Raw genomic sequence first — 144,179 nt, forward strand, 5'->3', positions numbered from 1 at the left:
AGTGCAATAAGACAGCGAAGAAGGCAGTAGGAATGAAGATCATGATCGATGTTGAATCAGGGTTTGGACCCAAGGAGATGACTGATGAAGGTATCAGAAAATATATAGAGGCCAGCATCTTAGCACCTGAGGGAACAAAGTTCCTGCATCCAAGGAATCACATGAAGTATGTGGGAGGATGGGTTTATTGTAATTCGAATGGACAGTGCAGCAACATGACCTGGGGCCTCATTACGAGGAAGGCGGTAGGGGGTTAATGGCGCAGGTAGAGCTGCTGGCGGCGTTAACCCCCTACCGCCTCATTACGAGGTCTGTTCGCGGGACCCGCTAAGGACGCCTGGTTGTGCCAGACGTTCTTAGTGGGCCCCGCGAGCAGACCAGGATGCTAACAACAGGCCCATCATTAACGGGCCCGTTGTTAGCATCCTCCCCATTCCCATTGAGCCCTATGGGGGCTTAAATGGGAATGGGGATGTACCGGGTCCGGGTTCCTGGAATGGGGAAATACCGGGCCCTCCAAGGTCGGAATGGCCCGGTATTTCCCCATTCAAGGAACCCGGACCCAGTACCCGGTATGGGGGCTAGCCATACCGCTAAAAGTGGCATGGTTACCTCCATCCTCGTAATGAGGACCCTGGAGTGTAGATGAACATGTAAAATCAGCAGGATCCCTGATGGGAGTAGTGAAGATTTGGACCTCGAAGAAGCACTTCTTCAAGAGAAGAAATGAAAATGTGGAGATTAATTAATGTGATTGGTGAATAAATCAGAGTGGGGAGTGAAGTGGAGCATCTAAATGCCTCTGCAGGAAGTCCCGCACCCCTCTTACCTATATGCTGTAAGCCTAGAAATTATGCCATGCATGACACCAGTGCTTGTGCCTATTCCGCGGAGAGTCTTTGAGAAAAGGTATCCATTAAGAAAACTCTATCTAATGCATCCCCCATAGAGATGACAATCTCTTGGACGAGGTCCCCGAAGGAATATGAAGACGAAAGGAAGAGAAGTTGGTGATGTCACAAGAGATGAGCGTGGTGCACTGGGAAGAGTGGCTGAAGAAGAGGATGTATAGACCTTATGGAATCTTATGACGAAGTAGAGAATCGAGTAACCTTTCATATGTGAAGTGAAGATTGCAGGTGTGAAGAGTACTGCAGATAATGCAAGCTGTTTAATATCTGTACAGATGCAGCAACGCAAGTAGACAAAGTAATCATACAAGCTAGCTATATGCAGTGAATAGACCGCAGGCGGTGCTGCCATTATATAGAATCTGGACTTCGGGGTCACAATTTTAGTAAGCTCAAGCCCATGGAGAAGATGGCTGAGAGCTGTGTAGCAGCAAGAAAGCAGCTGGAATCGAGGAAAGGCAGAGAAAGGCTGTTTGGCCTGGTGTCAAAGGCTGGAGCAGCCAAGAACTGGTTATCTATCCTTGAAGAACAGTGAACGTGAGAGGCTGAGCCATCCCTTGTTAAGGTGCAAAGAAAGAACACTGTGAGTGCCAAAATGTATTTATTTAATACAATGAAATGCTAGAAAATGAGCTGAATTGAAGTCTCCTGGGCTATGGATGGAAATAGAAGGTGGGCATGCAGCTCTAGACTTAAGATAGCGTGTGCTCACACTCCCATATATTCCGAGGAGCAAGGATACTTTGCAAGGCCAAGTTCAAAGACCATCTGCATGGCAGAAGGCATGTGTGATGAGATATGTTGGGCTATTTGGGTGGGGAGACACAGTCAAAGTACACCCACTGACACCTGGGGTACCAGCTTACCTGATGCTAGTGAGCCAAATGTTCCTGAAGGGCACGAGCCTGGCAACCAATTGTAGAAGGCCATATAACAAAGAGCCTTACAGTTTGATAGCCAATGATGAGCTGTGTGTCAAATAACTGTTGACGATGACTGGCAATAGGGGTAGGGAATAAGTTGTCCACCTGACTGTAGAGACTCAATCACAACCCGCTTCCTTATAGAAAGTATACTTAGATGTTCCCCTTGAGCAGATCACAAAACCTTGTAGGTTTTTCTTATTTGCTACATAGTGTGACGTCATGTATGATGAGTTTTTACTATATAAATGTAATTCTTTATGAAATGCTTCGAGTGAGATTATGCTGTGTGACGGCAGTTGACAACTCCGTTGTAACTCCCTGTTTTAGACAATTGATATTAAAACAGTAAAACGACTTTACCATCTCCTTGAGTTGGTTTGATTATTTGGTGTAAGAGTTACTCTGCAGCCTGTCTGCTGCACAATAAGCTACTAAAATTGTGTGCCATAATCTCAGCTGGTTCCTCTAACCTTTGACTGGTCCTGTGCTGTGGCCATGATGATAGTTGGCGCGGCAGTGTTGGGGGTCAGCCGCAGGAGCGAGCATAAGGGGAGCTTGTAGCAGTGCCCCGCAGTCCATGGGGGACTGCTGCTGGGTAAGAAAGGCGATCGCCTGCTAAATTGGTCAAGCAGAAAAGGGTCGTGGGAGCAGGGGTGTTGCTAGGGGGGGGCTAAGGGGCCTATAGCCCCTGATCTTTTGGTTGTAGCCCCGGATAGAATCTCAGGAGCTACAGCCAAAAGACTATCTAGCCCCCAGTCCCAACAGTTCTGACATCAGCTTAGCCCCGGGTCTTTTCCAGACCTAGCAACTCCCCTGCGTGGGAGTAACGTGAAGGGGCTCCCCAGGGATCCGTGTCTGGCAACTGTGAGATCATCTAACATTGTTGGAGAGGACCGTAGATCTCTTCTCTCCGATGCCCTCTTTCTACTGATGACATTGGCCCTCATTAGGACCCAGGCGGTAAGGGGTTTACGCCGGCGTAAACCATGGCGCCCCTTACCGCCTGAGTACGAGTTCCCTTAGCGCCATGGTGATTTTAACGCCTGCTTTTAGCAGGCGTTAAAATCCATGGCGCTAAGGGACCTTGTTGTTAATTACGCCACCGTAATTTACGGTGGCGTAATTAACGGCTTCCCCACTCCCATTATGCCCTATGGGGCCAGAAATGGGAATGGGGAAGGGTAAATGGGGATTGGGGACTTACCGCCCCGCCAACCTCGGAATGGGGCGGTAAGTCCGCCAACCCCCATGGCGGAGTTGGCAGCTTAGCGCCATGGACCATGGTGCTAATAGCGCCATGGTCCTCCGCCAAGGTCCTAATGAGGGCCATTGTCTCTGAGTTCAGCTTAAAAGTACAAGCCGCTAGAGGAAAGGGACATGGAACATGCTCTACGTATATTTTCAAGGGAGACATTATGCTTCCTTTTTGGAAGACTTGATAGATGTGTTGCGGGTCCAGTAAATATTGCGACTTGTAGATACTGGATCATTGAGATCAGGATCAAACGGAAATCCTGTTGGATGTAGTGACTCCTACAGCGTAAGATTCAGTTAGAGGACACGGGGAGACGCCTGTTGTGTGGTATGAACCGCATTTAAGCAACAGTGTTGTGTCCTCAGAGAAGTGATGCTGGCAGACTTGTAGCGGGATAAGTACTTCAAATATGACAGATGTTTTGTTTTTCACGATGTGGAGTGAGGTGAAGTCCAGATCAATGACCTTGCAATCTTTCGCAGTGATTCTATGGAGGATGGGATCGCTGCATGTTAAAATAAATATAGTAGTTACGCTGCGAGGAAGCGCTTTCTGTGATTTAGAAATCATAGCAATATGGCGCAAGGAAGGGGTTTCCTTTCCTTAAAAATAATAATAGCACTTATTGTGCAAAGAGTTCATCATCAAGGTTATGTGTATTATCAAGGTCATGTGTTTGATTGGACCAGTTTTCTACAATGCCATTTTATGCGGGAAAGGGAAAATGGTTGTAAGTTTTAAAAACAATGTAAATTATGTGTGAAGTTTAAAAAAAATGATAACAGTCATATGAGAAGTTTAAAAATATAATTGAAAATGGTTATTGAGAGAACTTTAAAAATGCATTTGTGAGAAGTCTTAAAAATAATTATGGTCATTGTGAGAAGATTTAAAAAGATAAGAAATGTTCAGTAGCCTACTCTGCCGTGAGGGTTGTGCGCAGTGGGAAGAACAGCGTTAGTAGTGATTTGTGATCACATGTGTTCTGTATGTAGTCATTGGGCCGTTGTCATGTCATAGTGGAGTTAAATGTTGTGGCCGACCTTCTTTCGACTATAATGTGTGATCTGTCCCTAGCTCTCCCATGATTATATAATGTGTAATCTGTCCCTAGCTCTCCCATGATTATATAATGTGTCATCTGCCCCTAGCTCTCCCATGACTATATAATGTGTGATCTGTCCCTAGCTCTCCCATGACTATATAATGTGTAATCTGCCCCTAGCTCTCCCATGATTATATAATGTGTCATCTGCCCCTAGCTCTCCCATGACTATATAATGTGTCATCTGCCCCTAGCTCTCCCATGATTATATAATGTGTAATCTGTCCCTAGCTCTCCCATGATTATATAATGTGTAATCTGTCCCTAGCTCTCCCATGACTATATAATGTGTAATCTGTCCCTAGCTCTCCAATGACTATATAATGTGTCATCTGCCCCTAGCTCTCCCATGATTATATAATGTGTCATCTGTCCCTAGCTTTCCCATGATTATATAATGTGTAATCTGTCCCTAGCGCTCCCATGATTATATAATGTGTATTCTGTCCCTAGCTCTCCCATGACTATATAATGTGTAATCTTTCCCTACCTCTCCCATGATTATATAATGTGTCATCTGTCCCTAGCTCTCCCATGATTATATAATGTGTAATCTGTCCGTAGCGCTCCCATGATTATATAATGTGTAATCTTTCCCTACCTCTCCCATGATTATATAATGTGTCATCTGTCCCTAGCGCTCCCATGATTATATAATGTGTCATCTGCCCCTAGCTCTCCCATGATTATATAATGTGTCATCTGTCCCTAGCTCTCCCATGACTATATAATGTATAATCTGTCCCTAGCTCTCCCATGATTATATAATGTGTCATCTGTCCCTAGCGCTCCCATGATTATATAATGTGTCATCTGTCCCTAGCTCTCCCATGACTATATAATGTGTCATCTGCCCCTAGCTCTCCCATGACTATATAATGTATAATCTGTCCCTAGCTCTCCCATGATTATATAATGTGTAATCTGTCCCTAGCTCTCCCATGACTATATAATGTGTCATCTGTCCCTAGCTTTCCCATGACTATATAATGTGTCATCTGTCCCTAGCTCTCCCATGACTATATAATGTGTCATCTGTCCCCAGCTCTCCCATGATTATATAAGTGTCATCTGCCCCTAGCTCTCCCATGACTATATAATGTGTCATCTGCCCCTAGCTCTCCCATGATTATATAATGTGTAATCTGTCCCTAGCTCTCCCATGATTATATAATGTGTCATCTGTCCCTAGCTCTCCCATGACTATATAATGTGTCATCTGTCCCTAGCTCTCCCATGATTATATAATGTGTAATCTGTCCCTAGCTCTCCCATGACTATATAATGTGTCATCTGCCCCTAGCTCTCCCATGATTATATGATGTGTCATCTGCCCCTAGCTCTCCCATGACTATATAATGTGTCATCTGTCCCTAGCTCTCCCATAACTATATGATGTGTCATCTGCCCCTAGCTCTCCCATGATTATATGATGTGTCATCTGCCCCTAGCTCTCTCATGACTATATAATGTGTCATCTGCCCCTAGCTCTCCCATGATTATATGATGTGTCATCTGCCACTAGCTCTCCCATGACTATATAATGTGTCATCTGTCCCTAGCTCTCCCATGACTATATAATGTGTAATCTGTCCCTAGCGCTCCCATGACTATATAATGTGTCATCTGTCCCTAGCTCTCCCATGATTATATAATGTGTCATCTGTCCCTAGCTCTCCCATGAGTATATAATGTGTCATCTGTCCCTAACTCTCCCATGACTATATAATGTATAATCTGTCCCTAGCGCTCCCATGATTATATAATGTGTAATCTGTCCCTAGCTCTCCCATGATTATATAATGTGTAATCTGTCCCTAGCGCTCCCATGATTATATAATGTGTAATCTGTCCCTAGCTCTCCCATGACTATATAATGTGTAATCTGTCCCTAGCTCTCCCATGATTATATAATGTGTAATCTGTCCCTAGCGCTCCCATGATTATATAATGTGTAATCTGTCCCTAGCTCTCCCATGATTATATAATGTGTAATCTGTCCGTAGCGCTCCCATGATTATATAATGTGTAATCTTTCCCTAGCTCTCCCATGATTATATAATGTGTCATCTGTCCCTAGCGCTCCCATGACTATATAATGTGTAATCTGTCCCTAGCGCTCCCATGATTATATAATGTGTCATCTGTCCCTAGCTCTCCCATGACTATATAATGTGTCATCTGTCCCTAGCTCTCCCATGACTATATAATGTGTAATCTGTCCCTAGCGCTCCCATGACTATATAATGTGTCATCTGTCCCTAGCTCTCCCATGATTATATAATGTGTCATCTGTCCCTAGCTCTCCCATGACTATATAATGTGTCATCTGTCCCTAGCTCTCCCATGACTATATAATGTGTAATCTGTCCCTAGCGCTCCCATGACTATATAATGTGTCATCTGTCCCTAGCTCTCCCATGATTATATAATGTGTCATCTGTCCCTAGCTCTCCCATGACTATATAATGTGTCATCTGTCCCTAGCTCTCCCATGACTATATGATGTGTCATCTGTCCCTAGCCCTCCCATGATTATATAATGTGTAATCTGCCCCTAGCCCTCCCATGATTATATAATGTGTAATCTGTCCCTAGCGCTCCCATGATTATATGATGTGTCATCTGTCCCTAGCTCTCCCATGACTATATAATGTGTCATCTGTCCCTAGCTCTCCCATGACTATATGATGTGTCATCTGTCCCTAACTCTCCCATGATTATATGATGTGTCATCTGTCCCTAGCTCTCCCATGACTATATAATGTGTCATCTGTCCCTAGCTCTCCCATGACTATATGATGTGTCATCTGTCCCTAACTCTCCCATGATTATATAATGTGTCATCTGTCCCTAGCTCTCCCATGACTATATGATGTGTCATCTGCCCCTAGCTCTCCCATGATTATATAATGTGTCATCTGTCCCTAACTCTCCCATGACTATATGATGTGTCATCTGTCCCTAGCCCTCCCATGATTATATAATGTGTCATCTGCCCCTATCTCTCCCATGATTATATAATGTGTCATCTGTCCCTAGCTCTCCCATGATTATATAATGTGTAATCTGTCCCTAGCGCTCCCATGATTATATAATGTGTCATCTGTCCCTAGCTCTCCCATGATTATATAATGTGTCATATGTCCCTAGCTCTCCCATGATTATATAATGTGTAATCTGTCCCTAGCGCTCCCATGATTATATAATGTGTCATCTGTCCCTAGCTCTCCCATGATTATATAATGTGTCATATGTCCCTAGCTCTCCCATGACTATATAATGTGTCATCCGTCCCTAGCTCTCCCATGATTATATAATGTGTAATCTGTCCCTAGCGCTCCCATGACTATATAATGTGTCATCCGTCCCTAGCTCTCCCATGATTATATAATGTGTAATCTGTCCCTAGCGCTCCCATGACTATATAATGTGTCATCCGTCCCTAGCTCTCCCATGACTATATAATGTGTCATCTGTCCCTAGCTCTCCCATGACTATATAATGTGTCATCCGCCCCTAGCTCTCCCATGACTATATAATGTGTAATCCGTCCCTAGCGCTCCCATGACTATATAATGTGTCATCTGCCCCTAGCTCTCCCATGATTATATAATGTGTCATCTGTCCCTAGCTCTCCCATGACTATATAATGTGTCATCTGCCCCTAGCTCTCCCATGATTATATAATGTGTCATCTGTCCCTAGCTCTCCCATGACTATATAATGTGTCATCTGTCCCTAGCTCTCCCATGACTATATAATGTGTAATCTGTCCCTAGCGCTCCCATGACTATATAATGTGTCATCTGTCCGTAGCTCTCCCATGATTATATAATGTGTCATCTGTCCCTAGCTCTCCCATGACTATATAACGTGTCATCTGTCCCTAGCTCTCCCATGACTATATAATGTGTAATCTGTCCCTACCGCCCCCTAGCTCTCCCATGATTATATAATGTGTCATCTGTCCCTAACTCTCCCATGACTATATGATGTGTCATCTGTCCCTAGCCCTCCCATGATTATATAATGTGTAATCTGTCCCTATCTCTCCCATGATTATATAATGTGTCATCTGTCCCTAGCTCTCCCATAATTATATAATGTGTAATCTGTCCCTAGCTCTCCCATGATTATATAATGTGTCATCTGTCCCTAGCTCTCCCATGATTATATAATGTGTCATCTGTCCCTAGCTCTCCCATGACTATATAATGTGTCATCTGTCCCTAGCGCTCCCATGACTATATAATGTGTCATCCGTCCCTAGCTCTCCCATGACTATATAATGTGTCATCTGTCCCTAGCTCTCCCATGACTATATAATGTGTCATCTGCCCCTAGCTCTCCCATGACTATATAATGTGTAATCTGCCCCTAGCGCTCCCATGACTATATAATGTGTCATCTGCCCCTAGCTCTCCCATGACTATATAATGTGTCATCTGTCCCTAGCTCTCCCATGACTATATAATGTGTCATCTGCCCCTAGCTCTCCCATGACTATATAATGTGTCATCTGTCCCTAGCGCTCCCATGATTATATAATGTGTCATCTGTCCCTAGCTCTCCCATGACTATATAATGTGTCATCTGTCCCTAGCTCTCCCATGACTATATAATGTGTAATCTGTCCCTAGCGCTCCCATGACTATATAATGTGTCATCTGTCCCTAGCTCTCCCATGATTATATAATGTGTCATCTGTCCCTAGCTCTCCCATGACTATATAATGTATTATCTGTCCCTAGCTCTCCCATGACTATATAATGTGTAATCTGTCCCTAGCGCTCCCATGACTATATAATGTGTCATCTGTCCCTAGCTCTCCCATGATTATATAATGTGTCATCTGTCCCTAGCTCTCCCATGACTATATAATGTGTCATCTGTCCCCTAGCTCTCCCATGACTATATGATGTGTCATCTGTCCCTAGCCATCCCATGATTATATAATGTGTAATCTGCCCCTAGCTCTCCCATGATTATATAATGTGTCATCTGTCCCCTAGCTCTCCCATGACTATATGATGTGTCATCTGTCCCTAGCCCTCCCATGATTATATAATGTGTAATCTGCCCCTAGCCCTCCCATGATTATATAATGTGTAATCTGTCCCTAGCGCTCCCAAGATTATATGATGTGTCATCTGTCCCTAGCTCTCCCATGACTATATGATGTGTCATCTGTCCCTAGCTCTCCCATGACTATATGATGTGTCATCTGTCCCTAACTCTCCCATGATTATATAATGTGTCATCTGTCCCTAACTCTCCCATGACTATATGATGTGTCATCTGTCCCTAGCCCTCCCATGATTATATAATGTGTCATCTGTCCCTAGCTCTCCCATGATTATATAATGTGTAATCTGTCCCTAGCGCTCCCATGATTATATAATGTGTCATCTGTCCCTAGCTCTCCCATGATTATATAATGTGTCATATGTCCCTAGCTCTCCCATGACTATATAATGTGTCATCTGTCCCTAGCTCTCCCATGACTATATAATGTGTCATCTGTCCCTAGCTCTCCCATGACTATATAATGTGTCATCCGTCCCTAGCTCTCCCATGACTATATAATGTGTCATCCGTCCCTAGCTCTCCCATGACTATATAATGTGTCATCTGCCCCTAGCTCTCCCATGACTATATAATGTATCATCTGTCCCTAGCGCTCCCATGACTATATAATGTGTCATCTGCCCCTAGCTCTCCCATGACTATATAATGTGTCATCTGTCCCTAGCTCTCCCATGACTATATAATGTGTCATCTGCCCCTAGCTCTCCCATGATTATATAATGTGTCATCTGTCCCTAGCTCTCCCATGATTATATAAAGTGTCATCTGTCCCTAGCTCTCCCATGACTATATAAAGTGTCATCTGTCCCTAGCTTCCCCATGACTATATAATGTGTCATCTGTCCCTAGCTCTCCCATGTTTATATAAGTGTCATCTGTCCCTAGCTCTCCCATGACTATATAAGTGTCATCTGTCCCTAGCTCTCCCATGACTATATAATGTGTCAACTGTCCCTAGCTCTCCCATGATTATATAAGTGTCATCTGTCCCTAGCTCTCCCATGACTATATAATGTGTCATCTGTCCCTAGCTCTCCCATGGTTATATAAGTGTCATCTGTCCCTAGCTCTCCCATGACTATATAAAGTGTCATCTGTCCCTAGCTTTCCCATGACTATATAATGTGTCATCTGTCCCTAGCTCTCCCATGACTATATAAGTGTCATCTGTCCCTAGCTCTCCCATGACTATATAATGTGTCATCTGTCCCTAGCTCTCCCATGACTACATAATGTGTCATCTGTCCTCAGCTCTCCCATGACTATATAATGTGGCATCTGTCCCCAGCTCTCCCATGATTATATAAGTGTCATCTGTCCATAGCTCTCCCATGATTATATCATGTGTCATCTGTCCCTAGCTCTCCCATGATTATGTTGAGTACTAGGGATGCTTTTTGTGTTGCAGATTTTAAAAGAATGTATTTTGCTAGGGTGTTTCTGATTTAGAAGGAAAGGAAAGAAAGGGCACCCGTGTGGTAAAGAATCAGGGCCCAGGTCTATTTGAATAGGTTCACCTGACTGTCCCACACAAGGTAAATGTGCACAGCAGCAGTTGCACTCAGGAAGTGCTTTGGTTTGCCTTTTTCAAGGAAGGGAATTTGGCACATAAAAAAAGGAAAGGAAACTGAATACTAAGAGAAATTGACTGTCTCATGAGGTTTATGTGAGTAGCTGAAGTAGAACTCATGGATGGTTCTGGATTGCCCCTTTCGATGTAGTGAATGGGGAACATTAAAAAGAAACCACAGAGGAGAAAAGAAGGTTCATCTTGTTTTCGATGTACCCTGGATATATATTTATTTTGTGCCAAATGTATTTTAGTTCTGTGGCAGATCTGCTGTTAGATGTTGACTGGTTAGAATGTTTCTTATTTAGAAGTTTCATAGAAAAATCTAGTTACATATTCTGCCAGGACCACCCTTAAATGTTGAATTTGTATAATCTGTTGCCTGTGTGCTTTGCGTATGGTGAGGGTGTAGTGGTATTCAGTGGTATGGGATTGTAGGATTGTTGCACAGTGCAGTGATAGTGCGGTGTGATGAGTATAGAATGTAATGTTGTGTTAATTGTGAGTTTCTATGCTGCATGTGTATTCCTGATTTGGGTGTTGAGTGGAGGTGATTGTGTAGTTGGAGTGTTTGCGTGTGAGGGTAGAAGATAGCGGATTACATACCCCTTCTGTGTTTGCTGGTCTAGCTATGGGCAGCACCACCCTTCCTGAAAGTCAGTGAGTGGACGTTGGCGGCATGGTAGGAACCCCCAGGTGTTTCGCCGCGAGTAGTGATGTGCCCTTGTCTGTTTGGTTAGGCAATCCGTGTTTCTCTCCCCTGTCAGGTTTTCCTCACCTCCCGGTTTCTAGGTTGTTTCCTAAGTGTTTCCTTGAGGATAGTTTGTGCCAGGGTGTGGCAGACCCTGTATCTGAGGGTGGCAGGCCTGGATGGAATGTGTTTTGTTGTACTGGTGGCATGCAGTGATGAATGCCATGCGGTTGTATGCTGTGATAGTTATTTGAGTGTGCATGTTTCTTTTGGTTGTGTATGGCGTTGTGTATGAAGGGAGATGTTGTGATGTGGGTGGGGGTGAGTAGTGCCCTGTCCGATGCTAATCCTAAAGAGTTGCCCCAAGGAGTACCGCAGGGGCCCTGCCTTTCCTCCATGTTTTATAATATTTTCACAGTGCCATTCCTTGATTTCCTAGAAAATAATGGCATCGAGTTCACCAATCATACTGATGACACTCAATGTGTCATCCCTCTCACAGGTGTCTTTGTGGAAGACGTAGCCAACATTAACAGGATCTATGGCCTAATCCAAAATTGGATGTGTACTAATGGCCTCTCACTCAATACTAGCAAGACAGAGCTGATGCTAGTGGGAACGGCAACTAAAACACGTAGGTTGGAAGAACGGTACGCCCAACTGCAGATTGATGGTTTACTATCGAGATAAAAAAAAGGTTGAAACGCTTGGGGTTTACCTTGATCGCAACCTGAACATGAAAGCGCAGGTTAGCAGTCTGGTTACCTCAGCTGAATATTGTATTAAGCTTCTGTCTCATGCGCGGCCCTTTCTCTCCAAAGCAAGTCGGGAAACCTTAGCACGTGCTTTAATGGGTTCAAGAATTGATTACTGCCACAGCCTATTGATTGGCCTACCTATATGTGAGATTAATAGGCTACAGGTGATGCAAAATAATGTAGTTAGAGTTATTGTGGACCGTAACAAAATGGACCACATTTCGTATGCTAGAAGGGATCTACATTGGCTCTTGATTAAGGAAAGAATTTGTTTTCGGCTTATGGTAATCACGCATAAATGCTTGAAAAACACAGCGCCTACATAGCTCAAAGATGAATTAGTACTAAAAGCCTGTAAACATAATCTAAGATCCAACAATTGCTCTCAATTACAAAATCCTGCATGTAGGTTGACTCAAGTGAAAAGCTGAGCTTCCTACACTGCTGCTCCAGCATTATGGAAGGGACTACCTCTAAGTGACCTCCATCACGGTTTTCAGGAAGGGACTGAAGACCCTCCTGTTTAACTAATGAGATTCCCCTCAGTGATCGACTATCACCTCTGACATCTCTCTTTCCACGTTACTAGGTTGTATGTTTGTCCGCGTCCTGTCTGTTCAGTGCCCTTAAGCCTCCGGGTCAGTGGCAGCGCTATATAAGTTATTAAAGTAAAGTAAAGTAAAGTAAAGGTGTAGTCTGGTTTTGTTTTGTCTCACTGGCCAGGAATGCATGCTGATGGAATGTTGCTGAATGTATGAGAGATATCACCAAAAAGCAAGGAACTTTGTTTGCATATTTTTAGGGAATGCTTCCCTCACCGAACCTAGAAACATAAGAGATATTTATTTTTTAAGAAATGGTCTCAACCTATCTGTCTTAAGCATTCTCTCTCCCCATTCCCCCTTAGTTCCCCAAAACATAATGAACATTCTCCAGCCATACCTTCGGATACTCTCCCTTGCCCTTCCTTGTTTACCACCACATTTCAGAATTTGACAGCATACTTCTTGTTAATAAACAGATTATATTGCATAGTTTAGCATAGTCGTTTTCCATTCCCCTTCCACATTAACCTGTGAAAACACCCAGAGAAGCACAATTGAGTTTCCCACCTCGAATCAAAAGTGAGAGATGGCACAATTTGCATTGCCTAGTAGGCAGACTGCTCTCTGGGCCCAGTTCTCCAGAGCTGCGGGATCCACTGGCACTCCTGTAACTTTAGCTCTCTGCACCAGATCCATGATCTTTGCCAAGGGGTCCGCCAGGTCCAGTAATTTGTCTTGGCATATGCGCCATGATCTGTCGATCCCCTTTCCCGAGTTCTTCTGGCTCTTGGCCATGAATCCCAGAAGATTCAAGTCGAGGTCTGCTGTGTCGGCAACCTTGCTCTTCTCGTCCAGTCTTGGGGAATCTATGTGGTTACTGTCAATTTTTTGTTTCCCACAGATGTGACTGTAATTAAATGCGGGGTGAGACCCCTTACAGTCCTCCCCCATACTCCCCTCTTATTTTGCATTACCCTAACCCACCCCCCAATATAATTGTAGTGAAATCCGCAGCAAAAACTTCAACATTTTCATCCTCTGTATTTTGAGCTGCACAGTAATGTGGTGATACTATCTGTGGCAATCTGTGCTCAGCCATTGCCTGACCTCCTTATCTAGTGGTTTGTGTAGGTGGACTCCCATATATGTTGCTACGCTGGGTGCGCGGTGCCATGCTGAGGATCTCGGGTGTCTAATCAGGTCTGGGTCTACCATGTTGTCAGGATCAGATATTTCCGCATGGGTCCGATCTGCATTTTTCTCTTTATTATGCCGCTTAGAGCCCTTGCTCTCTTCCTCTGACGGGAAGTCTAGCTCCACTATGGCTATTCTTGATGGAGCTGAAGGGCCCTCGACTCCCATATTTTTCTACCCTGGGCCAGGGTCACTGGACCCTTCGCGATTTGCCAACGCAGTGCACAGCTGGTATGCTACTCTCTTGACCTCTATATGGCGAAGCCTTCCTGTGATATTCGTGGTCCAGTGGAGTCTGAGAGGGGCAGCCCTTCCGGACTTTCTTTCTCCTCTTTATACCCTCCTGCATGAGGGGTCTAATGTTTCAATGTCCTGACCCCAGATCATCAGCTACTTATTTGGCCTCAAACCCACGTTTGAGACTTTCAAATTAGTTTACGCCTGCTGCCACTATCAAATGTGGCGTAGTAATTTAAAGGCTGTGTTAGAAATGATATTTAATGATCTGATTTCCTGTTCGATGCAGACAGGCGCTCACACTGAGACTATCACCCGAAATAGTGGCAGACTCGAAGCGCGCATCTTACGTCACCCCCCAGATCGTGTTCTAGTTCCCGTCCGCCGGCCATCTGTACTCAGTGCAGAAATTATGTAGTATTGGGATGGCACGTCCTGCACTCACTTCTGTACCGCTCTGCAAAGCAAGTGTGGGGCTGCTGGAAACCCCCAGGCTTTCCCCATTCTCGACTGTCCTCGCAGCATGCCTATGTGTGGGCAACACATGGTGCGTTTGGATTGCAGCTCACACTCAATAAAGCCTCTATCAATCCATAAATTATCAAACACACTTAATCTGGCATAATCAGCTGAACAATTAGCTTATCTGCAAAAACTGTGAGAGAGAACATATAAACACTTATCTTCTGTGAGAGCAGCAAAGAAAGAGGCAGGAATGAGCATGGGGTGGGGCTTTTAGGGCCATGGATAGGAAAGGGCCTTACGGTGGCCTGGAGAGGACTTTTTTCATGAGAAACTACAGAACCTCAGATCTTTCATGTTGTACTGTTTGGTTTGTAGTTCTTAAAAAGTGTTTGTTTTTGCTGTTGTGAAGCATCATCTTGCAATAGGATTTGCTTTGCCAGTACTTATATTATTCACTTCAGGTTGATATTATCAAGCTCCCAGGTGCATACATGCCAACCCACCCAATTTAGGCAGAGACTACCGATCTTTTCTTCAAAAAGGGTGCTGTTTTTTTATTTTCTCCCTCCTAAAATATTTGTAACCCCAATTCACTACAATGGGAACATTCACTTCTCCCAATTTCTGTTACAAAATCTTACTCGCAGCTGTGGAAATGCGTGGGCATTTATGCAGGTGTAAACTATAGGGTGCAACTCTACAGACATTTTTTTTTTTTGTCGTGTTCATCATCCATTCAGATATGGGTGAATCGTCACTTTCAGAATCGCCCTTTTACTCATCAGTTTTCAAGAATAGTCTTGACAACATTTGCACAAGCCTGACTCTGTCGACCTCTTTCGCTGTAAAGGAAAAAGGTCATGTTAGGTTAGGTGCCCATTACTTACACATCCTCATCTTACCGCCTCAAGTGCGGTCAGCGATTCCATCTATTTCTCCACCCTGAGGTGGGTCCTGGAAGAGAAAGCACAGAAACAGGTTATGTAAATGTGCGTTTACTCTCTCCTCGTCTTCGCCGTCACTGTCGTCCTCCAGCCCATCGATGATCGAGTAGTCCCTCAGGAGGCTTTGGATCATCCGTCGGCCGGATTCCGTCGTCATCAGAGGCCATGCTCTTTGGGACTGGAACCCAACGTACAACCCCCTGCCCTTCCCCATCAGACCGGTCCACATGAAAATCCTGGGTGTGTGGTTCGGCTATAAGGGGGCCGCAACAAGGTCGTGGGACGAGCGCGTGGTGAAAGCCAAGCAGAAGTTGGGGCTGTGGAGCCTGCGGAGGCTGAACATAGAAGGGAAGACGCTGGCCCTGGCGAACAATGTCCTCCAGGTCCTGCAGTATCTTACGCAGGTCTGGCCTGTGCCGAAAATGACTGCAAAAAACCATCACGAGGATGATATTCTACTTCATCTGGAACTCCAAGATGGATAAAGTAAAGAGAGCAACCATGTACAAAACACATGACAAAGGTGGGAAGGGGGTGCCGGACATCCCTACCATGTTGAGAGGCTTCTTCACCTGCAACTCCGTGAGGCTCACGTTGAGGAGCCATGATGAAAGTCATGTGGGCTTCCTGATGGCCCCCTTCTTCCTACTCCCGGTATGGCGAAGGCTGGGATAGGTAGTTTGGGACACCAGAATCCCATACAACTGGACGGCCCCATGGTACTACGCTAAAGCGGAGCATTTTGTACGAGAATTCCAGCTGGAGCATTCGTGACGGGGACGTTTGCAAGCAGATCCAGACCTTATCGTCAGAGGCCGCAGAGTGCGTGTGGGGCCATGTAGCATCAAAAAGGCTCACGAACAAGCACAAAGACGTCACCTGGATGGTGTCCAGTGGGGCCTCCCGGTGCGAGCCTTCATGCATGCCAGAGGTCTTCAACCGCTTCAAAAACTGCCCCTGGGGCTGCACAGCGTACAAGACAGAGTACCATCTCTTCTGGGATTGCCCCTATGCCAGAGACCTGATGCGAGACTTGGCCACGGAACTAGGGGGCACGATCCCGACAGCAAACATCACTGCCGATTCAGTGATGTACAGTTTGTTTCTGGGGACCCAAGCACAGGAAGACATCCAGGCCTGCTGGATAATCCTGTGCTGCGTAAAAGATGTGCTCCTTTATTCCAGCAACTCTACAGACATTACTATACACACTACCACTTCTTGTCTCACTTCACCCCTTATACAAACCTCTACACAAAATGCAAGTGAATCCCAGGCAGATCAATTATTGTAACAAGAAGTAATCACAGGACATAGAAAATAGGAGTGTAAGATTTCCTTCAAGTGAGGGTTCGAATGATTTCTGTTGGATGTACCGATTTAAGAACTATGGGTAATGTACAAAGATTTGTGGGCAATATTATTGGAAGGCTTTTGGGTCACATGATCGATGGTTTGTGGGTAATATTGCAGAGGATTGAGGGTAATCGTGTAACAATCTTTATTGGGCACATGGGATGTGACCGTAACTTATTGTCTCCCGCCTGTCGCGAGAATAAGGCTGATGTCGGAGTCAGAGAGTTCCAGAAGATGCCCGAATCCTGTCCGGCCTCGCGTGCTCGATAAAGATTGTTAAAAGAAAATGTCCTATAGTACCCACAATCCTGTGCGCCATAGTACCAGTGGACCTTTGCACACTATGTTGTGTTGAAATTTGTTATAATGTGACTGTCTGTGTTGATCTGCCATATGTGAGTGTGTGATGTCATATGGAATGTTGTTGTGTGATTGATGGAATGCTGATCTGAGGGTTCCATACTGAGGCAGGCAGTTAGAGCTCCCCTGCCTGGGTGATGGGGCCAGTGCTGATAATACTCCATACTCCTGTATTTACTTCCATGTAACTGTAACTGAAGTGTCTTGAATAAACCTAATATATAACCTAAGTTAAGCCTGCAAGTCATCCTCGCAACATTGGCGACGAGGATGGGATGAGAAAAGAATCTGCGCACAAAAGAAGAAGCTGAAGATGAAGGAGCCTGCTGCGGGGGGTGCAGTGGACAGGAGGAAACAGCGGAGATCAGCACTGCCCCCACATTTCAAGTAAGATACCCATCACGCAGGGTTAAGGAGGGGAAGAGTAAGGAAGACCCAGTTCTTCAGGGATCAGCAAAAGTGGGAGGCTCCACAGGGTTAATGCATGAAACAGTATGAAGATGGAAAAGCCCCAGGTAGAAACAAGCCAACCCTGTTATAGTGCGAAGGACTGGTTGAGAGGTCCCACTCATGTTCCACAGCTGCTGTAAGTGTACCAAAATAAAGGAAGAAGCAGCTAAGTGTAATGGTCTTGTGAGAAAAGAAAAAGAGGCGAGTTAATGGGACATTCTGCGGATTGACTGTCCCACCAAGCAATACTGACAGTCCCATCGAATAAGGGGAGCAAGAGGACACTGTCTGTCTGTCCTGAAGGGCCGCAGGATACCAGGAGTGGGGAAAAGCAATGCGAAGCCCACAGCACTAGAACGGCGAAGCTCCATTACAGAATAGCGGTAAAAATGGGAGGTCTTGAGAGAATCATAAGTCACCCCTTAGCACAAAAATGTGTAAATAACTCTTTGCTACATTTTACGCGCTATGCACATGGTATGTAAAATTGACCGGTACGCAGATGTAACTGTTTGCTGTGTAATGGCACTCTGCACTGGCAATGGCACCGTCACTAGTTCGCATCGTGCATGCGTGACGGTTGGTAACAGAGAGCTCCGTTACGTGTCGGCTGTCGAGTAGAAATGGTGACGTCATTGAAGGGGCCTGAGGTGTTGGCATCAAGGAACGTAAGTCTGTTGCAAAATGATACGCTGGATGTGTGCCGGAGTTAAAGAAAAGAACCCGTTTCAGCTGATGAGTCACGTGGCAGCGCTGCGTAGCGGCACTCGGAAAGTGTCGGATACGAACAGCTGCCATGGCACAAGAAGCAAATCCTTGGGTTTGTTTGTTGGGAGCCTTTAACGTTTGTAACGTATCACGTGATGCTGGCGGCACCCGGAGAGCGTTGGATGCAGATCGCGAATGCGCGGATGAGTGAATTCATAGAGGAATGTATTCACAGAGGCTTGTTATGAAAAGGGAATAAAGTTCTCCTCATTTGGATACGCAGAGAACGTATCTTGTCAAGATATGAGGATGCTATGGAACTGTTGTGCACTAGCGTGACATGCCGAAAGTGCCGCAAGAAGGAAGTTGGGCCGGTGTCACGCGTTGAGGATTGGTAGCATTTTCTATAGAGTCTAGAGGGCATGAAGGACCACAGCAAAAGACGCAGCATCCAGCAAAAGAGTCTAGAAGTTATGCAGCTGCACGGTAAGGCATTGCATAGGATGTAACATCTTTGAGGATTTACAGGGTAAGGGTGCGGATCACCCATGGACTCATAGTAAAGTTAATAATAAAATGTTTATTATGTTAACATGCAGAACGAAGTAAGCAAAAAAAAAAAAAAAAGGGGTGAAGTGCCGAGTTTGTGTTGTATCAAATGGAGTTGCATGAGGAAGAGTGAGCTAGTATAATCTTTTTGAGGATTTTCAGAAGTTCAGTTGCCATTTCATATAGGGTCAAAACTTGACCATGGACTTTTAGGAGCATAATATTTATCGTAAGGTCAAGAGATGACCATGGACTTCTAGGACAAAAATGTTGGTTAACTTAATAACACCACAGATATAATATGCTGAATTGTAAGAATTGTAAAATGTCTTAGCCTGATTCAGTTAAAGTTGGAAGTGAAATAGATGCACAATAATGGGCATGAAGATGGTATGGATCAGGTAGAAACTGCAGAAGTAGCGCTTCTGATGTGAACGGCATTGTGTAAGGAATGAGAGGTAGCGACTCTGAAGTGTATGTGTCTCCTTCAGTATTAGTAAGGGGTAGCACCTCTGAGGTGAATGACACTGTGGTAGTACTTAGAGGTAGCGCCTCTGATATGTGGGTCACGTTTGATGGGGGTAGCGCCTCTGATGAGTGTGGCTAAATGGGTATTTTAGGGAGGTAGCGCCTCCGGTGACAATAAGTTTTTTTAGGGAGGTAGCGCCTCCAGTTAGTGTGACAATAAGTTTTCTTTGAGAGGTAGCGCCTCTGAGGTGAGTGTCACTAGGGTATGTTAGGGAGGTAGCGCCTCCAGGTCTATACGAAGTATAGTATTAGAGAGAGGTAGCTCCTCTGATGTGCATGGACGTAAGTGCATATGGGGGAGGTAGCGCCTCCGGTAGGTGTCTCTATTAGTGTTAGCAAGAAAAGCGCCTCTGACGTGAATGGACACAAGTGTATATGAGGGAGATAGCGCCTCAGGTTTGTGGAACATAGTGATGTGCGTGAGGTAGCGCCTCAGCCCGTGTAGAGTAGGACAGGTACCTCAGTGGATGAGTACCATTTCATATTGTTCCCGCCATTGTTTAAAGGAGGTAGCCCCTCTGTAGTGATATTTTCTTATGTGTAGTTGCGTCAAAGCATGTGTTTCATCCAGATTAGTGGGGTGAGGCATGTCAGTTTCTATCGTTTCTGAATCGGTTTGACTATGGTCATTCACCGGGTACGCAGATGGGTTTGAGATGTCTGGCCAGTGTCTCAGCTTTTTCTGCTGTATTTGAGTGTATTGGCTAAGTAGGTCACATCCAACAGGCTTAGTATATTTGATGTCTGAATGGGTGAGTGGTGTTGTGTCGCCGTGAATGTGTCTGTTTTCGGTTGGGTATTATATCCGTGTTTGAGACGGGTTTAGAGAAATATCTTGTTGTGACTGATTTGTACATGTGTGGGTCTGGTAAAGGGAGGAGGTGTGTTACGTTGTGACTTCCTGTGTGTGTGTGGCTTTGGAAAAGGAGGGAGATGTGTTATAATGTGACTGTCTGAGTTGATCTGCCATATGTGAGTGTGTGATGTCATATGGAATGTTGTTGTGTAATTGATGGAATGCTGATCTGAGGGTTCCATACTGAGGCAGGCAGTTAGAGCTCCCCTGCCTGGGTGATGGGGCCAGTGCTGATAATACTCCATACTCCTGTATTTACTTCCATGTAACTGTAACTGAAGTGTCTTGAATAAACCTAATATATAACCTAAGTTAAGCCTGCAAGTCATCCTCGCAACAAAATTCGTATGTTTTTCTGTTTTACTTTAAGAACAGCAGGACTCCGGAAGACATCGCCACCAGAGCAGGAGCTCTTGGCCTGGCCCCTCCATCCTAGGAGCAACCCTCCACCTCCTCAAATCTCGAGATGCCCTGGGAAGAGAGGGCTTACTGCTCCACTCGCCCGCACCCCCTGTGAATCTGCTGAAAAATCACTGAAATCTGCATTAATATTTATTTTTCGCCGCAACTGGGAAGCCATCAAGGACTCTCCCAGTCTTTTGGTGAAATAAAGGAGCTGAGACCCTTTTCAGCCTCCAGGCACCATCTGGCACCATTGGTAGCCACGAGGCTTCGTACTCCTTTCCAAGATGGCCGACGGGAAGGCCTCTATCTCTTCACCCTTCTGCTGCTATGTGGGAGCACCCCGATTGGCAAACCAGCCCACCAAGTAGCCAATCGGGTCTCCGGGAGGCGAGAGCCGGCCTGCGAGAGAAAGCTTGCAGAAAAGGCTCAGATCCTGACTGAGCTGACCGGGCTGCAGGCTGCGCCAGGTTGTTAAGCCCAACTACCATATGTCCTATTCACTGCCCACTTATTATGTCCCTTTGGCTCCTGAACCTACCCAGACTGTCCATTGGATCTGACCCTCGCAGCACACCATACTTCGTTGGTGCTCCGTCGCCGCACCCCATTTCATTAAGGTAACCTACATGTGAACATTGACTACCTGCTACATGTAACTGTGATATCAATTGGCCCATTGGCAATATCACTTTATAACTGCTCTCTCGTTATACCGTACATTACCTAAACCCAGTCACCTGCTGCGTCACCCTTTTGTCACATATACTCAATGTATAGCACCACAGCCGTCCATGCATATGCACTCACATAGTAGTATCCTACATTTGTTAGCTGCATTTAGCTATTTAAATGTGCACCGCCACTGATAGCTGTATTTGACCTGCCATTGAAAGTTGAATTTAGCCTGCCACTGAAAGGTGAATCTAGCCTGCCGTTGAAACTACATTTAGCCTGCCATTGAAGCTACATTTAGCCTGCCACTGAAAGCTGTATTTAGCCTGCCACTGAAAGTTGAATTTAGTCTGCCACTGAAAGCTGTATTTAGCCTGCCACTGAAAGCTGTATTTAGCCTGCCACTGAAAGCTGTATTTAGCCTGCCACTGAAAGTTGAATTTAGCCTGCCATTGAAAGCTGTATTTAGCCTGCCATTGAAAGCTGTATTTAGCCTGCCACTGAAAGTTGAATTTAGCCTGCCATTGAAGCTACATTTAGCCTGCCATTAAAGCTACATTTAGCCTGCCACTGAAGGCTGTATTTAGCCTGCCACTGAAAGTTGAATTTATCCTGCCACTGAAAGCTGTATTTCGCCTGCCACTGAAAGTTGTATTTCGCCTGCCACTGAAAGTTGTATTTCGCCTGCCACTGAAAGTTGAATTTAGCCTACCACTGAAAGTTGAATTTAGCCTGCCACTGAAAGTTGTATTTAGCCTGCCACTGAAAGATGCATTAGCCTGCCTGCCACTGCACTGTATTTTGATATCTTATCTTGAGTGTCGCATTTAGCTATCTATGCAGTATCTATTCTTTGATTGCTGCATACCTATCCTAGACCAGCCTCGCCACCTGACTTCTACACCACACTTTTAACCAACAAAATGTACTTACCAGGCATCTACTCAGTACTGCTGAGAGTCATTCTCCACCTGATCAATTCCTCCACCATACTAAGTTTTACCTCTAGCTTGGCCCCCATAGGCGCCATTCCAATACCTTCCAGTATGCCCCACCTCATAGCCACTCTGCTCTACTCTTCCAAACCATGCAGCCTCTCTGCGAGAAATACCAGACTAAGGGCCTCATTACACGGAAGGCGGTGGTCCAGGGTGCTATTAGCACCCTGGACCATGCCGGTAAATTACCGGCACCGCCTTGGCGGAAAGGGGATTTACCGCCCCATTCCAAGGTTGGTGGGGCGGTAAATCCCCCTTCCGCCATTGCCCTTCCCCATTCCCATTTCTGCCCCATAGGGCTCTATGGGAATGGGGAAGGCGCTAATTACGGCACCGCAATTTTGCGGTGCCGTAATTAGCTCCGAGGTCCCTTAGCGGGTTGGTTTTTAACGCCTGCAAAAAGCAGGCGTTAAAACACCAACCCGCTAAGGGACCTCGTAGTAAGGCGGTAATGGTTAACGGCCACCGTTACCATTAACGGTGGCCGTTAACCATTACCGCCTTCCGTGTAATGAGGCCCTAAGTATACGAGCCTCGAGCTAGAGACACCACCCAGTCTATACTAACCAACCGTTCCCTAACTATGCATACGACCACTCTCACCAACTCTCCCTTGGAAAGACCCAAGCATAACCTAACCAACGCCTTGAACAAGCATAAAGGGCACAACACAGACTCTAATCCTACTCATACCAAAAGCACTGTCTCGCCCATAAGAGGTGCTTTAATCAATGCGCGCTCTATAGTAGCCCATGCCACAGACTTAGCAGACCTCATTCTAGCAGAAGATCTAGACTTCATAGCCATTACCGAGTCCTGGCTCCACGCAGCTGCAGGCCCAGCCCTTTCACTAGCCATTCCCGATGACTACACCATTATCCGAGCGGATAGAACAGAATCTAGAGGTGGTGGCTTGGCCATAATTGCCAAAACACACCTCAACATTAGACTCCATTCCTCGAACCACCTCCCATCTTGTGAATCACTCACAGCCAAGCTGCCTACCGCTAATTCCCAAACCATATCCATTCACTTACTCTATAGACCACCTGGACCCTTAGGCTCTTTCGAGGAAGACCTCACTACTATCATTACCAATAACCTAAATAACACCTCCCAGTGCCTCCTCCTAGGGGAATTCAATTTAGGCCTAAAAGACCCCAAAGACCCCCAGGCTACCATCATCAACAATACACTGGGCCTCATTACACGGTAGGCGGTGAGCCATGGCGCTATTAGCGCCATGGCTCATGCCGGTAAAATACCGGCTCCGCCTTGGTGGAAAGGGGATTTACCGCCCCATTCCAAGGTTGGAGGGGCGGTAAATCCCTCTTCCACCATTGCCCTTCCCCATTCCCATTTCTGCCCCATAGGGCTCTATGGGAATGGGGAAGGCGCTAATTACGGCACCGCAATTTTGCGGTGCCGTAATTAGCTCCGACGTCCCTTTGCGGGTTGGATTTTAACGCCTGCAAAAAGCAGGCGTTAAATCCCCCAACCCGCAAAGGGACCTCGTAGTAAGGCGGTAAGGATTTACCGGTACCGGTATTTTGAGGCCCACTGTCAGAACTAGGCTTTACCCAAAGAGTGTTCACCTCTACCCATAAGAAAGGGAGAACCCTCGACTGGGTAGCAGACCATAACTGTGTGGCCTCCATTTCAGTTAACTCCCCTCAACCTTGGTCTGACCACCATCTCATTTCCTTTGCACTTGAAGCCTCAAGCCCTATCACCAATAATGTGCTAGCCTCAGCTATCCCTATGAGAAGTAAGAAAAAATTTACAGTGGAAAAACTAATCCCACTCATTTTACCAACTCTAAATCAACTCCCAGCTACCTCCACCCTCATGACCTTGTAGAAGGCTACAACCAAATCATGAGTTTAGCCCTTGACTCTATTGCACCGCTAAAACTTGGAAAATGTAAGCCGAAAAAACACCTGAACTCCTGGTTCTCCACGCACCTTAAATCCCTCAGACTCGAGAGACACAAAAAGGAACAAGCCTGGAGACAATTTCCCACAGACAACAACAAGTTGATTCTTAATAAAATAACATCCACCTACAAAAAAGAAATTATAGCCGCCAAACAAGAGTCGTACAACCAGAGAATAACACAAGCCAATTCTAGTACCCAAGAATTATTCACTATCATTAAAGAATTGGAAACACCTGTTTTAAATCCAGATACATGCGTAAAAAACAAACAATGGCGCACTAGTGTCCAAAATGCCTTGTCTAACAAAGTAGCAGGCCTCCAAATTAAAATTAACAAAAAGAAAGAATTCATAACTAAATTGACAAACTCCTCTAACACTGCCCCGCTGCCCACACCCCAACACCGTATGCCCAACCCACTTACCCGCTTCAGCTTCTCCAAACTCTCCACTCTAGAAGTCGAAAAAATCATTCTCAGCCTCAAACCATCAAACTGCAAGGGCGACCCCAGCCCTTCACACATCATTAAAGATGCAGCAAGAGACCTCTCACCATTCATCACCAAACTTATCAATGCCTCCTTTTCCTCAGGCACCATCCCTAGCAACCATAAAGAATCCTGGGTCCTCCCTCTTCTCAAAAAACCCTCTCTTGACCCATCTATACCCACCAACTACAGGCCTATTACCACCGTGCCTTTCCTGCTCAAAATATTAGACAAGACAGCATGCCAACAAATACAAAAATACCTTGAACAAAACCATCTCCTGGGTATTCGGCAATCAGGCTTTAGACCCTAACATGGGACCGAAACAGCCCTTATCGATCTAAAGGAGCAAATTGACACCCTGAGAGATAATGGGAAAACTGCTCTACTGCTTCTCCTAGACCTCCCGGCAGCATTCGATCTAGTAGATCACAAAATTCTATGCAACCACTTGGACTCAGCTGCCCACTTCTCCCAAGAAGCCATCAGTTGGATCGAGTCATTCCTAAGTAACAGATCTATGCGCGTCTTCTCCACCTCAGCCGCCGCCGACCCTATCCCAATCACCTGCGGAGTCCCTCAGGGGTCTTGTGTCTCCCCCACACTGTACAACGTGTTCACGAAGCCCCTGTTTGACAATCTCGATGTCCTGGGTATCACCTACACCAACTAAGATGATACCCAGATCCTCATCCCGTTGACGGGAGATAACAACCATGATTTGGCCTTGGTGACCAGGGTGTACCTCATCATCCATGCATGAATGGCTTCTCATAGTCTATGCCTGAATGATGACAAGACCGAACTCATCATCCTTGGTTCCACCCCCAACGTCACCAAACTAGACCACAAATACTCCAGCTTCATCATTTACGGGAACTCGATCAAGGTAGCCAAAGAAGTGAAAACATTAGGAATATACATTGACTCCTCCCTCTCCTTCCACAAACATGTCAGCTCCATGGCATCATCCACGGCATACACATGTAGGCTTATAAGAGCAGCCAAACCCTACCTATCCTCACAGAGCTCTATCACTCTAGCCAGAGAACCTTCCGCCCCTGAGGTTTACCACCATAGACTCGTAACAACCCTCTTAGCTACTTATTGTGCCTCAAACCCACGTTTGAGACTTTCAAATTAGTTTACGCCTGCTGTCACTGTCAAACGCGACGCAGTAATTTACAGGCTGTGTTAGAAGTAATATTTAATGATCTGATTTGCTGTTTGATGCAGACCGGCGCTCACACTGAGACTATGACCCAAAATAGTGGCAGACACGAAGCGCGCGTCTTACGTAACCTGCCAGATCGGGTTCTAGTTCCCGTCCGCCGGCCGTCTGTTCTCAGTGCAGAAATTATGTAGTGTTGGGACGGCACGCCCTGCACTCGCTTCTGTCCCGCTCTGCAAAGCAATTGTGGGGCGGAAACCCCTGGGCTTTCCCCATTCTGGACTGTCCCCACCAGTGGATCCTGCAGCGTGCCTATGTGTGGGGTACACCTGGTGTGTTTGTCTTGCAGCTCACACTCAATAAAGCCTCTATCAATCCATAAATGATCAAACACACTCAATCTGGCATAATAAGCTGAACAATTAGCTTATCTGCAAAAACTGAGAGAGAACCTATAAACACTTATCTTCTGTGACAGCAGCTAACAAGGAAGAATGAATGAGCAGGAGGTGGGGCTTTTAGGGCCATGGATAGGAGGGGCCTTACGGTGGCCTGGAGAGGACTTTTTTCATGAGAAACTACAGAACCTCAGATCTTTCATGTTGTACTGTTTGGTTTGTGGTTCTTAAAAAGTGTTAGTTTTTGCTGTTGTGAAGCATCATCTTGCCATAGGATTTGCTTTGCCAGTGCTCATATTTTTCACTTCAGATTGATATTATCAAGCTCCCGGGTGCACACATGCCAACACACCCAATTTAGGCGGAGACTACTGATTATTTCTTAAAAAAGGGTGCTGTTTTTTTATTTTCTCCCTCCTAAAATATTTGTAACCTCAGTTCACTACAATGGTAATATTCACTTCTCCCAATTTCTGTTACAAAATCTTACTCGCAGCTGTGGAAAGGCGTGGGCACGTATGCAGGTGTAAACTATAGGGTGCAACTCTAGAGAATTATTTTTTTTTGTCAGGGTCATCATCCATTCAGATATGGGTGAATCATCACTTTCAGAATCGCCCTTTTTAACAGTTTTCAAGAATAGTCTTGACAATATGTGCACAAGCCTGACTCTGTCGAACTCTTTCGCTGTAAAGGAAAAAGATCATGGGCCTCATTACGACCCAGGCGGTAAGTTACCGCCTGGGCCGTGACTTTACCACCATGGCGTAAACTACGTTTACGCCATGGTGGTTGGCGGACTTACCGCCCCATTCCGAGTTTGGCGTGGCGGTAAGTCCCCAATCCCCATTTACCCTTCCCCATTCCCATTTTTGCCCCATAGGGTATAATGGGAGTGGGGAAGGCGTTAATTACGCCACCGTAAATTACGGTGGCGTAATTAACTCCATGGTCCCTTAGCTCCCAACCTTTTGTGTCCCCAAGGCGGGTGAAAACACTGATTTTCTTTTTGGCGGGTGAGAAGTGAATGGGCGTATGAGGGACTTGGCAGGTGATTCAGCTGCTTGCAAGGCGGGTGAGTTGAGAGCCATGCAGAGTAATGGAAAGAACTCACTGCTCAGCAGCACCTATGAGCAATGCACTTAACATGTGGCGCAACACGTGCACCATGTTCATGGCACAACCTGTGAGCGGTAGTGTAGGTAATAATGGATGAAGACAATAAGGTCCGAACATGCGGACTAACGATAGAGTTCCTCGCTAGAGATGGAAATAAGGCCAGGTTATGTGATCTTTGCTTGCAGAAGGAAAAACTTTTATTGTGTCACATCCCAAGCTTTTGCTTAAGGGCGCCCCTATGGGCTGCAGTTAATAGAGTAAACCCCCTGCAATCCCACTGACTGCCAACAGAGGTCCTCGCAGGCGGTTTTAAAACCAAGACATAAAGCCAAGAGGAAACCCTCAACTCCGTGCACCAATATTGCACGGGTGCATGGCACGCCCAACATTCCTTAGTACTGCAAAGTGCGGTTTCGGCGGCTGCTGGTAAAACACCAACCATCCAATGCAATACCAATCCCGAAAAATTGGCCACAAACATCCCCTGGCCCTCAAGCAATGCCTCCGTTACTCGTTCAGAGAAAACACTGGGCATTTATAACGGTGCGAACGTGCGCAGGCTAACCTGCCCCTGATAAATACTCAAGTTCAAATAATAGCAGCGCTTCCGTTTCCTTGGGCGCCCCAGAGAACAACTCAGCCACCTTAGAAACTGTGTCTCAGAAATAGAACCTAAACGTGATGGAGAAGTCTCCAAAAGAGCCAACGGTAACCTGCCGCACTAAACAGCTATGCCCACCCAAGACTTTCCAAGTCACTGCTATCAAATGGTAAAGTGGAGAAGTGTGCTTTAACTTCATAAGAACAGTTCTGGAATGGTGAAAAACGGTTGCAATATTAGTGGAGCTTTTAACAGTAAAAATTCAAAGTAGTGGAACACCGCTCCCGACTGCTCCTGCCCACTTCGATTAACAGGGGCCTCGCATGTCGCGTGGAAAGGTGCTCTAGCTGTGACGGTAACAGCCTGGACCAGTCCTTTCTAGGGAAGGGGGGGTTCAAAATACCTATTGACTCGCCCCATAACGGCAAATGGTTGCCAGGGACCGGGATTTCGCATCTGTGTCGCTCTGAGTTGTCCAGCTTCCAAGCAATGACGGTCTCAGCTGCCCTGATGTACCCCCCTACCCAAAGAGGATCCAAACCCACCTTATTGGCCCTTTGGTTCTAAAGCAAAGTGCCCGTAATCACCCTAAATGCCTCAATCTACAACGTTGCTCAACTCCAAAGTGACCCCATGACCACCCAAGCTGCATGGAAACACTGTACACCAACTACTAACAGAAGCCTGTTCTGCCCTACATTCGCTCTTGGCGGCTTGCGGGCAACCCTGGCACATTGGAGCGCTCTTCCCGCGCACATCAGATCCACTGACTCCCACATAGCCTTCCGCAAAGCTGTCAAAACCAGGCTATTCGCATGATCGCTTCCCCCTACTGAAACTCAATGAGGTTACCTACTGATCAATCATCGTATGTAATGTTCACTGTCTCTCGTCAATTAGATGCGTAACTAAGAACTCCCAATGCTAACATAACCTTGAATGAATCCTGCTTACAAACTGCTTGTACCAGCGCCACGATGCCCAAGGGCTGTAAGCGCGCTCTACAAATCCAAATTAATAAATAGACTATAGAGATGGGATTCCCACGGGCAAACTATGCGTGACAACATAGTCCTCTGCCCAAATTGCTTTTATTCCAACTTGCAATCCCCCAAGGCCCCTGAAAATGGGCATGCGGCCCCTCCTATACCAAAAGGCGGCACCACCTCTACAAACCATTGAACACAAGCTACTCGGTTTTGCCATTACCACAAAAACAAGATCACCCTTCGAACATAGCAGCGGCGTGCACCCCCTAAAATGCACCGGAACAAAATGACACCCAAATGGAATGTTTAATACACTCGTCCAATACAGCCACTCTCAGTTGTGTTTAGGCGCACTTCACCTGTGTATCAAACGGTTACACCACTAGTCAAAACCTTTTGATTGCCAACTATATTTCCGTGCACCCGCCTGCTGTTTGAAACGTCCTATATGCGCCTGGCTTGCCCCTTCAACTGGCCTGCCTTTCTTCCCGCACTTGTCCTGGCCGCTGTACTTTGGCCAACCTCCTCTTCCTTCTGTAAGTGAGGAAAACCCAAACCTTCCTGGATATAATGGAACCCGCAACATGATACATATACATGTAAACTTCCTTGCATTAGACCTCTTTGTTTGCCCCTTGCGTTCAGGCAAACCTCTCTGCTACCTTTGCATGGAGTTGCCCTACTATCTCGCTACTTTCTACCGCTCGTTTGTACAGCCGTAAATATTGTTTGCATTAACTCCCAAAATCCCCCATGTCCCTTCCTTGGAAATCCTGTGCCCGTTGCCCGGCTCCCGTCCCGGCATTCCCCTGAGCCCTGCTCCCACTATCCCTCTTTTGAAGGTCCTTCTGACTCTGCAATGCAGTGCAACAATCCATGCCAAATACCCTCTGTTCCAAACTAACGTTTCTAGCGTTTCATACCATATCCTTACCATTGCTCTGAATTTGCTTTCTTGTTTCGCATCAGGCAACGGAGACACTTGTGCATAGGCGTGTTATAAAATCACCAAATACCCTTCATCATAAAAAGACCTTTCGTAGCGTGTAATATTCCCTCCATCCCATTGGTCAACTAAATGAAAACACTCGTGTGCAGGCGTGTTTTAAACACTCACGCCATGCCAGCCTCGTAAATCAACCCGAAATTCAGCGCTTGTGGGACGCGTTCAAAAACAGCGCACCTCGCCGCTCGTCCTGCCCGGCTGCAATCCTTTGTCCTGACGAGCGCCGCGGCAGCGGCCGCTCCACACTGAGCTACCGTGGTATGCGTTAAAACAAAGAATCATATACTGGCGATCAAATACCATCAGATGTGGCGCCTCGTGTGTTAGCACACTGAGGGGCTCGAATGCATACTGTGGACCCGCGTGCAGGCCGGAGACCCCGTTACACTTCCATTCCACAAACCCTTGACCACAAACACCTTGCCCACATGCGCTCAGTCCCCTTGCGGTAACCACTGCACCCTTTCCATTTGCCCAGCAGCACAGCGACCTCGGTTCACTTCTATCCTCCCTTTTATTTAAGCGCGACACCGAGCCATCCCGCACAGGGTAGCATACTTCATTATACCAAAAACCCGGGTCTAGGGCAACCCTAGATGCCGTGGAGGAAAAGCCCCAGGCTGCCATTAGCCGGTGAAAGTAGCCGCTGTGCGCGCCAACCCTTCAACTCCCCTCATGCCTTTTTATTTTATGTTCGTATGCTTCGACCCCCGCCCTTGGCCTGCAATCAATGCGCCTGCTGCTGCTCGGTAACCCGGTCTGCTCTTGCTGCTGCTGCTGCTCGGTAACCCGGTCTGCTCTTGCTGCTGCTGCTCGGTAACCCGGTCTGCTCTTGCTGCTGCTCGGTAACCCGGTCTGCTCTTGCTGCTGCTCGGTAACCCGGTCTGCTCTTGCTGCTGCTGCTGCTCGGTAACCCGGTCTGCTCTTGCTGCTGCTGCTCGGTAACCCGGTCTGCTCTTGCTGCTGCCCGGTAACCCGGTCTGCTCTTGCTGCTGCTCGGTAACCCGGTCTGCTCTTGCTGCTGCTGCTGCTCGGTAACCCGGTCTGCTCTTGCTGCTGCTGCTCGGTAACCCGGTCTGCTCTTGCTGCTGCTCGGTAACCCGGTCTGCTCTTGCTGCTGCTCGGTAACCCGGTCTGCTCTTGCTGCTGCTGCTGCTCGGTAACCCGGTCTGCTCTTGCTGCTGTTGCTGCTGCTCGGTAACCCGGTCTGCTCTTGCTGCTACTCGGTAACCCGGTCTGCTCTTGCTGCTGCTGCTGCTGCTCGGTAACCCGGTCTGCTCTTGCTGCTGCTGCTGCTCGGTAACCCGGTCTGCTCTTGCTGCTGCTGCTGCTGCTCGGTAACCCGGTCTGATCTTGCTGCTGCTGCTCGGTAACCCGGTCTGCTCTTGCTGCTGCTGCTCGGTAACCCGGTCTGCTCTTGCTGCTGCTACTCGGTAACCCGGTCTGCTCTTGCTGCTGCTGCTGCTCGGTAACCCGGTCTGATCTTGGTGCTGCTGCTCGGTAACCCGGTCTGCTCTTGCTGCTGCTGCTCCTCGGTAACCCGGTCTGCTCTTGCTGCTGCCTGGGCGGTAACCCGGTCTGCTCTTGCTGCTGTTGCTGCTGCTCGGTAACCCGGTCAGCTCTTGTTGCTACTCTTGCTGCTGCCTGGGAGGGAAGAGAGACCTTGCCCTCTCTGCCCAGATTATTTATGCCCCTCGTTCCGGCAGGACCCCCCAGGACACCTGCACTCTGCCCACCTCGAGGATGAGGAGGCGGCGACGGGACTCCCCAGGGCACCTGCACTCTGCCCACCTCGAGGAGGAGGAGGCGGCGAGTTTATAGGTGCAGAGGCACACCACTACGTGAGCTGCACTTCTAACCCCACTTGTTGGACTAGTGCAGCTGCCCACATACTGGAGCTGCTCTGATTTTGACAAATTAAATGTGATCTCTGGGGTATCAGAGATCTCCAAAAATTCTGCTAATACCCCTTCATCACTGCCACCCGAAGTGCACGTGAATCCCAGGTATCGCAGGGGCGCGTTGATAGCGACGCATGTTTAAAAAGAGGATAACCATGGTCTTATAACGCTTGCAAAAATAGGGTTGTTAATTTCATCACTCATTTCATTGAAACCTTTGCGCTCAGTTTTTCACTCGGTTACGAGTAAAGACATTTTATTTCATAACAATGAAACAGCATTGTACAAATCACTGTTGATAGGTAGATACTGTGCAATGAACTCTGGGTAAAATGCAGATACTTTTTTATAACAATCTTTATTGAGTACACCAGGCATGACAATTTTTTTCTCATCAATATTTTATTGTGTTCACAGGTTAACAGAATACACATTAAAGCTATTGTACTTTAAGAGATAGTAATTAGGGATTTTATGAAGCGACTGCACATTATTGTGTTTATTTTTAAAATGAAAACAAATACAATAAATAAATATTTAGAGCATTTTGCTGTAGGATGCGAGGAATTAGTTAGGAATAGTTAGCATTATTTAATGAAAGAAAGGGCGCGCAAAATAAAGGCCAACATGGCGCTCGCCGGACACTCCACACACGCCAACATGGCGCTCGCTGGACACTCCACACACACGCTAACATAGCGCTCACCATCACCCTGGTCCCCGACATACATTCTATCCCGCATCACACTCTAGTGCTCCGCGCACGTGTCACTTCTGGGGCCACGCCTCAAGGACAGACACGCAGAACATGACCCAAATCATGCCCTGCCCTCTCACAGAGTCATAGCTCCCAAACTTTTGTGTCACCAAGGCGGGTGAAAACACTGATTTTATCTTTTGGCGGGTGGAATTTATGTCAAGCTGTGGGACATGGTAGGCCTGGACCGACTTGAACTCTCTGAGGAGAATCGGGGCTGCATGCCGCAATCCTCAGGGAATCATTATCTAACTATTGTACAAAATCAAGGGGGAGAAATGGGACCTCAAAAACGTCTGCAGCGTCTCTCCACTGAATGTGGACTACAAAATCTTGCCCATTCGGGGGAGATTCATTGTTTTTAGAAGAGGCATGTGGGGAGCAGGCGCTTCACTTAGCGGCCCTCCTATATATGACTGAAATAACATACGGTCTGCGTGGCAGAGCGTGTTGACAAACACACATGCACGGCAAAAGTGCATGCAGTATGCAGTCGAAGCGCGGATCCCAAAGTACATGACTATTTTTCTGCTGTGCAGTGAGCTTGGAAAGCAAGTGCGGGAATGGCCCCTCATCCATTCTTTTTAAATAAAAAAAAAACAAAAACCCCAGGCAAGCGCACTCTTCTGCAGATGGTCGGATTTCTCACATGCCCCAGCCTCAACATGTGAACCACCACCCTACTGAGGATCTGGTTCATCATCAAGGGGAACGTACCGGCTGAGGCCATCTGCATTTCCTTGCTGGGAGCCTGGCTTGTGCAGTATGTCAATATCTAGTCCCTGTAGGGATGTGGCCCACCACAAAAGCTTAGGGTTCTCCCCTTGCATGGCCATTAACCATTGCAGAGGCCTGTGGTCCTTCTGGATCGTAAAGTGAGACCCAAAGAAGTAGGGTTTGAGCTTCTTTACGGCCCACGCAACTGCATACACCTCTTTTTCAATGAAGGCTCAGTTCCTTACCCTTTTTGTCAACCGACATATGTAGGCGACAGGTTGCTCTACCCCTTCAGAGTTCAGCTGCGCTAACACTGCTCCAATCCCAAAATCATAGGCGTCTGTCTGGATAATGAATTCCTGGCCATAGTCTGGCACTTTCGGAACTGGGGCCCTGCACAATCCTGAAAGGTTTGACAGGCGGGGAGCCTAGTTACCTTTATTGGCATCTTTTTGGATGTTAAATCATTCGGCGGCATGGCAATGGTCCCATACCCCCTGATGAACGACCGGTAGTACCCGGTGAGACCTAGAAAGGCTCTACCTGTGTCTGGGTGGTGGGGATGTCCCAATGTTTCACAGCCTGTACTTTCGCTTCAAGAGGTTGTTTCTTACCTCGACCTACCAGGTGGCCTAGGTAAGTCACTGTACCCTGCGGTATCTGGCACGTTGTGGCATTAATAGTCAGGACTGCATTCTGCAGAGCCTGAAGCACTTGTTTCAGGTGGGATGCATGATCCTCCCAGATGTGGCTGAACACAGCAATGTCGTCTAGCTAGGCGACGCTGAAGTTTTCCAGTCCGGACAAAACCTGGTTAACCATCCTCTGAAACGTGGCAGGGGCATTCTTCAATCTGAAGGGCATCACAGTGAACTGATAATGTCCTTTCGCGGTTGAGAATGCCGAACTCTCTTTCACTGAATCTGTCAAGCCGGCCTGCCAATACCCCACTGTGAGGTCAAAAGTAATCATGTACTTGGTAGCGCAGAGCTTGTCAATGAGCTCATCTGCCCGAGGAATGGGATAAGCATCTGTCTTTGTGACTGAATTGAGCCCCCTGTAGTCCACAAAAAAGCAAACTTCAGTCTTCCCACTACTGGTCTTTTTAGGGACCAGTACCACTGGGCTAGCCCAGGCTTTGTGGGATGGCTCTATCACTCCTAGGGAAAAAATCTTGGAAACGTCCTCCTTGATGGTGTCCGTGACCTTATCGGACATCAGGTGACTTCTACTCTTCACCAGCTTACTGTCTCCAGTGTCCACATCATGGGTGCGCCAATCTGCATGACCGGGAGTCAGCGAAAACAGACTGGCAAACTGTCCCAATAAATGGCGACAGTCTGCCAGTTGCTGTTCTGACAGATCCATTGCAAGATTGAAACCTTCAACTGACCTATCTGTGGCTTCATTGTGCAGGAGCTCTACGAGGGATTCGGTCTTCTCCTCAGTCTCTCTGTCAGTCACTAACGCCATGACCAAGCCATCCCGGCTATAATGGGGTTTTAGCTGGTTGACATTAAAGACCCTGCACATCTGTTTAGGTCCTGTCACATCAATGAGATAGATTACCTCACTGACCTTTTCCAGCACACCGTACGGCCCAGTCCACTTGTCCTGGAGGGTACTGGGTTTGACAGGCTCTATAATACACACCCACTGGCCTGCAGAATAGACTGTCACTGTCACCTTTTGGTCGTGCCAGTGCTTCATCAGGTACTGACTGGCTTTTAGATTCTTGGTTGACTGTTCCATGTACTTTGCCATTCTAGACCAAAGGCTGAATACATGGTCCACCACATCTTGTGACGGTGATGAGGGTTTGCTTTGCCATCCCTCCTTCCCTAGACTGAGGGGATCTCGGACAGGGTGTCCAAACAGAAGCTCAAAGGGGTTATACCCTACTTCGTTCTGTGGCACCTTCATGTAGGCAAACACAAGGCATGGCAGGAGAATGTCCCATTTTCTCCTCAGGTGCTCTTCCAAGCCACCAATCATGCCTTTCAGGGTCTTGTTGAACCGCTGAACAAGCCCATTGGTTTGATGATGAAAGGAGGTAGAGAACCGGTAGGGGCTCCACACTCTTCCCACATAGCCTTCATATATGCAGATATGAAGCTTGATCCCCGGTCAGAAACGACTTCCTTGGGGAATCCAACATGGGAGAATATCCCAATCAGAACCTTCGTAACCATGTGGGCTCTGAATCTCCTCAGAGCGATAGCCTCAGGGTATCTCGTGGCGTGGTCCACCACCACCAAGATATATCGGTTCCCTGAGCTGGTTTGAGGATCCTAAGGACCCACAATATCAATGCCTATTCTCTCAAAAGGCCGCCTATCCATGGTTAGTGGAATTAAGGGGGCCTTTGTGGCACCACCTGACTTGCCAGAACCTTGATAAGTTGGGCAGGACCGGACAAATTCTTTAACATTTACACCAAATTGCAACCAGTAAAAGTGCGTAGACAACCGGTCCAATGTCTAAGTCACTCCCAAGTGACCTGCTAAAGCATGAGTGCACAACATATGGTCCGCAGGCCAGTTGCGGCCCGCCATGCCATTTTGTCCGGCCCGTGAGGCACAAAGACTTTCCTAATGGAGGGCGGCCCGCAAGCAGCATCGGCCGCCCTCCGTTAGGAAAGTATTTATTGTCTTCCGGGCTGGACAAAACACTGGTCCTCATTGGCTCAGCACACACACACCACGTCGCTCCTATGAGCCATGTAGTGCGTGTGTGCTGCACCAATGGAGTGCCAGCACTACGGCTGGCGTGGCCAATAAGGATTGATACCGGAAGACATTTCAGCCTTGCTTGCCACGCCAGCCGTAGTACGACTCCAGTTACCTCGCCAGCGTTCCAGCTTACCTGCCTTCTCCGGTAAGTGGTCTGTGTGTTTGTGTTTGTGTGTCGGGTCTGTTTTGCTGTATGTTTGTGTTGTATATGTTGAGATGGTGGGGCGTGGGGGGTGTCGGGTGTGCATGAATGTTTGTTTTTGTATGTTTGTTTTGTGTATGTTGAGATGCGGGGGTGGGGGGGTGTTGGATGTGCATGAATGTTTGTTTTTGTATGTTTGTTTTGTGTATGTTGAGATGCAGGGGTGGGGGGTGTCAGGTGTGCATGAATGTTTGTTTTTCAATGTTTGTGTTGTGTATGTTGAGATGCGGGAATGGGGGGGTGTCGGGTGTGCATGAATGTTTGTTTTTGAATGTTTGTGTTGTGTATGTTGAGATGCGGGGGTGGGGGGGATTCGGGTGTGCATGAATGTTTGTTTTGGAGTGTAAGTGCGGTGTGTGTTGAGATGCAGTGTCTGTATGTGTGCATGCTTGCTAGTTTGTATGCTGATTTAGGGGGTGTGGGGTTCGGGTCTGTATGGGTGCATGCTTGAGAGTTTGTGTGCTGAGTTGGGGGGTGGGGGGTTTGGGTCTGTATGGGTGCATGCTTGAGAGTTTGTGTGCTGAGTTGGGGGGTGGGGGGTTCGGGTCTGTATGGGTGCATGTTTGAGAGTGTGCTGATATGGGGAGTGGGGGTTCGGGTCTGTATGGGTGCATGTTTGATTGTTTTTGTGCTGAGTTGGGGGTGGGGGGTTTGAGTCTGTATGGGTGCATGTTTGAGTGTTTGTGTGCTGAGTTGGGGCTGGGGGGTTTGGGTCTGTATGGGTGCATGCTTGAGAGTTTGTGTGCTGAGTTGGGGGGTGGGGGTTCGGGTCTGTATGGGTGCATGTTTGAGAGTGTGCTGAGTTGGGGGGTGAGGGGTTCGGGTCTGTATGAGTGTATGTTTGAGAGTGTGATGATTTGGGGGGTGGGGGGTTCAGGTCTGTATGGGTGCATGCTTGAGAGTTTGTGTGCTGAGTTGGTGGTGGGGGGTTCGGGTCTGTATGGGTGCATGCTTGAGAGTTTGTGTGCTGAGTTGGGGATGGGGCTTTGGGTCTGTATGGGTGCATGCTTGAGTGTGTGTGCTGAGTTGGGGGTTGGGGGGTTTGGGTCTGTATGGGTGCATGCTTGAGTGTGTGTGCTGAGTTGGGGGGAGGGAGGTTTGGGAGTGTATGGGTGCATGCTTGAGAGTTTGTGTGCTGAGTTGGGGGTGGGAGGTTCAGGTCTGTATGAGTGTATGCTTGAGAGTTTGTGTGCTGAGTTGGGGGTGGGGGGTTTGGGTCTGTATGGGTGCACGCTTGAGTGTGTGTGCTGAGTTGGGGGTGGCGGGTTCGGGTCTGTATGGGTACATGTTTGAGGGTGTGCTGATTTGGGGGTGGGGGTTCGGGTCTGTATGGGTGCATGCTTGAGAGTTTGTGTGCTGAGTTGGGGGTGGGGGTTTTGGGTCTGTATGGGTGCATGCTTGAGTGTGTGTGCTGAGTTTGGGGTGGGTGGTTCGGGTCTGTATGGGTACATGCTTGAGAGTTTGTGTGCTGAGTTGGGGGTGGGTGGGCATAGTGTTTGCTTGAGGGGTGAGGGACATGGGACATAGTGTTTGCTTGAGGGGTGGGGGCCATGGGGCATAGTGTTTGGTTGGGGGTTGAAGGAGCCATGGGGCATAGTGTTTGTTTGGGGGTGAGGGGGCCATGGTGCTTGTTTGGGGGTGGGAGCAATGGGGCATAGTGTTTGGTTGCGGGTGGGAGCCAAGGGGCATAGTGTTTGGTTGGGGGTGAGGGGACCATGGGGCATAGTGTTTGGTTGGGGGTTGAGGGAGCCATGGGGCATAGTGTTTGTTTGGGGGTGAGGGGGCAATGGGGCATAGTGTTTGGTTGGGGGTGGGAGCCATGGGGCATAGTGTTTGGTTGGAGGAGGGAGCCATGGGGCACAGTGTTTGGTTGGGGGTGAGGGGGCCATGGGGCACAGTGTTTGGTTGGGGGTGAGGGGGACATGGGGCATAGTGTTTGGTTGGGGGTGAGGGGGCAATGGGGCATAGTGTTTGGTTGGGGGTGAGGGGGCCATGGGGCATAGTGTTTGCTTGAGGGGTGAGGGACATGGGGCATAGTGTTTGGTTTCGGGGTGAGGTCATGGGGCATAGTGTTTGGTTGGGGGTTGAGGGAGTCATGGGGCATTGTGTTTGTTTGGGGGATGAGGGGGCCATGAGGCATAGTGTTTGGTTGGGGGTGGGAGCCATGTGGCATAGTGTTTGGTTGGGGGTGAGGGGGCCATGGGGCATAGTGTTTGGTTGGGGTGAGGGGGCCATGGGGCATAGTGTTTGGTTGCGGTGAGGGGGACATGGGGCATAGTGTTTGGTTGGGGGCGAGTGGGCCATGGGGCATAGTGTTTGGTTGGGGGTTGAGGGAGCCATGGGGCATAGTGTTTGGTTGGGGTGAGGGGGCCATGGGGCATAGTGTTTGTTTGGGGGTGAGGGGTCCATAGGGCATAGTGTTTGGTTGGGGGCGAGTGGGCCATGGGGCATAGTGTTTGGTTGGGGGTTGAGGGAGCCATGGGGCATAGTGTTTGTTTGGGGGTGAGGGGTCCATGGGGCATAATGTTTGGTTGGGGGTGGGAGCCATGGGGCATAGTGTTTGGTTGGGGGTGAGGGGGCCATGGGGCATACTGTTTGGTTGGGGTGAGGGGGCCATGGGGCATAGTGTTTGGTTTGGTTGAGGGGGCCAAGGGGCATAGTGTTTGGTTGGGGGTCAGGGGGACATAGGGCATAGTGTTTGGTTGGGGGTTGAGGGTGCCATAGGGCATAGTGTTTGGTTGGGGGTGAGGGGCCAGGGGGCATAGTGTTTGGTTGGGGGTGGGAGCCATGGGGCATGGTGTTTGGTTGGGGGTGAGGGGGCCATGGGGCATAGTGTTTGGTTGTGGGTGATGGGGCCATGGGGCTTAGTGTTTGGTTGGGGGTGGGAGCCATGGGGCATAGTGTTGCACTCCAAGAGTGAACCCAATAATAAAGCTAAAACAGGCACAGTTAGGAGACGTACATCCTTTGCTTTTTGAAGAAACCTGACTCAACGAAGGCCATACTCCTCTTGGGCAACCCAAACAGCAAACTATAGCAGTCCAAAATAACGCAATGTCCAATCAAGGATCAATAAAATATATATAATTTCATTAAATAGATGATATACAATAACTAAATAGAAATAAATTATAACAATGGAAAGTGTGTAGTACAAAATGTAAGTTTGAAATGCAAATAAAAATTGTTACCCCTCAAAAACATATTCTTTTTCCATGTGTTTAATACAAATTGGGGGTTGAAAAAGCCTCCTGCCGTGCCCCGCCTACCGCCCCGCCCACATTTACTTTTCGGCCCACTATAGCCCTCATGTAAGGTACTTTCGGCCCTTTGTCAAAATCAGTTGTGCACCCCTGGGCTAAAGGAATATGGTTAGGCAAATCCAAAAGGAACTTTCTGTAGCATTTGGGAACCACCAACCTTCTGGTTCCTTTGGCTCAATGTACAGGAGTCCTTCCTCCCAGTACACTTTGAACAGACCAGGGGCCTCGCTCCTCCACCTGCTTCGGCACACCTGCCAGAGTGTGACACTCTTTCTGGGCTGCGTAGAAGTAAGTCTGATCTGGTGCCCCAGCTGATGCGAACTCATCCAACTTGGGCAGACCCTTCAGATCTGCACCCACTTGGTCCTCCACCGCAGGTTCTTGTGCTGCACCAAGCCACTCTGAGGTCACGGGGTCCCCTGCTACCAAAATAGGATCTTCCATGGCTACTAGCCCTCTCCCGCAGGTGTAAGTGACTCAGCAGTCTGTGGAACTGGACTAGGGTCTACCAGCCATGGCGGCCCTGCCAACAAGTCCTGTGGAAGCACTCCAGGCTCTAAGGCTTTCAGAGCGTTCAATCTGGCATTTTCTGTGGCCCTCAATCGTGTAGCTACTGCAATTATTTTGGGATCAGGAAGATTATTACCCAACAGACATGGGACAGGGATGGAGTCTTTCACCGCTACGTGACGCTGGGTTGTTACACCTCGCCAGCTGAACTCTACTATCGCCAAAATCTGGTCTTCCTGCTCGGACCATTCCATGCTCATTTCCATTTTTTTATTTTTGTATCTATTTACTTTGTCTCTTTATTCTTAGTGCCCCTAGCTACTCGCAATGTGAGTGTGTGGAGTGCAGGGGAGCTGAGAAGGACGGGAATGCCTTATAAGGGAGCAGCCTTAGCCCTATTGCCCTCGAGGTACTCACTAGATTCGTGCAACAAGTTGGTAACAACCCTCTTTGCTTCTTATTGGGCCTCAAACCCACGTTTGAGACTTTCAAATTGGTTTACGCCTGCAGTAATTTACATTCTGTGTTAGAAGTAATATCTAATGATCTGATTTCCTGTTCGAATGCAGACCGGCGCTCACACTGAGACTATCACCCGAAACAGTGACAGTCTCCAAGCACACGTCTTACATCACCCGCCAGATCAGGTTCTAGTTCCCGTCCGCCGGCTGTCTGTACTCAGCACAGAAATGATGTAGGGTTGGCACGGTAGGTAGCAAGTGTAGGGCCGGAAACCCGCAAGGCTTTCCCCATTCTCGGCTGTCCCTGCAGCGTGCCTATGTGTGGGGAACACCTGGTGCGTTTGTCTTGCTGCTCACACTCAATAAAGCCTCTATCAATCCATAAATTATCAAACACACTCAATCTGGCATAATCAGCTGAACAATTAGCTTATCTGCAAAAACTGTGAGAGAGAACATATAAACACTTATCTTCTGTGAGAGCAGCAAAGAAAGAGGCAGGAATGAGCATGAGGTGGGGCTTTTAGGGCCATGGATAGGAAGGGCCTTACGGTGGCCAGGAGAGGACTTTTTTCATGAGAAACAACAGAACCTCAGATGTTTCATGTTGTACTGTTTGATTTGTACTTCTTAAAACATGTTTGTTTTTGCTACTGTTGAGAGCAGTAAAATAACGCAAAAGCGTAATCTTGCCATAGAATTTGCTTTGCCAGTGCTCATATTTTTCACTTCAGGTTGATAATATCAAGCTCCCAGGAGCATAGATTCCAACACACCCAATTTATGCGGGGACTACCGATTATTTCTTCAAAATGGATGCTGTTGTTTTATTTTCTCCCTCCTAAAATATTTGTAACCCCAATTCATTACTATGGGAACATTCACGTCTCCCAATTTCTGTTACAAAATCTTACTCGCAGCTGTGGAAAGGCGTGTGCATGTATGCAAGTGTAAACTATAGGTTTACTATTGCTATACACACTACTCCCATACTTGACAACATTCTGTGACCAAAAGGATGTAGGATTTTCAAGTTTCAAAAATAATCATTCGCATAACAATGACATCACAAGAAAATACAAAGCATACGTTGTTGGCACCATTGAAGCATTATAAAATACACTACCAATCAAACAGCACAACATGGAAAGATGTTCAAATGCTAAACATGTATGATTCTGAACGGTAAATCCAATTACACAGAAGGCAATCACACAGAGCTGGAAGGCAACAGCAATACATATGTATTCCTGCAGTGCAAGTTGAATACTGAATGACATGGAGACTGATAGCCCCTCAGTCTGATAGGCAGATGCTGTGTGATGGTGTTATGCTCTGCCACTTGCCTTCACTGGTGGTTCACCTAAGGGTTGTACCGATAAGAGTGCAGGACAGAGTCAGTAGTCTTCAGGTGAGCGGATTGGTCTGAACCCAATCAAAGTAATCACCTACCAGCCCATTGTACATGCAGACTAATTAATGTGTTGCGTGGTTTGTCCTGCCGCCTGCCTTAGAGTCACATAAGTTACCTGCCACTGTAAAAGAAGTAGGATCTGTCACCCGAATCTGTAGGCGGTAGGACTGCTTAAAAAGCAGTAGCCTGCTACCTAATTCTGTAGGGTTGGCAAGTATGTAGTGGGCCTCATTACGAGGTAGGAGGTAGCCATGGCCTTGTTCAGGTTCCTGGACCTAAAGTCCTCCCAGCGCTTCTTGACATGTTGTAAGTCGCGGACTGCCACCCCCTCCGCGTTGATGGCAGTCACGATGTCAGTCCAGATCCGAGTCCGTCCTTCCTTGTCGGCGCGGGAACTTCCAAAGAGGGCATCATACTGCCCCAGGACTTGCTCCACCAGGACACCAACTTCGGTGGCACTGAAGCTGGTGCCCCTCTGCCTCTCTGGCCGGGGGTTGTCAGTGGTCTCAGATGGTGTTTGCCCCGACATGACAACCCCAGAGGCAGGAGTGGGTGGGCAACTGGGTCCTGGGGCTGGGCTGTGGAGCGATGGAATCCCAGTCGGGAGTCTTCGGTTCCAGCAGGGGCGGTCACAGCAACAGCACCCCTGGCTGATGTGCAGGCAGCAAATGGCAGGGCATGTGGGCAGCAGGCAGTCAGGCAGCAGCAGATGGCAGGTGGGAGCGTGCTCGGGGCTCTGGGGGGCAGTAGTTCGGCCTTCTGGGCAGGAGCGTGGTCTTCCGCATGCTTACGCGTGGCCAGCTTGATACGGAGTGATTTGGCATGTGAAAATTCGGCACGTCAGCGTGTAATTCAAGGAAAAGCCCTTAGCGCGTAAGCGCGTCTGCACGCATACGCAATTTCATTGGACAGAAGGCCCTTCAAGCACAAGCGCCTCTGTGACGTGACGCACGCAGGCGTGCATGGGCGTTTCAGCGCGCGTGAAAAAATGCACGTCCGCGTGGGAATGCGTGTAATCCGAGGAAAGGGCCCATGCGTGTAAGTGACGTGACGCGCGCGTGCGTTTCCCTCAGCACGGGTTAAAGGTGAGCGGGCCCAGCAGTTCGCTGTACGTGCCTTTCGTGGAGACCGACGTGTGTTGCTGCTTCCTGTTGTTTCGCGCGCCATCACAACTTCACAGCTATCAAGGACGTATCTCTTCTTTTGGCGGGGGTATTGGCTACGCATGTTTTTCTGCATCGCGCTAGTCAGACGGTGAGTCGCACACGCTATTTTTCCCACTGCGGTTGCCCCTGTGTATCGCACCCATTTTCGATGTCATAGTAGCCTGCGTGTCCCACGCGTACGCGCTATTCGTGTTACTGGGTGCCACCGCGTACTGCGGGAGGTTGATTCCACGCATGTAGGCTGCAGGGTTGCGTGCACGGTTTTACTGCAGTTTTGGGGTGCCTGAGCGTTGCGTGACCCGTCAACACTTCACCGGGGTCACATACAGCCTTGCAGGTGCAGGGGGGCTGTTAACATCTTGCTTCCCACCCCCTTCACCCCAATTGCCCAGGTCAATTGTGGTGTACACCTCCCATTGGCACCACTCCAACTGTGCCAGCACTACTACATCAGTGCCATGGTTGGGAGGCCACCAAAGGTGAGGGGCGCCTCAGCTGGGCATCCTCCTCGTGGCGGGCGTGGTCGGGGACGTGGCCGTGGTGACCAGGGAGTAGGGGGACTCCAGGGTGTCCAGGGCGGCCACAGAGGGGGAAGAGGCAGGGGTGCGCCACTTGAACACAATGTTGTGCCATGTGTCGGTGCAGTCATGCCACCACCCTCTGTGGTTCCGGGGGATGCAGCTCCTGCATCTGGCACTGGCACCCGTTTGACCCGGCAGTCCGTTCCATCGCCTGCCACGGGCCCAAGGGTAGTGGTAGCTGCAGGTGCAGCTGTGGACACTGCCACCCAGGCTCAGGGTCTGCCAGCACAGGCTGCGTTGGCACTTGAAGAGCCCTTGGTAGATCTCCAACAGGCCAGGGGGGAAACCATAGGGGCAGGCCGGGCTGCTCAGACCAAGACACGTGTCCCTGGGGCAGTCATGTCATCTGCTGCCCCGAACAGCCGGGTGTTGGCAAGTGCAGGGGCAGATGCACCCAACAGCACCCCTGTTGTGAGTCTGCCAACCAGGACCGTTGCGGTCAATGACCCTGCCACAGCTGATGTTACTGCGCAGGGTCCATTAGTGGGCACCCAGCTGCCACTGACACAAGTCAGGCCTTTGGTCATCCCTCCACCTGCCACTCCCTTGGCTCAATCCACCGAACCCACTGGCCATACTGGTCAGGGCGGCATTAGCCAGCCAGGGTCTGCGCCACAGTCCAAGAGGAGGAAGGTTGCACCTGCAGCCCAGGCTGGGACCCCACACACAGCCACGACCTCCTGCACGTCGAGGAAGAAGCCTTTCTGTAAGCAGGAACTGGACTTCCTCGTGGACTACGTGCGGGGCCACAGCCGTGACATGCTAGTGGGTGCCAATAGTCAGACTACGGCTGCCCAACGTGACACCCACTGGAAGCATGTTGCGGAACATGTCAGTTCATTCGGCCATGAGGTGCGCACGGCGCAAGAGTGCAAAAAGCGTTGGAATGACATCAAGCGCAGCACTAAGGCTAAGCGTGCCTCTAATTACAACTTGACTCTGGTGACTGGCGGTGGGCCTGCACCAGAGGAGGAAGAGCTCACTCCGCATGAGGCTCTCGTTGCGGAGTTCATACCACCTGAATTGGTCAAAGGAGTGGGAGAGATGCTGGACTTTGATGCGCAGTCCAGTGAGTGTTGATGCGTGTTTGTTGAGGACGTGTGTGTTTCACTTGTGGGATGTGTTGTGCATGATTGCTGCTACATGTGACGTGTACATGGTTCTGATGTGTAAGTAATGCAATGCTTCCGTCATGCATGTCTCCTCTGCCTGTATGCAGGACTCCATGTAGGCATGCTCCCTTGCCCCTCCTCTGCCACTCTGCACCCCAGTTCCACCTTTGCACTGGTCTGCTTCAATCTTGCCAATGTGTACTTTCTTGTTCATGTGTCCTGTGTAGATGCTAACTTCCTGCGTAGAATCTGCCAGACATATGCCGTGTGGTACAGCCTTAGTACTCGATGCAGGGTATCTCACTTGTACTGTGCATGGGTCAGATGTCCCGCAGGGACATGAGTGCCCATTCATGCTCCATGTGCATTGCACGCATGCCCCTATGTGTCCTTGACTGGATGATCACTGTAATACAAGTCCATGGATACATACATTGCCTGCCATCTCATCAGCCTTCCCATGTCAACTGTGGCTCAGTCCTGCGTTGCACACATGTTTAGGCTCTGACAATCTGTGTGGCTCACAGGCCTCAGCCTGTTCAATGGCCAATGACTCTGTCCAACTCTTGTTGTGTCTTCTTCACACGTGGGCGGCCTCCAGAGTTTTCATCATGTGTCCTGCCTACTGTCCCAGCATCATTTGCAGTGTTGTCACTTGAATCACATTAAGCTGTTGATGCCAGTCAACACTGCCTGTCAATACACAGGTGTATGGTCAGCCTTTTGATACCATGCTAGGCATCCCTGCTTTGGTACTGGGATGGAGGGGTGCTTGGCTTCTAGATATGGTACACATTGAATGCACAATGCACGTGATGTCTGAATTTGACATTGCACTGCCTTCACATTTCCTGGCACACACCATGGAGTCCTTGTGCATGTAGGTAGTGAGTGGCGTACACATTTTCTGCACTGCATAGACCCACTTCCATGGAAACTGCCACCTTTCAACAAGTCTGATCACAGAAGCTATTCAAAGTTGACCCAGCATGCATGCCAGGTTATATGTTGTGTGTCACATGTCTGCCGGATGCATTTGCTGTCGGTGTGTGTGTGTGTTGTGTGCTTCTGACATGTGTAGTGACCTTTTTTCTCTCTATTTTTCAGGTGCTGACACAATGGAGGCAGAGGATGGTGTTGTCATGCCAGACACAGGGTTGGTAACAGCACATCAACCCGGCACTAGTGGGGGTCGTGGGGTGGTAGGCCACGAAAACCCACAAGTGCTGCAGTCCATCTTGTCTCTGGCTGCCAATGAGTCCAGCCTTGATGACGACTCTGACGTCCATGTTGAGTTGGATGAGCATCAAGTCCATGTGTCAGGGGTGAGTGATTCTGATGTGGACACTCCTCTGTCTGCGACCCCTGCACTGAGGGATCAGACAGTCTTGGTTCCTCCGCCCGTGGTGGATCGGGACGCAGGGTCACCCTCCACACCAGTCACTGATGTGCCTGGGACATCACGTCGACGGGGGCATGTAGTCGTGCAGCCGCGGGCGGTGCCAACACAGCGAGGACCCCCGGTCCTTGGGTCCCGCAGGGGTCAAGCCCGGCAACGCGGTCGCCGCGCGCAACCGCAGAATACTGAGTGGGAGCAAGACATGACTGCCAATTCCGAATGGCAGGGGGCAGCAATGGAGAACATCGCTGAGAGCATGGAGCATGTGGCCCGATCTGTGCTCCCCCCTGCTAGGCAGGTGCTTCTCCAGCAGCAGGCAGCACGGTCCACGGCCCGCTGTCTCAGGCTGGGCATGGCGGCCTCAGACAGGGCACGCCAGGCTGAAATGTCGTCTCTGCGTCAAGCAATTGCTGCTCACGCAGAGGCGCACATGGATGCCCTGAGGGAGGAGTATGCTTCCCTCAGATCCACTCTGGGTGTCCTTATGATGTCCCAGAGGCAGCAGGCAGAGGAGAGGTTTGCACAGCTTGAGCGTACCATCTCGGCTGAGCTACAGGCTTGCCGGGAGGTGCAGCGGTTGTCCAGCCAGGCCTTGCAGGAGGAACTCCGTGTTACACGTGCTACCTTGCAAGAGGAAGCACGTGTATCACGTGAGGTTCTGCATGCAGACCTACGTCACATCACCACACAGAACCAGGCTCACCCGTCCGGCAGACTTGCTGCCGACGAGGGGCAAGCTGCGGCTAGGCGTGGCCAGGCTACTGTGCCACGTCCTCCTTTCCAGGATGAGCCAGACTCAGACGACCATCTATCTCCCACATCGGTCGGGCTGTGCAGGCGTTGAGCCCATGGAGGTTTTTTTTGTTGGCTCAGCATCATCGCATGTGGATGTTGAGAAGCACCCTGTACCTCCCCCCTCCTGGGTTCCTCCCCTCCCCCCCGGGTCGTATGTGGCCATTTTTGATTTTTCTTTTAGTTTAGTAAGTTAAGTTTCTGTTTGATAGTTAGTTTATTTAGGTAATGTAGGTTTTCCATTGTTAGTGTAATTAGTTAATAGTTGATTTAGTTTAAAATTGCTAGTCTATTGTGCTTTCATGTGACGGTGCGGTGCTTTGTGGCTTTTGAAGGCATCCACTGTCTGTTCCAGCTGGGCCCTTCAGGCTTGTCTTGTGTATGTGTTTGCTGCTTGGGGTCCTTGACTCACATATGCCACTCCTGCCTCCCTTATCCATGGGCTCGCAAGGATGGTTCGGTGTTACAGAATTTTACACAAGGGCTTTGGACTGTCATATCTGTGGCATGTCTGGTGCTGTGTGACTTGTGTTGACACCTCTAGTGGGGATGATTTTGGTGTTATTGTCCACTGTTCAGCTTTTGCTAGATGGCATGTGTCATGATTAATGTGTACATTAATTGCTATGCATTGTGTAGTATGTTTCATATCTTTACTGTACACATGCTTGTTGCAATTCATGCTGTAGATAGTGTTCCACACTTTGGATGTGAAAGACGGACTGATGGGTGTGATTTGTGATGTGATTCTCTGACATGGTCAAGTAATGAGATGCCTGATGAGACACACACAGATGACTTTGAAGCATTAATCATGTGTTTCATGCCCTTTCTGCAGGGGGATGAGCCTCCAGAGCACCTTTGCCAGCAGACATGGCCCATTGGTTGACGGAATTCTGGACACGTTTGTTGGTGCCCACATGCACATGTGTGCACAAGCAGAGGCACAGGGATTGCAGACCCACATCCTCAAACTGCTGACATGTTTCAAGGAACTCCAGGCAAGGTGAGCAGCACAGGGGGGCCACGACACAGCAAAGCTTGCACCAGGCGAGTTGCACATGCAGGCTTAGTCGCAGCACTGAGGGTGAGCTTAGACGAATATTGGTGTTGAAGCACACAATGCAGCTCAGATGTGTTGGTGGACTGATGGCTGTTGATAGTAAGGTTGTCTGGGACACATGCAGGGGCAGTGGCACATACCCTCCGGTACACCAAGGTCCATTGAGGCACTTGTATCAACCATGTAGCCTTCCGAGACATGGAAAGGGGCAGCTCACAGGGACATACAGCAAGGGACATACTCGGGTGCAGTGCATGTCTTTTCCATGTACTTTATGATAAATGCACTGCCAACTTTGTTTCGGTCATGGTGGTACGCAACTTGCTCAGAAGTCATGGCTTGCTATATGGGTCTGTCTGCTTACCCAGGGAACATTGCATGTTGTGTGAATTGTGACACATTGGTGTTCCATTTGCCATGCATCCGCCGGCGGCTGACTTACTGCATTGACTGTGTATGACCCGTCACAGGGGTGATGTTATATATGGGTACGAAGCATCTACACCAGATTGTCTGTTTGTAGAGTAGTTTGTTGCAATGGGGCATGTTTGGTGTTGTGTTTTTGTGTAATTGGCACGTACAGGTTGTTGACTGTGGCTCTCTTTGCAGCATTGCAGTGCTCCTGTAACCGGACCTGAGAGTGCGCAGGCAGGAGGCCAGCACTCAAAACCAGAGCTAAGTGTCTTGTTGTTTTTCTTTCAAACTGCTCTGCATAGGCATGCTGGGGAGTGTACTGATGCATGGATGTATGTGTGGTTCAATTTGGTATGTTTTTTCTCCATAATCACCCGTAATCCTATGCAATTTTGAACCCTGTACCCTCTACCTGGTGTTCCTGCTTCCCGTACCTATCCAAGCAACGTTCCCTGACCCTTTTTCCCCGCTGGGGTTGCGGATGCCTGTGTAAGCCCCGAACTTGCAGGCGCCAAAACCCTAGAGGGGGTGGTTGGTTCGTACCACTCCTGAGCCTGGACTACAGAAGGCCATGACAATGATGTCCAAGTTTGTTTGGATTGTGTATGTGTTCATGCAGGTAGTACATTTTCGTGCATTCCCTAGTTTCATGTGTCATTCCTCCTCCCCTCTCCTGCCACTCATTCCAGTCATCCAGTGTGTCAACACCTGTCCCGACTGCATATCCCTGAACCTCCTTCCCCACCAGGGTCTCATGGGCCTGTGTGAGTTTAACTTTGCAGGCACCCGGGACATGGTGGGGGTGGTTGTTTCGTGACACTCCCGCGCCTGTACAGGTGACCTGTGACAGTAAACATCCGTTCATGGTGCATCATCCTATGTCATGTACCACACATGTTTCACATCCTGTTGTGACATTGTTTTACTGTGCTACCTTGGTTGTTGCATCAGTGTGGTAGTACTTGGCCTTTGTGAGGTACTGCTACGTCAAGTCATCTACTGGAGGGTGTTCTGGTTCGTTTATCTGGCTTGGATTTTGTGATTTTGGACATGAGTGTGGATTATGAGGGTGCAGGCACCTTTTCACACACAAGGTGGGAGATGGTGACTAAGGCTAAAGGTGATCCTGTGGCCAGGTGGAATTGAGGTTTGAAGGCTTCATGACCCAGGTGCAGTTGTTCAGTGGGTGATGGTCATTTGTGAGGGAGGGGGGGTTGTTGTTGATAGTTGCCTTGCCCTGCAGTGTGATGGGAACTCTGACATTGTAATGGTGGTATCCTATGTACATGTTGTGTCCTGCTGATCAATGCCTGTTCATGTGTTGTGTTTCCCTTTCAGGTGCGAGGGGATAGTTGTGGTTTGACATGCTGGGGTGTACACATGGTGAATGTTCACATGTGATGTGTAGAGAACACTAATGGTCACTTGAGTGCACATGCATATGTGGAGTGCATGTCCTTGCAGAACCACACACTTGCACTCTGATGCACTACATGTACTCCCAACCTTGCATATCCACGTGTACACTGTTTGCCTTCTGGTGCCCACTGTGTCCCTGCAGCACATGTTCTGTGACCGATTATGGATCCTGGACATGCCTAATTTGCTGTTTTATGTGGTCTGTCACTTAGATGTGATGCTCAGGGTGTGCATCACACACAATGGCTGTTCACTGTGCTGTGCGCTGAGCAGTGTGTTGCAGGAGTAGGACATGGCACACATGAGCTGCAGTGTTGATTTTGCAATGCACAATGTGCATGTAGACAAGCATTCATTGTTATGTTACATCTACAACTCTTGTGATGCATTTGGAAATGACTTATTTTGGGTGGGAGATTTTGTTGGACTGTCATTTCATCTGATTCCGGGTCAGGCATCATTGTCTGATGCCACTGTACATTTAGGACATGGCAATGTGTACCTTATCGTTACTGTGTTGGTGTATGGGTATTGCTTGCCATGTCATGTTGTGGTTTGGGAGGGTTTGAGTGACATGACAGTGATGGCCATGGCCTGTTTTGCAGGTGTGTCTGATGCACACCTTGCATGTCAGGGTCATCCGCTTCGCAGAGCAACTAGCTGGGGGTAGATCTCTCTCCGCGGCAGGGCCCTCCCTCTGGAACAGCCTTCCTGCCTCACTTGAACTTGAGGGGAACCATCTCCAGTTCTGGAAGCACCTCAAGACCTTCCTCTTTGCTTCTGCTTTCTCTCTGCCTCTCCCTTGCGGAAGTCTTCACTGGAACTGCACTGGAGCTGCAACTGGGCCACTCTCACCGACCTCGGTCCCCGGCCCAGCCACTCTCCACTTGCACTGCCTCCCTGGCAACCCCTGCACTGTGGTACTGTCTCTCTATCCCTACAGCCCACCCTTCCCAGCATTTGTCTGCACTTACCTTTGCAGTTGCCACCAGCCGACCTATGTATTTATTTTTTGGTCTACTTCCCCTGTACTGCACTCCCCCCCCTTCCCCTTGCAGATTTCCCTTCCCCCTACCCATGCACTTGCACAATCTAAATGACACCTGGCCTAGTAGTACCGTTGTCTGTCTTCCCTTGTTCCCCCCTCCCTGCCTCATCGCACCATGAAATACTTGTGTATAGGCCATATCATGTCATATGTCATATGTGTGCCTTTTGGTCACACAGGATAGCTTGTGTTTAAGTAGCTAGGGATGCAGACGATGTGACACTTCCATGGCAACTATCTCAGGGTGGTAGGGTTGTGACAGTTGACTGTCTCTTTGTCATCATCGATTGTCACCTGGTATGTGCCAGGCCTGTGTGCACTCTGCAGGGGTGGGAGTTTAGGTGAAAAATGTGGCCACAAGCTGGGTCCGGGCTTCCTCGCCACGTGCCCTGTCCCCTCCCATGGGCAGCGCCTGTGCCTGTGGTTGGGGATGTGGGGGCACCACCATGTCCACCGGGACGCCCTGCCATGTTGCAACATTGTGCAGGACACATGTTGCCACAATGATCCTGCACACTACTGGTGGTGCATAGAGTAGTTGCCCGCCAGAGCGGTCAAGGGAGCGGAAACATGACTTGAGCACTCCGAATGTGCGCTCCACTATGGCCCTGGTTGCAATATGGGCGGCGTTGTATCTTACCTGGGGTGGTGTGGTGGGGTTCCGGATTGGCGTCATCATGTGGTTGCTCAGAGGGTAGGCACTGTCCCCTGGGGAGGTGATAATAGTTGAGGTTATTAGGGTTTGGATATTTGTCTGTGTGTGACTTGCATGCATGTGCAAGGGCATTTGTACTGACCTAGGAGCCATGTGTCGCCATGCTGCCCAGCTTCCAGAGTCTGGCTCAGGGCGGACATTCTGTATATGAAACTGTCATGGGTGGAGCCAGGGTAGTTTGCATAGACAGAGGTGATGATTCCCTTTGCATCGTATACCACCTGTACATTGATGGAATGCCAGTGCTTGCGGTTTCGGTAGATGTGCTCAGTGGCCCTAGGTGGACGTAGGGCCACATGGGTGCAATCTATGGCACCGAGCACTTTGGGGAAGTGTGCCACCCTGAAAAAATCCAGGACAACGGCCTGCCTTTCTGCGGGTGTTCTGGGCATGTATATGTGCCTGCGGACTGAGGTGCGTGCTGTCATGATTGCCAGTACCTGGTGTAGACAGCGTGACTGCGTGGCCTGTGAGACCCCCCCACTATGGCAGTGGTCCGCTGAAATGACCCAGTGGCCAAAAAATGCAGGACATTGAGCAGCTTCTCCAAGGGGCTCAATGCTTGGGAGCAAAGGGTGGGGGATGTAAGGTCATCTTCCCACTCCCTGACCAGGTCTAGGATGATATGGGGTGGAAACCTATACCTGCCATAGACCTGGTCGTCAGGCATCCCAAAAAGGCTTGTCCGTGGTGCGAAAATGCTTGCCCTGGCTATTCTCCTCCTCCTGCGGTGTCCCACGATCAGTGCTGCGACAAATGGGGCATTCATCGTAGCTGTATATACGCGTTTGTTGTTTGCGCGCACTTTTATACTGTGCGCGGGGACGCTTCCGCCTGCCTTCGTGTGGCGGACGCGTTGACGCCTGTGCGCGTCTTTTGCCGTGCGCGGGTTTCCCGCATTCGGATCCATGAATACGGGTTGCTTGCGTGCGTGTGGGCGTTCTGTGTAGTTCCCTGCAGTACTTCCCCAGTTACGCCTTCTTTTTCACGCGTTGTTCCCCATTCCACGTGTTACGCCCACTGTTCCGCCCACTTTGGTTGTGTGCGCCGCGCTATGTGCACTTTTGCTGTGCGAGTAGCGCACGCTGTAGATGCCTGCGTGCGCCATGGCTGGATTGGGCGCACGGACAGCGGGAAACACGCGCAGCGTCTTCCTTGTATCGCACACGTGCGCGTGCGCTGCTTTTCTCACGCTCCCTTGCGCCTGCTTGCGCATGGATTTTTGGCGCACGTTTGTTCCATGAATCGGCCCCATAGTCCACAACTTCTCAATATTTCATTCACATGAACCAATCTGACATAAAATAATTTTAGTGGGTTGGTATATACATCAACAAAAAATGTCATTGATTGAATGTGAGTTAGTTGGTCACCTCTATACTCGGTGCTGGTTCATAGGGGGGTCTAAGGGAGTGGATACACCTTAGTTCAAATTCACAAAAAGCAATTTAAATCCCATTCCATATTCATGCCCCTCGGGTACATACTGTCCAATTTCTCTATCCAAAAAATCTCTCTCTGCTGTAAGAGTTTGTTCAAGTTCCCCCCTCTCCTGGGTAGAGTAACATGTTCCAGAATCACCAATTTGATTTGTGCGATCGTGTGTTTTTCTTTCACAAAGTGTTGAGCCACCGGAGATTTTTCTGAGTTTTGTCTTATGTTTGATTTGTGTTCACACCATCTTGTTTTTACTTTTCGTCCTGTCAGTCCTACGTAATAAAGTCTGCATGGACATTTTATTCCATAAATTACATTACAGGTATCACAAGTTGAGGTGTGTTTGAGTTGAATTCTATTTCCATTATGTGGATGATATATCACATTTCCTTTAATTAGATTGTGACAACAATTGCAATTATTACATGGAATAGTTCCTTTATATGTTGTCTCTTTTTTCTTTTCATGTCCAATATCTGATTTCATTAAATGATCTCGTATAGATGGGCTTTTGGCGTAGGCAAATAATGGTGGATTCGGAAATAGAGCTGTTAGGGTTGGATCCAATTCTAATAATTTCCAATTCTTTTTGATTATTTTTCTGATCGTATTGCTCTTTTGTGAGTAAGTAGTTAGATAGACCATTTCAGTTGCTATTGTTTTTGTTCTTGGTGTCATTGCCTCTGTCCTTGCCATTCCTTTTCCTTTTCGCTGAATGTTGTGATACTGTCTCCGCACTGTATCCTCTTTCCAAAAATGTTTTGGTTAAATCCCTTGCTTTCATATCATACTCTTCCTCTTTGGATATAATCCTCCTATATCTCAAAAATTGGCTCAAAGGAATACTTTCTATAGTTTTCTTGGGGTGAAAACTTGATGCTAACAACAAACTATTTCTGTCCGTAGTTTTTGTGAAAATTGTCGTCTCCAGTTTGTTCTCTTTCAGGTAAATTTTCACGTCCAAAAATTCTATGGACGTTTTACTTAATTTATGTGTGAATTTGATTCTTGGTGTAATCGTGTTCATGAATATAAAGAATTCATTCAAGTCTTCCACTGTTCCATTCCATATTCCAAACAGATTATCTATGAACCTCACAAAACATTTCAATTTATTCTTCCATCTTGGGTTCTGTAGTACATGTTTTTCTTCCAAGTATGTCATGTAAGTGTTAGCATAACTGGGAGCCATAGCCGCTCCCATGGATGTTCCCGAGATCTGGATGAAGTAACGATTCTCAAACCTAAAGTAGTTGTTGTTTAATATGATAGTGAGTAACTTAAGTATAAACAAGCAATCACTCATAACTGTTTCTCTTGTATTTAATAGAAGCCATTCCATTGCTTCCAATCCTTCCTGATGATTAATGTTAGTATAGAGACTCGTCACGTCCATCGTGAACATGATGTCTGTTTCTTCCTCAAATTTAATAGATTCCAGTGTTGTCAAAAAATGGTTTGTGTCCTTGATATATGTCGTTGATTTTTGTGTCAAGGGTTGGATTACCTTATCGACATATTGTGCCAATGGCTCCAGTAGACTATTCTTTGCTGCAATAATAGGTCGTCCCGGTGGTTGTTCAAGGTTCTTATGAATTTTAGACAGTATGTATATGACTGGCATAATTGGATAAGTCTTCATTAGAAACATCTTAGTCTTGTTGGTAATGATGTCGTCTGCCTCTGCTTCTTCGAGAGTTTTTTTTATTATTTCCCGTATTTTTTCAGTCGGGTCATTAAATACTTCCAAGTATGTATCCTGGTCACTTAATTGTCGCTTCACCTCTGCTTTGTATTTGTTGGTGTCTATAATAACTAAAGATCCACCGTTGTCCGCCGGTTTCAAGATGATGTCAGGGTTAAGCCACAATTTATTAAGTACTTGTCTTTCTCTGTTCGTGAGATTAGATTTCTTTTTGTCTTTAAATTTGACTTTCTGAAAATCTTTCAATACAACTTTCTGAAATGCCTCCATTACTGGATTTTGAATTTGGGGATTGAACACACTCTTAGATTTCATCTCCAAATGTTCATTAGTTAAAGTCCTTTCTTGTGTTTCCACTGATTCAAAGAAAATCTTTAATCTCATTTTCCGGATCAATTTGAAGAAATCTATCTTCTCTTTCAGTAATGTTGTGTTATATGATGGAACAAATGAAATTCCTTTCTGCAGTGTCTTTTTCTCAAAGTTTGTAAGTTGATAGTTAGAGATGTTTATAACTAGGTTTTCTTCTGTTGTAAGTTGGCTTTTCTTGCTGGGTTTTTTCTTTTTACCTCTTCGGCATGGATTCGGTCTAAAAAAGAATACACAGGTATTGTATTTTCAACCATTTGTTTTGAGGTCGTTGGTACTTGATTGATTCCCCTTGCCTCTTTGTGCTCGTCTCTTGGTTTTCTCCCTGCTGTTTCAGGTAGTTCAGTTTCACCACTAGATGCGTCTGACGATTGTGTATTTGGATTTGGTTCTCGTCTGTTTCTATCGTTCCAACTTGGTCTTGTCCCTCTACTGTTATCTTTTTGTTGATAATATTCCTTTCACGTATATACTATGTCAAGTTTATAGTCTAGGGTATCCCTTCTGAATTTCCTGATCTTTTTGGTTTCTATTTCTTTTTTATAGTTATCCAATTTGTTGTTGATTTCCTCTAATAGGGAAGACAATTCATCCTTTGTAATTAATGATGCCAATGACTTCTTAGTTTGTTCTAAATCTAATTCAATTGATGTTATGCTAACACTTACAGGACATACTTGGAAGAAAAACATGTACTACAGAACCCGAGATGGAAGAATAAATTGAAATGTTTTGTGAGGTTCATAGATGATCTGTTTGGAATATGGAATGGAACAGTGGAAGACTTGAATGAATTCTTTATATTCATGAACACGATTACACCAAGAATCAAATTCACACATAAATTAAGTAAAACGTCCATAGAATTTTTGGACGTGAACATTTACCTGAAAGAGAACAAACTGGAGACGACAATTTTCACAAAAACTACGGAGAGAAATAGTTTGTTGTTAGCATCAAGTTTTCACCCCAAGAAAACTATAGAAGGTATTCTTTTGAACCAATTTTTGAGATATAGGAGGATTATATCCAAAGAGGAAGAGTATGATATCAAACCAAGGGATTTAACCAAAACATTTTTGGAAAGAGGATACAGTACGGAGACAGTATCACAACATTCAGCGAAAGTAAAAGGAATGGCAAGGACAGAGGCAATGACACCAAGAACAAAAACAATAGCAACTGAAATGGTCTATGTAACTACTTACTCACAACAGAGCAATGCGATCAGAAAAATAATCAAAAAGAATTGGAAATTATTAGAATTGGATCCAACCCTAACAGCTCTATTTCCGAATCCACCATTATTTGCCTACGCCAAAAGCCCATATATATGAGATCATTTAATGAAATCAGATATTGGACATGAAAAGAAAAAAGAGACAACATATAAAGGAACTATTCCATGTAATAATTGCAATTGTTGTCACAATCTAATTAAAGGAAATGTGATATATCATCCACTTAATGGAAACAGAATTCTACTCAAGAACACCTCAACTTGTGATAACTGTAATGTAATTTATGGAATAAAATGTCCATGCAGACTTTATTACGTAGGACTGACAGGACGAAAAGTAAAAACAAGATGGTGTGAACACAAATCAAACATAAGACAAAACTCAGAAAAATCTCCGGTGGCTCAACACTTTGTGAAAGAAAAACACACGATCGCACAAATTAAATTGGTGATTCTGGAACATGTTACTCTACCCAGGAGAGGGGGGAACTTGAACAAACTCTTACAGCAGAGAGAGATTTTTTGGATAGAGAAATTGGACAGTATGTACCCGAAGGGCATGAATATGGAATGGGATTTAAATTGCTTTTTGTGAATTTGAACTAAGGTGTATCCACTCCCTTAGACCCCCCTATGAACCAGCACCGAGTATAGAGGTGACCAACTAACTCACATTCAATAACTGAAATTTTTTGTTGATGTATATACCAACCCACTAAAATTATTTTATGTCAGATTGGTTCATGTGAATGAAATATTGAGAAGTTGTGGACTATGAGTCATCTGTGATAGTAGGGAAATGTGTATATGTGATATCATGGATTAAGATATGATCATATCCTTCAAAATGTTCATTATTTACTATTTTGTTGGAGAACTTTTAAGCACTAGGAGAACTTTTAAGCACTAATTCATTGAGAACAGTATTCGCAAATGTAATACACACCAACTGTTTTTTTCTCAAAGTGCGTTTAAATGTATTATACTGTACTGTTTAAAATTTACCAGTATTGTAAATGATTCAACAGTTAGCATTAACCAACATGATTAGCAATGCATGATCTAATCTGTACATCTTAGATTACATCCTCACCCATCATGGCGATTATCAAAAGGTGTGCCTGAACTTGAACAGGCAACGGACTAGACAGAAAAGTGGAGAGTGGTTGCATGGCAACCTGACTATGCAGGACCCAGAACTCAGTACCGTGACCGTGATGAACAGTGTAGCTAAGGAATCGACTAAGGGTTGAAAGATAGAAAGATTTTTCTAGGCATAACACCCACGTGAGGTTTAATTACAGCAACACGTTCACATCCTTTTGAAAAATTGAAGTACAGGACACGGAGACGCTGCATCGCGAGGGAGGTCCTGTGTGGTACGGACACCACGGCAGGACGCGGAGCTCCGTCCAGGATAAAAAAAGGCAATACACAGCCCTTTTCTCGCCAAAGATACAGAATGGTCAATGGACTCAGCGCCGAAACTAAGATCTAGAAGGGGACTGAGTCATCAGTAATGGGTGAGTCCAACAAGAATTGAAAATCGACTTTCCTTAATATGTGATCACAGAGTGGGACCCAGCGCTGTTTTTAGCGACTGGTCCCACTCGTGATCGCTCCACATTTACCTCTTTCTGACATAGCAGTGTGAGTCTCTATACACATGGAACAGAGTAGTGACTTTTGGTATTTTGATTTATGTGTTATCTCTATAGTTTGATGAATCCCAGCAATAACACTAACAGCTATATGCAGATACAAGCAGCCATCATATAGCAGCGGGCAAAGTATTACCGCACAACTGTTTACCTGACAGAGGTTAGTGAAGTGTAAATAGTCTAAAATAATGTGTTTAAATACATTTTTAATAGAAAGAGATATTAATTGAGTTCCCTCTCTACATTTAATTTTGTAGAAAAAAAGACAGAAAAATCTGATATTCCCACCTGAAGAAGGGCTTATTAAGTGCCCGAAACGCGTAGTGGAAACCCCAGAAGCCCGTCATTAGGGCAGTCATACTGGAACAACAGATACAGGATATCAGAAACACTCTTTTTGAACATTATATTGTATTCAAGTGGAATTGAATTTGGTGTATAGTTAAAACTTTGTTGTCACATATTATGTTAAATGTGTTAGGAGGGTGAAAAAAATCATGTATATAATGACACGAAATTCTGTTGAAGGTCTAAATGAGTGAATTATAAACTTGTTGAGAACACTGTGTTAAAGAGAAAAAATGGAAAAATAAAGACACACATATTTTTATATTTTTGTGTTTTTTACAAAAAAAGAATTTTAGTTTATACGTTAAGTTCAAGGAAATAGTTTGGCTGAGTGTCAGCGCAAAAGTGTGCATCTGTAATGTCCGCCGTTGTTGACGGCTGACCCTTTCTTTCTGTATACTTCTCTGGTCTGGTAGCACAGACTCTATACAGATTGCACCTACATAACCACAAGTGAGTTAAGTAATTAACATTTCAATAACCTATGAGTGCACCTCACCATCCAAATCTTCTAAATAACTACACGAAACGCCCACACGCATGCGAACAACCCGTATTCATGGATTCGAATACGGGAAACCCGCGCACGGCAAAAGACGCACACAGGCGTCAACGCGTCCGCCACACGAAGGCAGGCGGAAGCGTCCCCGCGCACAGTATAAAAGTGCGCGCAAACAACAAACACGTATATACAGCTACGATGAATGCCCCATTTGTCGCAGCACTGATCGTGGGACACCGCAGGAGGAGAATAGCCAGGGCAAGCATTTTCGCACCACGGACAAGCCTTTTTGGGATGCCTGACGACCAGGTCTACGGCAGGTATAGGTTTCCACCCCATATCATCCTAGACTGGTCAGGGAGTGGGAAGATGACCATACATCCCCCACCCTTTGCTCCCAAGCATTGAGCCCCTTGGAGAAGGTGCTCAATGTCCTGCATTTCTTGGCCACTGGGTCATTTCAGCGGACTACTGCCATAGTGGGGGGGGGGGTCTCACAGGCCACGCAGTCACGCTGCCTACACCAGGTACTGGCAATCATGACAGCGCGCCCCACAGTCCGCAGGCACATATACATGCCCAGAACACCTGCAGAAAGGCAGGGCGTTGTCCTGGATTTTTTCAGGGTGGCACACTTCCCCAAAGTGCTCAGTGCCATAGATTGCACCCATGTGGCCCTACGTCCACCTAGGGCCACTGAGCACATCTACCGAAACCGCAAGCACTGGCATTCCATCAATGTACAGGTGGTATGCGATGCAAAGGGAATCATCACCTCTGTCTATGCAAACTACCCTGGCTCCACCCATGACAGTTTCATATACAGAATGTCCGCCCTGAGCCGGGCCCTGGAAGCTGGGCAGCATGGCGACACCTGGCTCCTAGGTGAGTACAAATGCCCTTGCACATGCATGCATGTCACACACACACACACAAATACACAAACCCCAATAATCACAACCATTTACACCTCCCCAGGGGACAGTGCCTACCCTCTGAGCAACCACATGATGACGCCAATCCGGAACCCCACCACACCACCCCAGGTAAAATACAACGCCGCCCATATTGCAACCAGGGCCATAGTGGAGCGCACATTTGGAGTGCTCAAGTCATGTTTCCGCTCCCTTGACCGCTCTGGCGGGCAGCTACTCTATGCACCCCCAGTAGTGTGCAGGATCATTGTGGCAGCATGTGTCCTGCACAATGTTGCAACACGGCAGGGCGTACCGGTGGACATGGTGGTGCCCCCACATCCCCAACCACAGGCACAGGCGCTGCCCATGGGAGGGGACAGGGCACGTGGTGAAGAAGCCCGGACCCAACTTGTGGCCACATTTTTCACCTAAACTCCCACCCCTGCGGAGTGCACACAGGCCTGGCACATACCAGGTGACAATCGATGATGACAAAGAGACAGTCAACTGTCACAACCCTACCACCCTGAGATGGTTGCCATGGAAGTGCCACATTGTCTGCATCCCTAGCTACTTAAACAAAGCTATCCTGTGTGACCAATAGGCACACATATGACATGACATGATATGGCATTTGTAACGTGCCTATACACAAGTGTTTCAAGGTGCGACGAGGCAGGGAGGGGGGAACAAGGGTAGACAGACAACGATACTACTAGGCCAGGTGTCATTTAGATTGCGCAAGTGCAGGGGTAGGGGGAAGGGTAAAGTGCAAGGGGAAGGGGAGGGGGGAGTGCAGTACAGGGTAAGTAGAATAAAAAACAAATAAATAGGCCAGCTGGTGGCAACTACAAAGGTAAGTGCAGACAAGTGCTGGGAAGGGGGAGCTGTAGGGATAGAGAGACAGTCCCGCAGTGCAGGGGTTGCCAGGGAGGCAGTGCAAGTGGAGAGTGGCTGGGCCAGGGACCGAGGTCGGTGAGAGTGGCCCAGTTGCAGATCCAGTGCAGTTCCAGTGAAGAATTTAGCAAGGGAGAGGGAGAGAGAAAGCAGAAGCAAAGAGGAAGGTCTTGAGATGCTTCCGGAACCGGAGATGGTTCTCCTCAAGTTCCAGTGAGGCAGGAAGGCTGTTCCAGAGGGAGGCCCCTGCCGCAGAGAGAGATCTACCCCCAGCTAGTTGCTTTGAGAAGCAGATGACCCTGACATGCAAGATGTAAATCACACACACCTGCAAAACAGGCCATGACCATCACTGTTATGTCACTCAAACCCTCCCAAACCACAACATGACATGGCAAGCAATAGCCATACACCAACACAGTACCAATAAGGTACACATTGCCATGTCAAAAATGTACAGTGGCATCAGACAATGATGCCTGACATGGAATCAGATGAAATGACTGACCAACAACCTCCCACCCAAAATAAGTCATTCCCAAATGCATTACAAAAGTTGTAGACGTAACATAACAATGAATGCCTGTCTACATGCACATTGTGCATTGCAAAATCAACACTGCATCTTCTGTGTGCTGTGTCCAACTGCTGCAACACACTGCTCAGTGCACAGCACAGTGAACAGCTATTGTGTGTGATGCACACCCTGAGCATCACATCTAAGCGACAAACCACATCAAAAAGCAAATTAGGCATGTACAGGATCCATAATTGGTCACAGAACATATGCTGCAGGGACACAGTGGGCACCAGAAGGCAAACAGAGTGTAAACGTGGATATCCAAGGGTGGTTGTACATGTAGTGCATCATAGTGCAAGTGTGTGGGTCAGTAAGGACATGCACTCAACATATGCATGTGCAATCAAGTGACCTTCAGTGTCCTCTACACATCACATGTGAACATTCACCATGTGTACACCCCAGCATGTCAAACCACAACTATCCCCTCACACCTGAAAGGTAAACACAACACATGAACAAGCATTGATCAGCAGAACACAATATGTGCAGAGGATACCACAATTACAATGTCATGGTTCTCATCACACTGCAGGGCAAGGCAACTATCAACAACAACCCCCCCCTCCCTCACAAATGACCATGACCCACTGAACAACTGCACCTGGGTCATGGAGCCTTCAACCCTTCCCCTTCGTCACCATCTCCCACCTTGTGTGTAAAAAGGTGTCTGCACCCTCAGAGTCCACCCTCATTTGCAAAATCACAAAATCCAAGTCAGAAAAACGAACCAGAACACCCTCCAGTAGATGACTTGACGTAGCAGTACCTCACAAAGGCCAAGTACTACCACAATGATGTAACAACCAAGGTAGCACAGTAAAACAATGTCACAACAGGATGTGAACCATGTGTGGTACATAACATAGAATGATGCACCATGAACGGATGTGTACTGTCACAGGTCCCATGTACAGGCGCAGGAGGGGCACGAAACAACCACCCCCACCGTGGCCCGGGTGCCTGCAAGGTCAAACTCACACAGGCCTCTGAGACCCTGGTGGGGAAGGAGGGTCAGGGATATGCAGTCGGGACAGGTGTTGGCACACTGGATAACTGGAATGAGTGGCAGGAGAGGGGAGGAGGAATGACACATGAAAGTAGGGAATGCACGAAAATGTACTACCTGCATGAACACATACACAATCCAAACAAACTTGGACGTCATTGTCATGGCCTTCTGTAGTCCAGGCTTAGGAGTGGCACGAACCAACCAACCACCCCCTCTAGGGTTTTGGCGCCTGCAAGTTTGGGGCTTACACAGGCATCCGCAACCCCAGTGGGGAAAGAGGGTTAGGGAACGTTGCTTGGATAGGTACGGGAAGCAGGAACACCGGGTAGAGGGTAGAGGGTTTAAAATTGGATAGGACTCCGGGTGATTAGGGGAAAACAAACATACCAAATTGAATTACACATTCATCCATGCATTAGTGCACCCCCAGCAAGCCTATGCAGAGCAGTTTGAAAGAAAAACAACAAGACACTTAGCTCTGGTTTTGAGTGCTGGCCTCCTGCCTGCGCACTCTCAGGTCCGGTTACAGGAGCACTTCAATGCTGCAAAGAGAGCCACAGTTAATAATCTGTCCGTGCCCATAACACAAAAACACACCATCAAATATGCCCCATAGCAACAAACTACTCTACAAACAGACAATCTGGTGTAGATGCTTCGTACCCATATGTAACATTACCCCTGTGATGGGTCATACACAGTCAATGCAGTAAGTCAGCCGCCGGTGGGTGCGTGGCAAATGGAACACCAATGTGTCACAATTCACACAACATGCAATGTTCCCTGGGTAAGCAGACAGACCCATATAGCAAGCCATGACTTCTGAGCAAGTTGCGTACCACCATGACCGAAACAAAGTTGGCAGTGCATTTATCATAAAGTACATGGAAAAGACATGCACTGCACCCGGGTATGTCCCTTGCTGTATGTCCCTGTGAGCTGCCCCTTTCCATGTCTTGGAAGGCTACATGGTTGATACAAGTGCCTCGATGGACCTTGGTGTACCGGAGGGTATGTGCCACTGCCCCTGCAGGTGCCCCAGACAACCTTACAATCAACAGCCATCAGTCCACCAACACATCTGAGCTGTATTGTGTGCTTCAACACCAATATTCGTCCAAGCTCACCCTCAGTGCTGTTACTAAGCCTGCATGTGCAACTCGCCTGGTGCAAGCTTTGCTGTGTTGTGGCCCCCCTCACCTTGCCTGGAGTTCCTTGGAACACGTCAGCAGTTCGAGGATGTAGGTCTGCAATCCCTGTGCCTCTGCATGTGGGCACCAACAAACGTGTCCAGAATTCCGTCGTCCAATGGGCCATGTCTGCTGGCAAAGGTGGTCTGGAGGCTCATCCCCCTGCAGAAAGGGCATGAAACACATGATTAATGCTTTAAGGTCATCTGTGTGTGTCTCTTCAGGTATCTCATTACTGGACCATGTCAGAGACTTACATCAGAAATCACACCATCAGTCCGTCTTTCACATCCAAAGTGTGGAACACACTATCTCCGGCATGAATTGCAACAAGCACGTGTACAGTAAAGATAAGAAACATACTACACAATGCATAGCAATGAATGTACACATTAATCATGAAACACCCCATCTAGCAAAAGTTGAACAGTGGACAATAACACCGCAATCATCCCCACTAGGGGTGTCAACACAAGTTACAAAGCACCAGACATGCCACAGATATGACAGTCCAAAGCCCTTGTGTAATAGGCTGTCACACCGAACCATCCTTGCAAGCCCATGGATAAGGGAGGCAGGAGTGGCATATGTGAGTCAAGGACCCCAAGCAGCAAACACATACACAAGACAAGCCTGAAGGGCCCAGCTGGAACAGACAGTGGATGCCTTCAAAAGCCACAAAGCACCGCACCGTCACATGAAAGCACAATAGACAAGCAATTTTAAACTATATTAACTAATTACACTAACTATGAAAAACCTACATTACCTAATTAAACTAACTATCAAACAGAAACTTAACTAACTAAACTAAAAGAAAAATCAAAAATAGCCACATACGACCCGGGGGGAGGGGAGGCACCCAGGAGGGGGGAGGTACAGGGTGCTGCTCAACACCCACATGCGATGATGCTGAGCCAAAAAAAAACCTCCATGGGCTCAATGCCTGCAAAGCCCCACCTATGTGGGAGATAGATGGTTGTCCGAGTCTGGCTCATCCTGGAAAGGAGGACGTGGCACAGTAGCCTGGCCACACCTAGCCGCAGCTTGCCCCTCGTCGGCAGCAAGTCTGCCAGACGGGTGAGCCTGGTTCTGTGTGACGATGTGACGTAGGTCTGCATGCAGAACCTCACATGATACACGTGCTTCCTCTTGCAAGGTAGCACGTGTAACACGGAGTTCCTCCTGCAAGGCCTGGCTGGAGATCCGCTGCACCTCCCGGCAAGCCTGTAGCTCAGCCGAGATGGTACGCTCAAGCTGTGCAAACCTCTCCTCTGCCCGCTGCCTTTGGGACATCATAAGGACACCCAGAGTGGATTTGAGGGATGCATACTCCTCCCTCAGGATCCATGTGTGCCTCTGCGTGAGCAGCAATTGCTTGACGCAGTGAAGACATTTCAGCCTGGCGTGCCCTGTCTGAGGCCGCCATGCCCAGCCTGAGCGAGCGGGCCGTGGACCGTGCCGCCTGCTGCTGGAGAAGCTCTCAGCGATGTTCTCCATTGCTGCCCCCTGCCGTTCTGAATTGACAGTCATGTCTTGCTCCCACTCAGTATACTGCGGTTGCACGCGGCGACCGCGTTGCTGGGCTTGACCCCTGCGGGACCCAAGTACCGGGTGTCCTCGCTGTGTTGGTACCGCCCGCGGCTGCACGACTACATGCCCCCGTTGACGTGATAATAATAATAATAAATAATAATAATAATAATAATAATAATAATAATAATAATTAGGCTTTTATATAGCGCTACAAATCCTCAGGTATCCGAGTGCTGCTTATTATTACCCACGGTGTGTGGTGCTCAGGCACATCAGTGACTGGTGTGGAGGGTGACCCTGCGTCCCGATCCACCACGGGCGGAGGAACCAAGACTGTCTGATCCCTCAGTGCAGGTGTCGCGGACAGAGGAGTGTCCACATCAGAATCACTCACCCCTGACACATGGACTTGATGCTCATCCAACTCGACATGGACGTCAGAGTCGTCAACAAGGCTGGACTCATAGGCAGCCAGAGACAAGATGGACTGTAGCACTTAGGGGTTTTCGTGGCCTACCACCCCACGACCCCCACTTGTGCCGGGTTGATGTAGTGGTAACAACCCTGTGTCTGGCATGACAACATCATCCTCCGCCTCCATTGCGTCATCACCTGAAAAATAGAGAGAAAAAAGGTTACTACACATGTCAGAAGCACACAACACACACACACACCGACAACAAACGCATCAGGCAGACATGTGACACACAACATATAAACTGGCATGCATGTTGGGTCAACTTTGAATTGCTTCTGTGATCAGACCTGTTGAAAGGTTGCAGTTTCCATGGAATTGGGTCTATGCAGTGCAGAAAATGTGTACGCCACTCGCTACCTACATGTACAAGGACTCCATGGTGTGTGTCAGGAAATGTGAAGGCAGTGCAAGGACAAATTCAGGCATCACGTGCATTGTGCATTCAATGTGTACCATATCTAGAAGCCAGGCACCCCTCCACCCAAGTACAAAAGCAGGGATGCCTAGCATGGTATCAAAAGGCTGACCATAGACCTGTGTATTGACAGGCAGTGTTGACTGGCATCAACAGCTTAATGTGATTCAAGTGACAACACTGCAAATGATGATGGGACAGTAAGCAGGACACATGATGAAAACTCTGGAGGCCGCCCACGTGTGAAGAAGACACTACAACAGTTGGACAGAGTCATTGGCCATTAAACAGGCTGAGGCCTGTGAGCCACACAGATTGTCAGATCCTAAACATGTGTGCAACGCAGTACTGACCCACAGTTGACATGGGAAGGTTGATGAGATGCCATGCAATGTATGTCACCCAGGACTTGTATTACAGTGATCATCCAGTCAAGGCCACATAGGGGCATGCGTGCAATGCACATGGAGCATGAATGGGCACTAATGTCCCTGCGGGACATCTGACCTATGCACAGTACAAGTGAGATACCCTGCATCAAGTACTAAGGATGTACCACACGGCATATGTCTGGCAGATTGTACGCTGGAAGTTAGCATCTACACAGGACGCATGAACAGGAAAGTACACATTGGCAAGATTGAAGCAGACCAGTGCAAAGGTGGAACTGGGGTGCACAGTGGCGGAGGAGGGGCAAGGGAGCATGCCTACATGGAGTCCCCGCAAGCAGGCAGAGGAGACATGCACGTCAGTCATGCAATGACATTGTGCCTGGGCTGAGAGGAACGTCACTCCACGCCACATGCAGAAGGGCCAGTGAGCTGGAACATGGACCGGAGGGGCATACTTGTAACCAGCATGTCAGTAGGGTGCAATAGTGGTGATGCGGACAGTCCCCGTATGCTCCACATGTCCACCATCCAGCAGAGCAGACATGCATCACGGAAGCATTGCATTACTTACACATCAGAACCATGTACGTCACATGTAGTGGCAATCATGCACAACACATCCCACAAGTGAAACACACACGTCCTCAACAAACACGCATCAACACTCTGGACTGGGCATCAAAGTCCAGCATCTCTCCCACTCCTTCGACCAATTCAGGTGGTATGAACTCCGCAACGAGTGCCTCATGTCGAGTGAGCTCTTCCTCCTCTGGTGCAGGCCCACCGCCAGTCACCAGAGTCAAGTTGTAATTAGAGGCACGCTTAGCCTTAGTGCTGCGTTTGATGTCATTCCAATGCTTTTTGCACTCTTGCGCCGTGCGCACCTAATGGCCGAATGAACTGACATGTTCCGCAACATGCTTCCAGTGGGTGTCACGTTGGGCAGCCGTAGTCTGACTATTGGCACCCACTAGCATGTCACGGCTGTGGCCCCGCATGTAGCCCACGAGGAAGTCCAGTTCCTGCTTGCAGAAAGGCTTCTTCCTCGACGTGCAGGAGGTCGTGGCTGTGTGTGGGGTCCCAGCCTGTGCTGCAGGTGCAACCTTCCTCCTCTTGGACTGTGGCGCAGACCCTGGCTGGCTAATGCTGCCCTGACCAGTATGGCCAGTGGGTTCGGTGGATTGAGCCAAGGGAGTGGCAGGTGGAGGGACGACCAAAGGCCTGACTTGTGTCAGTAGCATCTGGGTGCCCTCTAATGAACCCTGCGCAGCAACATCAGCTGTGGCAGGGTCATTGACCGCAACGGTCCTGGTTGGCAGACTCACAACCGGGGTGTTGTTGGGTGCATCTGCCCCTGCACTTGCCAACACCCGGCTGTTCAGGGCAGCAGATGACATAACTGCCCCAGGGACATGTGTCTTGGTCTGCGCAGCCCTGCCTGCCCCTATGCTTTCCCTCCTGGCCTGTTAGAAATCTACCAAGGGCTCCTCAAGTGCCAACGCAGCCTGCGCTGGCAGACCCTGAGCCTGGGTGGCGGTGTCCACAGCTGCACCTGCAGCTACCACTACCCTTGGGCCCGTGGCAGTCGATGACACGGACTGCCGGGTCACACGGGCGCCAGTGCCAGATGCAGAAGCTGCATCCCCCGGAACCACAGGGGGTGGTGGCATGACTGCACCAACACATGGCACAACATTGTGCTCAAGTGGCGCACCCCTGCCTCTTCCCCCTCTGTGGCCGCCCTGGACACCCTGGAGTCCCCCTAGCCCCTGGTCACCACGGCCACGTCCCCGACCACGCCCGCCACGAGGAGTACGCCCAGCTGAGGCGCCCCTCACCTTTGGTGTCCTCCCAACCATGGCACAGATGTAGTAGTGCCGGCACAGATGGAGTAGTGCCAATGGGAGGTGTACACCACAATTGACCTGGGCAATTGGGGTGAAGGTGGTGGGAAGCAAGATGTTAACAGCCCCCCTGCACCTGCAAGGCTATATGTGACCCCGGTGATGTAGTGACGGGTCACGCAACGCACAGGCACCCCAAAACTGCAGTAAAACCGTGCACGCAACCCTGCAGCCTACATGCGTGGAATCAACCTCCCGCAGTACGCGGTGGCACCCAGTAACACGAATAGCGCGTACGCGTGGGACACGCAGGCTACTATGACATCGAAAATGGGTGCGATACACAGGGGCAACCGCAGTGGGAAAAATAGCGTGTGCGACTCACCGTCTGACTAGCGCGATGCAGAAAAACATGCGTAGCCAATACCCCCGCCAAAAGAAGAGATACGTCCTTGATAGCTGTGAAGTTGTGATGGCGCGCGAAACAACAGGAAGCAGCAACACACGTCGGTCTCCACGAAAGGCACGTACAGCGAACTGCTGCACCCGCTCACCTTTAACCCGTGCTAAGGGAAATGCCCGCGCGCGTCACGTCACTTACACGCATGGGCCCTTTCCTCGGATTACACGCATTCCCACGCGGACGTGCAGTTTTTCACGCGCGCTGAAACGCCCATGCACGCCTGCGTGCGTCACGTCACAGAGGCGCTTGTGCTTGAAGGGCCTTCTGTCCAATGAAATCGCATATGCGTGCAGACGCGCTTAAGCGTTAAGGGCCTTTCCTCAAATTACACGCTGACGTGCAGAATTTTCACGTGCCAAATCACTCCGTATCAAGCTGGCCATGCGTAAGCACACGGAAGACCACGCTCCTGCCCAAAAGGCCGAATTACTGCCCCCCAGAGCCCTGAGCAGCCTCCCACGAGCCATCTGCTGCTGCCTGCCTGCCTGCCTGCTGCCACCGTGTCCTGCCATTTGGTACCTGCACATCAGCCATCTCCAGGGGTCCAGTTGCTGTGTCCACCCCTGCTGGAACAGAAGACTCCCGACTGGGATACCATCACTCCACAGCCCAGCCCCAGGACCCAGTTGCCCACCCACGCCTGCCTCGGGGGTCACCATGTCAGGGCAAACACCATCCGCGACCACTGGCGACCCCCAGCCAGAGGGGCAGAGGGCCACCAGCTTCAGTCAGAAGGAAGTTGGTGTCCTGATGGAGCATGTCCTGGGGCATTATGATGCCCTCTTCGGATCATCAGGCGCCGACAAGGATGGACAGGACAGGATCTGGACGGACATCGTGACTGCCATCAACGCGGAGGGGGTGGCAGTCCGACTATTACATCATGTCAAGAAGCACTGGGAGGACTTCAGGTCCAGGACCCTCAACAAGGCCCGGTGCCTCTTGAAGGCAGCGGATGCTAAGGGGCGCCAGGGCCACTTGTCAGAAGATCAGATGAGGGTCCTGGAACGCATATCCCCAGCGCTCCACGTCCAGGTCCTTGAGAGGCAGACCCGTCTGGAGTCGAGCTGTAAGTGGTCAGGCATTGCTGTGTGAGACAGGGCATGTTGCAGTGTGCTGGTTGTCTGATACTTGCCTGTATGTGTGACATAGGCCATGTACGCGTGTGTGTGTGCAGGGACATCATGGTCATGCATGTGAGACCAGTAATGTGTGAAGCACACGGTTGGTGTATGTGTTTAAATGCTACATGGGGAGCCCTATGCGGAATGGACACATGAGAGCATGCCAGTCTCTGTTCCTGGACATGGGTGGGCGTGAGGGATGGGTGATGATGCCATGTACATGTATGGTTTCCATGTCTGTGTGTCTGACCTGCGTGTCTGTGACTTGTTAATGCCATGGATGCATGACACATGTCTGTGTCAATGTTCAGATCCACTGATGCAGCCTAGCTATCCTTGCATCCACTGTGTCTGGGGTGTACGAGTCCAGATGGATGAAAGTACGGTGAAGTGTGTGAATGTGATAGGCATGACCCATGATGCATGTGAGTTCAAAAACAACATTGTATGTTTCAAGAGTCCCTTGGACATGTTTGCTTATGTCCATAGCATGCGCCATGCCTGTTACTGCATGTGTTTTGCCTGCACTGACCGATGTGTTGTGGAGGGACATGATGGAAGTGATCTTTGACAGTGCCACTCATCTGCTATTGCTTCCTGTCTAGGGGACCATTGTACAGTACCCTGATGCTTGTGTTCTATGTCTCCCTCTACACAGCGCAAAGTGAAGAAGTGGGCGGCGGAGACAGCGCTGTGGAGCAAAGCGGCGGGGATGCCCCCACGGCTGCAGCGGAAGGGGTGGGTGAGCCCCCACAGGGGCTTGCAACGGCGGAAGACGGTGTGGAGCCATCCAGGTTGGTGGTTTCCACAGAGGAGGAGGAGGCCGCTACTGAGCCGCACATGGGGCCTGGTGGGGGCATCCCTGCTGGTGCAAGTGGTGCAGTCCAGGGGCAGGGGCAGGAGGCAGCACAGGTCGGCATGGAGGTGCCTGTGCATGTCACTGTCCCTGACACTGACTGCACCACCATGCACCAGCAGGGATGCCCCATCCCAGGCCCGTCCGCAGGTAGGGGGGATGTCCATGTCATCTGACTCCCCTCCACCTGCGGACGAGGAGACCCATGGCCGTATGGAGAAGGTCCTGATTGGTGTCGCGTTGCGCACGGGTGTCATTCGTGATGAGGTGCGTGCTTCCCGGGGGGAGCACGCACGTCATCACGAAGAGCACCGTGCCAACGTGGCCCAGTTGGGAGCGGTCGTGGTCGGGGGTCTCGTACGTGTCGGGCACTTTGGCGACCCTCTCCTCCTCTGTGGAGGCTATGCGCCAGTCGTTCTCCATGCCGTCTTCCGGCCCAAATGCCACCAAGGCCCCCTGTGGACCTGCCCCGACCAATGCAGCCAACTCAGTGGGGATCCCATCCCTGCCACAGTCGGGAGTCGGAGGTCCAGCAGGGGTGGACACACCAGCAACTGGACCCCAGCAGATGGAGGATGTGACGGTATCATCGGGCAGGGCACGTGCACGACGGCGTCGGTGGATTCCATCAGCCTGGATGCCGTCGAGCTGGCACAGGCAGTTGCGTCGGAGGCAGCGGCAGGCTCGACGTGGGAGGCATCATGGCTCGGGGCCATCAACATCATGTCCATGAGAGATTATCTTGGAATCATGTAGGATTATTCGACCAGTACTAGGAATATTGAAACAAAATCAAATATGGAGAGTCTATGCTGACCTAACGCAACTGAACAAGAGGGCACACATGTCAAGGTGCCTTCTTCCTTATATCGATCAGGACCTTCTACTTAAAAAGTATATACTGCCCTTGATTTGACTAATAGATATTGGACTGTCTCGGTACCCTGTGAACATCAGTATGAACGTTCCCTTACCTTTCGGGGCAGCAGTACGTATGTGCCAACGTAACAGTGGAAAGGAGTTCAATATCTTCCTACATAAGGCAAGGTCTGACCTTGTGGAAGGAGTGAAATTGACTTATGTAGATGATCTATTAATCAAAAGTCAAACTGTTAACAAGCACCTGGAGTAATGGCATACAACATCAGAACCACGTCAGACCACTGCTTTTCCCTTGGTACAAACAGACTGGGAGCGAATAAGGGTTGTCACGCGAGTCTCTCCAGTCCACTTGAGGTCCACATGAGGCCAATGGCATGGAAGTGGGCACACAGACACTGGGGGTTCCTAAAATGGATAGCAGCTGACACAAGCTGCTTCGGCTAGAACGGTGGTTGGAGAATAGGAAGGATTTCCAGTGCCCTTCCTGCTAACGAAATGAGAAGATGTACCAATTTGGGAGGGGATAACTGCTAGAAAGATCCACCCCTGAAGGTCCTTGGCAACTAATCCACCATGATCATGTTGGCCCGTTGCCAAAAATGGCAAAAGAAAACAGGTGCACATTCATCATTATCAATGCTTTTGTAAGTGTTTGAAACTTTCTCTACAAGTAACTGTACAGCCCTGACCTTGTGATGAAGTCCCCATCCTGGTTGAAGGAACCAGGGCCAGTGTGTCTCAGGGGTGTGGGGGTTCCCACAAACCAGAGGCTATTGTGTACGGGCCGTATGGGAAGGATCTCCTGGTCACCCCACATGGCCGCCGCCACAAAGCAGGGGTCAAGCAGACAGAGAACAATGCGCCCCACTCACCCCTCGCTTGGGTATGCTACAGAGAATCCATCAAACCCTCTTGCAAGTGCTGGGACGTTCTCGCAACCGGGAAGATGCCAAACAGCCCCAAACACTATGATGAACGGGAAATTGGTACTAGAAGCACACCTTAAACCTCCAAACATGCTCTCCAGCCCAGAAACAGCATGCAGGGTTCATCCTGATGCAGGAAGCTATCTGGTCCTCCACACATAGGCATTACATTCAAAATGGCAGCCGGACTTCATGTAGGCTTAGGGTTAGGCCTGCCCCCTCAGCCTCATCTGGGCCCAAGGGAGGATGGGAGCAACTGCCAATCCCAGCCCTTCAACAACTGGGAGCCACAGGTACAGGCCCTATGGGAGTGGGCAAAATATTTCTCTATATTAACCAGGCTGCGCAGTCTGGGAGTGTTGGTTGCAGGAGGACGAGGCCCACATTTGGAGAAAACTGGAGACTTGAGAGCGCTCTAGAGGGAAGAGGCTGAAGAGAGAGAGGGTATTGGAGCGCTGACAGCAACAAAGGGGAAGAGGAGGTTGATATAACTAAGATAGGAAGGAGGTAATTACAGCAGGTTGTGGTGGCGTTATTGAGATGATGAGGAGTTTGTTACAGCAGAAGGTGGTAGTATTAGTGAAAATGTTTAGAGCAGTAGACAGTGGTATGAGTAAGAGGACAGGTGTGGTTAAGACAGGTGGTGGTATCTTTAGTAAGAAAGCAGAGAAGATGACAAGAGGAGTATGTTATGTTCTCCCTTAGGGCTGTACCTTGGAAACTTCATCAAATGGAGACAGGAGTCAAGGAAAGACAGTCACTCTGTTCCGGTGTTGGCTGTGAGAGGCCAAGGGCACATGAATTGCGGATGCTGACCTACAGGTTCCTAAACGTGTCAGGTGCAGATGTAAGATGTGCTATTGCTGACACCTACGTCAGCGCAACTTCCAGACAGATTGCCACTGATATCCTCCTTTCTGTCCCCTTATCTTTACTCTCTCTCCTCTCACATCCTCACCCATTAATGGTGGCACTAGATGGGAAGTACTCTTGGTGGGCTTCTCATCATCTAGGTGTATCTTTAATGTCTATTGCAATGCCGTCCCTCATCAACCTCCTTCCTGCACCTGCTACTCCTTCTTCCTCTGTCTCTGCCCCCCCCCCTTCAACTAGAGTACCACGCCCCTGCACCCCTCATTGGAAAATCCTCAAAGGCAGTAACCTGCTGCATGTATCCATGCTTAATGCTTGCTCTGCTATCAAACACTCTGCCGACATCTGCCTCCTCCTTGAAGACCTTGACCTTGATATCCTCGCTCTTACCAAGACGTGGTTCAATGCCAGTTCATTCACTGCTTTTGACTTCCTTCTTTCTGATGGCTACAAGATCATCTCCAAGCCTCGCTCTAACTGTGCTGGAGTTGGGTTTGCCCTGATCTTCCCTGAGTGGGTCCCTTCTTCCTGTATAACCACCAAGCCATAGTACTCCTTCGAGAGCCTGTCTGCAAGCTGGTCATCTCTCCCACTTACTCCCTGACCATTGCCATTATCTACAGGCCATCTGTCTCAATCACCCTGTTCCTCTCAGAATGGGCTGATTTCTCCTCCACTCTCCTCACATCTACCTCTAAACTCCTTCTCCTGGGTGACTTCAACATCCACCTTGACTCCTCAATCACGGCGTCCACTCTCTTCTGTGACTTCTGTACCTCGCTCTCCTTTTCCATTCTCCCCTCTGGTCCTATCCACTCAGTTGGATGCACTCTCGATGCCCTGATCCACACTGATCTTTTGCTCTCCACCCCACTCACCACCTCACTCTCCTGGTCAGATCACTCCCTCCTCTCCTCTCACCTGGGCCCTCTCTGCCATCTGACCGAACCTCCCCAGCTCTGCCAACCTCCTTTACGGACAACCATCTGATAAAATGAGTGTCAGCTGCTGCCTTTGCATCCACCTTTACCCCCTTCTCCTCTCACTACAGACTCTACCTCTGACTCCGCTCTCAGCAACCTCCATCTTGCCATCACTAACACTGTCGACATTCTTGCCCCAGTCATGAGGATCTGCCTGAAACATGCCACCAAGCGTAACACCTGGTACGATTCTGAACTTGCAGCCCTGAAACCCAAGTGCAGAGTTGCAGAACAGAAGTGGCAGACCTCATGCTCATCCTCTAACAAAGTGGCTTGTCGCCTTCTCCAAAGGCAATACCGACTCTCCATTCGTTCCAAGTAAAGGACCCATATCCAGGCTCGCGTCTCTGATGCATCCAACAACATGGCTGAACTCTTTAAAGTCTGCAAGGAACTAGCCAACCCTTTTGCAGTCTCCACCTCGCCTCTTTCCTCTCAGGCCCTCTGCAATGCATTGGCCACACACTTCACTGCAAAAGCTCAGGACATCCTGCGCACTCTCGCTTTCATTTCCCCCTCCTCCCTCCTATCTCCCTGCCACCTTTGGCCTCCCATCCTGCCTCTGCCTTTCCCTCCTGCTTCTTTCCTACCACATCTGACGAGGTCACTAGAGTCATCCAATCTATGAGGTCTCCTCCAAACAGGTCCCTCCATGTTCTTCCAGAACTATTAAGGACAATATCGGCTCCTTTGCCCCTGCAAGTGCTGATTCCTGCAATCGCTCTCTTGCTACTGGGTCTTTTCCCTCTTTCATCAAGCACTCTCTTGTGCGCCCCCTCTTGATACAACCTTCCAACGACCCCTCTTGTCTGGCTAATTACTGCCCCATCTCTATCACCCCCTTCCTTGGGAAACTCTTGGAGAAGCTGGTCTTCCCCCAACTGACACAGCATACTGAGCTTGTCAGTGGCCTACACGACCATCAATCTGGATTCCAAGCAACCAGAGGCATGGAAACTGCTGTCTTAACACCCATGTAGAACTGCTTGCATCTCTTGACTTTAACTCTCCAGCTGTTCGTATTCTACTTGATCTCTCCTCTGCATTTTATACGGTCAACCACTCCATCCTCATAAAATGACTCCACGATACCCTTGGCATCTCGGAACGAGCACTGGACTGGCTGACCTCCTTCCTCAATGACCATCCCTCCCAGGTTATCCTGGGCTCTTTTTCCTCTGCCACCTCTGTCTCCACCTGTGGCATTCCCTGGGGCTCCAACCTTTCTCCCTGGCTCTTTAATATCTGTCTTGCTCCTCTTGCAGGCCTAATTTCCACTTTCTCCCCTTACTTCCGGTGTTATGCAGATGACACGTAACTCTTCTACAAAAATCCTGTTGATCCTCTCCTTACTTCGTCCATCATTCCTGACTGCCTATCTGCTATCCAGTCCTGGTGTGCCTCCAATGACCTCTGCCTCAACACCAGCAAGACTGAGATCCTTCCAATTTGGACTCCTGCTCCCTCTTTCTTCCCTTAACTCTGGCCACACTCTATGGGCTCTCCCCTTCTCCTTTATCTGAAGCCAGAAACCTTGGAGTCATCTTCGACTCCTCTCTTTCCTTCCTCCCTCACAGCCAGGACCTTGCCAAGAAGGCCCACATTCAATTCCACCTCCTTGAAAGAATCCTTCCTTTCCTCACTTTCCCCCGAAGCTTAATGTCTCTAGAGCCCTGGCAAACTCTAGCCTGGACTACTGCAACAGCCTATTCCTTAATCTACCCTCCTTCTCTCTATGCCCCCTCCAGTTTATACAAAATAGGGCTGCAAGATGTATCCTTGGCATCAAGCCCAGTGACCGCATCTCTCCAGCCCTAAAGTCTCTCCACTGGCTCCCGGTTGCTGCAAGGATCAAATTAAAATCTCTCTGGGACCGGGGACAACGCTATATACAACTTGCTCTCACCAAATACCATCCCTCCAGACCTTTATGCTACACCGGTGCCAACTCTCTGGGTGTCAAGCGCTTACCTAAACAGTGAGCTGGTGCCCGATCTGTTTCCTCAGCTGGCTCCCTTCTCTGGAACAGCCTCCCCCTTCCTCTCTGTATTGAGTCGGATCTCCTCGAATTCCAGAAGCTCCTCAAGACTTTTCTTTTCTCCTCTTTCTTCTCCCTCTCCCTCCCTTGATAAACCCCACAGTCGCTGAGATTTGTGACCAGGGGCCTATGTGTCCTTCTCAGTCATGCCCTTTGCGACGAGAAAAACGGATCTCAATGACCGGTGGGGGGTGTCTGTACTCCCACTCCCTATATGGTGGAGGAGAGGCACAGGAGACCCCAGCCAAGATTCTCTATCCGGTAGCAATGGTCGAGCAATCAAGGCCTAGCTTCTCAGGAGGTGATGCAGGCTGGTTCTTAAGTACAGTGTATCCCCAAGCCCCCACAAAGGAATATCCACACTCTGTATTGGTTAGAACACAGTCTTTATATAATCAATAGTTACGGTTATGTACATTCATCACGATAACTCACTTTGTACTCTGGCAAAATCTACAATGACAAATATTTACAATCCTAAAGTGGTACCACCCTAGATCTTATTGAAGTGCATGAACAATACTGTACAATGTCACACAGACCAATAGAGTGAAACCAGCAATAGAGAGAAGAGAGGAAATAAGATGTTTGAGCAATAGGCAGAGTACTGACCCCTACCACTAGGCACAGTTCTGTGTGGAGATCCCCCCACCTGGGCAACCTGTAAAGAAAGATATAGCACCAGCCCAGTCCATATATTGCTCTGCAAGTCTTATTTTCCTCTATAATGTTTTTACCCCCCCAATGTACCTGGTGGGGTCGACTAACGTCGAGGGACTCGTTGTTCGGCGACGGGGAATCGACGGCCCTTCTTGAATGCCTTCCCTTTCAAACGGGAGGCACGGGGCGTCGAACGTCCGTCGACAAACGAGGCAGAACGATGTCGAAGAGGCGGCAACTTCGTCCGAGCGGTGCTCGTCGGCGTCGGGGCATCGGCGTCCTGCAAGGCGGAGGTGTGCGGGGCACCTCGATGACAATAGTTCTGGACCGCAAAGATTGTAGAGACGGGAGCCCAGCAAGGGCGTCGAGTCGTCCGAGTCTTTGAGGTCGTCGGGTGGCGGGAAACCCACCGGCAGGTTTCTCCTCGGCGCGTGGTCGGCCTCGACTTTCTCCGGCAGGATAAGCGGTCGACGGTGCGGTCGAGAGAGTCCTTCAATTGAATGTTCTTAGGCAATGGAGCGGACGGCTCCGGTCGTCGGCGGCACAGCGTCAAGTGGTTCCCACGGCTGGGCAACACAACTTCGACGGGCCTCCAGCGGTTCCACAAACCTGTGAACCCTGGTCGACGGCAATGGACTTCGACGACGTCGATGTCCGGGTGCTTCACTTCGATCTCCTCGGCGGTCCCGTCTCGGGTCGACAGCCTTTCGAGGACCTGTCTTCCAGGGCGCTTCTGCGAAGATGGAGCGGTGCTCGATGGTCCCTCGGAGCACGGGAAGAGGGCGCCTTACCAGGTCCTCTCTCGGGTCAGCCCTCGACGAATTTAGACAGCCTTCGGATCGGTCGAAGCAAATGCCACAGCAAGTCTTCTTCTTCCAGCTGGACGTCGAGGATCAGCAGTTCCAGTTACTCTTGAGTGGAGACTCAGCTTCTGGACACTTCTGAACTTCTGAACCCCAATGGTTGCTTCTCAACCAATGGTTCCTTCAGAACTGAACTGAACAATTTCCAGTGGTGAGAGGTCCCCAGATATACTATCCTCTCTCTCATCCACACTGCTGGCACACACACAGCAGCCAATCACACTGCAGGGCATTCATGCAGTCAGTCAGCCAATCAGGCACACGGTGCATTCAGGCCACACTCCTCCCTTCCAGACACTCACAACAAGGAATGTGGATTGGAACAAGTACCCAGCCATTCAACACTACACACTGCATTCAGGCCAGTTTCGGGCAGGGCTGTCTCAGTCTTTGTCTCGCATGCCAGAAACCAGACAACCACAACAAGGAGTGTATATTGGTCACACACTCCATTCACCCAGGTCCCACCCACAGGAGGTACCCATAACATACAGTCACTGGGAAGGCTCCAGTCAGTCTAGCTGGGCCTTCACAACAATACCATATATGGAACTTCCACCCAACAGCCAGTCAGGGGGAAGGGACAGAGTCAGGGCTTCCCAGGACTTTGGGAAAAACAAGACAACAGGCAATAGAAAGCAAGGGGCCACAGGGGCCATCTTGTTTCTATCAGGAATCAAATGATCCCAATGGCAGGGCCTGGGCATCCCAAAATGGAGGATACCCAGAGCACCTGTCAAATCCAGCATGGAACTGCCACCAGTCCATACCCTGCTCTGTGCTAGAGGCACAGGGTTGTACCCCTACCCATGGGTGCCATAAGGGTATCCCATGGGTCTGTTCACCAAACCAAAAGAGAGCTGCACTGCCAGGAGTCCCACACGGACTCCGGGGCAGAAAACATAACAGAACACACGGTAAAAACAGAAAAAGGACAAGGATTCAGAGGCCCTGTCCCTCAGATGCATTTCCAGCATCACAGTCGCCCCCCCAGACTGAGGTGGAGGGTGTCTAATCTCCCACGGGATAGACACCCTCATCCAGACGGTCAACATACCTTCTGGAAAGGCCATCTGCATTATCGTGACTCTTCCCTGGTCTGTGCTCTATGGTGAGGTCTAGCCCTTGTAAGCTAATCGACCACCTGAACAATTTCGGGTTCTCACCCTTCATCTGCATAAGCCACTTCAGGGGCTTATGATCTGTTTGGACCTTGAAGGTAGACCCCGTAAGGTAGGGCCTAAAACGCCTAAGGCTCCAAACTATACTAAAACACTCCTTTTCAACAGTAGCCCACCTAAGTTCTCTACCCTTGAGTTGTCTACTGATGAATATGATACGGTGTTCTCTCCCTTTGTCATCTAACTGGGACAAGACAGCTCCAATTCCGGTGTCGCAGGCATCCGTCTGGACGATAAAGGGTCGGCTGTAGTCAGGCGCACTCAACACAGGTGCCCTACACAGACTTTCTTTCAAGCCATCAAAGGCCCTCTGACAGTCTTCAGTCCAATTAACCTGCCTAGGCTGCTTGGGCGAAGTTAGCGCTGTCAGAGGTGCAGCTATGGTCCCATAGTCTGCCATGAAATTGCGATAGTACCCAGTGAGGCCCAAAAAGGCTCTCACCTGGGTTTGAGTAGTGGGAGTCTCCCAGTTCTGTACATCCTGTACTTTACTGGCGAGAGGTTGGATTTGACCCCCTCCTACCTCATGACCAAGATAGGTAACTTTCCCCTGAGCTATCTGGCACTTGGTAGCCTTGATAGTGAGGTTAGCCCTTTTCAAGGCCTGCAACACCCTATCCAGATGTGTCAAATGCTCTTCCCAAGTGGAACTGTAGACGGCAATGTCGTCTAAGTAAGCCACACAAAAGGCTTCCAGCCCACTGAGCGCATGGTTGACCAATCTCTGGAAGGTGGCAGGGGCATTCTTCAACCCAAAAGGCATGACCCTAAACTGGTAGAGTCCCTCAGGTGTTGAGAAGGCCGTCTTTTCCTTGGCCTGGTCCGTCAGAGCTATTTGCCAATAGCCTGAAGTGAGGTCAAAGGTGCTCACAAACTTGGCAGCACCTATAGTGTCCACGAGCTCATCAGCCCTGGGCAATGGGTGTGCGTCAGTCTTGGTGACGGCATTGACTCCTCGGTAGTCCACACAGAACCTCCAATCCTTGGTACCCGCCTGGGAACTTGCCTTGGGGACAAGGACCACTGGGCTGGACCAGGGGCTGGTTGAGGGTTCAATAACACCCAGATCCAACATCTTGGTGACCTCAGCCTGGATGTGGTTCTTAACGGTATCTGACATACGGTAGCTCCTGCTTTTGACAGGCACACTGTCACCAGTGTCAATTTCGTGCTTACACCACGGTGTAAGGCCTGGCTTCAGTGAAAACAGAGAGGCATACTGTTGGAGCAAAGCCCTACAGGCCCTCTGTTGCTCTGTTGTCAAGTCTGGAGAGAGATGTACTCCCTCCACTGAGCCATCCTGAGGGTTGCTATGCAGCAAATCAGGAAGGGGCTCACTCTCATCCTCTTCTTGCCCAGAAGCTAGCAAGAGACATGAGACCTCCGCTCGCCTGTGGAAAGGCTTGAGCCTGTTGACATGGAATAGCTGAGGAGCTACCCCAGGGGCTCCCATGTCAACCAGATAGTTGACTTCGCCCATCTTGGAGATGATCCTGAAGGGTCCAGTCCACTTGTCTGCCAAAGCTCTAGGCTTGGTAGGCTCCATCACAAGGATTTCCTGTCCCGGAGTCCAATCCACTTGCGAAGCTTTCAGGTCATGCCAGTACTTGTTCAATTCCTGGCTGGCCTTGAGGTTTGCTGTTGCCTGACCCATCATTTGTGTCATCCTCCGCCTGAGGCCTAACACATAGTCCCCCACTTGCTTGGCGGGACCTGGAGGGGTGGCTTCCAAGCCTTCTCGGATCAAGGCGAGGGGCCCCCTCACGGGATGTCCAAAGAGTAACTCAAAGGGGCTGAAACCAACACCCTCTTGAGGTACCTCTCTGTAAGCAAACAGCAGGCATGGCAGGAGGAGATCCCATTTCCTCCTTAGGGGCTCTTCCAAAGCACCTAGCATGCCCTTGAGAGTTTTGTTAAACCTCTCAACCAGACCATTGGTCTGGGGGTGGTAAGAGGTGGAGAACTTGTAGGTTACCCCGCACTCTTTCCACATGGTTTTCATGTAACTCGACATGAAGTTGGATCCTCGGTCAGAGACAACCTCCTTGGGGAATCCAACACGGGTGAAAATGCCCAGGAGAGCCCTGGCAACCACCTTGGCCGTAACCGTCCGAAGGGGTATCGCCTCAGGGTACCTGGTGGCATGATCTACCAAGACCAGGATGAACCGATGTCCACCTGAAGTGGGAGGGTCAAGGGGACCGACGATGTCGATGCCCACCCTCTCAAATGGGGTGCCAACCACTGGCAACGGCTGCAGTGGGGCAATGACACTGCCTCCAGTCTTGCCAGACAACTGACAAGTTGGGCAGGTCCTGCAGTGGGACTCCACTTCTACTCCCATCCGTGGCCAGAGAAATGGGCAGAGAGCCTCTGCTTAGTCTTCTTGGTCCCAAGATGACCAGCCAAGGGCACCTCATGCGCCAACTGCAGTAGGAAGGGCCTGTAAACCTGGGGTACCACCAACCTCTTGCGGGCACCAGGTTCAGGCTTAGTGGGCTCACTAACAAGGAGCTCACCCTCCCAATAAATCCGGAAATTCCTAGGCACCTCTCCTTGTGCCTGGGCCAGGGCCTATTTCCTCAGTCCCTCGAGAGAGTGGCACTCTCTCTGTCCCTTACAGAAGTCCGCCCGGGAGGGTCCCCCTTCAGCTAACAAGCATTGAAGGTCGGGATGATCCTCCGGGTTAAGAACCTCTCCCACAGGAGAGTCTTCTGTCTCTTCTCCCAAAGGAGTTGAGTTTGGGTTTTCCACTGGACCCAGCCCGTCCGGAGCATGGATCCCAATGGGTGCGGCAGGAAGAGAAGGTGCTCCCTCCACAGGGGTGGCCTTCTTGGTCTTCCTCCTTCTTGCCTTAGGCCTCGCCTTTGGCTCGGGTAACTGACCCACAGCCAGACCCGATGTCACCTGTGATCTAGTGACGGCAGCAGCAGTCATGGGAAGACCATCCGAGATCAACCCCAACTCTACTAGATCATTCCCTAACAAAATGTTAGCAGGGACATTGTCCTGAACCAGGACAGGAAGCTTCGCTGTCTTGTCGCCAATCATGAGTGTGACTAAGGCTACAGGTGATAATTTGGGAGGCCCACCAGCTAACCTGGTGGTTTGCAGAGGAGCACCTTCATAGTCCTCTGGCTTGAGCAGGGTCCTGTCCACCACTGTCATGCTTGCCCCAGTGTCTCTCAAACCAGTAGAAGGCTGGCCATTCAAGAGGACACTTCTCAAAAATCTACGGGTGTTCTGTGGGATAGTCGCCAGTACTTCCGCGTACTGGTCCCAGGCCCCAAGGGACACTAAGGAAATCTCCACCGGAGCACCAAATGTGATACCGGCAGAGGAGGGGAGGACAGTGGCCTCCACCTCAGACACGGGGTAAGGGTAGGTCAGGCTGACAGCCTGTACTCCAAGTGCCTTACCTTTACACTTGGGGTCACCCCTTTTGTGATCCAGAGCCCCACAGTCCCAACAAGCGCCAGGAGTGCGAGGTACGGTACTGGAACCACTGGGAGCCTGCTTTGCAGCAGGTGGACCACTACTCTTATTCCCACCCCCAGATGATTTATCCCCACTAGATTTTTGGGTCTTAGGAGAGGAAGGTTTTGGTTTACCCGACTGTGATTGCTTGGGGGGCTCCTCAGCCTTCTGAGAGGCCCCCTTCTCTTTATCCTTGTCCTTCCCACTGGAGTCCTTAGGGGACACCCGGTGGGAGACCCACCTGTCAGCCAACCTAGCCAGCTTAAAGGGGTCCAAAATGTTCTGGTCAGCCACATACTGACGCAGCTCTGGTGAACAGGCTTCAGAGAAATGCTCAAAAAACAAGAGGTGGGACAATTCAACAAAAGTCTTAACCTTGTATCCATCGATCCACCCCATCATGTTCATGTGCACAGCACTCACCCAGTCAACCCAAGACATATTCTCCTTTTTCTTAAAATCCCTGAACCTTCTAAGGTATTGGGTAGGTGTCTTGCCGAACTTGGCAATCAAAGCAGACTTCATACACTCGTACTGACCCCTTTCTTCCACACTCAGCTTCAGAATACAGTCATACCCGGTTTGAGGCACTCTGCTTAACAAACACTTCGCCCAATCCCTTTTATCCACATCATGAATCTCACAAGCCATTTCAAACGCTTCAATCCATTGGAGGATATCCGAACCCTCCACAAATACACCAACCAAATCTTTCATAAACTTGGTGGCTGGGGACCTGACACTCTCACTGGATCTAGCTGAAGTCTCCACTCTAGCTTTCTCTAGCTGGATCCTCTGACATTCAGTGTCCTGGCTCTTGAGTTCAAGGTCCTTATTTTTGAGTTCAAGATCCCTATTCTTGAGCTCCACTTGTTGAGCCAACTCCTCTTTCTTAAGCTCAGCATCTATTTCCAACTTGCGGTATTCAAAGGCCAATTTCATCCTCAATAACTCAAGTTCTAAGGAATTGCTGGAGTTTGAAACAGAGGCAGCAGGAATGGCGGCATTCCCAGAAACAGAATCAGCAGAAACCCCAGGGGCAGAGTCCTCATTGGTTGCATCCCCCCCCCTCATCAAGAGTTTCACTATCAGTCTGGTAGTCCACCAGGGCAGCTATCAGCTCAGCCCTAGACTTATCCACAAAGTCTAACTCCCTAGCTTCACAAGCACTCTGGAGAGCCTCCAAGCTCATCCGAGTTAATTTGCCATTCGCAATAGACTCCATTGTTTGTAATGCAGTTACCTTGTACACAACTAAACCTTAATTCAATAAAGGGCAAATATCCTTTGTAAGTGGCACGGTTATACACTGATTCTTAAAACCATAAGCATCCCACCGCTTGCCACCAGTGCGACGAGAAAAACGGATCTCAATGACCGGTGGGGGGTGTCTGTACTCCCACTCCCTATATGGTGGAGGAGAGGCACAGGAGACCCCAGCCAAGATTCTCTATCCGGTAGCAATGGTCGAGCAATCAAGGCCTAGCTTCTCAGGAGGTGATGCAGGCTGGTTCTTAAGTACAGTGTATCCCCAAGCCCCCACAAAGGAATATCCACACTCTGTATTGGTTAGAACACAGTCTTTATATAATCAATAGTTACGGTTATGTACATTCATCACGATAACTCACTTTGTACTCTGGCAAAATCTACAATGACAAATATTTACAATCCTAAAGTGGTACCACCCTAGATCTTATTGAAGTGCATGAACAATACTGTACAATGTCACACAGACCAATAGAGTGAAACCAGCAATAGAGAGAAGAGAGGAAATAAGATGTTTGAGCAATAGGCAGAGTACTGACCCCTACCACTAGGCACAGTTCTGTGTGGAGATCCCCCCACCTGGGCAACCTGTAAAGAAAGATATAGCACCAGCCCAGTCCATATATTGCTCTGCAAGTCTTATTTTCCTCTATAATGTTTTTACCCCCCCAATGTACCTGGTGGGGTCGACTAACGTCGAGGGACTCGTTGTTCGGCGACGGGGAATCGACGGCCCTTCTTGAATGCCTTCCCTTTCAAACGGGAGGCACGGGGCGTCGAACGTCCGTCGACAAACGAGGCAGAATGATGTCGAAGAGGCGGCAACTTCGTCCGAGCGGTGCTCGTCGGCGTCGGGGCGTCGGCGTCCTGCAAGGCGGAGGTGTGCGGGGCACCTCGATGACAATAGTTCTGGACCGCAAAGATTGTAGAGACGGGAGCCCAGCAAGGGCGTCGAGTCGTCCGAGTCTTTGAGGTCGTCGGGTGGCGGGAAACCCACCGGCAGGTTTCTCCTCGGCGCGTGGTCGGCCTCGACTTTCTCCGGCAGGATAAGCGGTCGACGGTGCGGTCGAGAGAGTCCTTCAATTGAATGTTCTTAGGCAATGGAGCGGACGGCTCCGGTCGTCGGCGGCACAGCGTCAAGTGGTTCCCACGGCTGGGCAACACAACTTCGACGGGCCTCCAGCGGTTCCACAAACCTGTGAACCCTGGTCGACGGCAATGGACTTCGACGACGTCGATGTCCGGGTGCTTCACTTCGATCTCCTCGGCGGTCCCGTCTCGGGTCGACAGCCTTTCGAGGACCTGTCTTCCAGGGCGCTTCGGCGAAGATGGAGCGGTTCTCGATGGTCCCTCGGAGCACGGGAAGAGGGCGTCTTACCAGGTCCTCTCTCGGGTCAGCCCTCGACGAATTTAGACAGCCTTCGGATCGGTCGAAGCAAATGCCACAGCAAGTCTTCTTCTTCCAGCTGGACGTCGAGGATCAGCAGTTCCAGTTACTCTTGAGTGGAGACTCAGCTTCTGGACACTTCTGAACTTCTGAACCCCAATGGTTGCTTCTCAACCAATGGTTCCTTCAGAACTGAACTGAACAATTTCCAGTGGTGAGAGGTCCCCAGATATACTATCCTCTCTCTCATCCACACTGCTGGCACACACACAGCAGCCAATCACACTGCAGGGCATTCATGCAGTCAGTCAGCCAATCAGGCACACGGTGCATTCAGGCCACACTCCTCCCTTCCAGACACTCACAACAAGGAATGTGGATTGGAACAAGTACCCAGCCATTCAACACTACACACTGCATTCAGGCCAGTTTCGGGCAGGGCTGTCTCAGTCTTTGTCTCGCATGCCAGAAACCAGACAACCACAACAAGGAGTGTATATTGGTCACACACTCCATTCACCCAGGTCCCACCCACAGGAGGTACCCATAACATACAGTCACTGGGAAGGCTCCAGTCAGTCTAGCTGGGCCTTCACAACAATACCATATATGGAACTTCCACCCAACAGCCAGTCAGGGGGAAGGGACAGAGTCAGGGCTTCCCAGGACTTTGGGAAAAACAAGACAACAGGCAATAGAAAGCAAGAGGCCACAGGGGCCATCTTGTTTCTATCAGGAATCAAATGATCCCAATGGCAGGGCCTGGGCATCCCAAAATAGAGGATACCCAGAGCACCTGTCAAATCCAGCATGGAGCTGCCACCAGCCCATACCCTGCTCTGTGGGTCACCCACAGGTGCCCAAAAACATACACTAGGGGCACAGGGTTGTACCCCTACCCATGGGTGCCATAAGGGTATCCCAGGGGTCTGTTCACCAAACCAAAAGAGAGCTGCACTGCCAGGAGTCCCACGCGGACTCCGGGGCAGAAAACATAACAGAACACACGGTAAAAACAGAAAAAGGACAAGGATTCAGAGGCCCTGTCCCTCAGATGCATTTCCAGCATCACACCCTTCCACCACCGGCCCCAAAAACACCTTCAGCCTCCGCCGACTCCCAGCACGTGCCTTTGGGCGCCCACTAGCCGTTGCTGTTTCACAGGCCTGCACTTATTGCATCTTACCAAGTGATCTCTGCCAGGCACTTAACAGCTGCTTGCAACATACTCCCAAGCACTTCCCTCAGTGGAGCTCCTAGTGCTCCCCCCTCCCTCGTCCCTTCTCTCTTTCTGCACTTGCACGTTCTGAATGCTCACAAGGCCTATTAGGAAGACCTCTTTCTTTCTCTTCATTGGTATTATATTTGCCTTTCGTTCCTATGTTCCCTCCCTGTTGCCCCGTGAATGCTTTGAAAAACAATGTACTTGATGTATAAGCGCCTTACAAATGCACAATAAATAAATAAATAAATAAATAAATACATGGGTGCTCGGCTTTGTGTAAGTGGTGCTCTACCGTAAGGGGGTCCAAAGAGTGTGTGCTTGTATATGGTGACCTGCGGGTTCCTCCAACTGTGATGTGTTTTTAGTTGCAGTCGGTCAAAGGGGCGGCGTACTGCTCAATTGTTTTGACTAGCTTGTATTGTGTATTAATATTAGTGTGAAGTTAACAACTTTGTGGATGCCACAATGTTTTGGACATAGTGTAATGTCATGCGGATGGAGTTTTCCACGTTGTGAGTTGTGGCATGAATCGCTAATAATAATGTTTATGTGAAAAGTAATATTTGGGTTAACTTGAAAGTTTGGAAATTGTGTAGGGTATGTGTGACAACACTATCCTATTGGTTAAATCTGCCTGTGGGGTATGTGTGGCGACACTGCACTAATGGTGCGTGTACATCTTGAATTACAAGTTCTGTAATGTCAAGTTATGGAACTATCTGGCCTCCTGTATGTAGTGTCACTTGTGTGGTGTGGTGGTCTTTTATGGCAATGCCAACACTCAGCAATGTTGTGTAGTGCTGAGGGATAGCTTGACTGTATTGGGAACATGTGCTGTTTTTTAGCAAACCTATTGGTGCGCTGTGGATTTCAGCGGCTGCTGTGGTTGTGACTTTGCTGCGGTTTCAGGCTCTGGGGTCTCTCTAGTGGTCCTAGGGTTTAGTGTTTTGCTTGTGTATGTTGATATTGACATATTATTGGTAGGTGTATCCTGTGTTTGGTGTCCTTCGGGCTCTGGTTCGATGTACCTACCTAGCATTTCATGGTTGGTGACCTTCGGGTTCTGGCCGGTGTGGTTCTGTTGTGATTCCGGTCTCCATGCCGGTATTTGTTTTGCATGTATTGTGCAAAGGATTGTTCTTGCTGGATGTCCTAAGGTTTACACGTGTTTCGTCCCTTGGCCTTTCTCAAAACCAGACATGAGCTAATTAATTTAATGCGTAGCAGTGATTGTGTGTGGATTACAGAGAAAAGGGGTTGGAGAAGCGTAGGATTACAGGGTAAAAATAAAAAATAAAATAAAATAATGAAGAATCCAATTAGTTAAAAGGTGAAGTACATCAATTGCAATGCACTTTGTTACACATCATTCATCACCACATGAGTGGGTCCTTTGGAGATACTCAAAGGGTTGTACTCACCCCAATGATTTCTGTCTCAATTCTTGTAATTTTTGAAGTAGTATTCAAGAATGACTTCAATTCCGGGTTAATCCCTTTTCTACATAAAACATTGTGCGCTGAGCTTTTTTTGTAAAAATATCTTTATTAAGTGCTTAAAAATGATACAAGGGTAATAAATTCAATTCAATAAGACTACTTTTGTGGCAATTACAATCCCCCCTCAAAGCAGAAGGGGTGGTTTCAGTTTTACTTTGGGCATTTGGGTGGGTACATATATATTTTCTTTTTCAGAGTCTGTGGTTTACACAATGTTCGTGCTTCATGGGAAATACATTCCTTGTTACAGGTTACTCGCCGCGTTTTGGTTGTTAAGTATGTTTAATTTGTCATTTAATGCCTCCTATCAGACTTGTTGCAATAAAACATTTATATTTGGCTAAAGTTGTATATTTCGCTAAACGTTGTTGTTGTTAAATCCTCAATTGTGTGTGCGGTTTCTGAAATGTTGTTTTTAAATGAAATATCGAGCAAAAAGGAACTTTCATACAAACCAAAATGAAGATTCTTTTGTTTGGGGGGGACGACGAAATATCCGTCTAATGACTTTCCCCACATATCAGCCTCATTCTCACCCCAGACCTCGTGCTTAATCCGTCTGCACGAGCCCAGTAATTCACTCCACGCACAAATACTGTCTGTTATGGGTGCGCTCAATAAAGATTGCTAAAACAAGTGAATACCCAGAATCCTCCCAGGAACAGTATCGCCCACGTGGAACGATATGCACATTACCCATAAACCTTTGAGCACTATCTGCATGTGCACATTTATGTTGATAATTGCATGTATTTCTGTTTTATTGTAATGCGAGCACTACATCTGACTTCTGAAAATGACAGGAATTTCGAGATACATGAAACACCCTAGGTGTACAGGCATTCTATTTCCTTATGTATTCATATTGAGCCTAATACTGTCGTTTTTTTGTGTACTTTGATTGTCGTACTACGGATTCACTTGCACTTCGTGTGGCGGTGATGAAGTCGTATCGAAATTTTTGGGCGTCCTTTGGAACGATAAAGGTCTATTACTTTGTAAAATGGAATAGGGTTAACTGCCACAAATATATACATGTTATGATATGTTGTTTAGTACCTGTGAAGCTTATGACATACAAACGAAGCGTTTCTTGTGGAGTGATAAAAGAATCATGTTTTGTCTCAGTTCAGATTTTCAACACATTACTTACAGAAAGTCATAATTCTATTAAAGACACAGAGGCTAAGGATTATGCTTTCTCTTCAACGTTACTGTTCAGCAGCAAAGAAACAAATACCATTGAACATGGATACAAAACTAATACAAACTATAATAACCAAGTTTTTCTGAGTTTTTGTAGTCCATTTGAATTGGTCTTCGAACTGACCATGTGATAAATCTGTAACCAATAAACAAAGTCCTCAGTGTATAAAACCTTCTGTCCTCTTTCCATTCCTCCTCTTTCTTTGTCCTTACGAGGTTGTGTCCTGTACTACTTTGAAATTCCGTCCATTCCAGTTGTATCCTAGATCAAATTCCAGATTGCTTGTTGTCTGTTGCTGTCCCTAAAGAAAAACAATCAAAGAGGTGACTATAAACCGAAAACAAGGGTGGGACAATCGTATATCAGCAATACAGTCTATAATATGCCCAATTAAGCATTTACAACAAAATTGCATATAATATACATCCTGTATGTCTCCATAAACATAATCAATGTCAACCATACATGAATTACAATACATTATATTTTACGATTGATCGGGTGGGATAATCCTTCGCCTCCATGTCTTTAATAGAATTATGACTTTCTGTAACGGACGTGTTGAAAATCTGAATTCTATGTCAGGACCGGAGGCTCGGATTATGCTTGTTCAAAGCTTACTCACCACTAACGATGATGCACTTTCCATAGGTTTAAAATAGAAAGTTTTAAAAGTCGATTCATTCAACCAATCTGCAGATCTCATAATGTCCTCTACTCTGGCTCCTATGTTATACGCTTTAGTAGCCATCACTCCTCTAGTTGAATGAGCGCCATATTTTTCGATATCGATACCCGCTTGTACCATCACCCATCTAAGCCATCTGGCTATGGTGGGCGGTCTAACCGCTTTAAATGGTTTACAAATTGCTATTAATAAGTGTGACACCTTACTTCCCTCGTCATATTTTCATATGCTGTTAAGCATCTGACTGGACATAATTTTGGTTGATTTGGAAAAGCCTCATAGGAAATAGATCTCAACCCCGTTTTGGTCATCCTAGTTATGAAAAAGGTCACTCCGTTCGGAGATATACTTTTCCTGTTAATCTCCAATGCTCTGACATCAGAAGATCTCTTGTATGCCAAAAGACATAAGAGCATGGCTAACTTGCCTGAAATTGCTTTACGTGCCAAATCCTGATTATCTGGCCATGATAAAAATAGTTTAAAAACCTTGTCTACATCCCATAACTGATTATATTTCTCGCTAGGGGGTCTAACCATCTTTACTCCTCTCAGAAGTCTACAGATTAATGGGTGTTCCCCAATTGCTAAGCCTTCTACTCTAGGGTGCCCTGCCGATATCGCAGATCTGGCTGTGTTGATAGTTCTGTACGCCTTACCTTGAGCTGCCATCTGGGCTAAGAAATTAGCTACATGTACTACATCCATTCCATCGGGATGGATATTCCTTTCCAAACACCAGCTACTCCATCTGACCCATGCTGATCTATAAGCTTTGTGTGTCCCTGGGGCCCATGATTAGCTAATGATGTTTTCAGCTTCATCCGATTGGCCTAACCCAAGATCTCCTGAAATCGCCCACGCTAAGAGATTGAGTCCTCCTGACCTCACCAGTGGTTGACTGAGGCCTCTGGGATCTCGAATGATGAATTCTGTGTTGGGTAAAGCCACTGGGTTCTGATAAGTCAATTCCAGCAGGCTGGGAAACCACACCTGCCCTTTCCAGTCCGGTGTAATTAGGATTAGGGATGCTCCCTGTCGTCTCGCCTGAGCCAGCGTCCTCGTTATCATGGAGAACGGAGGAAACGCGTAGTTCTTCTGATGACCCCAGGATTGCAGGAATGCATCCGTCGCCTCTGCTTCTGGATCCGGTCTCCTGCTGAAGAACTGGGGTAATTGTCTGTTTAGTCTCGATGCAAATAGGTCGATCTGGCATGGAACCCATCGAGACATCAGTTTCTGAAACACCACCTCGTCCAGCTTCCAATCGCTGGCGTCTCTGAGGTATCTGAAGATCCAATCTGCCATTTCGTTCTGTTGGTCCGGCAGATATTCCGCCGTCACTGAGACTCTTCTCTCCAGACAGAGTTCCCAGAAGTCCTTTGCCAATTCTGCTAGTAACCTGGATCTTGTCCTTCCCAGTCTGTTGATGTACCTGACTGCCGAGACATTGTCCATTTTCAGCAGCACGCAACATTGGACCCTCTCCTGGGTCCACCATTTCACTGCAAAGGACCCTGCCAATAATTCCAGGCAGTTGATGTGGAGACTAGTCTCTTGATCCGACCACCTGCCCCCTGTCAACAGGTTTCAGCATCAGGCTCCCCAGCCCCATCTGCTGGCGTCGGGTTCGATGATCAGGTCCGGGATGAACCAAATATCGCTCTCCCGTTCCATGCCTCCATATGAATGAGCCACCATTCTAACTCTTCCCTCACTTCTTGTGAAATAGTCACCTTTGATTCGTATGAAGCACCCCTCCTGAGTTGATAGATCTTCAACCTCTGGAGTGCCCTGTAATGAAGAGGTCCTGGGAAAATCGCTTGGATCGATGCCGCTAGGCGCCCCACTAATCTCACAATGTCCCTCAACGAGAGTTCTGCCTTCGCTAGTGTGTGTCTCAGCTGTTTTTTGATATCGTTCACCTTGTGAATGGGTAGACTGAGCGTTCCCTGATTTGAGTCCACTATGAAACTCAGGAATTCTATTGACTGCATTGGTACCAAACTGGATTTCTCCCAATTTATTATAAAAAACAGACTTTCTAACAAATCTAATGTTATCTGTACTTGTTCTATCAATGTCTCCTTCTCTTGGCACATCAGACATATATCGTTTAGATATATTATAAGTCTTATCCCTTGAGCTCTGAGGTGTGATACAACTGGCTTCATCATCTTGGTGAAACACCATGGTGCCGATGCCAGGCCGAAGGGTAGGCAATGGAACTCCCATGTCGCTTCCCCCCCAGATGAATCTTAGAAATCTGCAGTGTTCCTCCGCTATGGGAATAGTCAGGAATGCATCTTTCAGATCTACCCTGGCTAGCCAGTCTCCCTGAATTAGTGTATCTCTTAATAGGTGTAGCCCTTCCATTTTGAAGTGCCTGTACACCACGTAACCATTTAGGCCTCTCAGATTTATGATAGGTTTTGTCTTGTGTTTCCCTTTTACTAGGAACATATTGCTTATGTAACCTCCTGTCTGACCTGATGCGGGTCTTATGGCTCTTTTGCTTTCCAAGCCTCTCAATTCTCTTTCCAGTAAGTTCTTGTCTTCCCTATTCATTACCATCCCTCTTGGTGGTCTCTCCTGATGTGGTGTATCTAGAAAATCTATATAAAAGCCTTGAGCGGTTTGTATCACCCAGGAATCCCCCGATATGTTCAACCAATTTCTTTAAAATTGAGCCGTCCTCCCACCTACTACTGGGGTATTTAGACGTAGGGATGTTATTCTCACCTGGGTTATTTTGCTGACGTTCACCTCGCCAGTTCCTCCCTCTTCCTCTACCTCTCGAGGGAAAGAACGTGTCTGTCTGCGTTCCTCTTGTTCTTTCCAATGAGCTCTGTCCTGATAGGATCGATTGTATTGGAACCGGCCAGCCGAGCGACCCCTGCCTCTGCTGGCCCTTCCAAAAATGTGTCTCCGGAAGACTCTCTTGAGCGAGGCTTGAGCCTTATCCAAGGCTGCGTAGGAGTTGACAAATTTGGTCAGTTCCTTGATGAAGGAGTCCCCAAACAGTTTCCCTTTTGCCGATGAGGCCGATTCCGAGGAGGCCAGCTCACTTAATTTGGGGTCGATCTTCACCAGTAAAGATCTCCTCCTTTCCGTGGTAATCGCATGGTTGGCATTTCCCAACATGCATATGGCCCTCTGGGCCCACCCAATTAGAATAGACGGGTCTATTGGCTCTCCTCTGACTTTGGCTTCCTCTGCCATCTGGAGAATCTTTGTGAGGGGTCCCGACAAATCTAGCATCTTATCCTGGCATGATCGCCAGGATCTGTCCAGCCCCTTCCTCACATCTTTTGTGTATTTCCCCATGAAGGTAATCATCTTCTCGTCTATGGTGGGTGTATTCGCAGCACCCTCTGGGAGGTGAGGTCTGGGGCATTCTGCTCCTAGCCTCTTTGGCTAGCGGTGCCCTCAGGCGTTTCTTTAAATATGCCGCTATTCTTTGGGGCGGTTCCCATTCAGATGATCTGGGATGAATCAGTGCCTCTGGATCGAAATCATCGTCCCCTGCACCATCCTCTTCTGTATCATCATTTTTCCTTTTCTTCGGCGCTTTGTGGCCTTCACCCTCTGAAGAGGATATAGATAGAACTTCCTCCTCTTCAGAGTATTCCTCCTCCCAGTCATCCTCCCCCTCATCTGAGGTATTTGAGGACCCTTCTCGTCCCCTGCTAGGCCCCGCTTTTCCTTTTCTCCTCCTTATTCCACCCTTCTTCTTCGGTGGCGTGCCCGGGGGGGGGGGGTGTGGGATCCTTCCGCCCTGCGGGCTGCTTTACTATCCCCTTTTGACTTTTTCAGTGCCTTAAGGCCTTTGATTTCTTCCTGGCCCTGCGAGAATCTGAGCCAGTCCTCCATTAACGCTATTTGTTGGGGTCCATGTCCCAGCGAAGCGCCCAGGGCTTTATGGAGGACATCTGTCATCTCTGAGTGGCTCCTCTTTTGGCTAATACTAGCCTTCCCCTCATCACTGGAGGAGGTCATTGTTCTCGGCCTCTGGGAAATACAGGTGTCTGTATATAGAATCTAAATCTATGTAGTATAGATCACCTCGTTCGTAATTATATATGTATATATATATGTATATATATGTAATTGACAGGTTTTACTTGGGACTGTGCCCGTCTTATCGTGTGGTACTTGAGATGGCCTGCAGGGGCGCTGTCGAGTTCCTGACAGAAACGCTACGCTCTAAAGGAACGATGCGTGCTGATGTAAGGTTCTGGTAATGGAACTTTCGATCGTAAAACAGTCTGCACAACGTTCGTCTCACACGCTCCGTACTCGATAAAACCTGAATGCCTAAATGGTAGATAGAGCGCCGGAACTACGCGGTCCCGTCGGGCCCTCTCTTCCATGTCGCAGTGCCCTCTCCGTCGGATCTGAGGAGCTGCGGCCGCCGGTGCACCAGCCCGGTGGCGGCCGCAACCTCCGAAACCGACTACTCGACGCGGATATGCTCCGCCTGATCAAGCGCACACCTGTCGTGTTCTCAAACTAGTATCTTAAGCCTGTATAAACACTCTCAATCACACATATAATAATAGAATGAAAAGGTACTTAACTCGCTGCCGAGCAGCAAAGAAAGAGGAGGAATGGAAAGAGGACAGAAGGTTTTATACACTGAGGACTTTTTTATTGGTTACAGACTTATCACATGGTCAGTTCGAAGACCAATTGAAATGGACTACAAAAACTCAGAAAAACTTGGTTATTGTAGTTTTTATTAGTTTTGTATTCATGTTCAATGGTATTTGTTTCTTTGCTGCTGAACAGTAAAGTTGAAGAGAAAGCATAATCCGAGCCTCCGGTCTTGACATAGAATTTTACACTTGAGGACATCTGTCTGCTGTAAATGGGATAGCAGCATTTGCAGAATGCACACCATCATAACCCCTGCATTTGTCCATATGCCTTTATTACCAATTAGTCCTTTGCACATGTCCCTTCGCTGCGCTTCATTTCTACTCGAGCAATGAAATTGGCATGACACGGTATTTCAAATGACAAACTTCCCATCATCTGAGATCATCCCAACTTGGTAAAATCGCAACGGCACCACACAAACTCAAAAGTGGCTTAGGCAGAGCCTTTCCGACCCTTGCACCCAACCTTTGGAACAACCTACCAGACCACCTTAGACTGGAAACCAACTATTTGCGCTTTCGCAAACGGGTAAAAACCCACATCTTCAAATAACTGCCTCACTGCCCAAACCTCAGTCAGTTTAAGTCTATGTGATTGTCCCGTCTGCTCTGTCTAATCACCGTCTGTCTGTTTTCGTGTCCTTGTTCCTGCGCCCCGAGGCTCGCGAGTTACCGGCGCAATATAAATATTATAATAAATAAATAAATAAATAAATAAAATAAACTTGGCCGCAGTTTTATTTCCATCACAACAGAATTATAGTACACATTTGTGACTTCAGTCTGCAAGTGTGGCGCTTGCTCCGTGTTGGATCTCCTTAGCTTCCCCCTATATCTTTGTATAGTTTCCATAGTAGGCCCCCAACTCCCCCGACCCTTTGCACCTGAGCCTATCCTGCCCATGCAGGTGTCCGTGGGTGGGGAGAGCGCCGTTTATTTTTGGGGGAAGCTGAGCCTTAGTTGTTACCACCAGACGCCCCCGCCGTTAGGCCCCCAAGATGCACTGGTCCGGAAGAGCGAAGACCCATTCCAGTTTCCTTCTGGCTCGTCCGGAGTCTATTCTTTGAGCTTGGTCGCCCAAACACCGCCCATCCTGGCCGTCCTGTGACAGCGAAGTCCAGGTGTCACCCTCCTCCCCTTCCTTTTCGTGGGTGGGTGGAAAACGAAATCCTTCCTTCAGCACGGCGAGTTGTCGGCAGGGTCCCACTGCAGGAGCGAGATTTCTCTGCAGACGGACCCTGCCGACTATAAAGAGGCTCACCCCACCCACTTCCTTTTTTTCGCCCTTCGTGGGCTTCGGGGTTTTTGGCGCTGTTCCTCCCCCTTACCTCCCCTTTCCCAGGGGGGAGGGGAAAAAGTTGTCTGAGGACCCTGCAGCGGTTAACGTGCTGCCTCCTCCATTTTGCTTCGGGTCTTTCCCGTCGTCAGCGGCATACTCTGCCGTGCCCCGCCCCGCTCCCCCCAACAACCACCTCCAGCTGCTCTTTCACGCCCACCTCCAGCTACTCTTTCACCCAACAGAGCTGCTTGTGTAAAGAGCTGCGTCGTTGGAGAACTGCGTGCAGGGGTTGGATTGCCTGAAGTGGGTGCACAAAAAGGTATGATAGCATTGCACCGGCCTCTCCTTTTGTTTCTTTATCACAGGCGCCGATTCCGCAGGCAGCCCTTTCACCGTATAGGTGAAAGGGCTGCCCAAGAGGATTGGCGTCTTTGCTTGACAAACAAAAGCAGAGACCGGTATATTGCTATCATAACGTTTGGTGCAATTGCCACTCCTTTTTTTTAGATTATCACTGACTCCCGCACGCATCTCATAATACCGAACGAGGGTTGTGGGGGTGTCCCCCAAACCCTGCGTTCAGTATCAAGGGTTCGGGGGCTGCAGGGGTGTCCCCCGCTTCCAAAGGAAGAAGTGCGGCAATGGGGAATAATAAAGTCAGAGGCATAGAAGGGTAGGGCCTGAGCGGGCAAAGCCCACCCACAATCTGTAAATGCCCCCTCAGAAGCGCTGTGGGGGCATTTACAGATGTTAATAAATATTATTTTCACTTTTTGTGTCATGGGGCCTCTTCGATCCGATGACATGGAACTCTGTGTCGGGTATCATTTTGAGTTTGTCCCCCTTGGAGCCTCAAATATGTATGACATGTTTCTGAATTTACATTAGATGGCTGCAATGGCATGGCACAGGTAAGCGCCCAAATTCATTTTTAGCTTTCTAAGTGCTTCTTTCAACAAGAAAAACACACATTTCTGTCTGCGTCAGCAGTGATGCAAAGTGCAAAATAGTTCAAGAGTTTTTGGAAAAAGGCAGTAAATGCACACAAGGACTATATTTGGGGGGTTAGAACACGGTGCATTGAATGCATATCTCCAAATGGTATAAAAGTGTGCAGGAAAAAAAGAAATGGAGCATCATGTGTGTATCAGCTAATTCCAGGAAAGTGGCAGAGGTCATGCACAAACATCACGCACGAGTGATGCACAACCAACACTCAGAGACAAAAGGTGGGAGCCAGATGTAGCCGGGAAAAGTAGAGAGTAGGTATCAAGGTAGGAGGAAGGTAGGAGGAAAGATACATACACACACACATATATATATATATGTATATTTCTAATGTTAATTGCTGTAATGTTTCTCAGGCACTATACGTGTCTTGATGCTGTAGAAAATCAAACCTCTACCCATACTTGCATCATGTGAAACAGTCCCACTGAAGACATGTTTCAATGTCTAGTATCTCTTAGAATATAGCATGTTTATATGCAGACTAATATGATGCAAAATGCAATGCCTTTATGGACTTATAATAGTGAGATTCATATAGGCATGTAAAATGTCGATTTGTATTGTTTTGTATACATACCATATAGTAGTGGGCTCCCAGGTAAGGCTGGGGACCTAGTTGTCAGAAACTGAGCTCTTCTTTTAAATACATTTAGATTTGGAACACCTTACTGCCTGTTCTTTGCCCTGAATTTTGGGGTGGGTTTGCATAAATATGGGTATTAGATTGGTGTGTCATCTCTGAGTTAACCTCTAGCGAAAAATATTCAAAAATACTCAACATAAATGGGGGCTTGTCGGAGATATTAGGTTGATGACATAGTTGATGTACATGCATGAATGTATTGAGTAATACGGAATGCACACAGAGGGCACACGTGTGTGAGAGACTCCATTGGTGCATGGAATTATATAGTCCCTTGTTGTCTGGTCCTATACAATGAGCAGGCAGTTTTGGTGATTTTGCATTTAAAAGTGAAAGTGTGAATTTCGTTTTTTAAATAGCTCTTGTCAATGCTGGTTAAACAGCCATGACATCACTAGACGTCAGGGCGGATTTGGATGTAGCTCTCGACCATGCAATAGCCAGATATTTTCGGCATGGTCAATGGCAGGGGCAGGATTTAGAAACATGGAAGTCAGAGACGAGAGAGATGATTGAAAGCGAGATCCCAAACATGTGAGTGTAAGAAGGCCCTCTAGATGAGGCCGTCCAAATAGTGTATCTGACTCCCAGAAAGCTGAGGAAAACCTTGTGAGCTTGTCTGCGTGCCTTTTCTTTTACCTTCAAATGATGGGATCAGATTGGCAGAAAGCTTGCACGAGTTGCATGGCGTTACACATAATATAAGATAATATAAGATACCTCTGCAGAATTAACATTGGTGAAGAAGCAAACAGAGCCTAAAAGCCAAACTCACAGACCTAAATGACTACACCCACACGAGGAATTAAAGGGCAAAATAACCTGTCAAGCCATTTATCTTGCAGGCCTATTAGATGATATACTGAATATAAAAACATGATTGAACCAGAGCCACGAGGAAATTACAACGCTCCCAATGAAGCAGATTGACTCGCAGGCAGAATGTGACCAGCTGTGCAGTGTTATTAAAATCATTAAGAGGCAAATAGCTTAACGAGCGCAAGAAAGAAATGCTGCTAATCAACAAGTACACCAACTCACCTTATAGGTGAGAGGCGCTCAAGCGCAAAATGATCAAAATAAAGTGGCTGTGCAAGAGTTAGTGAAGAGAATAGAACAACTTGTCCAACTGAGAGAAAAACTAGATGTAGTTACCAAAGATCTTGATGCAAAGTCAGAGATTGAATACCCAAAACAGCTAGTACATTATCAGCCATGAGTGAGCTGAAGAAACGCAAATCTATCAGCAACAAAGATACTCACTAAGGAATGGCAGCATGTAACAGACGCACTAGCTTCCGAACCTGGGGAATGTGACCCTATTCAGGCTAGTTTGAATGAAAATAGGATAGTAAACAGCAAATCAGAACTGAAATGGATCATAATACCAGACTGAGGCAACCTTTGAAAGATGTCCATGCAACTCTGGACCCACAGCTTTGCACTTAGAAAATTGTGGGAATGTCTAGCTCGTGTTTTGTACCTGAGGAACTGTGAAGGCCAGCATTTGGGTTGCCCCTAGAAGCAATTGTATGGGCTGCACCTGTATTCTATTGGCTGGGTTGACACACACATTGCACATTAAGAACTGTGAAGGCTTACACTTGTACTGCTCTTGAAGACTTATGAAGGTCAGCACATGCACTGCATTTAGATGAAACTGTGTAGATTCAGCACACGCAATGCACGCAAAGAACTCTGAAGGCTGGCACTTGTATTGAACTTAGACGCACTGTATTAGTTAGACAGATCGGAGGGTGGGCAGTGTGTGGCATTTGGATGGATCTAGGAGTGGCCATTTTGTGTTGCGCCTTAGAATGTTAGCCCACCCATTAAACTCAAAGATACATGTTGGTAACTCTTCCATTGCATTTAAAGATCCTTAAGGTAGCCATTGTAAGGCAAAGAAGTTATATGGAGGTATCCTTGATATCACATTTAGTAGGTGCCTGTTGGTAGCATTTACAGAACTTGCAAGATATTTAATGAGACCATAAAGGTCACCTGTCTATTATGTTTAGAGAATCCAGTATCCTAGATCCTATGGTAGCCCGCCTGTCACGCCTAGAAGATGAACTAGGACAGCCAGTCTATTGCGCTTAGTAGACTGAAGGGTGGGCCTGTCCAGGGTGCCTAGAAGAGTCTACGAGGGTAGCTGCTTTTTTCTCTCCACAGATGGTCTGATGACACAGCAACATCAAAGACAAAGCTCTTTCTGAGCTATAGGTATGTATAAACGCACCACTTCGGTGGACATCTGCCACAGGCAGGGCTATCCATCCACACGCATTAGAATGCAGCTACGACCTACAACAACATTTGGTCTAGCTGGACACTTAAGGTTTTTAAGCCTACTTACTCCAGACTTGCCTCAACACTTCTGTCATTAGAATACAGCGACAAACTATGACAACAATTCTGTCTAGCTTGACAATAACGAGTCTCTTGCACCCGCACACACTCATGACCTCCCTCAGCACCCACCCACATGCCTGACCTTTTGGGTTGCTTACTGGGGCCTAGCCAGCCCACCACTCGCGAATCTTGGCCAAATACACACACGCATTCTAAGCCTTTTGAACGTTTCCCATACCTGGACTTCAGACCGAGGGCATTCCCACCACAAGCGTGTTGAGACCATAAGAATGGGAAAAGGTGCTGTATAAATGACTACTACTAATACTTGCAGACAGATCAGTTTCATGGAAATGAGAAGATGGTCCCCAATCCCTGACACTACCTCTCCATTTTCAAAAGGTTCCCAGAGTCATGCGAGTGGTTTTGGCACAATCAGCCATATGCAAGAATGGGGTGCCCGACACCCCATCCCTTATTCCCAAACTCACCCAGATACCCAGGAAGAGCTCATTTCCCTGTCTGTCAGATATAGAGAAACATAAAGAAATCCATGAGAGAGGAGAGGTGATTGGCACAACGTCTGGGGTGGACAGGAGCAGGAGAGGGACTACACCCAGAGAATTTATGAGTGAAGAGATTAAAATGAGTTAAGGGAAAAATAACTACAGCACTTGATTAGACAGAGAGATCAACTAGCCCACTCGGCTGACTTTGAAAGACAGGCAATGCAACCTAGAAAGAGCATCTAACAGAGGCCGTCTGTGCTGGGGCCACGGGTGACACCCCAGAACCCTAGATAGACGGAGAAATACTCAGTATGGCCGACAGTATGATGACTTGCCATATTATCCAGCCCGTAGAAAACATGTGAGGCCAGAATCCAGGTGAACATTGGGAAAGAGATGAGAGAGGATCACCAGGACCATCCACATAGGCAACCCCCTTACAGTCAGAGCGACAAAGGGGGAAATATGCAAATAAGGAAGGAGATCCAAGCAGTCCCTCTGATTCCCATGATGGAAACTAGATCCAAGGCAAGAGACATAGAAAAAGAAACCCACAATAGCAGTGAGTGAATGACACAATCAGACAGATAGGGACATACAAAGCTGTATGTCCCCTTATCATACACATGCTAAATATTCTGTTTGGGCCCTTTTAGAAATGTGTGAACAGATGGTGGCCTTATTTGGATTGAAGAATATAACATGGCTTTTGTATAATGGACGTTCTCTCCTGACTTTTCTAGTTTCTTTGCTCGGCTGCAAAATCAACATCATTACAAATGGTCCTCTTATAAGGCAGTCCTTTTGAGATATTTCGCAATTTATAGAAATCCACAAGAAGCCTGCAAGGCAGCCTACAGCTTAATGTGTGCTGAGAACCAATCTCCTAGGGAGTTTGCTCAAGAACGCAAGAGTGCGTTTGCCCAGATTTCTCGATGTGTTGATACCTATTCAAAAGCGCATTCTTGCATGCCCTTCCAAAATACGTAGTGAATCAGTGCATGATTTTGATCACTCGAGAACACTTGAGTGAATAATCACACAGGCAATGAGGATCTATGAAGTACAGAAGCCAAAAACACTCAAAAATAACAGTGACTTCTGTAAGCCCTTAGTATTTAGGCTAAAAACCTATCCTAGGTTCTAAACATGTTGCTACGCAGACAAATGCTCATAACCCTGGAGCAAACTCACAAGGAAACGTGAATCAGAATCTTTCCAGGAAGAGAAACCAATCACCACTTTCTAGGGGTAGTTACCAAGAAGATTACCCCCCACCACCTCCTCCTAAATCCCAGAATAACACACCTCAGTACCAGGGTGAGTGGAGATCCAACAATGCATACCATAATATTTCCCAAAACTACCAAACTATTCTCCTAGAAAAGACAGAGAAGAACAGAGATATGAACAAAGAGGACCACGTAGTCCAGAATGTGGAGAGAGATTATCACAACTGGAGCGACAGGTAAAGCAACTGATAGGGAGCATTTGCCAATTCCTGAGACCCCAACAGGGAGATCCTTATTCTAATGCTCCTAGAAACTCTGGCCAGAATGAATCGACAGGTCAGGGGAGACAATGACAAGAGGACATTGTTCAAGTTCAAAAGGAGAAGAGGCAAGGGGTGTGGGAAGGAGAAAAGATATGTCAAGCCTTAGAGGAAACTTCTTTTACCTCCTGCAAAAATACCCCTGAGTTGCTGATAAATTAACGTGGGCTAATGGCAACCCGGCTTTAGTCCTTGAAATAAAACCCGAGAAAAATAAAAAAAGTCAAATTCAGTGAGGGGAAATGTGTAACAATTACCTTTGAAAAAGAAGACAACTCCAAGGAGATAACACTGATTGTTGCTTCTTTCCCAGATGTAATACCTCCTCCAAAAGAACAGACAATCAGAGTGAAAGAAGTCCAACGAATGACCTGAATGCATAGAAAGAAAGTAAGAAAGAACCCCCTATACACGAGACCCAAGATTAACAAAACCCAATAATTTTGATAGAAACCTCTGATAGATTACGTGAACCAGGTCCTCTTGAGCCAAACTCCCCTCCCGATTAAACTAAAAAGAAGTGGCAACTATATCAATTTGAATGGCACATGCAATTTGATTGAAAAATATCCTGATCAAGTAGAAATCCATTTCCAAAATACTCAAGTCCCAGACATCACTGTCATATGTGTGACAGAACAAGATGGAAGTGAAGGAACTTCTACTTCAGGTTTGAGGATAAATCTTCCTCCAAACAATGAGTGGTTCTTCACTCTGGAGGGAAATACCCTGAAGGTCTATCCATGGGTGACCTGCAGTAAGGACCTAGGTATACCAGAGGATAACTCAAAAACAGAATCAGCAGCCTATCCCCACTACAAATAAAAGGAGAACTCATATACTATCCGATTCAACCCGGTTTGTGTCATGGGGCCTGGTGTTCGCGGGAAGTTTCACACGCGAAAGGGCCTGTGCGAGTGGGGTACGTGTATTACTGGGGTTCGCGGGAAGTTTCAGACGCGAAAGGGCCTGTGCGAGTGGGGTACGTGTATTATTGTGGTTCGCGGGAAGTTTCACACGCGATAGGCCCTGTGTGAGTGGGGTACGTGTATTACTGGGGTTCGCGGGAAGTTTCACACGCGAAAGGGCCTGTGCGAGTGGGGTACGTGTATTACTGGGGTTCGTGGGAAGTTTCACACGCGAAAGGGCCTGTGCGAGTGGGGTAAGTGTATTACTGGGGTTCGCGGGAAGTTTCACACTTGAAAGGGCCTGTGCGAGTGGTGTACGTGTATTACTGGGGTTCGCGGGATGTTTCACACGTGAAAGGGCCTGTGCGAGTGGGGTAAGTGTAGTACTGGGGTTCGCGGGAAGTTTCTCACGCGATAGGCCCTGTGCGAGTGGGGTATGTGTATTACTGGGGTTCACGGGAAGTTCCACACGTGATAGGGCCTGTGCGAGTGGGGTACGTGATTTACTGGGGTTCGTGGGAAGTTTCACACGTGAAAGGGCCTGTGTGAGTGGGGTACGTGTATTACTGGGGTTCGCAGGAAGTTTCACACGCAATTGGCCCTGTGCGAGCAGGGTACATGTATTACTGGGACTCGTGGGAACTTTCATACGCGATTGGCCCTGTGTGAGCGGGGTACGTGTATTACTGGGGTTCGCAGGAAGTTTCACACGCGAAAGGGCCTGTGCGAGTGGGGTACATGTATTACTGGGGTTCGCGGGAAGTTTCACATGCGAAAGGGCCTGTGGAAGTGGGGTACGTGTATTACTGGGGTTCACGGGAGGTTTCACACTTGAAAGGGCCTGTGCGAGTGGTGTACGTGTATTACTGGGGTTTGCGGGACGTTTCACATGCGAAAGGGCCTGTGCGAGTGGGGTAGGTGTATTACTGGGGTTCGTGGGAAGTTTCACACGCGAAAGGGCCTGTGCGAGTGGGGTACGTGTATTATTGTGGTTCGCGGGAAGTTTCACACGCGATAGGCCCTGTGTGAGTGGGGTACGTGTATTACTGGGGTTCGCGGGAAGTTTCACACGCGAAAGGGCCTGTGCGAGTGGGGTACGTGTATTACTGGGGGTCGCGGGAAGTTTCACATGCGAAAGGGCCTGTGCGAGTGGGGTACGTGTATTACTGGGGTTCGCGGGATGTTTCACACGCGAAAGGGCGTGTGCGAGTGGGGTACGTGTATTACTGGGGTTCGCAGGAAGTTTCTCACGCGATAGGCCTCTGCGATTGGGGTATGTGTATTACTGGGGACTGGGGTTCGCGAGAAGTTTCACACGTGAAAGGGCCTGTGTGAGTGGGGTACGTGTATTACTGGGGTTCGCGGGAAGTTTCACACGTAATTGGCCCTGTGCGAGTGGGGTACATGTATTGATGGGACTCGCGGGAACTTTCATACGCGATTGGCCCTGTGCGAGCGGGTTACGTGTATTACTGGGGTTCGCAGTAAAGTTTCACACGCGAAAGGGCCTGTGCGAGTGGGGTATGTGTATTACTGGGGTTCGCGGGAAGTTTCACATGCGAAAGGGCCTATGCGAGTGGGGTACGTGTATTACTGGGGTTTGCGGGAAGTTTCACACTTGAAAGGGCCTGTGCGAGTGGTGTACGTGTATTACTGGGGTTTGCGGGACGTTTCACACGCGAAAGGGCCTGTGCGAGTGGGGTACGTGTATTACTGGGGTTTGCAGGAAGTTTCTCACGCGATAGGCCCTTTGCGAGTGGGGTACGTGTATTACTGGGGTTCGTGGGAAGTTTCACACGCGAAAGGGCCTGTGCGAGTGGGGTATGTGTATTACTGGGGTTCGCGGGAAGTTTCACACGTGAAAGGGCCTGTGCGAGTGGGGTACGTGTATTACTGGGGTTCGTGTGAAGTTTCACACGTGAAAGGGCCTGTGTGAGTGGGGTACGTGTATTACTGGGGTTCGCGGGAAGTTTCACACGCAATTGGCCCTGTGCGAGCAGGGTACATGTATTACTGGGACTCGCTGGAACTTTCATACGCGATTGGCCCTGTGCGAACGGGGTACGTGTATTACTGGGGTACGCAGGAAGTTTCACACGCAAAAGGGCCTGTGCGAGTGGGGTACGTGTATTACTGGGGTTCGCGGGAAGTTTCACATGCGAAAGGGCCTGTGCGAGTGGGGTACGTGTATTACTGGGGTTCGCGGGAGGTTTCACACTTGAAAGGGCCTGTGCGAGTGGTGTACGTGTATTACTGGGGTTTGCGGGATGTTTCACAGGCGAAAGGGCCTGTGCGAGTGGGGTACGTGTATTACTGGGGTTCGCGGGAAGTTTCACACGCGAAAGGGCCTGTGCGAGTGAGGTACGTGTATTACTGGGGTTTGCGGGAAGTTTCACATGCGAAAGGGCCTGTGCGAGTGGGCTACGTGTATTACTGGGGTTCGCAGGAACTTTCACACGCGATAGGCCCTGTGCGAGTGGGGTGCGTGTATTACTGGGGTTTCGCGGGAAGTTTCAAACGCGAAAGGGCCTGTGCGAGTGGGTTACGTGTATTATTGGGGTTTGCGGGAAGTTTCACATGAGAAAGGGCCTGTGCGAGTGGTGTACGTGTATTACTGGGGTTCGCGGGATGTTTCACACGTGAAAGGGCCTGTGCGAGTGGGGTACGTGTAATACTGGGGTTCGCGAGAAGTTTCTCACGCGATAGGCCCTGTGCGAGTGGGGTATGTGTATTACTGGGCTTCGCGGGAAGTTTCACACGTGAAAGGGCCTGTGCGAGTGGGGTACGTGTATTACTGGGGTTTGTGGGAAGTTTCACACGTGAAAGGGCCTGTGTGAGTGGGGTACGTGTATTACTGGGGTTCGCGGGAAGTTTCACACGCAATTGGCCCTGTGCAGCAGGGTACATGTATTACTGGGACTCGCGGGAACTTTCATACGCGATTGGCCCTGTGCGAGCGGGGTACGTGTATTACTGGGGTTCGCAGGAAGTTTCACACGCGAAAGGGCCTGTGCGAGTGGGGTACGTGTATTACTGGGGTTCGCGGGAAGTTTCACATGCGAAAGGGCCTGTGCGAGTGGGGTACGTGTATTACTGGGGTTCGCGGGAGGTTTCACACTTGAAAGGGCCTGTGCGAGTGGTGTACGTGTATAACTGGGGTTCGCGGGAAGTTTCTCACGCGATAGGCCCTGTGCGAGTGGGGTACGTGTATTACTGGGGTTCGCGGGAAGTTTCATACGCGAAAGGGCCTGTGTGAGTGGGGTACGTGTATTACTGGGGTTTGCGGGAATTTTCACACGCGATTGGCCCTGTGCGAGCGGGGTACGTGTATTACTGGGGTTCGCAGGAAGTTTCACACGCGAAAGGGCCTGTGTGAGTGGCGTACGTGTATTACTGGGGTTCGCAGGAACTTTCACACGCGATAGGCCCTGTGCGAGTGGGGTACGTGTATTACTGGGGTTTCGCGGGAAGTTTCAAACGCGAAAGGGCCTGTGCGAGTGGGTTACGTGTATTATTGGGGTTTGCGGGAAGTTTCTCACGCGATAGGCCCTTTGCGAGTGGGGTACGTGTAATACTGGGGTTCGCGGGAAGTTTCTCACGCGATAGGCCCTGTGCGAGTGGGGTATGTGTATTACTGGGGTTCGCGGGAAGTTACACACGTGAAAGGGCCTGTGCGAGTGGGGTACGTGTATTACTGGGGTTCGTGGGAAGTTTCACACGTGAAAGGGCCTGTGTGAGTGGGGTACATGTATTACTGGGGTTCGCGGGAAGTTTCACACGCAATTGGCCCTGTGCGAGCAGGGTACATGTATTACTGGGACTCGCGGGAACTTTCATTCGCGATTGGCCCTGTGCGAGCGGGGTACGTGTATTACTGGGGTTCGCAGGAAGTTTCACACGCGAAAGGGCCTGTGCGAGTGGGGTATGTGTATTACTGGGGTTCGCGGGAATTTTCACATGCGAAAGGGCCTGTGCGAGTGGGGTACGTGTATTACTGGGGTTCGCGGGAGGTTTCACACTTGAAAGGGCCTGTGCGAGTGGTGTACGTGTATTACTGGGGTTTGCGGGACGTTTCACATGCGAAAGGGCCTGTGCGAGTGGGGTACGTGTATTACTGGGGTTCGCGGGAAGTTTCACACGCGATAGGCCCTGTGTGAGTGGGGTACGTGTATTACTGGGGTTCGTGGGAAGTTTCACACGCGAAAGGGCCTGTGCGAGTGGGGTACGTGTATTACTGGGGTTCGCGGGAAGTTTCACATGCGAAAGGGCCTGTGCGAGTGGGGACAGTGTATTACTGGGGTTCGCAGGAACTTTCACACGCGATAGGCCCTGTGCGAGTGGGGTACGTGTATTACTGGGGTTTCACGGGAAGTTTCAAACGCGAAAGGGCCTGTGCGAGTGGGTTACGTGTATTATTGGGGTTTGCGGGAAGTTTCACATGCGAAAGGGCCTGTGCGAGTGGTGTACGTGTATTACTGGGGTTCGCGGGATGTTTCACACGCGAAAGGGCCTGTGCGAGTGGGGTACATGTAATACTGGGGTTCACGGAAAGTTTCTCACGCGATAGGCCCTGTGCGAGTGGGGTATATGCATTACTGGGCTTCGCGGGAAGTTTCACACGTGAAAGGGCCTGTGCGAGTGGGGTACGTGTATTACTGGGGTTCGTGGGAAGTTTCACACGTGAAAGGGCCTGTGTGAGTGGGGTACGTGTATTACTGGGGTTCGTGGGAAGTTTCAAACGTGAAAGGGCCTGTGTGAGTGGGGTACGTGTATTACTGGGGTTCGCGGGAAGTTTCACACGCAATTGGCCCTGTGCGAGCAGGGTACATGTATTACTGGGACTCGCGGGAACTTTCATACGCGATTGGCCCTGTGCGAGCGGGGTACGTGTATTACTGGGGTTCGCAGGAAGTTTCACATGCGAAAGGGCCTGTGCGAGTGGGGTACGTGTATTACTGGGGTTCGCAGGAACTTTCACACGCGATAGGCCCTGTGCGAGTGGGGTACGTGTATTACTGGGGTTTCACGGGAAGTTTCAAACGCGAAAGGGCCTGTGCGAGTGGGTTACGTGTATTATTGGGGTTTGCGGGAAGTTTCACATGCGAAAGGGCCTGTGCGAGTGGTGTACGTGTATTACTGGGGTTCGCGGGAAGTTTCACACGCGATAGGCCCTGTGTGAGTGGGGTACGTGTATTACTGGGGTTCGTGGGAAGTTTCACACGCGAAAGGGCAAGTGCGAGTGGGGTACGTGTATTACTGGGGTTCGCGGGAAGTTTCACATGCGAAAGGGCCTGTGCGAGTGGGGACAGTGTATTACTGGGGTTCGCAGGAACTTTCACACGCGATAGGCCCTGTGTGAGTGGGGTACGTGTATTACTGGGGTTCGTGGGAAGTTTCACACGCGAAAGGGCCTGTGCGAGTGGGGTACGTGTATTACTGGGGTTCGCGGGAAGTTTCACATGCGAAAGGGCCTGTGCGAGTGGGGGCAGTGTATTACTGGGGTTCGCAGGAACTTTCACACGCGATAGGCCCTGTGCGAGTGGGGTACGTGTATTACTGGGGTTTCACGGGAAGTTTCACACGCGAAAGGGCCTGTGCGAGTGGGGTACATGTAATACTGGGGTTCGCGGAAAGTTTCTCACGCGATAGGCCCTGTGCGAGTGGGGTATGTGCATTACTGGGCTTCGCGGGAAGTTTCACACGTGAAAGGGCCTGTGCGAGTGGGGTACGTGTATTACTGGGGTTCGTGGGAAGTTTCACACGTGAAAGGGCCTGTGTGAGTGGGGTACGTGTATTACTGGGGTTCGTGGGAAGTTTCAAACGTGAAAGGGCCTGTGTGAGTGGGGTACGTGTATTACTGGGGTTCGCGGGAAGTTTCACACGCAATTGGCCCTGTGCGAGCAGGGTACATGTATTACTGGGACTCGCGGGAACTTTCATACGCGATTGGCCCTGTGCGAGCGGGGTACGTGTATTACTGGGGTTCGCAGGAAGTTTCACACGCGAAAGGGCCTGTGCGAGTGGGGTACGTGTATTACTGGGGTTCGCGGGAAGTTTCACATGCGAAAGGGCCTGTGCGAGTGGGGTACGTGTATTACTGGGGTTCGCGGGAGGTTTCACACTTGAAAGGGCCTGTGCGAGTGGTGTACGTGTATTACTGGGGTTTGCGGGACGTTTCACATGCGAAAGGGCCTGTGTGAGTGGGGTACGTGTATTACTGGGGTTCGCGGGAAGTTTCTCACGCAATAGGCCCTGTGTGAGTGGGGTACGTGTATTACTGGGGTTCGCGGGAAGTTTCATACGCGAAAGGGCCTGTGTGAGTGGGGTACGTGTATTACTGGGGTTCGCAGGAACTTTCACACGCGATAGGCCCTGTGCGAGTGGGGTACGTGTATTACTGGGGTTTCGCGGGAAGTTTCAAATGCGAAAGGGCCTGTGCGAGTGGGTTACCTGTATTATTGGGGTTTGCGGGAAGTTTCTCACGCGATAGGCCCTTTGCGAGTGGGGTACGTGTATTACTGGGGTTCGTGGGAAGTTTCACACGCGAAAGGCCCTGTGCGAGTGGGGTATGTGTATTACTGGGGTTCGCGGGAAGTTTCACACGTGAAAGGGCCTGTGCGAGTGGGGTACGTGTATTACTGGGGTTCGTGGGAAGTTTCACACGTGAAAGGGCCTGTGTGAGTGGGGTACATGTATTACTGGGGTTCGCGGGAAGTTTCACACGCAATTGGCCCTGTGCGAGCAGGGTACATGTATTACTGGGACTCGCGGGAACTTTCATACGCGATTGGCCCTGTGCGAGCGGGGTACGTGTATTACTGGGGTTCGCAGGAAGTTTCACACGCGAAAGGGCCTGTGCGAGTGGGGTATGTGTATTACTGGGGTTCGCGGGAAGTTTCACATGCGAAAGGGCCTGTGCGAGTGGGGTACGTGTATTACTGGGGTTCGCGGGAGGTTTCACACTTGAAGGGGCCTGTGCGAGTGGTGTACGTGTATTACTGGGGTTTGAGGGACGTTTCACATGCGAAAGGGCCTGTGCGAGTGGGGTACGTGTATTACTGGGGTTCGCGGGAAGTTTCACACGCGATAGGCCCTGTGTGAGTGGGGTACGTGTATTACTGGGGTTCGTGGGAAGTTTCACACGCGAAAGGGCCTGTGCGAGTGGGGTACGTGTATTACTGGGGTTCGCGGGAAGTTTCACATGCGAAAGGGCCTGTGCGAGTGGGGACAGTATATTACTGGGGTTCGCAGGAACTTTAACACGCGATAGGCCCTGTGCGAGTGGGGTACGTGTATTACTGGGGTTTCGCGGGAAGTTTCAAACGCGAAAGGGCCTGTGCGAGTGGGTTACGTGTATTATTGGGGTTTGCGAGAAGTTTCACATGCGAAAGGGCCTGTGCGAGTGGTGTACGTGTATTACTGGGGTTCGCGGGATGTTTCACACGCGAAAGGGCCTGTGCGAGTGGGGTACATGTAATACTGGGGTTCGCGGAAAGTTTCTCACGCGATAGGCCCTGTGCGAGTGGGGTATGTGCATTACTGGGCTTCGCGGGAAGTTTCACACGTGAAAGGGCCTGTGCGAGTGGGGTACGTGTATTACTGGGGTTCGCGGGAAGTTTCTCACGCAATAGGCCCTGTGTGAGTGGGGTACGTGTATTACTGGGGTTCGCAGGAACTTTCACACGCGATAGGCCCTGTGCGAGTGGGGTACGTGTATTACTGGGGTTTCGCGGGAAGTTTCAAACGCGAAAGGGCCTGTGCGAGTGGGTTACCTGTTTTATTGGGGTTTGCGGGAAGTTTCTCACGCGATAGGCCCTTTGCGAGTGGGGTACGTGTATTACTGGGGTTCGTGGGAAGTTTCACACGCGAAAGGGCCTGTGTGAGTGGGGTACGTGTAATACTGGGGTTCGCGGGAAGTTTCTCACGCGATAGGCCCTGTGCGAGTGGGGTATGTGTATTACTGGGGTTCGCGGGAAGTTTCACACGTGAAAGGGCCTGTGCGAGTGGGGTACGTGTATTACTGGGGTTCGTGGGAAGTTTCACACGTGAAAGGGCCTGTGTGAGTGGGGTACATGTATTACTGGGGTTCGCGGGAAGTTTCACACGCAATTGGCCCTGTGCGAGCAGGGTACATGTATTACTGGGACTCGCGGGAACTTTCATACGCGATTGGCCCTGTGCGAGCGGGGTACGTGTATTACTGGGGTTCGCAGGAAGTTTCACACGCGAAAGGGCCTGTGCGAGTGGGGTATGTGTATTACTGGGGTTCGCGGGAAGTTTCACATGCGAAAGGGCCTGTGCGAGTGGGGTACGTGTATTACTGGGGTTCGCGGGAGGTTTCACACTTGAAGGGGCCTGTGCGAGTGGTGTACGTGTATTACTGGGGTTTGAGGGACGTTTCACATGAGAAAGGGCCTGTGCGAGTGGGGTACGTGTATTACTGGGGTTCGCGGGAAGTTTCACACGCGATAGGCCCTGTGGGAGTGGGGTACGTGTATTACTGGGGTTCGTGGGAAGTTTCACACGCGAAAGGGCCTGTGCGAGTGGGGTACGTGTATTACTGGGGTTCGCGGGAAGTTTCACATGCGAAAGGGCCTGTGCGAGTGGGGACAGTGTATTACTGGGGTTCGCAGGAACTTTAACACGCGATAGGCCCTGTGCGAGTGGGGTACGTGTATTACTGGGGTTTCGCGGGAAGTTTCAAACGCGAAAGGGCCTGTGCGAGTGGGTTACGTGTATTATTGGGGTTTGCGGGAAGTTTCACATGCGAAAGGGCCTGTGCGAGTGGTGTACGTGTATTACTGGGGTTCGCGGGATGTTTCACACGCGAAAGGGCCTGTGCGAGTGGGGTACATGTAATACTGGGGTTCGCGGAAAGTTTCTCACGCGAAAGGGCCTGTGCGAGTGGGGTACGTGTATTACTGGGGTTCGCGGGAAGTTTCATACGCGAAAGGGCCTGTGTGAGTGGGGTACGTGTATTACTGGGGTTCGCAGGAACTTTCACACGCGATAGGCCCTGTGTGAGTGGGGTACGTGTATTACTGGGGTTTCGCGGGAAGTTTCAAACGCGAAAGGGCCTGTGCGAGTGGGTTACCTGTTTTATTGGGGTTTGCGGGAAGTTTCTCACGCGATAGGCCCTTTGCGAGTGGGGTACGTGTATTACTGGGGTTCGTGGGAAGTTTCACACGCGAAAGGGCCTGTGTGAGTGGGGTACGTGTAATACTGGGGTTCGCGGGAAGTTTCTCACGCGATAGGCCCTGTGCGAGTGGGGTATGTGTATTACTGGGGTTCGCGGGAAGTTTCACACGTGAAAGGGCCTGTGCGAGTGGGGTACGTGTATTACTGGGGTTCGTGGGAAGTTTCACACGTGAAAGGGCCTGTGTGAGTGGGGTACATGTATTACTGGGGTTCGCGGGAAGTTTCACACGCAATTGGCCCTGTGCGAGCAGGGTACATGTATTACTGGGACTCGCGGGAACTTTCATACGCGATTGGCCCTGTGCGAGCGGGGTACGTGTATTACTGGGGTTCGCAGGAAGTTTCACACGCGAAAGGGCCTGTGCGAGTGGGGTATGTGTATTACTGGGGTTCGCGGGAAGTTTCACATGCGAAAGGGCCTGTGCGAGTGGGGTACGTGTATTACTGGGGTTCGCGGGAGGTTTCACACTTGAAGGGGCCTGTGCGAGTGGTGTACGTGTATTACTGGGGTTTGAGGGACGTTTCACATGCGAAAGGGCCTGTGCGAGTGGGGTACGTGTATTACTGGGGTTCGCGGGAAGTTTCACACGCGATAGGCCCTGTGTGAGTGGGGTACGTGTATTACTGGGGTTCGTGGGAAGTTTCACACGCGAAAGGGCCTGTGCGAGTGGGGTACGTGTATTACTGGGGTTCGCGGGAAGTTTCACATGCGAAAGGGCCTGTGCGAGTGGGGACAGTGTATTACTGGGGTTCGCAGGAACTTTAACACGCGATAGGCCCTGTGCGAGTGGGGTACGTGTATTACTGGGGTTTCGCGGGAAGTTTCAAACGCGAAAGGGCCTGTGCGAGTGGGTTACGTGTATTATTGGGGTTTGCGGGAAGTTTCACATGCGAAAGGGCCTGTGCGAGTGGTGTACGTGTATTACTGGGGTTCGCGGGATGTTTCACACGCGAAAGGGCCTGTGCGAGTGGGGTACATGTAATACTGGGGTTCGCGGAAAGTTTCTCACGCGATAGGCCCTGTGCGAGTGGGGTATGTGCATTACTGGGCTTCGCGGGAAGTTTCACACGTGAAAGGGCCTGTGCGAGTGGGGTACGTGTATTACTGGGGTTCGCGGGAAGTTTCACACGTGAAAGGGCCTGTGCGAGTGGGGTACGTGTATTACTGGGGTTCGTGGGAAGTTTCACACGTGAAAGGGCCTGTGTGAGTGGGGTACATGTATTACTGGGGTTCGCGGGAAGTTTCACACGCAATTGGCCCTGTGCGAGCAGGGTACATGTATTACTGGGACTCGCGGGAACTTTCATACGCGATTGGCCCTGTGCGAGCGGGGTACGTGTATTACTGGGGTTCGCAGGAAGTTTCACACGCGAAAGGGCCTGTGCGAGTGGGGTATGTGTATTACTGGGGTTCGCGGGAAGTTTCACATGCGAAAGGGCCTGTGCGAGTGGGGTATGTGTATTACTGGGGTTCGCGGGAGGTTTCACACTTGAAGGGGCCTGTGCGAGTGGTGTACGTGTATTACTGGGGTTTGCGGGACGTTTCACATGCGAAAGGGCCTGTGCGAGTGGGGTACGTGTATTACTGGGGTTCGCGGGAAGTTTCTCACGCGATAGGCCCTGTGCGAGTGGGGTACGTGTATTACTGGGGTTCGCGGGAAGTTTCTCACGCGATAGGCCCTGTGCGAGTGGGGTACGTGTATTACTGGGGTTCGCGGGAAGTTTCATACGCGAAAGGGCCTGTGTGAGTGGGGTACGTGTATTACTGGGGTTTGCGGGAAGTTTCACACGCGATTGGCCCTGTGCGAGCGGGGTACGTGTATTACTGGGGTTCGCAGGAAGTTTCACATGCGAAAGGGCCTGTGTGAGTGGGGTACGTGTATTACTGGGGTTCGCAGGAACTTTCACACGCGATAGGCCCTGTGCGAGTGGGGTACGTGTATTACTGGGGTTTCGCGGGAAGTTTCACATGCGAAAGGGCCTGTGCGAGTGGGGTACGTGTATTACTGGGGTTCGCGGGAAGTTTCACACTTGAACGGGCCTGTGCGAGTGGTGTACGTGTATTACTGCGGTTTGCGGGACGTTTCACACGCGAAAGGGCCTGTGCGAGTGGGGTACGTGTATTACTGGGGTTCGCGGGAAGTTTCACACGTGAAAGGGCCTGTGTGAGTGGGGTACGTGTATTACTGGGGTTTGCGGGAAGTTTCACACGCGATAGGCCCTGTGCAAGTGGGGTACGTGTATTACTGGGGTTCACAGGAAGTTTCATATGCGATAGGCCCTGTGCGAGTGGGGTACGTGTATTACTGGGGTTCGCAGGAAGTTTCACACGCGAAAGGGCCTGTGCGAGTGGGGTACGTGTATTACTGGGGTTCGCGGGAAGTTTCACATGCGAAAGAGCCTGTGCGAGTGGGGCACGTGTATTACTGGGGTTTGCGGGAAGTTTCACACTTGAAAGGGCCTGTGCGAGTGGTGTACGTGTATTACTGGGGTTCGCGGGACGTATCACACAGGATAGGCCCTGTGCAAGTGGGGTACGTGTATTACTGGGACTCGCGGGAACTTTCATACGCGATTGGCCCTGTGCGAGCGGGGTACGTGTATTACTGGGGTTCGCAGGAAGTTTCACATGCGAAAGGGCCTGTGCGAGTGGGGTACGTGTATTACTGGGGTTTGCGGGAAGTTTCACACTTGAAAGGGCCTGTGCGAGTGGTGTACGTGTATTACTGGGGTTTGCGGGACGTTTCACACGCGAAAGGGCCTGTGCGAGTGGGGTACGTGTATTACTGGGGTTCGCAGGAAGTTTCTCACGCGATAGGCCCTGTGCGAGTGGGGTATGTGTATTACTGGGGTTCGTGGGAAGTTTCACACGCGAAAGGGCCTGTGTGAGTGGGGTACGTGTAATACTGGGGTTCGCGGGGAGTTTCACACGTGAAAGGGCCTGTGTGAGTGGGGTACGTGTATTACTGGGGTTTGCGGGAAGTTTCACACGCGATAGGCCCTGTGCAAGTGGGGTACGTGTATTACTGGGGTTCACAGGAAGTTTCATATGCGATAGGCCCTGTGCGAGTGGGGTACGTGTATTACTGGGGTTCGCAGGAAGTTTCACACGCGAAAGGGCCTGTGCGAGTGGGGTACGTGTATTACTGGGGTTCGCGGGAAGTTTCACACTTGAAAGGGCCTGTGCGAGTGGTGTACGTGTATTACTGGGGTTTGTGGGATGTTTCACACGTGAAAGGGCCTGTGCGAGTGGGGTACGTGTATTACTGGGGTTCGCAGGAAGTTTCTCCGCGATAGGCCCTGTGCGAGTGGGGTATGTGTATTACTGGGGTTCGTGGGAAGTTTCACACGCGAAAGGGCCTGTGTGAGTGGGGTACGTGTAATACTGGGGTTCGCGGGGAGTTTCTCAAGCGATAGGCCCTGTGCGAGTGGGGTATGTGTATTACTGGGGTTCGCGGGAAGTTTCACACGTGAAAGGGCCTGTGCGAGTGGGGTACGTGTATTACTGGGGTTCGTGGGAAGTTTCACACGTGAAAGGGCCTGTGTGAGTGGGGTACGTGTATTACTGGGGTTCGCGGGAAGTTTCACACGCGAAAGGTCCTGTGTGAGTGGGGTACGTGTATTACTGGGGTTCGCGGGAAGTTTCACACTTGAACGGGCCTGTGCGAGTGGTGTACGTGTATTACTGGGGTTTGCGGGATGTTTCACACGCGAAAGGGCCTGTGCGAGTGGGGTACGTGTATTACTGGGGTTCGCAGGAAGTTTCTCACGCGATAGGCCCTGTGCGAGTGGGGTATGTGTATTACTGGGGTTTGTGGGAAGTTTCACACGCGAAAGGGCCTGTGTGAGTGGGGTATGTGTAATACTGGGGTTCGCGGGGAGTTTCTCACGCGATAGGCCCTGTGCGAGTGGGGTATGTGTATTACTGGGGTTCGCGGGAAGTTTCACACGTGAAAGGGCCTGTGCGAGTGGGGTACGTGTATTACTGGGGTTCGTGGGAAGTTTCACACGTGAAAGGGCCTGTGTGAGTGGGGTATGTGTATTACTGGGGTTTGCGGGAAGTTTCACATGCGAAAGGGCCTGTGCGAGTGGGGTACGTGTATTACTGGGGTTCGCGGGAAGTTTCACACTTGAACGGGCCTGTGCGAGTGGTGTACGTGTATTACTGCGGTTTGCGGGACGTTTCACACGCGAAAGGGCCTGTGCGAGTGGGGTACGTGTATTACTGGGGTTCGCGGGAAGTTTCACACGTGAAAGGGCCTGTGTGAGTGGGGTACGTGTATTACTGGGGTTTGCGGGAAGTTTCACACGCGATAGGCCCTGTGCAAGTGGGGTACGTGTATTACTGGGGTTCACAGGAAGTTTCATATGCGATAGGCCCTGTGCGAGTGGGGTACGTGTATTACTGGGGTTCGCAGGAAGTTTCACACGCGAAAGGGCCTGTGCGAGTGGGGTACGTGTATTACTGGAGTTCGCGGGAAGTTTCACACTTGAAAGGGCCTGTGCGAGTGGTGTACGTGTATTACTGGGGTTCGCGGGACGTATCACACAGGATAGGCCCTGTGCAAGTGGGGTACGTGTATTACTGGGACTCGCGGGAACTTTCATACGCGATTGGCCCTGTGCGAGCGGGGTACGTGTATTACTGGGGTTCGCAGGAAGTTTCACATGCGAAAGGGCCTGTGCGAGTGGGGTACGTGTATTACTGGGGTTTGCGGGAAGTTTCACACTTGAAAGGGCCTGTGCGAGTGGTGTACGTGTATTACTGGGGTTTGCGGGACGTTTCACACGCGAAAGGGCCTGTGCGAGTGGGGTACGTGTATTACTGGGGTTCGCAGGAAGTTTCTCACGCGATAGGCCCTGTGCGAGTGGGGTATGTGTATTACTGGGGTTCGTGGGAAGTTTCACACGCGAAAGGGCCTGTGTGAGTGGGGTACGTGTAATACTGGGGTTCGCGGGGCGTTTCACACGTGAAAGGGCCTGTGTGAGTGGAGTATGTGTATTACTGGGGTTTGCGGGAAGTTTCACACGCGATAGGCCCTGTGCAAGTGGGGTACGTGTATTACTGGGGTTCACAGGAAGTTTCATATGCGATAGGCCCTGTGCGAGTGGGGTACGTGTATTACTGGGGTTCGCAGGAAGTTTCACACGCGAAAGGGCCTGTGCGAGTGGGGTACGTGTATTACTGGGGTTCGCGGGAAGTTTCACATGCGAAAGGGCCTGTGCGAGTGGGGCACGTGTATTACTGGGGTTTGCGGGAAGTTTCACACTTGAAAGGGCCTGTGCGAGTGGTGTACGTGTATTACTGGGGTTCGCGGGACGTATCACACAGGATAGGCCCTGTGCAAGTGGGGTACGTGTATTACTGGGACTCGCGGGAACTTTCATACACGATTGGCCCTGTGCGAGCGGGGTACGTGTATTACTGGGGTTCGCAGGAAGTTTCACATGCGAAAGGGCCTGTGCGAGTGGGGTACGTGTATTACTGGGGTTTGCGGGAAGTTTCACACTTGAAAGGGCCTGTGCGAGTGGTGTACGTGTATTACTGGGGTTTGCGGGATGTTTCACACGCGAAAGGGCCTGTGCGAGTGGGGTACGTGTATTACTGGGGTTCGCAGGAAGTTTCTCACGCGATAGGCCCTGTGCGAGTGGGGTATGTGTATTACTGGGGTGCGTGGGAAGTTTCACACGCGAAAGGGCCTGTGTGAGTGGGGTACGTGTAATACTGGGGTTCGCGGGGAGTTTCTCACGCGATAGGCCCTGTGCGAGTGGGGTATGTGTATTACTGGGGTTTGCGGGAAGTTTCACACGTGAAAGGGCCTGTGCGAGTGGGGTACGTGTATTACTGGGGTTCGTGGGAAGTTTCACACGTGAAAGGGCCTGTGTGAGTGGGGTACGTGTATTACTGGGGTTCGCGGGAAGTTTCACACGCGAAAGGTCCTGTGTGAGTGGGGTACGTGCATTACTGGGGTTCGCAGGAACTTTCATACGCGATAGGCCCTGTGCGAGTGGGGTACGTGTATTACTGGGGTTTCGCAGGAAGTTTCAAACGCGAAAGGGCCTGTGCGAGTGGGTTACGTGTATTATTGGGGTTTGTGGGAAGTTTCACATGCGAAAGGGCCTGTGCGAGTGGGGTACGTGTATTACTGGGGTTCGCGGGAAGTTTCTCACGCGATAGGCCCTGTGCGAGTGGGGTACGTGTATTACTGGGGTTCGCGGGAAGTTTCACACGTGAAAGGGCCTGTGCGAGTGGGGTACATGTATTACTGGGGTTTGCGGGAAGTTTCACACGCGATAGGCCCTGTGCGAGTGGGCTACGTGTATTACTGGGGTTCGCAGGAAGTTTCACACGCGAAAGGGCCTGTGCGAGTGGGGTACGTGTATTACTGGGGTTCGCGGGAAGTTACACATGCGAAAGGGCCTGTGCGAGTGGGGTACGTGTATTACTGGGGTTTGCGGGAAGTTTCACACTTGAAAGGGCCTGTGCGAGTGGTGTACGTGTATTACTGGGGTTCGCGGGACGTATCACACAGGATAGGCCCTGTGCAAGTGGGGTACGTGTATTACTGGGTTTCACAGGAAGTTTCACACGCGATAGGCCCTGTGCGAGTGGGGTACGTGTATTACTGGGGTTCGCAGGAAGTTTCACATGCGAAAGCACCTGTACGAGTGGGGTACGTGTATTACTGATGTTCGCTGGAAGTTTCACATGCGAAAGGGCCTGTGCGAGTGGGGTACGTGTATTACTGGGGTTTGCGGGAAGTTTCACACTTGAAAGGGCCTGTGCGAGTGGTGTACGTGTATTACTGGGGTTCGCGGGATGTTTCACACGCGAAAGGGCGTGTGCGAGTGGGGTACGTGTATTACTGGGGTTCGCGGGAAGTTCCTCACGCGATAGGCCTGTGCGATTGGGGTATGTGTATTACTGGGGACTGGGGTTCGCGGGAAGTTTCACACGTGAAAGGGCCTGTGCGAGTGGGGTACGTGTATTACTGGGGTTCATGGGAAGTTTCACACGTGAAAGGGCCTGTGTGAGTGGGGTACGTGTATTACTGGGGTTCGCGGGAAGTTTCACACGCAATTGGCCCTGTGCGAGTGGGGTACATGTATTAATGGGACTCGCGGGAACTTTCAAACGCGATTGGCCCTGTGCGAGCGGTGTACGTGTATTACTGGGGTTCGCAGTAAAGTTTCACACGCGAAAGGGCCTGTGCGAGTGGGGTATGTGTATTACTGGGGTTTGCGGGAAGTTTCACACGCGATTGGCCATGTGCGAGCGGGGTACGTGTATTACTGGGGTTCGCGGGAAGTTTCACACGCGAAAGGGCCTGTGTGAGTGGGGTACGTGTATTACTGGGGTTCGCAGGAACTTTCACACGCGATAGGCCCTGTGCGAGTGGGGTACGTGTTTTACTGGGGTTTCGCAGGAAGTTTCAAACACGAAAGGGCCTGTGCGAGTGGGGTACGTGCATTATTGCTGTTTGCGGGAAGTTTCAAATGCGAAAGGGTCTGTGCGAGTGGGGTACGTGTATTACTGGGGTTCGCGGGAAGTTTCACACTTGAAAGGGCCTGTGCGAGTGGTGTACGTGTATTACTGCGGTTTGCAGGACGTTTCACACGTGAAAGGACCTGTGCGAGTGGGGTACGTGTATTACTGGGGTTCGCAGGAACTTTCACACGCGATAGGCCCTGTGCGAGTGGGGTACGTGTTTTACTGGGGTTTCGCAGGAAGTTTCAAACACGAAAGGGCCTGTGCGAGTGGGGTACGTGCATTATTGCTGTTTGCGGGAAGTTTCAAATGCGAAAGGGTCTGTGCGAGTGGGGTACGTGTATTACTGGGGTTCGCGGGAAGTTTCACACTTGAAAGGGCCTGTGCGAGTGGTGTACGTGTATTACTGCGGTTTGCAGGACGTTTCACACGTGAAAGGACCTGTGCGAGTGGGGTACGTGTATTACTGGGGTTTGCAGGAAGTTTTACACGCGAAAGGGCCTGTGCGAGTGCGGTACGTGTATTACTGGGATTCGCAGGAAGTTTCACACGCGATAGGCCCTGTGCAAGTGGGGTTCGTGTATTACTGGGGTTCACAGGAAGTTTCACACGCGATAGGCCCTGTGAGAGTAGGGTACATGTATTACTGGGGTTCGCGGGAAGTTTCACACGCGAAAGGGCCTGTGCGAGTGGGGTACGTGTATTACTGGGGTTCGCGGGAAGATTCACATGCGAAAGGGCCTGTGCGAGTGGGGTACGTGTATTACTGGGACTCACGGGAACTTTCATACACGATTGGCCCTGTGCGAGCGGGGTACGTGTATTACTGGGGTTCGCAGGAAGTTTCACATGCGAAAGGGCCTGTGCGAGTGGGGTACGTGTATTACTGGGGTTTGCGGGAAGTTTCACACTTGAAAGGGCCTGTGCGAGTGGTGTACGTGTATTACTGGAGTTTGCGGGATGTTTCACACGCGAAAGGGCCTGTGCGAGTGGGGTACGTGTATTACTGGGGTTCGCAGGAAGTTTCTCACGCGATAGGCCCTGTGCGAGTGGGGTATGTGTATTACTGGGGTTCGTGGGAAGTTTCACACGCGAAAGGGCCTGTGTGAGTGGGGTACGTGTAATACTGGGGTTCGCGGGGAGTTTCTCACGCGAAAGGCCCTGTGCGAGTGGGGTATGTGTATTACTGGGGTTCGCGGGAAGTTTCACACGTGAAAGGGCCTGTGCGAGTGGGGTACGTGTATTACTGGGGTTCGTGGGAAGTTTCACACGTGAAAGGGCCTGTGTGAGTGGGGTACGTGTATTACTGGGGTTCGCGGGAAGTTTCACACGCGATAGGCCCTGTGCGAGTGGGGTACGTGTATTACTGGGGTTTCGCAGGAAGTTTCAAACGCGAAAGGGCCTGTGCGAGTGGGTTACGTGTATTATTGGGGTTTGCGGGAAGTTTCACATGCGAAAGGGCCTGTGCGAGTGGGGTACGTGTATTACTGGGGTTCGCGGGAAGTTTCTCACGCGATAGGCCCTGTGCGAGTGGGGTACGTGTATTACTGGGGTTCGCGGGAAGTTTCACACGTGAAAGGGCCTGTGCGAGTGGGGTACATGTATTACTGGGGTTTGCGGGAAGTTTCACACGCGATAGGCCCTGTGCGAGTGGGCTACGTGTATTACTGGGGTTCGCAGGAAGTTTCACACGCGAAAGGGCCTGTGCGAGTGGGGTACGTGTATTACTGGGGTTCGCGGGAAGTTACACATGCGAAAGGGCCTGTGCGAGTGGGGTACGTGTATTACTGGGGTTTGCGGGAAGTTTCACACTTGAAAGGGCCTGTGCGAGTGGTGTAGGTGTATTACTGGGGTTCGCGGGACGTATCACACAGGATAGGCCCTGTGCAAGTGGGGTACGTGTATTACTGGGTTTCACAGGAAGTTTCACACGCGATAGGCCCTGTGCGAGTGGGGTACGTGTATTACTGGGGTTCGCAGGAAGTTTCACATGCGAAAGCGCCTGTGCGAGTGGGGTACGTGTATTACTGATGTTCGCTGGAAGTTTCACATGCGAAAGGCCCTGTGCGAGTGGGGTACGTGTATTACTGGGGTTTCGCAGGAAGTTTCAAACGCGAAAGGGCCTGTGCGAGTGGGTTACGTGTATTATTGGGGTTTGCGGGAAGTTTCACATGCGATAGGCCCTGTGCGAGTGGGGTACGTGTATTACTGGGGTTCGCGGGAAGTTTCACACGTGAAAGGGCCTGTGCGAGTGGGGTACATGTATTACTGGGGTTTGCGGGAAGTTTCACACGCGATAGGCCCTGTGCGAGTGGGCTACGTGTATTACTGGGGTTCGCAGGAAGTTTCACACGCGAAAGGGCCTGTGCGAGTGGGGTACGTGTATTACTGGGGTTCGCGGGAAGTTACACATGCGAAAGGGCCTGTGCGAGTGGGGTACGTGTATTACTGGGGTTTGCGGGAAGTTTCACACTTGAAAGGGCCTGTGCGAGTGGTGTACGTGTATTACTGGGGTTCGCGGGACGTATCACACAGGATAGGCCCTGTGCAAGTGGGGTACGTGTATTACTGGGTTTCACAGGAAGTTTCACACGCGATAGGCCCTGTGCGAGTGGGGTACGTGTATTACTGGGGTTCGCAGGAAGTTTCACATGCGAAAGCGCCTGTGCGAGTGGGGTACGTGTATTACTGATGTTCGCTGGAAGTTTCACATGCGAAAGGGCCTGTGCGAGTGGGGTACGTGTATTACTGGGGTTTGCGGGAAGTTTCACACTTGAAAGGGCCTGTGCGAGTGGTGTACGTGTATTACTGATGTTCGCTGGAAGTTTCACATGCGAAAGGGCCTGTGCGAGTGGGGTACGTGTATTACTGGGGTTTGCGGGAAGTTTCACACTTGAAAGGGCCTGTGCGATTGGGGTATGTGTATTACTGGGGACTGGGGTTCGCGGGAAGTTTCACACGTGAAAGGGCCTGTGCGAGTGGGGTACGTGTATTACTGGGGTTCATGGGAAGTTTCACACGTGAAAGGGCCTGTGTGAGTGGGGTACGTGTATTACTGGGGTTCGAGGGAAGTTTCACACGCAATTGGCCCTGTGCGAGTGGGGTACATGTATTAATGGGACTCGCGGGAACTTTCAAACGCGATTGGCCCTGTGCGAGCGGTGTACGTGTATTACTGGGGTTCGCAGTAAAGTTTCACACGCGAAAGGGCCTGTGCGAGTGGGGTATGTGTATTACTGGGGTTTGCGGGAAGTTTCACACGCGAAAGGGTCTGTGTGAGTGGGGTACGTGTATTACTGGGGTTCGCAGGAACTTTCACACGCGAAAGGGTCTGTGTGAGTGGGGTACGTGTATTACTGGGGTTCGCAGGAACTTTCACACGCGATAGGCCCTGTGCGAGTGGGGTACGTGTATTACTGGGGTTTCGCAGGAAGTTTCAAACGCGAAAGGGCCTGTGCGAGTGGGGTACGTGCATTATTGCTGTTTGCGGGAAGTTTCACACGCGATAGGCCCTGTGCGAGTGGGGTACGTGTATTACTGGGGTTCGCAGGAAGTTTCACACGCGAAAGGGCCTGTGCGAGTGGGGTACGTGTATTACTGGGGTTCGCGGGAAGTTACACATGCGAAAGGGCCTGTGCGAGTGGGGTACGTGTATTACTGGGGTTTGCGGGAAGTTTCACACTTGAAAGGGCCTGTGCGAGTGGTGTACGTGTATTACTGGGGTTCGCGGGACGTATCACACAGGATAGGCCCTGTGCAAGTGGGGTACGTGTATTACTGGGTTTCACAGGAAGTTTCACACGCGATAGGCCCTGTGCGAGTGGGGTACGTGTATTACTGGGGTTCGCAGGAAGTTTCACATGCGAAAGCGCCTGTGCGAGTGGGGTACGTGTATTACTGATGTTCGCTGGAAGTTTCACATGCGAAAGGGCCTGTGCGAGTGGGGTACGTGTATTACTGGGGTTTGCGGGAAGTTTCACACTTGAAAGGGCCTGTGCGAGTGGTGTACGTGTATTACTGGGGTTCGGGGGATGTTTCACACGCGAAAGGGCGTGTGCGAGTGGGGTACGTGTATTACTGGGGTTCGCAGGAAGTTCCTCACGCGATAGGCCTGTGCGATTGGGGTATGTGTATTACTGGGGACTGGGGTTCGCGGGAAGTTTCACACGTGAAAGGGCCTGTGCGAGTGGGGTACGTGTATTACTGGGGTTCGTGGGAAGTTTCACACGCAATTGGCCCTGTGCGAGTGGGGTACATGTATTAATGGGACTCGCGGGAACTTTCAAACGCGATTGGCCCTGTGCGAGCGGTGTACGTGTATTACTGGGGTTCGCAGTAAAGTTTCACACGCGAAAGGGCCTGTGCGAGTGGGGTATGTGTATTACTGGGGTTTGCGGGAAGTTTCACACGCGATTGGCCATGTGCGAGCGGGGTACGTGTATTACTGGGGTTCGCGGGAAGTTTCACACGCGAAAGGGTCTGTGTGAGTGGGGTACGTGTATTACTGGGGTTCGCAGGAACCTTCACACGCGATAGGCCCTGTGCGAGTGGGGTACGTGTATTACTGGGGTTTCGCAGGAAGTTTCAAACGCGAAAGGGCCTGTGCGAGTGGGGTACGTGCATTATTGCTGTTTGCGGGAAGTTTCACACGCGATAGGCCCTGTGCGAGTGGGGTACGTGTATTACTGGGGTTTGCAGGAAGTTTTACACGCGAAAGGGCCTGTGCGAGTGCGGTACGTGTATTACTGGGATTCACAGGAAGTTTCACACGCGATAGGCCCTGTGCAAGTGGGGTACGTGTATTACTGGGGTTCACAGGAAGTTTCACACGCGATAGGCCCTGTGAGAGTAGGGTACATGTATTACTGGGGTTCGCGGGAAGTTTCACACGCGAAAGGGCCTGTGCGAGTGGGGTACGTGTATTACTGGGGTTCGCGGGAAGATTCACATGCGAAAGGGCCTGTGCGAGTGGGGTATGTGTATTACTGGGGTTCGCGGGAAGTTTCACACTTGAAAGGGCCTGTGCGAGTGGTGTACGTGTATTGCTGGGGTTCGCGGGACGTTTCACACGCGAAAGGGCCTGTGCGAGTGGGGTACGTGTATTACTGGGGTTCGTGGGAAGTTTCACACGTGAAAGAGCCTGTGCGAGTGGGGTACATGTATTACTGGGGTTCGTGGGAAGTTTTGCACGCGAAAGGGCCTGTGTGAGTGGGGTACGTGTATTACTGGGGTTTGCGAGAAGTTTCACACGCAATTGGCCGTGTGCGAGTGGGGTACATGTATTACTGGGACTCGTGGGAACTTTCATACGCGATTGGCCCTGCGCAAGAGGGGTACGCAGGAAGTTTCACACGCGAAAGGGCCTGTGCGAGTGGGGTACGTGTATTACTGGGGTTCGCGGGAAGTTCCACACTTGAAAGGGCCTGTGCGAGTGGTGTACGTGTATTACTGGGGTTTGCGGGACGTTTCACACGAGAAAGGGCCTGTGCGAGTGGGGTACGTGTATTACTGGGGTTCGCGGGAAGTTTCTCACGCGATAGGCCCTGTGCGAGTGGGATACGTGTATTACTGGGGTTCGCGGGAAGTTTCACACACGAAAGGGCCTGTGTGAGTGGGGTACGTTTATTACTGGGATTTGCAGGAAGTTTCACACTCGATTGGCCCTGTGCGAGCGGGGTACGTGTATTACTTGGGTTCGCGCGAACTTTCATACGCGATTGGCCCTGTGCGAATGGGGTACGTGTATTACTGGGGTTCGTGGGAAGTTTCACATGCGATTTTGCTATCAGAGCATGGTTCTGTATCCAGTGTGGTGCGCGAGGAGTCCTACACGTGAATTGGCAGTGTGGGTCCTCCCAGGTGTCCCCTCTACCCCCTCCACGGCCCCTGCAGGAAGCCCACACCACAGGGGACTACCCTGCACCCCTGGTCATGTCCCGCAGGCAGCCCATCCACCATGGGCATGCCTCCAGCCAAGCCACATGTCACCTTGCAATATGATCACCAACTCATGTCCCCCTGCACCCCCACCCCCCAGCAGTGAGGGGCACCTGCCAGCAGGCCCCCACTCATGTCCGCCTGCACCCGCACCCCCCAGCAGTGAGGGGCACCTGCCAGCAGACCCCCACTCATGTCCCACTCATATACCCCCACCCACTCACCCATCCAGCATTGATTGACATGCCCATCTCATGACACAAACCAAAAGTCAACTATGTACATCAACACATGTCCGTCACACACACACACGCACAGGTTGCCAATGATTGAGTAAACCCACATGTCAACATGCATGAACCCAATGAGTGAATCACACACATTGAAGTAAAAGATCAAAATGTATTAACGTGAAAACCATTGAAAGTACTTAAAGCATAAAATAATGGCAAACATGAATGTCCAAATAAAAAATAAAAAAATTCCTCAAACAAATCAAAGTAATCCAAAAGAAAAATGGCCAAAACTCTCTGTCCACCAAACCAAATCCAAATGAAATGCAAAAAGGTAAATCCATTGATCCATGGTGAAATGAAATTAAAATGTCCAAATAAATCCAACGTCCAACTATGTACAATACAATTTTCAAGGGTCCATGAGCCCAACGAAACAAATGAAACCTATCTAATAACCTACCTAACAAAAAAACTATTTACAAAAGTGTGGGGCATAGTCCAAAAGCCCCAAAATAAAAAAAAAGGAAACCTAACACTATTAACTATTTACAATGGCGACGGGCAAGTCCTGCAGCTCACTCATTGATGTTTTCGGCCAGGGCATCATCGTACTCCATGTCTATTTGCTGGAGGCGGGCCTCTATCCTGGCCCCGAGGTCTCGCATGGAGACACTCATGGCCTGTTCCAACTCCCTGCGAGTCACCTCGAGGCACTCTGCCCGCCTCAATGCCCGACGCATAGAGAACTCCGCCCTGACCATGGTGAGCCGCACCTCTTCCGCCCGCCGCCGCTCCGCACCTATATGCTGGCCCAACCGCAGCCACATGGAAGACACATCCATTGCAGGGTCCTCCTGCCCTCTGGCCGATGCCTGCCCCCCTGATGTCGATGGCCCCGAGCCATCATTGCTCCCACCTAGAGCCTGCTCCTGCTGCTGCTGCTGCTGCTGCTGTCCATGTGCCCTGTCCGATGATGCCTGTACATCCTCCATCAACTGGTCTCCAGTTGTGGTGTCCACCCCTGCTGGACCGCCGACTCCCAACTGTGGCAGGGATGGGATCTCCACCAAGCTGGCTGTGTTGGTCAGGCCAGGTCCACAGGGGGCCCTGGTGGAATCTGGGCCGGAAGACGGCAGGGTGAACGACTGGCGCATAGTCTCCACAGAGGAGGAGAGGACCGCCAGAGTACGCGTCACATGTAGGAACCCACCAACCAGGGCCCCTCCCAACAGTGCCACGTTGCGATGCTGCTCTTCGTGATGGCGTGCGTTGTCTGCCCAGGAAGAACGCACGTCATCACGAATGTCACGCGTGCGCAACGCAACACCAATCAGGACGGAGCCCATGCGTTCATGGGACCCCTCGTCCGCAGGTAGTGGAGAGGCAGATGACATGGCACTCTCACCTACCTGCGGACGGGCCTGGGACTGGGCATCCCTGCTGGTGCATTGTGGTGCAGTCACAGGGTCAAGGACAGGGACATGCACAGGCCCCTCCCCGGTGACCTGTCCTGCCTCCTGACCCTGGCCCTGGATTGCTTCACTTGCACCAGTGGTACTAACCCCACCAGGCCCCATGTGCGGCTCAGTAGCGGGCTCCTCCTTCTCTGTGGAGACCACCAACCTGGATGTCTCCGTACCATCTTCCGCCATTGCAAGCCCCTGTGGGGGCTCACCCGGCCGTTCCGCCACAGCCCTAGTGGCAGACGCGGCACCAGCCCCCTCATTCCCGGATGATGGCAAGTCCTGGGAGGGTGGCTGGGCCTTGCGTCGCCGTCCAGTGGAGGCATCCCCGCAGCTTGGCTCCACAGTCTACGCCCTCTTCTTCACTTGACGCTGCGTAGAGGGAGACATAGAACACAAGCATCAGGGTACAGTACAATATTCCCCTAGACAGGAAACAATAACACATGAGTAGCAGTGTCTAATGTCACTTCCATCCTGTCCCTCCACAACACATGGGTGAATGCACGCAACACACATGCATAAACAGGCATGGCGCCTGCAATCAACATCAGCATCCATGTATAAGGGCCTCTATTAATCAAAATGTTGCCTTCAAACTCACATGCATCATGGCTCACACTGATCCCATGCACACACATCACCGGAGGGTCATGCATCATGCCTTGTACACCACAGACACAGTGGATAGACACAGTGCATACAACGGTGACCGCACTGCATGAGTGAATCTACACATCATCACGGACATGTGTCATGAATCCATGGCGTATCGAAGTCACAGACACACTTCTCAGACCCACACACATGTGCACCATACATGTACATGACAGCAGCACCCATCCCTCACACCCTCACCATGTGCAAGAACAGACACTGGAATGCTTTCATGTGTGCATTTGTCATACAGCTCCCCATGTAGCATTGGAACTCATGTACCAACCATGTGGTTCGCACATAACTGGTCTCACATGCATGACCATGATGTCCCTGCACACACACATCCATACATGGCCCATGTCACACATACAGGCAAGTATCAGACTACCAGCACGCTGCAACATGCCCTGTCTCACACACCAATGCTTGGCCACTTACCGCTCAACTCCAGACGGGTCTTCCTCCGAAGGATCTGGGCGTGGAGCGTTGGGCATACGTGTTCCAGGACCCTCATCTGGATGTCACTCATGCTGACCCAGCCCCCCTCCGCGAGGCGCCGGCCCTTGTGGAGGGTCTTGGACCTGAAGTCCTCCCAGCGCTTCTTGACGTGCTTGATGTCGCCGATTGCCACCCCCTCCACGTTGATGGCAACCACTACATCGTCCCAGATCCTCTCCCGTCCTTCCTTGTTGGCGCGTGTTGCTCCACCAGTCCGGAGTCTTCTGTTCCAGCAGGGGTGAACACAGCAACTGGAACCCTGGCTGACGTGCAGGCACCAAATAGCAGGGCACGTGGGCAGCAGGCAGTTAGGCAGCAGCAGATTGCAGGTGGGAGCGTGCTCGGGGCTCTGGGGGGCAGTAATTCAGCCTTCTGGGCAGGAGCGTGGTCTTCCATGTGTTTTTGCGTGGCCAGCTTGATACGGAGTGATTTGGCACGTGGAAAAATTGCACGTCAGCGTGTAATTGGAGGAAAGGCCCTTAGCGCGTAAGCGCGTCAGCACACGTACGCATTTTCATTGGACCAAAGGCCCTTAGCGTGTAACCGCTTCTCTGACGTTACGCGCGCGGGTGTTTCCCTCGTGACGTGGGCATAGTGGTTCAGTGCGTGTGAAAAAACTGCACGTCCGCGTGTGACTGCGTGTAATCCGAGGAAAGGGCCTACGCGCGTAAGTGACATGATGCGTGCGGGCATTTCCCTCAGCACGGTTAAAGGTGAGCGGGGCCAGCAGTTCGCTGTACGTGCCTTTCGTGGAGACCGACTTGTGTAGCTGCTTCGTGTTGTTTCACGCGCCATCACATCTTCACAGCGATCGAGGACGTATCTCTTCTTTTGGCGGGGGTATTGGCTACGCGTGTTTTTCATTATCACGCTAGTCAGATGGTGAGTCGCGCACGCTATTTTTCCCACTGCGGGTGCCCCTGTGTATCGCACCCGTTTTTGAGGTCATAGTAGCCTGCGTGTCCCATGCGTACACGTTTTTTGTGTTACTGGGTGCCACCGCGTACTGTGGGAGGTTGATTACACGCATGTAGGCTGCAGGGTTGCGTGCACGGTTTTACTGCAGTTTTGGGTTGCCTGAGCATAGCGTGACCCGTCACTACATCACCGGGATCACATACAGCCGTGCAGGTGCAGGGGGGCTGTTAACATCTTGCATCCCACCCCCTTCACCCCAATTGCCCAGGTCAATTGTGGTGTACACCTCCCATTGGGACTACTCCATCTGTGCCGGCACTACTCCATCTCTGCCATGGTTGGGAGGCCACCAAAGGTGAGGGGCATCTCAGCTGGGCGTACTCTTCGTGGCGGGAGTGGTCAGGGACGTGGCCGGGGTGACCAGAGAGTCGGGGGACTCCAGGGTGTCCAGGGTGGCCGCAGAGGGGGAAGAGGCAGGGGTGCGCCACTTGAGCACGATGTTGTGCCATGTGTCGGTGCAGTCATGCCACCACCCCCTGTGGTTCCGGGAGATGCAGCTTCTGCATCTGGCACTGGCGCCTGTGTGACCCGGCAGTCCGTTTCATCGACTGCCACGGGCCCAAGGGTAGTGGTAGCTGCAGGTGCAGCTGTGGACACCACCACCCAGGCTCAGGGTCTGCCAGCGCAGGCTGCGTTGGCAATTGAAGAGCCCTTGGAAGATTTCCAACAGGCCCGGAGGGAAACCGTAGGGGCACGCAGGGCTGCCCTGACCAAGACACGTGTCCCTGGGGCAGCAATGTCATCTGCTGCCCCGAACAGCCGGATATTGGCAAGTGCAGGGGCAGATGCAGCCAACAACACCCCGGTTGTGAGTCTGCCAACCAGGACAGTTGCGGTCAATGATCCTGCCACAGCGGATGTTGATGCGCAGGGTCCATTACAGGGCACCCAGCTGCCACTGACACAAGTCAGCCCTTTGGTCGTCCCTCCACCTGCCACTCCCTTGGCTCAATCCACCGGTCCCACTGGCCATACTGATCAGGGCGGCATCAGGCAGCCAGGGTCTGCGCCACAATCCAAGAGGAGGAAGGTTGCACCTGCAGCACAGGCTCGGATCCCACACACAGCCACGACCTCCTGCACGTCGAGGAAGAAGCCTTTCTGCAACCAAGAACTGTACTTCCTCGTGGACTACATGCGGGACCACAGCCGTGAAATGCTAGTGGGTGCTAATTGTCAGACTATGGCTGCCCACCGTGATACCCACTGGAAGCAAGTTGCGGAACATGTGAGTGCATTTGGCCATGAGGTGCGCACGGCGCAAAAGTGCAAAAAGCGTTGGAATGACCTCAAACACAGCGCTAAGGCTAAGCGTGCCTCAAATTACAACTTGACTCTGGTGACTGGCGGTGGGCCTGCACCAGAGGAGGAAGACCTCACTCCGCATGAGTATCTCGTTGCGGAGTTCATACCATCTGAATCGGTCGAAGGAGTGGGAGAGATGCCGGACTTTGATGCCCAGTCCAGTGAGTGTTGATGCGTGTTTGTGGAGGACGTGTGTGTTTTACTTGTGTGATGTGTTGTGCATGACTGCCACTACATGTCACGTGTACATGGTTATGATGTGAGAGTAATGCAATGCTTCCCTGATTCATGTCTACTCTGCAGGATGGTGGACATGTGGAGCAGACGGGGACTGTCCACATCACCACTTTTGCACCCTAGTCACATGCTGGTTACCAGTATGCCCCTCCGGTCCATATTCAAGCTCACTGGCACTTCTGCATGTAGCGTGGGGTGACCTTCCTCTCAGCCCAGGAACTATGCATAGCATGACTGACGTGCATGTGTCCTCTGCCTGCAAGGGGGTAGCCAATGTAGGCATGCTCCCTTGCCCCTCAACCCTCTGCTCTGCACCCTAATTCCATTTTAGCACTGGTCTGCTACAATATTGCCCTTGGTTACTTCCCTGGTCATGCCTCCTGTGTACATTCTAACATCCAGCCGCCAATCTGCCAGACATATCCATTGAGGTACATCCTTAGTACCTGATGCAGTGTGTCTCACTTGGACTGTGCAGAGGTCAGATGCCCCGCAGGGACATGAGTGCCCATTCATGCTGCATGTGCATTTCACGCATGCCCATATGTGTCCATGACTGGATGATCACTGTTACACAAGTCCATGATGACCCAAATTGCATGGCATTTCATCTGCCTTCCCATGTCAACTGTGGCTCAGTACTGCGTTGCACACATGTTTAGGGTCTGACAATCTTTGTGGGTCACAGGCCTCAGCCTGTTTAATGGACAATGCTCTGTCCAACTGGTGTAGTGTCTTCTTCACACTTGAGTGGACTCCAGAGGTTTCATCATGTGTCCTGCTTACTGTCCCATCATCATTTGCAGTGTTGTCACTTGACTCACATGAAGCTGTTGATGCTAGTCAACACTGTCTGTCAATACACATGTCTATGGTCAGCCTTTTGATACCATGCTAGGCATCCCTGCTTTTGCACTTGGGTGGAGGGGTGCTTTGCTTGTAGATATGCTGCCCATTGAATGCACATTGCACGTGATGCCTGAAGTTGACCTTGCACTGCCTTCACATTTTCTGACTCACACCATGAAGTCCTTGTACATGTAGGTAGTGAGTGACATACATATTTGCTGCACTGCATAGACCCACTTCAATGCAAACTGACACCTTTCAACAGCTCTGATCACAGAAGCAATTTCAAGTTGACCCAGCATGCATGCCAGGTTCTATTTTGTGTGTCACATGTCTGCCTGATGTGTTTGGTGTCGGGGTGTGTGTGTTGTGTGCTTCTAACATGAGTAGTGACCTTTTTTCTCTCTATTTTTCAGATGATGACGCAATGGAGCCAGAGGATGATGTTGTCATGCCAGGCACAGGGTTGTTAACACTACATCAACCCAGCACAAGTGGGGCCAGTGGGGTGGTAGGCCACGAAAACCCCCAAGTGCTACAGTCCATCTTGTCTCTGGCTGCCTATGAGTCCAGCCCTGAAGAGCACTCTGACGACCATGTCGAGTTGGATGAGCATCAGGTCCATATGTCAGGGGTGAGTGATTCTGATGTGGACACTCCTCTGTCCGCGACACCTGCACTGAGGGGTCAGACTGTCTTGGAACCTCCGCCCGTGGTGGATCGGGACGCAGGGTCACCCTCAACACCAGTCACTGATGTGCCTGGGACATCACGTCGACGGGGGCATGTAGTTGTGCAGCCGCGGGCGGTGCCAACCCAACGAGGACACCCGGTCCTGGGGTCCCGCAGGGGTCAAGCCCAGCAACGTGGTCGCCGCGTGCAACCACAGTATACTGAGTCGGAGAAAGACATGACTGCCAATTCTGAACGGCAGGGGGCAGCAATGTAGAACATCGCTGAGAGCATGGAGCGTGTGGCCCAATCTGTGCTCCCCCCTGCTAGGCAGGTGCTTCTCCAGCAGCAGGCGGCATGGTCCACGGCCCGCTCGCTCAGGCTGGGCATGGCGGCCTCAGACAGGGCACGCCAGGCTGAAATGACGTCTCTGCGTCAAGCAATTGCTGCTCATGCAGAGGCACACATGAAGGCCCTGAGGGAGGAGCATTCCTTCTGATGTCCCAGAGGGAGCGGGCAGAGGAGAGGTTTGCACAGCTTGAGCGTACCATCTCGGCTGAGCTACATGCTTGCCGGGAGGTGCAACGGTTGTCAAGCCAGGCCATGCAGGAGGAACTCTGTGCTACACGTGCTACCTTTCAAGAGGAAGCACATGTATCACGGGGGGTTCTGCATGCAGACCTACATGTCATCACCACACAGAACCAGGCTCACCCGTCCGGCAGACCTGCTGCCGACGAGGGGCAAGCTGCGGCTAGGCGTGGTCATGCTCCTGTGCCACGTCCTCCTTTCCAGGAAGAGCCAGACTCGGACGACAATCTATCTCCCACATAGGTCAGGCTGTGCAGGCGTTGAGCCCATGGAGGTTTGGTGTTTCCTCAACATCATCGCATGTGGGTGTTGAGCAGAACCCTGTACCTTCCCCCTCCTGGGTGCCTCCCCCCCCCCGGGACGTATGTGGCCATTTTTGATTTTTCGTTTAGTTTAGTTAGTTAAGTTTATGTTTGATAGTTAGTTTAAATAGGTAAAGTAGGTTTTTCATAGTTAGTGTAATTAGTTAATATAGTTTAAAATTGCTAGTCGATTGTGCTTTCATGTGACGGTGTGGTGCTTTGTGGCTTTTGAAAGCATCCACTGTCTGTTCCAGCTGGGCCCTTTAAGCTTGTCTTGTGTATGTGTTTGCTGCGTGGGGCCCTTGACTCACATATGCCACTCCTGCTTCCCTTATCCATGGGCTCGCAAGGATGGTTCGGTGTAACAGCCTATTACACAAGGGCAATGGACTGTCATATCTGTGGCATGTCTGCTGCTGTGGAACTTGTGTTGACACCCCCAGTGGGGATGATTGGGGTGTAATTGTCCACTGTTCTTCTTTTGCTGTATGGGGTGTTTAATGATTCATGTGTGCATTCATTGCTATGCATTGTGTAGTATGTTTCTTATCTTTAATGAACATGTGCTTGTTGCAAATCATGCCGTAGATAGTGTGTTACACACTGTTGCTGTGAAAGACGGACTGATGGTCTGATTTCTGATGTACGTCTCTGACATGGTCCAGTCATGTAATGCCTGAAGAGACACACACAGATGAATATTAAGCATTAATCATGTGTTTCATGCACTTTCTGCAGGGGGATGAGCCTCAAGACCACCTTTGCCAGCAGACATGGGCCATTGGACGTCTGGAATCAGGACACATTTGGTGCTGCCAACATGCGCATATGTGCGCAAGCGGAGGCACAGGGATTGCGATCATACATCCGAAAAAATCGATGACGTGTTTCAAGGGACTCCAGGCAAGGTGAGCAGCACAGGGGGGTCACAACACGGCAAACCTTCCACCTGGCCAGTTGAACATGCATGCTTAGTAGCAACACTGACGGTGAACTTGGACAAATATTGGTGTAGAAGCGCATAATACAGCTCAGATGTGTTAGTGGACTGATGGCTAGTTGATGCGAAAGTTGTCTGGGGCACCTGCAGGGGCAGTGGCACATATCCTCCGGTCCACCATGGTCCATTGAGGCACTTGTATTAGCCATGTAGCGTTCCAAGACATGGAATGAAGCAGCTCACAGGGACAGACAGCAAGGGACAGACTTGGGTGCAGTGCATTTCATTTCCAAGTAGAAATTGATACATGCACTGGCTACTTTATTTTGGTCATGGTGGTACAAGACTTGTTCTGAAGTCAGACCTTGCTATATGCATCTGTCTGCTTACACAGGGAACATTGCATGTTGTGTGAATCGTGACACATTGGTGTTCCATTTGCCACGCACCCACCGGTGCCTGACTTACTGCATTGACTGTGTATGAACCATCAGAGGGGTAATGTTACGTATGGGTATGAAGCATCCACACAGGTTTGTCTGTTTGTAGTGTATTTTGTTACTTTGGGGCATATTTGGCGGTGTGTTTGTGTGTTTTGGGCACACACAGATTATTAACTGTGGCTTTCTTTGCAGCATTGAAATGCTCCTGTTACCGGACCTGAGAGTGCGCAGGCAGGAGGCCAGCACTCACCCCAGAGATAAGTTTCTCTTTGACTTACATTTGAGTAATTTGGTGCTATCTGCATGTGAACAAGTTTGATCTAATTGTGTATGTGTTAATGTGTATACTACATTTTGGTGCATTCCCTACTTTCCTGTGTCAATCCTACTCCCCTCTCCCACCCCTCATTCCGGTTATGCAGTATGGCAATGCCTGTCCCGACTGCATATCCCTGACCCTCCTTCCCCACCAGGGTCTCAGAGGCCTGTGTGAGTTAGACCTTGCAGGCACCCAGACCACGGTGGGGGTGGTTGTTTCGTGCCAGTCCTGTGCCTGTACACAGGAGCTGTGACAGTAGACATCCGTTCGTGGTGCATCATTCTATGTTATGTGCCACACATGGTTCAGATCCTGTTGTGACATTGTTTTACTGTGCTACCTTGGTTGTTGACATCATTGTGGTAGTACTTGGCCTTTGTGGCATACTGCTACTTCAAGTCATCTACTGGAGGCTGTTCTGGTTTGTTTTACTGCCTGCAGGCTATTTGCTTGCCTTCTGTGTTGTCCTGCTTTGAGTTCTGTTGGATTTTGTGCTTTTGCAAATATAGGTGGACTCTGAGGGTGCTGGCAACTTTTTACACACAAGGTGGGAGATGGTGACAAAGGGGAAGGGTGATCCTGTGGCGAGTTGGAATTCAAGAATGTCGGATGAATAACCCAGATGCAGTTGTTCAGTGGGCCGTGGTGATTTGTGAGGGAGGGGGGGTGTTTTGTTGTTGATAGTTGCCTTGCCCTGCAGTGTGATGGGCACCATGAAATGGTAATTGTGCTTTCCTATTTACATGATGTATTCTGCTGATCAATGCCTGTTCATGTGCTGTGTTTACCTTTCAGGTGTGAGGGGATAGTTGTGATTTTACATGCTGATGTATACACATGGTGAATGTTCACATGTGATGTGTAGAGGACACTGATGGTCACTTGATTTCACATGCATATGTTGAGTGCATGTCCCTACTGACCCACACACTCGCACTATGATCCACTACATGTACAACCACCCTTACATGTCCACGTGTACACTCTGTTTGCCTTCTGGTACCCACTGTGTCCCTGCAGCACATGTTCTATGACCATTTGTGGATCCTGTACATGCCTATTTTGTTTTTTTATGTAGTTTGTCACTTAGATGTGATGCTCAGGGTGTGCATCACACACAATGGCTGTTCACTGTGCTGTGCGCTGAGCAGTGTGTTGCAGGAGGTGGACACGGCACACAGTAGCTGCAGTGTTGATTTTGCAATGCACATTGTGCATGTGGACAGGCATTCATTGTTGTTTAAAATACAACTTTTGGAATGCATTTGGGTATGGCTTATTTTTGGTGGGAGGTTGTTGGTCAGTCATTTCATCTGATTCCATGTCAGGCATCATTGTCTGATGCCCATTTACATTCTTCATATGGCAATGTGTACCTTTTTGGTACTGTGTTGATGTATGGCTATTGCTTGCCATGTCATGTTGTGGTTTGGGAGGGTTTAAGTGACATACCAGTGATAGTCATGTCCTGTTTTGCAGGTCTGTGTGATTCACACCTTGCATGTGTGCCTTTTGGTCACACAGGATTGCTTGTGTTTAAGTAGCTAGGGATGCACACAATGTGGCAATTCCATGGCAACAATCTCAGGGTGGTAAGGTTGTGACAGTTGACTGTCTCTTTGTCATCATCGATTGTCACCTGGTATGTGCCAGGCCTGTGTGCACTCCGCAGGGTTGGGAGTTTAGGTGAAAAATCTGGCCACAAGCTGGGTCCGGGATTCCTCGCCACGTGCCCTATCCCCTACCATGGGCAGCGCCTGTGCCTGTGGTTGGGGATGTGGGGGCACCACCATGTCCACCGGTACGCCCTACCGTGTTGCAACATTGTGCAGGACACATGCTGCCACAATGATCCTGCACACTACTGGGGGTGCATAGAGTAGCTGCCCGCCAGAGCGGTCAAGGGAGCGGAAGTGTGACTTGAGCACTCCGAATGTGCGCTCTACTATGGCCCTGGTTGCAATATGGGCCGCATTGTATCTTACCTGGGGTGGTGTGGTGGGGTTCCGGATTGGCGTCATCCTGTGGTTGCTCAGAGAGTAGGCACTGTCCCCTGGAGAAGTGATAATGGTTGTGATTATTGGGGTTTGTGTATTTGTGTGTGTGTGTGTGTGTGTGTTTGTGTGACATGCATGCATGTGCACGGGCATTTGTACTCACCTAGGAGCCATGTGTCGCCATGCTGCCCAGCTTCCAGGTCCCCGCTCAGGGTGGACATTCTGTATATGAAACTGTCATGGGTGGAGCCAGGGTAGTTTGCATAGACAGAGGTGATGATTCCCTTTGCGTCGCATACCACCTGTACATCGATGGAATGCCAGTGCTTGCGGTTTCAGTAGATGTGTTCAGTGGCCCTAGGTGGACGTATGGCCACATGGGTGCAATCTATGGCACCGAGCACTTTGGGGAAGTGTGCCACCCTGTAAAAGTCCTGGACAACGGCCTGCCTTTCTGCGGGTGTTCTGGGCATGTATATGTGCCTGCGGACTGAGGGGCGCGCTGTCATGATTGCCAATACCTGGTGTAGGCAGCGTGACTCCGTGGCCTGTGAGACCCCCCCTACTATGGCAGGAGTCCGCTGAAAAGACCCATTGGCCAAAAAATGCAGGGCATTGAGCACCTTCTCCAAGGGACTCAATGCTTGAGAGCAGAGGGTGGGGGATGTTAGGTCATCTTCCCACTCGCTGACCAGGTCTAGGATGATATGGGGTGGAAACCTGTACCTGCCATAGACCTGGTCATCAGGCATCCCAAAAAGGCTTGTCCGTGGTGAAAAAATGCGTGCCCTGGCTATTCTCCTCCTCCTGCGGTGTCCCACCATCAGTGCTGCAACAAATGGGACATTCATCGTAGCTGTATATACGTGTTTGTTGTTTGCGCGCACTTTTATGCTGTGCGCGGGGACGCTTCCGCCTGCCTTCGTGTGGCGGACACCTTGACGCCTGTGCGCGTCCTTTGCCGTGCGCGGGTTTCCCGTATTCGAATCCATGAATACGGATGGTCCACGTACGTGTGGGCGTTCCGTGTAGTTCCCTGCAGTACTTCCCCAGTTACGCCTTCTTTTTCACGCGTTATTCCCCATTCCGCGTGTTACGCCCACTGTTCCGCCCACTTTTGTTGTGTGCGCTGTGCTATGTGCGCTTTCGCTGTGCGCTTAGCGCACGCTGTTTGGAGACGTGTGCGCCAGCGTGCGCCATGCACAGATTTGGTGCACAACCAGTGGGAATGTAGCACAGTGCCTTCCTTGAATCGCACGTGTGCACGTGCGCTTGCTTTCTCCCGCTTGCGCCTCCTTGCGCCTGCTTGCGCTGGGATTTTCGGCGCACGTTTGTTCCATGAATCGGGCCCTTAATCTCAATGACAAATGGGAGTCTGGACTTGATGTGATCGATTCAAAACACATGGTTACTGGAAGGTGTATGCTGGAGATTCAAATTGGAAATAAAGAAAATACATCATAATTGTTGGGTTGTGAGGGATGCCATGTCTGATTTTTATATCAGCAATGACATACTACATCGATTCACATAGTTTTATTAACAATAAAGTCTGGTCCTGAATCAGGGAATACCCGGTGGAATTATGCAGCAACAAGGCTTGTCTCTGCATCCGACTCCATTTGTAGATCATAAAGATAACAAAATCATACTTTTAGTGGATAATAATGAGCCCAAATACATCATTGTATCCCTAGATACCACCATTGGAATCGCTGTTGATTCTAAATAGTTTTCCATGGATTTAGCCATTCCTATAATTGGTTCTACACCAGATGTTTGCTTTGACAATACTGAAGTTAACAGACCAGAATTGATTCTTACTCGACAAGGGGGGAAGGTTATGCTGTACTCATAATGCCCCTATGGACCGCAGGATGCTTCCTGTGAGATACTAGAAGATGCAATAGTATTCACACAATGAGTCACACATGATTTTTCTCGAAGCTAAGATATCGACTGTGCAGGTAGACGCCATGGAGATTTCTATGCCCAACTAAAAGATACTTCAGAAAAAGCCACCACAGAAATACGTTCAGGGTTCTGCCAGATGGTAGACAAACAGATCAGTATGGCTGATGCCTCTGAGATACAAGAACACAAACAAAAGATGAGACAAATATACATGGGTTTTCAGAAGGGTTTCTCTTTAGATTCATATGACTGTGGACATATTTCTCTTCATTATACAACCATATCTATGGACTACAATATGGCACTAGTATTTATAAAACAAGAACGGTTACTTATAACATCCGTGGAGTCACTCACAGAGATTATCCTGGAATCATGTGAGATTATTTGACCAGTACTAGGAATATTGAAACACAATGGATTATGGAGACTCTATGCTGACCTAAGGGAACTGAACAAGAGAGTACATATGTCAAGGTGCCTTCTTCCTTATATCAATCAGGGCCTTGTACAGATCCTGGGTTCAAAAGTATATACTGTCCTTGATTTGACTTGGATATTGGACTGTCTCTGTACTCTGTGAACACCAGTATGAACGTTCCCTTTCCTTTGGGGGTAGCAGTATGCTTGGGCCAGTGTAACAGCGGAAATTAGTTCAATACCTTCCTACATAAGGCTGGCCTGACCTTGTGGAAAGACAGAAATTGGCTTATGTAGATGATCTATTAATCAAAAGTCAAACTGTTAACAAACACCTGGAGGAGATCCGCCATGTGTTGACTCAGTTAAGGAATGCAGGTGCAAAGTTATCAACGCAGAAAGCACAGTGGTGCAGAACTAAAGTAGACTTTCTAGGCCATGAAATCACAGCAGTGGGTCTTCATCCTCAGAAGAAGAAGGTTGAGCTCCTCTGAAACTGAAGAACCCCACAAATCTACGGGATTTACTCGTAGGATTGACTAACTATAGAGGTTAAGTCATAGAGGCTTACGCTGAAATAACACAACCCTTGGACCAGCTTTTGAAAGGGTGGTCAAGCGGGAGTGGGGGGAATACTGAAAGGAGATTGTGAAACATCCATAAAGATGTTTCTACCAAGCTCCATGCGTCACTTCTCCCATCAAATATAAATAATGTTTCCTGGCAACAAGATTTTCCGACACCTGCTTAACTGCGGTTTTGTATCAGAAGCATGACCAAGATAGTAAAGTGATCTCTTACGCAAGAAGAACCATTTCACCTGTGTAGATCACATTTAATGAAGGTGTGAAATCACTCCTGGCAACTCTAAGGGCATTGAAAAGTTGCCATCTGTTGATCCATGGGGCACATGTAACAGTTGAGAATTCCCAGCAGCCTCCACAGCATTTGCAGAGTGACCGGATCCTAACTGGGAATGTCTCTAACTCAAGGATTACTTCCTGGACTGTCTCAATGCAGGGGTGCGCTGAGATAATCAGATATGGTACCAATTTTCGATTTAGTAATAATAATTGTATATAAAAATGTTCTATGTAAAGGTCTTTGGGTAAAAGCGCTATATAAATATCAAGTTATTAATAATTGTTATTATACTAGTGTACACGGCCAAAGTACGTACAAGAAATACATTCTCAGCTTGTTAATATATTAGATGGTATATTTGATTGTATTTGATTGTAATTCATGTTAATAGAATCAAATATTTTTTACGTTTTCATTAACACAGTAGGACCACTATATATGCTAAGGCAACAGCTCCCTCTAGCGGTGACAACGGGCACAGTAGGCAGTCTCTACTGTGCATGAGTGCATCTGACAAACATACAACTAGCCTTTTGCTATATAGGATTGTTAAAATAAATAGCACAATAATTAGCTGATCTATGTGATTGGGTTCGAGAAAATTGCATGGAAGATGAATAGTTAAAAACCACCAATAACATGGAGTCATATCTAGGTTGTCCTCATAAAGTTTATGACGAGAACACCTCTCAATAAATGCCCATAGTTTATGTAGAAGGATGTTCCTACCATATTAAAGAAAACTATGAGAAAGAGTTAGTAGCTGGGGTAGGGACTGCCCGGGTGAATGACATCCCTGAACTTGCAGCCGGTTATAAAATTGGTCCCAGGAGTAGTCAGGTGGTGGAACTGATGGAAATATATAAAGCTGTGTTTAGTGCCGTAAATCAGCAGCTCCAGGAAGTAGTAATCATGACTGATTCAAACTATGCCTGTAATTGATTAGTTGAGCATTTAGTGGACTGGAAGGCCAGAGGTTTGCTTTATGCCAACAATAAACCCTTAAAACATGGGAAGTTAACCCAAACAATATATGATGTAGTGATATCAAACAACATGACCAAATAATCAAGAGTCACTCAAAAATGGAAGGTCCAGATAAAACAGAAATGATTTATCCGACCCACTGGCCAACACTAGAGCAATCCAGGGTGAGTACATTGACATGGAACATCTCCTTGGAGAAATACAAGTAACAGCAGTGACTCGATCACAAACCCAAGATTAAAATGATCCTTCTATTCTGCAATGGAGCAGAGATGCTCCAGACCAAGATGTCATTTCCACACAAAAGAAGATCCAACTGTAGGACAATTCTGTCAATATCTAGAGGATCCGGAAAATGATCACTTATCGGAAGCCAACTGGAAAGGGAAGGAAGACCTTCAGGTTTTGATGAGATTTGAAAAGATGTCCAAATTCAAGACAGACTTTTGGTGAGGAAATCCCATTCTGGTCATGGGTGGTACCTACTCATTCTGCAGCATAATGCTGAATCACCCCCATGATGCAGTAACAGCTGGTCATCACGGTTCCCAAAAGACAATGGAAATATTATGTCAGGTTGCTCATTGGCCACACAAGGGTCAAGACTGAAATATTTATTCAAAAGGGTGTCTAGTGTGTGCTCAGTTCCAACAGAATTATCCCACTCAACAGGCTCCTCTAGAAATGAGAAGAATTACCCTTCCATGGTCAGATCGTCAGATGAACTTTATTATTACAATCACTCGGTCTTCACACAGCAACAAATACATGTTGACCATAACACGTAGCTTCACTAAATTGGTCAAAGCGGAACTTGAGCTATGTTATTGATAAACTACATATTTCATCATTTCGGCCTCCCTCAAAAGACTGAGTCTGACTGAGGTAGCTACTTCACCAGTGAGGTAATGGCTAAAATCTAAAATTCTCAGAGTGAAGAGAACACTGTATTTCGCCTACTACCAGGCATCCAGCAGGGGGAGTGGTGGAACGATATAATAAAACCATTGTAGAAAATTCAAAGAGGTTCATGGTGGATTCTGGACCCAGTTGGGATGTACGGTTTCTACTAGTCCTGATGGCCCTGAGGTATACACCCACTTCTGCAACCAAATAGTCTCTTTTTTAACTCATCACTGGTAAGAAAATGGTCTTGCCTCAACATCTGTTATACAAATCACAGGAATAGAGGTTGTACAATGCCTCTACCACTCATGAATATTTAGGAAACTTATGGCAGCACCTCCAATGTGCTTTTGCTTATGCCCAGAGGAACCTTGAAAGAGCTACAGTAAGTACCAAGACTTATTATGACCTGTGAACATCTAAGCAGTACTAGGTCGGTGATAAGGTTTAGCTTTACAATTTCCAAAGGCACTAGTCCAGGGAATGCAAGTTGCTTGTGAGCTGAAAGGCATCATATGAGACCATAGATAAGATCCCTCCTGTATCCTACAAAATCAAAATCCCAAAAGGGGAACGCTTGGTCCATGTGAACCAGCTGAAAGCTGCCATCCTCAAAATGCTCTCCATCAGATCGAGAAATCATCTCCTCCTCCTGATCAGATGAATTCTGACCAAACCAAGGATTCCCTGTAAAGAGATAAGTAGAAATGATTAGACTGGAAGGACGAATGTGTGTTACATAATAGAAATTGAAATTAACTATTAAAAATGTATGCGTAAGATTGTAAAAGTAAAAAACTGTAGAGAGAATAGAAGAGATTAGTGAATGCTAAAAATCTAAATATAAAATATTGCCAAGATGTTGTACTAAACCAGCCCTTCTAACTCTCGCTAAAAGCAGAATAACACCTGGATTTCCAGCTTCCTAGATCCCTGGAAGCGAAAAGGAAAATCCAAGGAAAGGGCGTCAAGTGTTCCCCCTAAAGAAGGAACCTGAGGGGGCAGCCCAAGTGCCCCTGTCTGCAGAGGAGAACATCCAAGCCCCACCGTGGATGACAAGACACAGTTGAACTGTTTTCTATCAGAATATAGTTTATTTTTAAAATTTCCAGAACGTCTGCTTTTCTCCTGGAGACATTGGTTCCTGGAGGGGGGATGTGTAGAACATTTTATAATAAAAATGAGACCTTGAATAAATAAAATGAGAAAGGCCTTCTTGGCAAAAACAAGAGAAATGACATGCAGTTACTGTGGCATTTACTGGAAGTTCCTGTCTCTTGTTTGCTGTCACAATCAGAAGGCTACTCATCAGACTGCATAAATGCTCATTATCATGTCCAAAGAAGAATGCCATTACGTATTTTCTTTCAGCTATTGTGCAACCTACAGAAAGTGTGTTAGAAACGTATTTCCTATTCGACGTCCACCTTCAATAGGTGTTTTGAGTGCATAGATCAATATTGTTGAAGCATATTTGTGTTGTCTGTGAATTCCTGAGCCAAAATATCAAGCACAGGATATTACATATTTAGGCCCTGATTCATGGAATTATTTGTGTGTAAAATGGGATTTGCGTGCCAGTCTGCCCGCAAGTCCCCATACATCAAACAGGGATTTACGGGCAGAATGGCACGCAAATATCCATTTTACACGCAAACAATTCCATGAATCAGGGCCTTAGAGTGCAGCTTGAAGTGGAGACCATATTGCAGCCTTATGGAACACCTTTGTGCAGAATCCTCTGATTACAAGTGCACAGGGTTCGTTTAACCAAGATAATCTGAAATGCAAGAATAAACTGAAGCTGTCTTTGGGCGTCAGTCCTGGTTTGCTTAGCAAAATGGTAGGGGGAAGCCTAGAAACTGCTGGGAACTGTGGAGACTGGTATGATTGAAAGTTAATTCCTTTGTGCCTTTATAATAGTGAGAATCATATAGGCAGATACCAAGTTGTCGGAAACTGATAAATAAATACATTTCCTTTT

The sequence above is a fragment of the Ambystoma mexicanum genome, chromosome 9 (genome assembly GCF_040938575.1).
Source record: "Ambystoma mexicanum isolate Mex_15411 chromosome 9, UKY_AmexF1_1, whole genome shotgun sequence".
In the NCBI taxonomy this organism is placed as follows: domain Eukaryota; kingdom Metazoa; phylum Chordata; class Amphibia; order Caudata; family Ambystomatidae; genus Ambystoma; species Ambystoma mexicanum.